Raw genomic sequence first — 128839 nt, 5'->3', positions numbered from 1 at the left:
GAGACTAAGGAACTTTCAGAGATTCCAAGCCCTGCTCCTAGCTGATGAGTTGGTGAGCATAACAAAGACATGCGCTCAGGCAAAACTGCAGGGAAGGCAGGAGAGTCATGTCCACTGTCACACCCACCGGCCTTTCTCAGCCCAGCGCTTCCTCCTCCAGTCCCAATACTCCCCAGGTATTGCCCCAAACTTTGGACTGTGACTTATACTCTGTGCCTCCTCCTTTCCTAAGCCCTGTTCTTTCTAAATGACAAAGGACAGCAAGTCAGTTAATCATGTAATATTAGACTTACAGAATCTTAAAATGCAGGTTTTAAGTAATTTTTGCAAAAATTGTGGAAAAGGACAGAGTGTAGGGAGTAATCATCTGTAAAGTCTACTAACCTACTACTATCATTTTGATATATTCCATCTTAAACTTTATTCGTATGCATATTTTAACATATCATAAATACAATTGTGCAACAGCTGCATAGTCCTCCCAGGCATCATTTAATGGCCTCATAATATTCCTTCCAGTAAATTCTTAGCAGTCTTACAAACTGCTCCCGATTTTTGGATGTTAGAGCTATGTCTAATGTTTTACAATTTGCAAATAAGCCCTGATGCATGCCTCTTTTTCTATATTTTAAAAATTGTTTTCTGCCAGGTGTGGTGGCTCACGCCTATAATCCTAGCACTTTGGGAGGCTGAGGTGAGAGGATTGCTTGAGCCCAGTAGTTCAAGACCAGCCTGGGCAACATAGGGAGACCCTGTCTCTACAAACAAACAAACAAAACAAATACAAAAATTAGCCGGGCATGATGGTACATGTCTGTAGTTCCAGTTACTCAGGATGCTGAGGTGGGAGAATCATCTCAGCCAGGGGAGGTCGAGGCTGCAGTGAACTGTGTGTGCCACTGCACTCCAGCCTGGGCAAGAGTGTGAGACCCTGTCTCAAAAAAAAAAAAAAAAAAAAAATTTCCTTAGACCAGATTTCTAAAAGTAGAATTTCTGGGTCAAAGTGTATGAAAATATTTAAAGCATAATACATTTGGTCAAATTGCATTTAAAACATTGTACAAATTTAAAGCACAATGCACAAAGGAAAAGAATATATCATTGAAGTATTTTTTTATTTCATATTAGTGTTTAACAATCATTTCAAATATATGTTTGCTACTTTAATTAGCAAGAGGAAAAAACAAAAGTGTTTTGGAGTTGGAAGGAACCTCAGATGCCTAGCAGTTCCCAAACGTGGCTGCACATCAGAATTACCTGAAGAGTCTTTAAATAATATGAGTTCCCGAAAGCTCCTTGGAGAAATGGTTGTTTTAGGTGTGGAGTAAAAAATGTACAAGATGAGGCTGGAGAATTTGTCATTTCAGAAAACAAGCTATGAAAGAGTAATGTCATGTGTCAAAGGGACTTCAGGAGCCAACTTGAAGAGGCTCTCATTGGCCAAAGAGGGGAATTCTAAGGATAAAAATTGTGATGGATTGCCGGACGCGGTAGCTCACACCTGTAATCCCAGTACTTTGGGAGGCCAAGGTGGGTGGATCACCTGAGGTTGGGAGTTCAAGACCAGCCTGACTGACACGGAGAAACCCCGTCTCTACTAAAAATACAAAATTAGCCAGGCATGGTGGCACATGCCTGTAATCCCAACTGTTCAAGAGCCTGAGGCAGCAGAATCGCTTGAACTCGGGAGGCGGAGGTTGCAGTGAGCCAAGATTGCACCACTGCCTTCCAGCCTGGGCAACAAAAGAGAAACTCCGTCTCAAAAAAAAAAAAAAAAAATTGTGATGGATAAAGCACATCAGTATAAAATCCATGAGGTTGTAATAATACTAAAAATAATAATAAAACTTTAGTGGTCACTTTAGAGAATGGTAATAATATCCCAGCATGAAAGTGACATTGAAAACTGGAAAATAAAGGAAAAAATCAAGCATTGAGGCTGCCTTTCTTATATGAACTGTACTGTGGAGTAAGTCAATAGTAGGTGAGGAAGTTTCTCTATATTATCTCAAGTTATAAGTGAAAAAGAAATGATAAATTTAGGAATCACCAGTTGTGACCCTAATGAATTGGAGAACTCAGGCAATGATGATCAATGGCTGCAAATGTCACAAAGAGACACAAGCAGACATTATGTGGCCCTGAAAGAAGTGCTTTCATCTATGAAGTAGACGTGCCACAATTTTTGAACTAAATCTGATCAAACCTCTAGATTAAATTACTGATCTACAGAAAATAAACTTGGGGAGGCGGGCGGTGGTTGTGGTGTTCAGCAGAATCCAGACTGTGGGAAAGTCTCGTGGACAAACCACCAAGTCTCTGTAACAAGTTTAAAGGGGAAAAAATGAAACTGAGGGACATCAATAGCTTAAAAGTCACTTAAGAGATATATTAACTAATCATAATGCATGAACTTCATTTGAAAGACTTCAAGCAAACTGAAAACAAAAACAAAAACAAACAAAAAAACCTTGTAAGACAATTGTAGATTTCAGAATATCAGGATTTTTCATGATATTAAGTAGCCACTAAAGTCCATGTCTTATACAGAAACATACAAAAATATGTACAATTAAAATTATGTATGGAATTTTAGTACAAATTAAAGTGGCTGTGCATGTCATGTTATACTAGTCTTTCTACTTTTGTATATGTTTGAATTTTCCATAATTAAAAGAAAATATATATACATCAGGTCCTAGGCCCTGACCTGCTGAACCAGAATCTCAGAGGTAGGGACTGGCAGTCTGAGTTCTGAGAGCCCCCCATAACATTCTGATGTAGCTGGTCGGTGGACTGGTGTCTGGGAAACAGTGATTTGACTCAAGGAAACTCAGGTACAAGGACAGTAAATTGCCCAAGCTCCTACAGCCAGTTCATGCAAGAAGCCAAGTTGCCTGACTCTGATCCAGGGTCGTTCTCGAGATAATAGGCTGCCTTTTGAATGCAAATGCATTAGTGCCTGAATGTATTCCTGTTGGGTAACATGATGCTTTGACCCAGTTTAAACGCATGTGTCCAGAAAATGCCCTGGAAGTTGTCTAGGATCTTTCATCACCCTTGAAATCATAGGCGCATGGGGCTACCTGATCCATGAAGACCTCAATGTCTACTGCGGAAAGGGAGGGAGCCTTTTAGCTGCACCTGCACATGGGAATGCAAACTTAAAACTTCCAAACGAGATTATACATGGAGGCCACAAACCTTCCCCAGGTGTCCTCCAAACTTCAGAGTCCAGATATCACACCAGAAGGTAATAGGAACATTCAGAAAAGAGGATGAAGATAGGAAGAATTTTGCTAAGAACAGAACATGAGAATGTCGGAGGTGAGGGGTAACCTGTGAGTCTGGGCTTCTCGTGATAACTGGCATGACCTGGGATGAAGGACTGGGTTATCCTTGGTCAAATGTAGGAAAATGACATAGGAGAGGTTGTGAGAAGCTGAGAGAAGGGAAAGGAGAGGAGGGAGGGCTAGGTGTCTGTGGTTTTCTCATGACCAGTTTTTAATTAGTGAAGGTCTCTCTTCTTGACCTTTGGTGACGGAGTAGAGGCTTAAGGGAGGTTCACTCCTAACCTGACCCTTGTTGGGAAAGGGGCAAACCCCCATCAAAAGCCCCGGCTCCTCCTTGGCCCAGAAGGTAGGAGGTGTCTCATCACCCATGATGATGGGAGTGGGAAGCTTAGGAGAAGTATGATTCACAAGATAAGATTTAGAGGACAAGAACATTAAGGTCCAGTTTCGGATTAACTTCCAGTGCAGGAGGATCCCACAGCATTCCAGCTCAAGAGTCACAGGGGAGGAGAAGTTTCCCCATGACCATATGCCAGCAAACAAACACTAACCTGGCAAAATTACACATAAAAACTGAAAACAGCTGAAGATACGCAAAGACTTACATTTAAGTTTATATTATACAATTTCTTTTCTAAAAATAGCATAGAGACTTATTTAAAAAACTCAGTTACAATAGATTCATACTGGGAGTCTTCGGCCTTCTATCTTGGTTGTCAAAAGCAATCTATGATCTAGGGACAAGGCTGCCACACAGTATGGCATAAGAGGCAGGTGGGATTGCTTTAGACTCACAAATTTCTTCAGATGACTAGACCAGTTACTTCAGTCATCTTTATAGCCTGCCAAAATTTCCCTGTTTTATAGATCCCAGAAATATTCCCAGCTGGGAGCAAGTAATTGCATCCAATTTGAATTACTTTTTAAAATGACATGTCATAAATTCCCAGTGCTGGCAAAGGTGCAGCAAAGCACCCATTCCCCAACATTAGAAGAAGTCAAAAATAGTCCATTTTTGGAAGGCAAGTTGGCAACATGCATCACATGAGCTTTGAAATGTTTATATTCTTTGACCCAACAATTCCAATAATTTTTAAATGAATGAAAACAAAAATGTTATGCAAAGTGATGTTCATCACGGCATTACTTAGAAAAGAAAAAAATAGAAACAACCCAATTTCTAACAACAGGGTCTTGGCAAAGTAACCTACAGTAAATGATCATTTGTAGTCATTAAAGTTACATTTTGTAAAAGTTTATAACACAAAAGGCTAGGTCCATCAAGTGCCGCCTTCCTAGAACTGGAACCTCCAGCAGATGGATAGAGAGGCTGAAGGTTGAAGCCTGGCCAGACTGCCCCCATCTGTGATTCTGGCTTCCTTGTCCTGCCACTGTCTCCTGTCCTGCTGATTCCTACATCTGGCCTTCCAGATGCACTGTCAATTCTCTGAGCCTCCATAGGCTTCCACTGAACTCTTTTCCTGATTTAGCTACAGATGGTCTCTGTTGTTTGTACCAAAAGACCCTGACACACCTAACCAACCCATTAATTACATCATCAGACTCTGAAAAACAAAGCTGCCCAATCCCAGTTCTAAAGTGTTTTCGAAAGTATGTTTGTGGAACCTTAGACCTCTGAGTTGAGTTACGTTTGGAAAATACGTAATGTCTCCCGCCTGGGTATACACAGTACATACTCAAGGTTCTGAGAAGCACTGCTATAAAAAAGCCAATTTAGCCCAGGATTTCCCAATTTAGTTTATCACACAACTCCTTTTTCCAAGTAACATCTATTAACACTCTACAGTGCAGTAGGTAGTTGTGCCAGTGACTACAGAAGCATTCTTTAATGCTTTAACGCTTCTGTAGTCAACACAATTTATAATTTCCTCCTATACCAGCCTAAGAGCAACAGGAGTGCTATGTCCTGATCATCTACTGGTTTGATTTCTGTATAACAGCACTGAAGTGAAGCTAATCTTAAGGTGAATACAACCTCTGTTGCAGGGAAAGGAATCACAAGATCCAAGGAAATGAGGAGTTAAATTATTTATTAGAGAGCTGCTATGTGCTTGGGGCATGCTAGATACTGTATTTATATAATCCCATTTAATCTTCCCAGCCAAGAACCTCCTAACTCATTTCCCTGTTTCTCTTGTCCTTCTCCCATTCTGTCTCTGCACAGCAGCTGAAGTGTCTTTTGAAACTACATCAGGTCACTCACTCCCTTGCTTAAACCTGTCAAGCCCTACCTAACCTCATCTCATACCACACCATCCTTTCCTCACTGCACTTGAACTCCACTGACTGCTTTCCATTTCTCAACACGCCAACATGGTCTCCCTCTAAACATTCTAACTTCCAGCACCTTCGGCCTGGAACACTTGGTGCTCTATCTTCACACAGCCAGCTCTACCTTCTTACTCAACCTCACCACCAGTGTTTCTCCTTGACTACCCTATCTAAGAAAGGTACCCCTCCCTCACTTTCTATCCTACTACCCTGTTTTTCAGTACATTTTACCATCTGAAATTATCTTGTTCAAATTTTTGTCTGATTCCTCCCATTTGTATGTAAGTCCCAAGACATAAGGACCTTGTCTGTTCTATTCATCACTGTATTTCCCCAGTGCCTGTGCATAGTAGATGCTCAACTTGTTGAAGAATCCTGTAAAATAGATGGCATGCTCACGCTGCAAATGAGGAAATGGGCTCAAAAGGCCTTGGTTAAACATCGTGACTGAGACCACACAGCTGGGAAGTGATTGCCTTGCAATGGTTGAAGGCTGAAGGGAGTCTTTGGATCTCTGGAGTCCAGGTATTTTGTTCTATGGTTGGGCAAGTCCCGCTGGGCCACGCAAAACAAAAAGCCAGGTTTTCAAAGAGGCACTCTGCTTTTGTGAACTTTGTCTTTTCAAGCTCTGTATGAGCTCATCTAGATTCATTAAAGATGATCAAGGTCCAAAATTAATCTACGGAAATCACATTCCACAAAAAATAACCGAAGAACTCAAAGATCCTGAGGTTTGGCAACTAGATTTATTTACATATAAGATTATGAAAGTAATTATATCTAATATTTCATCTCTTTGCCCCAGTCTTTCTTTTTGCATTGGGCAGTGTTTCAGTCAAACGTAAGAATCTGTACAAATTTAACAGAGAGAAAATACCACCTTACCCAAGACCAGGCAGCTGATCACGTTTACCTTGTCTCCAACACTCTGCAAGGAAAGAACTAAACGTTGCAGAGAAAGTGGAGAATAAATGCATTGCAAGGCAATCAGAAGAGGCAAGTAGGCCAGGGCAAGTCCTCTATTTTCTTCAAAAGTTTATTACATCCTCCTCTATTTTCATCAAAACGGTCTGTTTCACCAGAGGTAAACCATGTTCCATACAGTCATAAGTCATAAGCTTTGCAAGGCCCTCAAGGGTCCTTGGATGTCCAGTGGGTGCTATGCAAGGACATATCAAGTGGGTGCTATGCAAGGACTCTTGACAAAGGGCCCAAGTGTGGAATAAAGAAGGGTATGTATGAGTACACTTGGGCACTAAAATAGCTTGAAGGCTTTTTCCCTATAATCTAAGTTATATATGGACATGTGAGATACAAGGAAAGCTACGAAGTGGTGATTGTGTAGCTAATATTTTGAATTTCACTATGGCACTTGAAGAGAATCACTCACTGGGAGGACAATATCAGTATATATGCTGATTGTTCACCATGAAGAATATTTTAAGATAAACTATTCTAGAAATACACTAAACTCACCTAGACAGTTGAGTTCTGCAACTTATGAATGGCATTATAGGCTCTGAAATATACAGTGGACAGTAATTCTTTACCTTAACACCAAACTGTTCTCTCATTCTTCATACATTATTAGTCATGGTTTTATTACATAATAGGCAAGATAAATAATACTTTTATTACAAAATACATGCAAATAAAGAATATTCTGAGTTTTTACAAGTTCCAGGTCATGTCAGTCATGAGAACAAACAAGCACAAAGATCAGTCCCTGCTTAAAGACTTTCTCTAACCTACCTAATATTTAAGGCAAATTACACATGCTTTCAGGGCAATCAATTCAGAATTAAAACAGTATTTTTAGATGTAAATGTCTCTTGAGAAATACTTGATATTTTTGCTTTGTGGAACTTACACATATATAGTATTTGGCACAGAATTAGACATGCTACGTATTTTTCTGGGGAGAACACATTCTTCAGATAAGATGTATCCAAAGTTGAGGATAAGCATCCTATGAAATATGTAAGCTATACATAATATGTAACTTTGAAATTTACAGTTTAAGTTCATGTTAGCTAAATGTTATTGTGATTAGAAAATATAAAATAGCTACATAGAATGTTTTTTGGCTTTTGATACCTTTCTACATCCTGTGAGAGAGACTGCTTACGTTTCTAGAAGGATATGACAGATCCTTTATTAAAATGTTAGCACGGCCAAAAGCCATCTGAAAAGCATTTTTCTAGAAGTTTTTAATAAACCCCTCACATCCAGTAGCTATTGCACAGTGCAATAAAACAAAATATGCTGAAACAAAAACAATTAGGTCATTTTGCATTGCTCTAAAGAAATACCCAAGGCTGGGCAAATTATAAACAAAGAGGTTTATTTTGGTTCACGGTTTTGCATGCTGTATGGGAAGCATGGTGCTGACATCTGCTTCTGGTGAGGGCCTCAGGAAGCTTAGTCATGGTGGAAGGTAAAGGGAGAACAGGCATATTGCATGGGAACAGCAGGAACAAGAGAGATGGGGGAGGTGCTACGCTCCCCCCAGATCTCATGTGAACTACCACACCAAGCCAATCATGAGGGATCTGCCTCAATGATCCAAACACCTCCCACCAGGCCCCACCTCCAACACTGGGAATATTACATTTCAACATGAGATTTGGAGGGAATAAACATCGAAACCATATCAATCATCTAATACCACCCTCATGTAATAAGAATATTTAGTGGCCTAGGTAGCCAAACTATATAGCAAGGTGCTTATTCTTTCCAAAGACAATGTTTCAGCTATTTGGAGGACGAAAGAGTATTTCTAATCAAAGTTGTGCTCTTCCAGATTTACATTTGTGCAGTTGTGAGAACTCCAAAGAACTTGATGTGTCCTGAGGACGTTACTACAAAGCGGTTAATTTCTGAATTGAATTTAAACTGTAATTTCCTTTCCAAATTCCGTATGGTTTGAACTCTACTCTAAAAGTAATTTTAGGGTACATTTCTTATTCTTGAATAATCTGAAAATACAAACTGTAACTTGCAAACATACACAAAACACAGGAGTTCAGTTGTACTCATAATACTAGCCCTCTTCTTAATTCTTACAGGATTGTTTTCTGTCCACCCATTTTGTGAAAACTGCATACTGCTGCTCTGCTCTGATAATTGTACAGGTTTTTCTTTTACTTTGAACTTTGACAAAGAATCCAGTGCTTCATCACACTTTATACTATTCTCCAGGCTTTTTCCACATATCCCCTATTTCAGCTGTTTACATTTAGATTTTCCTTTATGGGATTCCTCCTTCCAGGAACTTTGGTTAGGGGAATTCACAATAATAAATGACAACTAATAAAAAGTATATTTTAAAATCTATTTAATAGTTTTTCTCATAGGAGATCAAGAATTAAATGTCATCTAAAACACTGGGAAAGCAGATTATGAAGTGGTATTCCATATGCAATAAATATGCCAACATATCACCAACTTTATTTATAAAATCTGTTAACTGAATACAAATCAAGTATAAGGAAATCTTGTAAAGGTATCAGTGCTATGGAATTATACTGTTATTCTTTATCTTGTTTTAGTTATAAGATGTTCCCACCATTAGTTCTCAGGAATAATGAATATTTATCTAAGCACCACTGTATGACAACCCTGTGCCAGTGATATACATGTGATTTCATCCTTTCAATAACCATTCAAGGTTAATATCCCCTCCTTCTAGGTGATAAAAGGGAATAGCTGATACACAAATCCAAATATGACTTCACGGCCCAGGCCTTTCCTCTTCCTTCACCATTGTGCCATGCCACATCTCGTTTGAAAATCAAAAGTAAGTTATTTATTCTAAAACAGTTCGACACACTATGTTTCCTAAGGATGAGAGAAAATAACTTGAAAAAAAATTTAAAAAGCTATTTTTCCTTTCTCTGTGACAAAATGAATAATCAGTGAGTTTACTACATGTCAAAATTTTAAGTTTTCTTTTCATCGGGCAATACATAAAACTAAAAAAGCATTCAAGTATGGTCATCAATAGTACTAATCCACTAAAATATCAAAATCAGTTTGCTTCAAAAGTGTATTTTTTACCCCATGCTATGAAGTGTTGATATCAAAGTACATCATATGTAACCATTAAAGAGAACAGAGAGCACAAAAAGTAGTGAAGACGGTTAAAAAATAAAGAAAGTGGAGTAGTTGGCATATACACTTGGTATTACATGTTCTCTTTTGAAGTTTTTACTCAAAATAGAAAATACTAATGAACCATTTGGGCTAAATCATTTTCAAATTCCATAATATGGAAACTTAAAGAAAAAGTGGGCTTTGTAAAGGAAACAATATACATGCTATAATATGGATGAACCTCGAGGATATTATGCCAAGTGAAATAAAACAGTCGCAAAAAAAGACAAATACTGTATGATTTCACTTATATGTTGTATCTAGAGTAGTCAAATTCAGAAACAGAAAGTAGAATGATGATACTGAGAGACAGGGGAGGAAGAGGGAAATGAGTTGTTTAATGGGTACAGAGTTTCAATTTTGCAACACAAAAAAAGTTCTGGAAATTGCGTAATCATATGAGTATACCTAACACCACTTTGTTAAGAGGTAAATTTTGTTATGAGCATCTTCTCACAATTAAAATAACTAAATGTCATTTTTTAAAAGGACCCAATGATTTGTTAATGTGACAATGACACTGCAGGTATGTTTTAAAAACAAAGTATTTAGAGATACATGTAAGTTGTTATCTGCATGTTTATGGTATGTAAGGTTCACTGTACTATTTTACTTTTGTAGAATGTTTAAAATTTTCCTCAATTAAACAGAATAAAATAACTTTTAAAAAAGGAAACCAATAAGGAAATGAACTTTCCTAACCAAGAGAACCATCTAGCATGAAAACATATGATTATAGTTTAAACATGTAAAGTGTAACATTTTAGCCATAACTGATAAACATGTCACATCACTTATTTCACTTGAGAGAAAGCTGCTAAAAAACTAATTATTAACTGGGCTTGCATCGGAAAAACAATATGGAGAAAATTACATGGACAGTCTAAGTTTGCTATGAAAACAATGTACTTTTATTAATTAAAAGTCAAAAACAACAAAAGGGAAATTTCACAACCTTTGTTTGCAACTATATAATCTTTATGTAGAAAAACTATAAAGTGACAGTCTGATCTGGAAAGCAGCTCAACAATAAATCTAATCCTTACATTAAAAGTAAGTAAATTATAGAATCAGTTCACCCAAAAGAAATTGTCTTGCTGTAGAATATTTTAGCCCAACTGATTTCAACTATATTATTCTCATTTCTGACAAACTGTCTTTCCTGATATTTCAAATCACCAGAGATGTAACAGACAAGAACCCGTTGAAGTAAAAGAATAAAACACAAATACTCCAAGCACAATTACATGTGACATGATGAGTGCATTTAATCTACAATCTACAAAACTATACAAATTACCAATTATACATATAATCCATTTACATTGAAGCTCCATGAGGTGGTACTGAATAAACACTGAGGCATCAAATTTTCAACAATGGAACAAGGCTCACGGAACAGCAGCACATTCCCACCTTTTAGTCTAGCATCACAACACTTCCCCTGGGATTTGTACTTATTTATATATTATCTAAGTCCTAGGAAGTTGGTAACAAAAATTTTAAGTCAAAAGGATAATGAATTAAACACTCCCTAAAATCTATTCTAAAACATGCGTGTGAAATATGAAGAGATCAAGCACTTTGTAAATGTGAGATTTTACAGTCACGTGTTCCTTTAAACTTATACTAGTATCTTCACTAGTATCTGCACAATTTTCTGTAATTAGGCTTTTCACTAAAACTTAATAGAAGAGGAAAACAACAAAGAAAAAAACCTTATTTGTAAACTGTACAGTCTTAGAAAAGTGGTACTATTTATTTTTAAAACCAACTTTCTCTGCTAAAGAAATCACACTGTGTGGTCATCAGAACAGTTTAAGTCACTTTGGCAATACAGAGATTTATTTACCCTTATTTTGAATAACAATAATGATGATGATAAACTATTGTCACGGTCATATAATTTTTCAGAACTTACGCCACCATGGAGGCAAATGTGTACAGAATATTTCTAATAAACCTAAATTTAATCACAGTTAAAATTTCTCAAAAGTATTTTCAAGTGCTCAAGAATATTAAAGTTTGGGGGGAAATACCTAAGTCATAAATAAGCAAGTATTCCCTCCAAGATTCACTAATTGGGATAAAAGTCTCAGGGTAAGCCCACAAGAATGGTCTGCAATAAAGAAAAATCAGGTCTGTGTAGAGTAATTTCTGCCATCTTTAGCAGAAAAGCCAAAAACATTCTGAGCCAAATAAAAGCAAAGATCTTTTGATTCAGCGCCTTTTGTTGTGTTAGTTTTAATTTCTAACTTCTCAACATGTTATAGCTCAGAAATTCCCATATGCTTACTATCTGTAATAAGGAACTATAACGTTAAAGAAAAAATTCAGAGACGTGATCATTTTCCATCATAGGTCTGTCTCTCTTTGGTAAGAAACAGATCAAGACTTACTTATTTTCTCTCACCTACAGAAGAGAGGGGAGTTAAATGTCATTAACCTAGTAAACAATCCCTGTGTATAAACATTAAGTTGGAGGGTAAAGAGCCTAAGTCATGCCCTTTATAAGAACTGTGGAAAACAACTCTGGCACGTAGCTGTGGTAGAGGACAGTAAGTGTCCACAGATAGAACATGATCTTTCCTGCAACTGGAAGACCATGCTTATGAACATTCTAGTCAACCTATAGAAATTTTGCTCTGTAACTTGAGTGTCCTTCAGACAAGAAACATGAATAATAAGCTATTATAAAAATATGGTAGAATATCTTCCCCCTTATAAGTCACCAATTTCTGATCCCATTAAACTTTCATAGAATCCATGGGAGTATTAAGTAGGTTTACTCTAGGTAATTTGTCATGAAGTAAAACTGGAAATAACCTATCTAATAATACCATTTGCAATTCAAGAAAAAAAAATCCAATACAATCTAATATGTACATTAACAAACTTCACAGAATATATATTCTATCAGGCCTAAGAAATCCTCACCCACCCAACCAAAAGAAAGTCAGTTTCACCCACTGTAAGATAAACCATGACACTTGTATCTGGATCCAGAAAAAAAGAACTGCTAAACTCCAATGTAGTAGGAAAAATATTACAAATAAGCACCCAAAACTGACCTAAAATTTTCTACTCAATCCCGCAGGATGTCTTTTTTTGAAGAGAAATAAGCATCCCTTGCAACTTGACTGGAAAGATTATTACCTGACCAATTATTTCTAAGCCTATACTAGAAACCAGTGCAAGATGGAATGCCAAAATCACCACCAACTCGACACGACCGTTATTTTTGCAAAGAAAGGTAGTTATATAAAATTCCATTCTCCCAGGCAATGAGCAGGGGAGAAAAACATGTTACTTTTTAAATGGCTACATTTGTAGGTTTTTGAGTATCAGCACCAAATGTTCACTTTTAATTATTCTGAACAAATTTTTAGGAATTAATGTTTCCTAACAAAATGGACTAACAAAACAGTGAATAAGGAAATAACTTTCAAGCAATATTTGCATGCTGATAAGAACCATTAAGTAAAACAGTGATTGGCTCATTTCCAAAGCTACTGTAGGTGTGCACCGTTTGGAAATAGTGTATCTCACTGCTCAGCTAATATAGGAACTCTCCAAACCATGGGTGCACATCTTATTTTGTGACTAGGCAAGATTAAGTAAAACAAGTTGAAAAGATTTTTTTAAAAAGCAAGCTAAATCAAAATAATCCATTGTTAGAATAGTTTTCTACTTTCTCTTTTAGGGAGGAAAAAAAAAACCCATCAAACCAGTGTATGAAGTGCCTACATAAAAAACTGAAATCAAGATTCACAAATAATAGTGTCAGTTCAATTCTACATAACCCTTTATTATATTTATAGCAGTATTATGACCAACATTACACAAGTTTTATTTCTTCCTCATACCGTAGCAAATTTATTTTCATAATAGAGTTCAACTCTGCAAATGGTTTAAATCAACTTTTTGCACCTTGAATTTACAAACCATTAGATACGAAGTTTCCTGAAAAACATTTTATTTTTAAATTTTACTTAAAGCTATAACTAAACCCAAGTCTCTTGGGAGTGGGGGGGGACCAACTAAGCTGTTTAAACACAAACTTATAAAAAATATTCTGATGCCAGTGTTTGAAAGATAGCCTACAGAAGATTATAAAAGGTCAACGATCATACAAGAGAATTCTATGGCCAAACCTTGTTAGAAAATTTGTTTTACAAATAAACTTCTTTCATAATAGAAGAGGAAATGAAAAGATATTTAATTTCCCCCTAAAAGTAAGTAGTTGCTCAGAACATGGGTTGGATGTATGGAAATCATATTGCTTCTGTGAAAAAAATGTTTTAGCCAGGCATTCCACTAACAAAACGCCATGCCATATCTACCTAGTCTTTGATATCTGGGTATTAGTATTACCCAAGAGAAACTTATCAAAAGCAAATGGTTAGCAAACCACCAAATAGGAGTCTCAGGTCCCTTAATTTGGATAGTCATCTTAGTAAATATAAAACTTAAGCTACTTGAACACTGGGGCTTATAAAGTGCATCAGGTATAAGAAGCACAACAGTAGTGTGAAACTCAGTAGGACTTTAAGGGACTTAATATCACCGGTGGGGCAAAAAAACAACATTATAGTTTTCTGTTCAGATTTTATTTGAAATCTAATTCAAATTGTCAAAGCTACAAAAGGGGGGAAGACATCTGTATTATTTTTGCTAAGTCACAACATCCTAAAACAAAATACTACTACTGTCAGCAGATCCATTATACACATTTCTGATGAAATCCATTAGAACAATAAAAATTTCATCTTGAGAAATAGCCACAATGAAAGTAATTTACACAATATAAAACAATGACAGATCTACAGATGCAGTTGCTCATGAGTTTACACATGCATACACAAACAAACAAAAAACCCCAGGAATGCTCTTTCATTTGATTTTTTGTTTTTTTAAAAAACAGACCGTTCAGGCACAAAACAAATCGCATTTCCAATAAGTGACAGCATCTTAAAAATTTACGTCAGTGTTTGTTTTTCTTTGACTTTTTATGAGACCTGTGTGGAGATCTGGACTGGGATCTGGACTTCTTTCCTGATTTTTTAGGAGATCTAGACCGTGATCGCCTAGACCTTTTAGGTGTCCTTGAACCAGATGGTGATCTAAGGAAACAAACAAAAAAATCCCAATTGATAAAGTACTCATGTGATCAAAACTGTTTATCCTTAAACGATCGAAAATGATCTTTAACAGGGCACAGTGAAAAATCACTGCAATAAGACTATGAACTTCTAAAATTTAAACTCTATTGTACACACACACACACAGATTATTTTGTACTTACTATGCACTGCATCAATGATCATCAGTAGAGCGCTTGTTTATAAAGACAGATTTCTGTGCCTTATCACTGCTCTACTGAATCAAAATCTCTGGAGGATGGAACTAAGAATTTGCATTTTTAACAAGCTCCATAAGTGACTGATAACCCCCAAATTTGAACCTTTAATCTACAAGATAAAGTTCAAAGTTGCACCTAAGATCATGCACAAAATTTAAAAAACACAGCAGCTTTGAAGTTTATCATCCTGAAGCAAACAACTACTGCAGTATCATTCAAGGGCATCATTTAAGACATAATTTTGTAAGTGCTGTTCATGAAGGATTACTTAAACCAATAAAGATACATGTACATATACATACATATATAACACATACATACATATATATACAGGTGCCATTTAGAAAAGGAGAAAGGTATCTATTCTGTAAAGATTTTACTAAAAATAGTTACAATAATAAAGTATTAGCATACAAAGCAGTTTTAGCTCTCAGGAAAATTCCTCTATGTATCACCAGATAAATAAAACATTTCTGAACCATTTTTCTGGAACTAAAGGAAAAAAAAGTATACAAAATACTAAAATACATACTGAAAAAATGGTATTCATGATATGTATTTCCAAAAATATCTACCCAAGAACTTGCTAATAATATTGCTATGGGGGAAAAATGTGTGTTTCTTTCAGCTTTGACAAAAATCAAATAATATTCTATAGAAACTAAAGAACAGAACGAAAAGTAAAGCAGCTAACCCTATTCCACAGAAAACATTGGATATGATGTTTAAAATTCTTGGCTGGTCCTCACTTGTTGGAAGCCTTCACTTCAGTCATGAAAGAGATTGGGATGAGGAGGTGGGGAGGAATAACCAAAAATGAAAGTGTATCTCTTTGGTTTTCTAAAATCCTTAAAAAAAAAAAAAAATGTATGCCAACCAAATTATTTTCAAAAGCTGATGAAATGACAAGGAAACTGGTATCTGAAATATTAGCAAAAATGACTTGCATTTACCTTTTGGCTTTTTTGCTAACATCTCTAGGAGAATCTTTGTGAGATGACCTGGACCGTGAGCTCTCTTTATGAGATCTTTCTGAACGCTCTGATCGCTCCGATTTTGGTGATGGGGATTTCACTCGTCTACCACTGCTACTGCGAGATGGGCTGGGGGATGTACTGTGTCGCCTCTTCCTATGGAACAAAGCCCCCAAAACATTCCATAAATGAGCAAAGGATCGGGTATTCATTTTCCTTTACTAAATTAGCTATTAATTGCTACCAGCTTACTCTTTTATTCTAACCATGTAATGTTACTTTTAACAATACTCAAAGTCCTTTGTAACAAGAACAAATAAGTGTTAAAGATAGGTTGTCAAGAGACAACAACTGAATTCAACTAAATTGGATTTTCTCTTTGCAATAAGAGGTTATTGAAACAACTGGCAAAATCTAATTAAGGTCTCTGGATTAAATATCAGTTTTTTAAAATGTTGAATGTGGTTAAGAGAATGGGGCATCATGTTGGCAAATTATTCTTAAATGGTTGGAGGTGGGACAGAAGAGGAAGAATAAAGCAAAAGTAGAAATACTTTAACATTTGGGTAATGTGGGTGAAGGGTAACTATCAATTATACTATTCTTGCAACTTTCCTATAAATCTAAAACTATGTCAAAATAGTAATAAAAGTCAAAAAAGTGACAGACTTTTAACCAATTGGCATAACTTGTTATTTGTAACTATCTGTAGCGTGACTAAGCTAGACTTTTATTTGCAATGGCTTGGTCTTTTTATTAGGAAAACCTCAGTTCAGTTAAGGGAAACAATTTTCTTTACTCAATCAGAGATTTAGGAACCGTGAGAGTAAGACATAAAAACTGAAAGAGAAATGCTTTTGATTAGAATGAAGACTTAAGGTGAGCTTTGGCCTATGTATACAACCTCCTTTCAAGATAAGACTAAGACTCAAGTTTACAAGTAGCAGCCTCAGCACAGATACTGGAAAATATGCTTAAATTGGATGCAACAAGGAAAATCTAGCAAGTTGTTTTGTTACTTAAACCTCAGGTTTGATATCTAATACTGTAATTGAATCCTTGCACTGAACTAAGGCTAAGGATACCATATAAACCATGTGAAGGGATGATGCCCTGGTTAACTAAGTCAAGTGCCAACTAAATGCCCCATTTCTCCGCTATTTCTGCCTTCTGCAAGCAGGACCCAAACAAGTTTATCATGAACAAACACTTCCAGTTTGCGGGCATCAATGATGAAAGTATTATAAAACACCACTGCAAATCTTGAAACCAGTATATGCAATTAAATATGAGAAATGTTATACCTTTCCTTCCTTGTCGGAGTACACTCATCTTTTTCCTTCTTGTCTTTGGAGCGAGATTCCAATTTTTCTTTATCTTTCTTGTCTCTTTCTCGTTCTCTTTCTAACTCTTTCTCTTTCTCCTGTTATTTTTTATAGAAAATATTAAGTTGTTTAAAAATATCAATGTGGGTTAATCTCATTTATAGAACAATATCTTCTCTTACAGGAAATAATTTTTTAAATTACTACTTAAGGTACAATACTATTAAAAAAAAAAAAATCTACCCCTTCAGGGAAACTAGTCATTTCTTTTGCTTATACTGAATAAAACTAATCCTAGCAACAGCAGCTATACATTTACTGAGTGCTTACCACAGGCCAAACAATATACTAAACAGCTTTCCACAGACCATTTCATGTAATCATTTAAAGCATCCCTAAGAAAATTACTATTATCCTCATTCTAGAGATGAAAATTGAGACTCAGAAAGATTAAGTACCATGTGCATGGTCACACAGGAGAGTCAGGTCAGAATTTGAGACCAAGCTCTAGAGTCAGAGCTCTTCCCCCACTGTCCCACCTGCCGAAAAATTCCAATCAGAAAAAGCTAACAATGTACTGCCCTTTCCATAAGTTACAATAAAATAGTCAGTAAAAGTGATCCCTCTAACTATAAACAAATTGATTTAATCAAAAAGAGCTCTTACCAAAGAAAAAAGGCTAGAAAAGGAAAATGGTTATTCACAATAATCTTCCATCGAAGTTTTATTAGTGGGAAACAAGTACCAATTACACTGCAAATTTTAAATCCTAAATACAAACTGACTACATGACTCTACAATCAACCAAAAAAAAAAAAAAAAACCAACACATTTGCTTATCCCCAGATGCTACAACTGCCACTTCTCATTTGAAATTCTGATTTTGGTATATAATTAAAGGAGTGGCTACAGACAATAAATCCACACAACTAACTTAGTTCTTCACTAAATGGAATTTAATTTCTCTACGATTCATATGCATCAAGCAAGCTATGTGATAGCTGATTCTTCTGATTTCTAAAAGGTGAAAAGAACCTATACCAGATGTTGGCAAACACTTTTTGTACAGAGCCAGACAGTAAATGCTCTCTGCTTTGTGGGCCACATACAGTCTCTGCCACAACTACTCAACTCTGCCACAGCAGAGTGAAAGCCACCCTACAAAATACCTAAGTCAAGGTGCATGGCTGTGTTCTAATACAACTATTTACAGAATCAGGCAAGGACCATATTCCTTCTCTCCAATTATAATCAAAGGAGACTAAAGTGGTAACACAAATATTATGTATTTTGTGCTTGCTACCATCAGAACAGTGAGCATCTCAAGGTGTAATCTCCTATGGGGTATAGGTAAGTAGCATCTTATTATTATTTTTTTAGACAGAGTTTTCCACTCTTGTTGCCCAGGCTAGAGTGTAATAGCACGATCTCAGCTCACGACAACCTCCGCCTCCCAGGTTCAAGTGATTCTCCTGCCTCAGCCTCCTGAGTAGCTAGGATTACAGGCATGTGCCACCACACCCAGATAATTTTGTATTTTTAGTAGAGACGGGGTTTATCCATGCTGGTCAGGCTGGTCTTGAACTCCTGACCTCAGGTGATTTGCCTGAGGTGATTGCCCGGCCTCCCGAAGTGCTGGGATTACAGGCGTGAGCAACTGCGCCCAGCCATAAGTAGCATCTTTTACAAAATCTCATTTATCTTTTTTCCAAATATATAGAGGGCAACTTTTAAACAGTGGTGCTAAGCAGACTGACTCCCTCTGGTGATCTGTAGGATGCATTCTCCTGATTGATAATGAAAATGAAAATGATCTCCTAATTGAGATGCCTATTTTATAGGAACCGTATAGCTAAAATACTTATAATGAAGAGTAACAGTAATAATATTAGCTATTATCTAACTCATAATCTTACAAAATTGGGAGTATCAACCCAGTTTCAGAGAAAAAGCAGGCTGCAGTGACTTGCCTAGGAGTACACAGCAGAGAGCAGTACTAGCATTCCACAGGTCTGAGCAGCACCACAGTTGCTTTACCAGACTGCTCCCCAACACGTTTTGTACATTAACAGCTTTATAGTGATTGTAAGTTCCCTTTTTATGGCTCTTTCCTATTTCACTTTCTATATAATCTCATTATTATTGGTTTTTCTTTTTTTTTTTTTTTTTTTGCAACGACAGTCTCAACAAAATTCCTGAGGTTCCTGGTTCTAAAATTCTCTGCACATGCCTATAAATTTTGTGATGCACGAGAATATAAAGTCCCTCAAACACTCAGAGCTCACCAATGAGGTATTCTACCACTTGCTGTCCCTCCCTGGAAACCATGAGAAATGAAAATAAACTTCTCAACACCAGAACTTCCCAAACCCTGCCTCCATCTTTTTCTTTCTGTACTACCTCTCAGGGTTGTTGGCGTCTCACTGTCACAAAATGTGACTTGTCCTGAAGGGTTTTCCAGTTTTGAAAGCATGCTCTTAGCAGAATTAATCTTCTTGTCCACAGGTAATACTCAGAATAAAATAGTGTGCTGCTGCCTTTAAGCTCCTTTCCAATCAAAATACTTTTAAAATATCAAATTTCAAATGTTTCTGATTGCCCTACTAGTATTCAAAATTTATACAAAGGATATAATTTGAAATCATCTTTAGGTATACCAGTATTCTAGGAAGTCAAATAAATAACTTCAAAATATGTGTATTATTGGGTATACTTATTCCTTACTCGTTGAAGAAGTTTATCTCTGTAGTGTTCTACTTGCTCCTGAAAACTCTGGCCTGGTTTTTTAGGTCTTTTCCCAGATTCCAATTCATCCTGAAACTTCATAACTTTGAGCTGTGAAATAAAATATTTTAAAAATAAGCATTTTCATCATTCTAGATTCTCAAGCACTGTTTTGCTTCTTTTCTATAGCAAAGTAGTAACTAATTAGTACTCAGTCAAAATATAACCTCACCTGAAGGCCACTTGTCAGACAAGTCCAACTAGGCAAAAATCAGCTGACCAGATGGGAACCCTCTCTGGTCATGAGAGGACTCAAAAACCGTGAACCGTGCTTCATGGCTGTAAGAACTCACTTATTCTCTCAACACAATTATAACAAATTTGGTATCTGGTTCCCCAAATTAGAAAAGCAAGGTTGCTAAAGACACGCACACTGCCAGCATGATATGACAGTCAGAATGCAGATTAAACATCTTTAAAAAAGAGGCGGGGATGGGAGGTGGGAAGGCTGTGGCATTCTGGTTCAGCTCATGTAAGACCAAACACAAAGCTGCACACAGTCTGAAGGTTTCACTCACAGTGCAATCACCAGATATCAAAACACAAAGAAAAGGTTAAATCACATTTGGAGGGTACTTTATGAGACAGTAAGAGCAAATACTGATTAAAACAGACCAGGCCGGGCGCAGTGGCTCACGCCTGTAATCCCAGCACTTTGGGAGGCCGAGGTGGGCGGATCACCTGAGGTCAGGAGTTCAAGACCAGCCTGACCAACATGGAGAAACCCCATCTCTACTAAAAATACAAAATTAGCCAGGCATGGTGGCACATGCCTATAATCCCAGCTACTCGGGAGACTGAGGCAGGAGAATCGCTTGAACCCGGTGGGCGGAGGTTGCGGTGAGCCGAGATGGCACCATTGTACTCCATGCCTGGGAAACAACAGCAAAACTCCGTCTAAAATAAAAAAAAAAACCAGACCAGAAAAACTTCCATCTCTTATTACCTATATAAGTGCACAAAGGTATTTTACAAGATATTCATTGCAGCATTGTTTGTAAAAACAGACCACCTACATCTTTACCCAGAGATTTCTGGCTAATACACCTCCACACAAACAAATACATGTAATATACTTATATACTGGCAATGGATAAAGATCTGAAAAAACTAGTAAAATCAGTTACAGGGAGAGGAAAAACCTGCAATAAGTGAGCTTAATTTTACTTTTTATTCTGGAGATATAAGTATCTTAAAATTTTGTACTATATAAAAATAGTAAAAAGAATAAATTCATGATTTATTTTGAATTTAAAAATAAAAACTTCACAAAGTGGTTAAAATAAAAACTATCCTAAGGCTTAAAGGAGCTTAAATTATCCAAAAAATTTACAAGGGTGAAAATACCTTCTTCTTGAATTCTACGGGAGGACAAATAAGGTGAAAAGTATGAGGACCTGGAAGATCCTCCAAGTGGTAGAAAGCACATGGATCTTGGATGATACCACTGGGCTGCCAATCTGCTCAATATTGTTCCACTCAAAGAGAAAGAGGAAGCATTCTTGTCCCATGAAATTACTGTAGATGCTAACATTTTATCCTATTTTATTCAGACACTGATATATCCTTTAAATGGACTAAATGCTACTACAGCATTTTATTTATACTTCAAAAACAAGACTTCATTTGCTTGTTACCCCCCTTTATTACAAATTAGTCTTTACCATTTCTCCCCATTCCAAGTGGTATTTTCTTTCTTTTTTTTTTTTTTTTTTTTTTTTTTTGAGATGGAGTCTTACTCTGTTGCCCAGACTGGAGTGCAGTGGCACAATCTCGGCTCGCTGCAACCTCCACCTCCCAGGTTCAAGCAATTCTCCCGCCTCAGCTTCCCAAGTAGCTGGGATTACAGGCGCACGCCACCAAGCCTAATTTTTGAATCTTTTTTTTTTTTTTTTTAAGCAGAGACAGGGTTTCGCTATGTTGGCCAGGTTGGTCTCGAACTCCTGACCTCAGGTGATACACCCAGCTTGGCCTCCCAAACTGCTGGGATTACAGGAATGAGCCGCCATGCCCGGCCCCAAGTGGCATTTTCACTATTTTTGACTTCATGAATGTTTCTTATACGTTCTCCAATTCTGTCCTTTTTCCATCTATTTTCACTTTTTAATTAATTATTTTTTGAGACGGTGTCTCACGCTGTCACCCAGGTGCACTGCAACCTTGGCACACTGCAACCTCCGCCTCCCAGACAGTCTCCCAGGTTCAAGCAATTCTCCTGCCTCAGCCTCCATGCCTGACTAATTTTTGTATTTTTAGTACAGACAGGGTTTCACCATGTTGGCCAGGCTGGTCTCAAACTCCTGACTTCAAGTGATCCGCCCACCTCGGCCTCCCAAAGTGGTGGGATTTCAGACATATTTTCACTTCCATAATCAGGGTCTTTTATAATCAGAGCTTTGATGTTCTCTCCTTCTCTTCTTTCAAAGCTCTCTAAAAGTCTACATTTTTCGTGTGTTTTAATCATGACTGCATTTAAAAAGATAAGATGTAAGGCTGAGAAAGCAAGGGGGTGGGGTGGGCAACATAAATAGCTAAGTTCATCGCTGTGTGAAGCCTCTCGTGACCAAGATGACTCTTCCACAGAATGTATTTGTAGTAAATCAGTTTGCGTTAGAAAGAGTCAAACAACAGACCCAAATGTTACTTAGGGGAGAGAAGGGATTCCTAAGATAATCATTTTAAAAATCACTATACAATCCCTACTTATAGTTCCTGCTGATACAGTCTAACTGAGGCTCAAGCACAAGTCCAAGACACACAGAAAACAGATGATCAAGGGTCTCAACACAAAAGGAAGTGGCCCATGCAATGGCTTCTTAACTATCCAGCCCTTATTGCCTTCAGGCAACAGACAGGTATCACCTTCCAACTCAACTGTTCACTCTTTCCTCAGGGACCAGGACAGAAAGTGATCTCTCTCTTCCAACAAGACAGAAGACCCTCCACTTGGTTCCCCACCCACTATTCTACTCTTCCAACCTTGTTGGTAGAAATGGGGACAATAGTAGAATAAGAAAAGGAAACTCCAGCCTAGGCACTGCTCTCAGTGGTATGTGAAAGATTAAGAACTGGCTTCTGACCCCGTCCGGGAGGGAGGTTGGGGGGGGTCAGCCCCCCGCCCGGCCAGCCGCCCCGTCCGGGAGGTGAGGGGCTCCTCTGCCCGGCCGCCCCTACTGGGAAGTGAGGAGCCCCTCTGCCCGGCCAGTCGCCCCGTTCAGGAGGGAGGTGGGAGGGTCAGCCCCCCGCCCGGCCAGCCGCCCAGTCCGGGAGGTGAGGGGCGCCTCTGCCCGGCCGCCCCTACTGGGAAGTGAGGAGCCCCTCTGCCCGGCCAGCCGCCCCGTCCGGGAGGCGGGAGGGGGGGTCAGCCCCCTGCCCGGCCAGCCGCCCCGTCCGGGAGGGAGGTGGGGGGGGTCAGCCCCCCGCCCAGCCAGCCGCCCCGTCCGGGAGGTGAGGGGCTCCTCTGCCCGGCCGCCCCTACTGGGAAGTGAGGAGCCCCTCTGCCCGGCCAGTCGCCCCGTCCAGGAGGGAGGTGGGGGGGTCAGCCCCCCGCCCGGTCAGCCGCCCAGTCCGGGAGGTGAGGGGCGCCTCTGCCCGGCCGCCCCTACTGGGAAGTGAGGAGCCCCTCTGCCCGGCCAGCCACCCCGTCCGGGAGGGGGGAGGGGGGGTCAGCCCCCTGCCCGGCCAGCCGCCCCGTCCGGGAGGGAGGTGGGGGGGTCAGCCCCCCGCCAGGCCGGCCGCCCCGTCCGGGAGGGAGGTGGGGGGATCAGCCCCCCGCCTGGCCGGCCGCCCCGTCCGGGAGGGAGGTGGGGGGATCAGCCCCCCGCCTGGCCAGCCGCCCCGTCCGGGAGGTGAGGGGCGCCTCTGCCCGGCCGCCCCTACTGGGAAGTGAGGAGCCCCTCTGCCCGGCCAGCCGCCCCGTCAGGGAGGGAGGTGGGGGGGTCAGTCCCCCGCCTGGCCAGCCGCCCCATCCAGGAGGGAGGTGGGGGGGTCAGCCCCCCGCCCGGCCAGCCGCCCCGTCCGGGAGGGAGGTGGGGGAGGTCAGCCCCCTGCCCGGCCAGCCGCCCCGTCCGGGAGGTGAGCGGCGCCTCTGCCCGGCCGCCCCTACTGGGAAGTGAGGAGCCCCTCTACCCGGCCACCACCCCGTCTGGGAGGTGTACCCAACAGCTCATTGAGAACGGGCCATGATGACAATGGCGGTTTTGTGGAATAGAAGGGGGGGAAAGGTGGGGAAAAGATTGAGAAATCGGATGGTTGCCGTGTCTGTGTAGAAAGAAGTAGACATGGGAGACTTCATTTTGTTCTGTACTAAGAAAAATTCTTTTGCCTTGGGATCCTGTTGATCTGTGACCTTACCCCCAACCCTGTGCTCTCTGAAACATGTGCTGTGTCCACTCAGGGTTAAATGGATTAAGGGCGGTGCAAGATGTGCTTTGTTAAACAGATGCTTGAAGGCAGCATGCTCGTTAAGAGTCATCACCACTCCCTAATCTCAAGTACCCAGGGACACAAACATGGCGGAAGGCCGCAGGGTCCTCTGCCTAGGAAAACCAGAGACCTTTGTTCACTTGTTTATCTGCTGACCTTCCCTCCACTATTGTCCTATGACCCTGCCAAATCCCCCTCTGCGAGAAACACCCAAGAATGATCAATAAAAAAAAAAATAAAAAATAAAAAAATAAAAATAAAAAAAAATAAAAAATAAACTAAAAAAAAAAAAAAAAAAGAACTGGCTTCTGGCCACCACAACATCATATAGGTACAAGATTTTTGTGTTTTTACAAAGGATGTTAGTATTTTATAACACGAATCATTTGGTTTTTATTTATTCCATGCTACAAACTGTTCAGCTATAGGTATCTTTATTAGGACACACGTGGGGATGCAAAATTACAGTATATATACTATAGAATATAATAGAACTAATTGGAGAAACTGATTTAGAACTTTATTCTTAATTTAATGGTTCTCCAATAAAAGGGTTTGGATTCTAAATCTCGAAATGGATATCCAAATTTAGGGGCAGAGAAGAGAGCTAGTTGTGAAAAGCCCTGGGATAAAGCTCATGAGCTCCGAGTTCTAGTCCAAGTTTGCCACCTGTTGTGGAACTTTATTCCATATGACTAAATCTCTCAGAGGAAACACAAGAGAAGATTAGATAATTTTAAGATGAAGCCAAGATAAACATTTTAAAATCAGGACTTAGTTCATGGTCCAAATCCCAGAAAGACAACTAAGTTGTGAGAGGCAGTCACTATGAAAGCAGGAGAAATAATCACTGAATACATAAAGGACAGGCCAGATTACAAAAGAGCACATGAAGTATGGAAATGTATGCATATATGTGTGCAATGTGCATGCACGTGTATCGCATATATACGTATACAAGGTGGAAAGAATAAGGTTTGTAAAAACGACCTAAGTTAACAAAAAAGCTAAATTACATGCTTTCCTCTCTTTAAGTTAATAAGGAAACAGAACATACTAAACAGTTGGGGCATTTATATGAGGGAATAGCTTGTATTATCAAGAAAATACACTTCTATTTAACTCAAGTCTATTTCTACTCCAACAGTTTTCATCAGGTCAGAAAGGGAGTGCTCTTTTTTTTTTTTTTTTTTTTTTTGACGGCGTCTCACTCTGTCGCCCAGGCTGCAGTGCAGTGGCATGATCTTGGCTCACTGCAAGCTCCGCCTCCTGGGTCCACACCATTCTCCTGCCTCAGCCTCCTGAGTAGCGGGGACTACAGGTGCCCGTCACCATGCCCGGCTAATTTTTGTATTTTTAGTAGAGACCGGGTTTCACCGTGTTAGCCAGGATATTCTCGATCTCCTGACCTCGTGATCCACCCGCCTCGACCTCCCAAAGTGCTGGGATTACAGGCATGAGCCACCGCAGCTGGCCAAGGCAGAGCTTCTTATAAGGTGAGAGGAGTAAAAGAGGAGCATGTGTAGGTTGAAAAGGTGCACAGGTGAGTGTGTTCACTGACACACATCTTATCCCCTGAAAAATATTTAAAATGTATATGAATACATCCCAGGAAAAAATAAATCAACTAATCAACTCTGAAAATCCTTCATCTCTACTTAAAAATGACACCACGCTGACTCTACATAAGGTTAAAACAAAATGCTGTCTGTTTACTTTTCAGTTTGGTGATGTCTGACAAAGAGGTGGGCAAGAACTTTTATCAGCCCAACAGTGACTATGTGGAGAAGTGGCAATGAGGTAACTAATGTGATAGGTATCATAAGTTAGTAAGGGAGATAGTACTGACATACAGTAGGCATTCAAAAATACCGTTCAATGAATGTATACAGTATGAAAATTCACTCTCATACATTCTTTAGAGGTTTGAGACTGATTGCTAAACTACTGCTAGCATTTACTGGGAATATTTCATCCCCTTGAGGGCATTACAAAGCCCTTCTCTGAGATGTCTGAATAGCCTTGGACAAAAGAAAAGGCATTTAAAAAGGAGAGGGTGAGACCAGCCTGGACAACATAGTGAGACCTCATCTCTATCCAAAAAAAAAATTAGTCGGGCTTGGTGGTGCACATCTGTAGTCCCAGCTACTCCAGAGGCTGACATGGGAGAATCTCTTGAGCCTGGTGGTTTGATGTTGCAGTGAGCTATGGTCACACCATTGCACTCCAGCCTGGTCAACAGAAAGAAACCCCGTCTCAAAAAAAAAAAAAAAAAGGAGAGGGGAGAGGGGAAAAGGGAAAGGGAGGGAAATGTCTGCCTGAGATAGTCTGGGCTCTTCTATACATTTCCCCATCTTTTAGTATTAAGACCCACTCAATGTCTATTCTCCTTCATATGGTACAGACATTAAAAATGAGCCTAATAAAATGTAAACATAACAGAATATGCCAGAAAATATTTTACTTTTTCCTAGTTGCATAACTATGAACACTCAAGATGAAATGGATTTCTTGCCGGGTGTGGTGGCTGACACCTGTAATCCCAGCACTTTGGGAGGCCGAGGTGGGCGGATCACGAGGTCAGGAGATCAAGACCATCCTGGCTAACACGGTCAATCCCTGTCTCTTCTAAAAAAAATACAAAAAAATGAGCCGGGCATGGTGGCTACTCCGGAGGCTGAGGCAGGCGAATGGCGTGAACCCAGGAGGGAGAGCTTGCAGTGAGCCGAGACTGCGCCACTGCACTCCAGCCTGGGTGACACTGCGAGACTCCATCTCAAAAAAAAAAAAAATGGATTTCTCACAGTACATAACACATAATGTATTACATATATATATATATATATACATATAATCTATACATTAGAATCCATTTCTTCAGAGGATCTCCTATGTGTCATGTATTAGACATACAATGATAAAGAGAAAACAGACATGGCCTTTTCCCTTCATGGAAAGTGCAGCCTAATGGGGAAGACAGACATTAAATAAGCAAGCAAGCAAGTAAGCAAACAAACAAAATACACATTCACATACATACCCCACAATACATATAAAATCACACAGAAATAAATAGGAAGAAGCAAGTAAGTCCAAAAGGGTAAGAAAAGGCTGTGAGTGAACAGACGGTTGAACTAAGAGGCCTGAAGAAAAGTCATCTGGTATGAAGAGTTCTAAGCAGAGAGAAGGAACAGTATGTACTACGGTACAATGCAAAGAGGCAACTTAGTTTGGTGGAGAAAGTGAAAAGCCAATAAAGTGTAATTTAAGTTTCACTGCAACACCAACCTCAATTTCACGAAGTTTGGCTCGTTTTTCCTCACTCATTTCAGAGTACTTAGAGAACTTAGACTCAGTCATTTCTTCTTTGATTGGATTAGAGTACAAATGATGTTCTTCAGATTTGGAACTTTGAGTATCTTCTTCATCTTCACTTTCTTCTTCTTGACTTTAGAAACAAGCAGAATACATTGTATGTCAAGGCAGCAAGAGAGTACCATATTTTACAGTCTACCTATTTTATTTTTCATTGTCTTAGAGCTTAAATAACATAGCCAAAACATAATAGGACAATTCATACCTCAAGCATATTTTGCAAAATATTTTATCAATATTTTACAGACAATTTTATAAAACACTTCTTTCCTCCACAGAAAATGTGTGAGCTTCAACATAAGCATACTGTAATAAATTCTGCTTATGTTGTTATCTGTGTGCCTTCCATTTGCAACAAACTTTCCTTGCAGCAGTTAAATGAAACGAATAATCAAGTTTCTGCATACTTCACAGTTCAGAGTGATTTCAAGAAGCTTTATGTTCTCCATTCCTGAGTTATTTCACTCATATTGTGAGCAACAATATTCACAAATATTCTATGTTCTCATTTATAAGTGAAAGTTAAGCTATAAGGATGTAAAGGCATAAGAATAATACAATGGACTTCTGGGACATGGAAGGATGGGAGGGGGGTGAGGGATAAAAGACTATATATTGGGTACAGTGTACATTGTTCAGGTGACAGGTGCACCAAAATCTCAGTAATCACCACTAAATAATATATCCATGTAACCCAAAACCACTTGTACCCCAAAAACTTTTAAAATGAAAATTAAAAAAAATTAAAAATAAAAAAAGCTGTATGTGTGCCTTTAGTAACTTCAGCAGAGCCTATAATCAATCTAGAAAATACATGAGCTTGAGTCACAGAGTTACTAAGAAATAACCAATACAGCTGGTAAAGACCTTATCTGATTAGCACATAACCTTAATAATAAAGCAATGTATGCATTTTATATATTAGCAAATACCGGTATTCACATTTCAGTTGATTCTGAAAGTTGCACTGGTTCTGGGTCAGACAAGAAAATAAAAACCTGAGAGACTATCATGAGTAAGTCACTTAGGATACAAAGAAGAAAAATTCTCCTGTCCTTCCAGAAGCAGTCTAGTGGAAACACAAACAGGCAACTGTGTGTAAAGCTGGTCATCAATGCTAGTACAGGATTAACCAAATGTTCTTGAAGCACAAAGAACAAATGGTTTTTTTAAAAAAAATACATTCTGAGACTGGGTTGTGTGTGTGTGTGTGTGTGTGTATACTATTGGCAAATAAATCTGGGCAAAACAAGATACCCATATACAAACAAACTCAGAATGTTTATATATATACAAACAAAATTCCTTACAAACAATGTTGACTGTGATAACATTACTGGCATAACCCAGAACAAACGCTGTTTTGCCTTTAATACTTGAATCTCGCAAGCCCTTCTATGTTGGTATTTGGGTACTAAGGACATTCTACGATGAGCAGAAAGATTCCTTTTAATATACATGTAGAATTATTCTTAATAATGTAAAAAGTTATAATCAAATTCTTTCCAAATAAAATTTAATTAAAGTCTTATGTAATAAGACCTTCATTGTATGAGAGAAAAATTTACACCAGGCAGATAAAAAGAAAGGCTGTCAATTCAGAATCAGAAAAGATATGGTACTGAGAAAACTCTGATACTAGCTTTTAAATTTCTCAACCAAAGGTCCTTTCTAGACATTACTAAAATATTTTACTAACTTCATCTTCAGAACCACACAAATCATTAATATCACCATACAGGTACAACTCAATACAATATTAGCTAAGGAAGAAAAAAGTCCAAACCAACAGTTTAAAAATATTCTTCTTGGAAAAAAAGTTTTACTTAATATTTCTCATTAATTTGTCATAAATTTCCTAAATACAGTTTTTAGTTAATTTTTTTAAAACACAAGAATTTCCTGTTTTATGGTACATAAAATTATACAAGTGTTTCAGATGCTTTTAGATTGAAGTGTATGTGTGTTTATGTAAACAGGGATGTTTACTGAAGAATTATTCTAGAAGACTCAATAAGGACGTGACTTTGTTAAACTGAGTCACAGTTACTATGAAACAATAATACAGCAGATATTGATTACTTAACCAATTCTAGCCTGTAAAATTTTTTCTAATTTTTTTTTGCAATTTCAAATATTCTTTGGTAAACATCCTTGTATGTTTACCAAAATGTTTGCTTTCAATCATAGATGAATACAGAACAGGTAAACAGATTAAAATGGCATAATACCAATGACATTGAATGAAAAACGTGTCACAGAATAGCATGTACAGTAATATTACATCATTTATGTCAATAGTTATGCATGTTTTTATACACACAGAAAGGGTCTAGATGGCTGAACATTAAACATTTAACCATATTACTTAAGACTTTTTAAATGAGCTCTATTCATGATTTAAAATATGTAAATATTTTAAATTGCTATTATAATTTTTTCAAGGCTTAAGCAGTTTTTCTAAACTGGTTTTGGCCTTAGCTTTTAGCCACAATTCGAGGTTCAAATCTTATCACAGCTTCTTCCTCTTCTTTTTTTAAAAAGACATGCAAATTCAAGATTCTAAATCCATACAGTATTCAATACAAATGAAACTGCTTTTTGTAACTTTTCTCCAAAACATGCTTTAAAAATCACATTTCTGCCACGAATCACAATATTGCCACAAAATATAATAATTACTAGTTACAAAATCAGCCTTAAGTAAAAAGACATTTAGGATTCAGCCACTAGAGAGTAGTAGTGAGGCATGAGAACATTTCAAGGATCACAAGCTGCACAAAAGCTTTTTTTCCTTGCTTTGTACTTTGTTATTTTTACATTATCATGATTTACCTGAAATTCCTAAGAAAAATGAAAAATCTAAAATTATACTTCTAGTGATCCAGGCTTCCATTAATGTATGCGTATTCCAACATCAATGCTAAAATGTATTCATATTCCAAACATTAACACAAATATCAGTTTTATGCCAAAAAACTAATACCTTTAGAAATAAAACTAATAGAACAATACTTTTTTCAGTTCAACGGCTTTTCTACCCTTCCTTCCCCCTAAATTAAATAATTATTTTATGAGTACGTATACTACTTTTAAAGCAGTGATTCTAAAATGGTAAGATGTTACTAATCATAGGATCACGAACATAAAAAGGGTTCAGAAAACCACTGTTTTAAAGCAAACTGAACTAAACGGTTCTCAATTTGTGTATTCCTAAACAGCCTCAGATAGGTATTTCCATTAGCAAGCCACATCTATAACATTATGTAAATATTTTGTCATCATCATTGCTGACTTGTTCTAATCACACCAACATTTCTGAAAAAACATCATTGTAGACAAGTTTTCACCATCGTATCAAACTGTGTTTCTATAGCCTGCTGATTGATCACATTTTCCCAACAATCCAAATGCCCATTTATTAAATCCACACAAATGCCCATATTGTGCTAGGACACACAGGGGTTTTCTCTTTGTTCCCACTTCCATTGGAGAATAGAAGAACGCAAAATTTTTAAAGACAGTAACCTGTGCTTTGTGTTTGTGATACCATCTCTTCCTACTCATTTAAAAAAAAAAAAAAAAAAAAATTCAACTCCCTTTGCAATGATTTTAAAAAGTGTCAAGAACTTCCTAAAAACTGCCAATACAGACTTGCAGGAGAATCTGAGAGGAGAGATTCCTACAACCACACAGTGTCAAATACAAAAACAATTTTGGGGTGATTACCAAACAGCAAAATCAAAATTATTATTTCTCTATATTTCAAAAGAAAAGATTTTTTCCTTTGTATTCATTCTTAGTTCTTCTGAAAGGTTTATATTTAAATAACACAATGGCCATAATGCAATCTTTTTCTTAGAATGTACAATCCAAAAGAAAGGAGTATAACCTTTCCTATTCACATTTTAAAAACCACTTTTTATGGAGCCCAAAACAGTATTTGATGGCAAAGGTTTGAAAAAAATGCAGTTGACCAATTAGTAACTACAAAGTGAGAATATAACCTAGCGTAAAAAACTCAAAAGCAAAATGAAACCAGATCCATCAAGACCAGAAAACAAAAGCTCTTTATTCACTGGAAAACCAATGGAGAACTAAAAATGATCCTCTCCCAAAATTTTTTAAGAGTGAAGTTTTCCACTTCACTATTATTTCAACTATATCTCTTAATGAAAAGGGGAGTGTATATGAACAAGAAACAGTATATTCAAAACTTAGATTCTTACTTTTGATTTTCTTCTTCTTCTGATTCTTCATGCTGGTCAAATAATTCCCATTTAGAAGTTGTAACAGCTGAATGAAAGGAAAAGGAGGATGTAATTCCACGAGGTAAACTAGCATTTTTTCAGTAGTACAGTGGAAGCTCAAGCTTTAGAATTGAAAAGTTTATATTACAGAAGTTTTTTTAATCTATGTTTATCAATTCTCTAAATAGTTATTTCTATATGCCAAATCTCTTTCCTCACACCTACAATATAATTCAAATTCATGAAGTGACGAATAATGTCATCCTTATTTCTGTGTTGAATATTAAGATTTATTTCATTAGAACCTACAAATAGCAACAATTAGATTATTAGCACTAGGATACAGGTCTAAGTAAGTGTGAAAGACAGGTCTAAATTGCATCTAATCAGTCTAGCATTATGGGAGGGTCAAAGCTTGGTTTCTATGAAACTGACCTCTATGTAGATTTCTACGTAGGTACAGCTTCCAATCTACATTTGCTACTAAAATGCCTTAACCTGAAAGGTTTTCAGTGATATCTCATTACTCTCAAAGCTTCCAAACTGAAGGACCTAAGAAAATTGTAACAGCAACACCAACCACAATAAAAGCATACATTAGACACAAAATATGACAACATTGAGCATTAAGGTTAAAACGTGTTATAAAACATAAAAGGAAAACATATATACAAGCACACCAATAATTAACGTACAAGTACTTAATTTAAAAAATATTTATTTTACTTTTACTCACCCTGTGCTTCCAATTCAGATTCATCCACAGCTTCCCATTTTGATGGGGCAACTTTAAATATAGGCTCATTCTTTTTTGAGTCTTCAGTTGCATCCACTATTAGGGAAAGATAAGCCATTAACCCTGACTACTAGTGGATGACCCGAAGTATTACATTCATGGGTATTCACCATATTATTAAAAAGCAAAGTAAAATAAGGACACAGATGGACAAATAGTAATACTAAGAACAAGGACTATGACTAAACCAATTCTCTGCATCTGAGGGCAATATTTTTAACAGTATATATATCAATTCAGAAAATACAGGTTAGTAATATATTAAGCAAGTGAAGAAGTTGAGAAGTAAAACAAATCTTTAATATCTTTACCTAATCTCTGAAATATAAAACTGCATACATTATTCAATATTTAAACATATAATTCAAATGTACCAAAGAGCTGTCTACAGTTCCTATTTTCAAAATGATTTTAGGCAGCTAGGAAAACTGAAGTTGTAAGTTAGAAAAACTAATAAAAACTGATAAAACCAGGTACCTAGGATCATGCATAACTGAGCACAAGATTTTGCCTATAATTTCCTGACAAGACAAAAAGAGAAACTTGCTAATATTATAGGAGGCTGATTGTCCCAGCAAAGAAATGTGACCAGAAAAAAATGCTTCTTCTTGGCCTTTTATATACATAGCATACAAATAAATGTATTACTGGGTATATGAATTTTGAAAAAAATCAGAAATAGAAAAGTTAATAACTTGATACGTTCATGAGAAACTATAACCTTTTTCCATATCAGCATGTATGGAAATTAGAGTTTTGGTCACCAAATGTATTAGCTAGATTTAATCAGTTTGAAATCTGAACTTACAAGGCACTCCATCAAGATCATCATCAAGACTTTTTATAGGGACTCCATCAAGATCATCGATGGGAGTAGCATCAATAGGAATTCCATCTACATCTTCCAGAGGTGCACCATCAAGCTCTTCCTCGATGGGGGCACCATCAAGGTCATCTGGAACATCCTATGGAAATGTGTACTATTATAACATTTTCCTTTGCTTGCTGAAGTCACATTGCTTGTAAGATTAATTTGTAATCCAGTACAAGCCAACATAACTGGATACCCACAATCTGAGGTACAATGTAAGAACATATTCTATCATCCAGTTTGCTAAAGAAGCAGTCAGTTGTGCATTTATCTAATATTTACCAAGTGCTCACTGGTGCCAGGTACCTTGTGAGGCAATGATGAGCAAAAACAAGTTTGGTCCCCCTGTTATAGAGCCTGGTAAAGGTTTTTGCTGTTGTTTTGCAGGGGTGGGGGAACCAGGAAATCAGATCATCACAACAATATATACTTATCTGTAACTATGGTAACTGCTACAGCAAAAGGGCGTATCATACTATTAGCATACTAAGTTTCACTTAAAGAGGTCAGAGAAGGCTAAGGTTATGTTTGAGCTGAGATCTGAAGGATCTCAGGTGAAGATAAGTCCCAGAAAGAGGGAAGGACATGTACAAAGTCCAATGGTAGGTGGAAACACACATTTAAGAAACTGAAACAAGGACCACGTGGGTTGCAACAGTAAGGCCAATTAGGAAGATCCTGCAGGAGTGAAAGTGAAAACATAATAGCTTGACTAGCATGGCAGAATTAAACATTAAGGATTCAGTAATTATTTAGGAGGTAAAAAAGAAAAAAAACAACAGAATGGTGATGTATATCTGCTATCATGTGATGCATCTTTTCATGCACATATTTTACTTATATAGCTATCTTTAACAAAATAAAGTCATGCTATACATATTGCTCTATTACTTGCTTATTTTCTACTATTAACAATATATCATAACTCTTATATCATTAAATAAAAAAAACACTCACCAATTTTCACATAAGGACACAAGACAGAGAATTCCTGTTACATGTAATTTTGACTTCTGGGTTCCAGCAATAAAAATCCACTACTTAATGGTAAGCAATAGATATTTTTCACAAAGAAATGTACCTCACATATGTAACACAGAACAACTCCAAGAAACCTCCACCCCAGAAACGAATTTTAAAAACAACCAGACAAATACAGACTGCCTACCTCTGTTTCCTTTTCTTCAATAATATTTACAAGTCCTAAGAAAATATTTTGTAGTTTGATCAAAAATGGTTCTGGATAAATTGCCCAATCTTCCCATGCTCTGAAGCAAGTCATTACCCGTTGCTAAAGAAACAGGAAACAGACAACAAACTTTTATTTTGGGCTATATGTCTCAAATTTCAGTTCATGAGAATGATCATCAAGATTTGCTAAATTTGCCTTTAAACTGATGTTTTTTTAAACTTTAAAGAAAATAACTATATATCATTACCATATTTTTTAAAAAAATCAATGTCACCTTCTAATTAAAAGGAAAAAAACCCCTAAAAATAAATATAATGAAAAATAAACAGTAACTATTTGCTCTTTACCACCTAAGGTCAGCTCCCATACCATTAGTACTACCCATGAGCCACATTCCAGAAACACTTACATAGAAACTTACTAAAACTGGAAACCAAAGTAGCCAAGTTTTGACCTGAATCCCTTATGGTCCAATAAAGTACTTCCTAATTCTGGCTAATACTTTACTCTGTATCTTCCTGAAACTTGTCTTTAAATTCTAACTTATGGTCAAAATTTAAGGTCAAAAACTTTTAAAATGGGAGTTGTCTGAATGCCCTAAATGGTGGCGTCACTGGGCATCTTCCGAAACTAAAAATTTTTCTTAAAAAAGTCTTCTTCCCATGAAAGCATATTTACTTATTCAATTATAAGTGAAGTACTACACTTGGCTTTTCTTAACACTGGTCTAGAGCTTAAGAGGTTATAAAAAAATTGGTAACAGAATAGACTTTCTAAACATGATTAAAATGTATGTCTTTAATCCAGCCAAATAGTATATACCATTACAAAACAAGTGATTCTTCTGTATGTTTTATGAAAAAAGACTAACATTTATAATTTTTAAACAATATTTAAAACTAAAATTAAACCTGACAAAATAGTATCTTTTAAATTTTTGATTTGATAAAAACAAAAACGACAGAATTTTAAAACAGTAACTTCTGTAACATCTAAGTTTTAAATTTATGTCTCATACTTGTCTTATGCACTTTTCTAGCCCTTCAATGCCCTCCCCCCACCCATTTAAAACACTAGGGCAAAAATAGTAAAACAATAAACGTACCTTAAAGTTTTCAGATTGTAAATGGCCTTGAATTGTACGATAGGTGGCATTGAGGTCTGAAAATATCTGACATAACTTTGTTTCAAAACTGAAATTCAAATAACACATTCTTTAAAATAAAATGTTTAAAATTCCTTTCCCTTTTAGCATGCCAGCCAATGAAAACCCCTCCTGAACTTAAAATACTTACAAATCAAGAAATTATTAAAAATCAAAAACTAGGTGTTTAAACTCTAAAACCGTAACTGAATTGCTTGAACTCTTATTACTCTGAATTTTTCTCCTACAAACTCCCCAACAGTCCCTACTAGTTCCCTTTACGAGCAAGAAACGTTATATCTAGGATATGCTGAACCATCTCGTCCAATTTCTTTATTTTATAAAACAGAAAACTTAGAAAAGTGACTCGTCCAAGGCAAAAAAACTAATAGCAGACCTAAGAGTAGGATCCAGCTCTCTAAATTTCTTTTCAGAGCAACATCCTAGGGAAAAGCTTCCCTTTGCCTAATTCATAAAATAAACACAGAAAGAGAGCTCTGGGGAACAGAGGAAAAGTTATACTTTTTTTTTTTTGAGATGGAGTTTTGCTCGTCACCCAAGCTAGAGGACAATGGTGCCATCTCGGCTCACTGCAACCTCCGCCTCCCGGGTTCAAGCGATTCTCCTGCCTCAGCTTCCCGAGTAGCTGGGATTACAGAGGCACACCACCACGCCCAGCTAATCTTTGTATTTTTACTAGAGATGGGGTTTCACCACGTTGGCCAGGGTGGTCTCGAACTTCTGACCTCAGGTAATCAGCCCTTCTTGGCCTCCCAAAGTGCTGAGATTACAGGCGTGAGCCACTGTGCCCAGCTGAATTATACATTAATTATAATACAGCAACGTAACTTCCTTTTGCCTTAGGAAACATTTACAATGAACTAAAATCAATATGCTGAGGATCAGAAGAGAACACAGATTCTATAGTTAATAGTATGTCTTTGGTCTCTTATGTTTGCCAGTATATACACTGTTTCTATTTATTATATGAATAGCTAGATATGCAATAAAGTTCTCTTTAACACCTATTTGTTATACTGTCAATAGCTAAGAAAGTGATATGATATAAAATCTTTCCAAAAAATTGGTAATTTAGCTTAAGTGTAAGCCAATTTTTTAAAAAATTCTACAAACCATTAAGAAATTCAAATTAGTCTTCCCTCAGTATCCATGGGGGGACTGGTTCCAAGACCTCCCATGGACACCAAAATCCACAGATGCTCAAGTTCCTGATTGAAAATGGCATAATATTCACCTGTAACCTATCCTCATCCTCCCATCTGTTAAATCATCTCTAGGTTACTTACAATACCTAATACAATGTAAATGCTATGTAGAGTTTTCATACTATATTGTTTAGAAAATGACAAGGAAAAAAGTCTGTACAGGTTCGGTACAGATACAATTTTTCTTCTCAAATATTTTCAATTCATGGTTGGTTGAATTCATGGATAAGGAACCCACAGACATGGAGGGCTGACTGTACTTCTTATTCTTGCAGGATGTTAACAAAACAATCCTCTTTTCTGAACTCCTTACCCTTAAATACTTTATTTCAGGAATATCAGTTATATCATTATACTTACAATTTTCTATAATATGAAGCATTAGCAACTTTGGCTGAAGAGTTGTACAAAACATCAGAAACCAAATATAATCTGGCAATCTATAATATCAAAAGATAACACAAAATAGGTTAATATAAGGCTAATGTTTAGCTATAATTTAATTATGGCTACTAATTAGAAGAGTTATATGAAGCTCAGTATCACCACAACTATGACTCTGGCAGAGATGAAATTTGTTAACCCATTTACATTTCAACTTGTTTGTTAACTTGTATGTTAATGAACCTAAATTTCCAAGCAGAAATAACATAAGACTGCATGGGAAAAATCTCATCAGTCAAGTGCTTTGTGCAAAAAGGAAACCAATTCTAATCCCAAAAGACGTCAACTATCTCCCCTTTTCTTAAAATTCATTCCCATACCTTTTTAGGAAGGGGTGTCTTTAAGATGGACAACGACTCAGTAATGCAATCCACTATTTCTTCAGCAGCTTCAGCATTATTAAGACAGAAAACCATTGCATCTCCAATATCATTTTTCCTTGGAGTTAATCCCCGCAAGATTTCTTCCAATTTATCCCTCTGTCTGAACATAAATTGTTTTAACTTATAAATATTTAGATACAATTTCAAATGCCATTGTAGCTTTTGCTCACAAACTAATTTCTTTAAAACCTACTCACATAAAATAATTCTGAAGACTGTAATACATTCAGTCTGATTTGTGTTGTGTCCCCCAAAATTGTTACAATTTTTTGAAGAATTTATATAAGAATACTCTGTAGAATAAGATTCCAATTATGTTTTCAGCTTACAAATTAAGTAAATTTAAAATCATACGCATTTCTTCAAGCGTCTTTAAGAGCACCCCAGTCTTACCATCCCATGATACTGAAGAACTTTCATGTTCTTTACTCCCCTTCTTTGAAGGAAGTCTATTACTTTAACACTTCTGCCTGGGATTACGACAGGCTAATTTTTTCTGTAAAGGAAAAGACTGGCTGGGTGCGGTGGCTCATGCCTGTAATCCCAGCACTCTGGGAGGCCAAGGTAGGCGGATCACAAGGTCAAGAGATCAAGACCATCCTGGCCAACATGGTGAAACCCTGTCTGTACTAAAAATATAAAAATTAGCCAAGTGCAGTGGCAGGCACCTATAATGCCAGCTACTCGGGAGGCTGAGGCAGAAGAATTGCTTGAACCTGGGAGGCAGAGGTTGCAGTGAGCCAAGATCGTGCCACTGCATGCCAGCCTGGGTGACACAGCAACACTCCATCTCAGGGGAAAAAAAAAAAAAAGATTACAAATATTTTAGGCTTTGCAGGCCATATGATCTCTATCCCCCTGCTGGCATAGCACCAAAGCAGCCAGACAACATGTAGGGAAGGGAATTGACTGTATTCCAGTAAAACTTTATTTTCCAAAACAGGAGGCAGCCATATTTAGCCTATGAGCTGAGTTTGCAGATCCTAGGATTACAGTGATTATGAACATACATCTTCAGAAGTAAATACACTCAAACAGTATCACACTCCATTGCCAAATGCTCTCATAGGCAATGAATCAATGCAACAAGTATTAAGATTTATAGACTGCAGTGAAGTACATACAGGCATATCTCAAAGAGACGGATTCAGTTACAGACTACTGCAATAAAGCAAATATCACAATATAGCCAATCACATAAGTTTTTTGATTTCCCAGTGCATGTAAAAGTTATGTTTATACCATATTGTAGTCTATTAAGTATGCAATAGCAGTATGTCTAAAAAAACAATGTACACATTACTTTAAAAATACTTTCTTGTTAAAAATGCTAACAATCATCTGAACTCTCAGTGAGTCATAGCATTTTTGCTGGTGGAAGGTTTTGCCTCAATGTTGATGGCCAACTGATCAGGGTGGTGGTAGCTGAAGGTTAGGGTGGTGGTAGCTGAAGGTTAGGGCGGTGGTAGCTGAAGGTTGGGGTGGCTGCAGCAATTTCTTAAACAATAAAGTTTACCGCATCAACTGACATTTCTCATCACAGGGGATTTCTCTGCAGCATGAGTTGTTGTTTGTTAACATTTTACCCAGAGGAGAATGTCTTGCCAAACTGTAGTCAATCCTCTCAAACCCTGTACTACTTTATCAACTAACTTTATATATATTCTAGATCCTTTCATTTCAACAATGTTCACAGCTTCTTCATCAGAAATACATTCCATCTCAAGAAACCACTTAATTTGCTCATCCCTAAGAAGCAACTCCTCATTTATTAAAGTTTTATCATGAGATCACAGCAATTCAGTCCCATCTTTGAGCTCTACTTCTAATTCTAGTTCCCTTGCTATTTCTACCATATCTGGAGTTACTTCCTCTACTGAAGTCTTAAATCCCTCAAAGTCATCTATGAGGGACTAACTTCTTCCAAGCTCCTGTTAATGTCGATTTTTATAGGCAAAAAAACTGAAACGGATTTTTAAGATTTTTTTAAATTTCTTTTTAATAGAAATGGGGTCTCACTATATTGCTCAGGCTGGTCTTGAACTCTTGGCCTCATGCTATCCTCCTGCCTCGGCCTCCCATAGTGCTGGGATTACAGGTGTGAGCCACCACACCTGGCCCACAAATGTTCTTAATGGCATTTGGAATGATAAATGCTTTCCACAAGGTTTCTGACTTTTTCCCAGACCCACTGGAGGAATCACTATCTATGGCAGCCACAGCCTTATGAAATATATTTCTTAAATAATAAGACTAAAAGGTCAAAATTACTCCTTGATCAATGGGATAGAGAATGGATAATGTGTTAACAGGCATGAAAACAACTTAATCTCTTTGCACATCTCCATCAGAGATCTTCAGTGATCAGGTACATTGTCAATGAGCAGTAATATTTTGAAAAAAATCATTTTATTGAGCAGGTCTCAACAGTGGGCTTAAAATATTCAGTAAACCATGCTGTAAACAGATATGCTGTCATCCAGGCTTTGTTGTTCCATTTATAGAGCACAGGCAGAGTTGATTTAGCATAAATTCTTAATGGTCCTAAAATTTTTGGAATGGTAAATGAGCACTGGCTTCAACTTTAAGTCACCAGCTGCATTAGCCCCTAATAAGAGAGTCAGCCTGTCCTTTGAAGCTTTTAACCCAGGCAGTGACTTCCCCTCTCTAGTTATAAAAGTGCTAAATTACATTTTCTTACAATAAAAGGCTGCTTTGTCTACACTGACAATGTGATTTAGTGTAGCCACCTTCATCAATGACCTCAGATCTTCTGGATAATTTGCTACAGCATCTACATCAGCACTTGCTGCTTCACCTTGAACTTTTATATTATGAAGATGGCTTCTTTCCTTAAACCTCAAAAACCAATCACTGCTAGCTTCAAATTTTTCTTCTGGAGCATCCTCACCTGTTTCCACAGAATTGAAGAGAGTGGGCCTTGCTCAGGATTAGGCTTTGGCATAAGGGAGTGCTATGGCTGGTCTGATCTTCTATCCACACCACCGAAACTTTCTATCAGTAATAAGGCTATTTTGCTTCCTCATCATTCATGTGTTCATTGGAGTGGCACTTTTAATTTCCTTTAAAAACTCTTCCTTTGCATTGATAACTTGGCTCACTGTTTGGTGCAAGAGGCCTAGCTTTCAGCCAACCTCATCTTTTGACATGCCTTCCTAACTAAGCTTAATCATTCTAGCTTTTGATTTAACGTGAGAGAAGTGAGACTCTTCCTTTCACCTGAATACTCAAGAGGCCATTGTGGGATTATTAACTGGCCTAATTTCAATAGTGTTGTGTCTCAGGAAATAGGGAGGCCTAAGGGAAAACAGCTAGTCACTGAACAGTCAGAACACACCTTTTTTGATTAAGTTCATCTTCTTATATGACCATAGTTTGTGGTGCCCCAAAACAATCAAAGATCACTGATCACCATAACAGATACAATAATAATGAAAAAGTTTGAGCTATTGTGAGAATTATGAAAATGTGACAGACATGAAGTAAGCACATGCTGTTCGAAAAATAATGACAACAGATTTGTTTGACTTAGGGTTGCCACAAACCTTCAATTTATAAAACACACTGTATCTGCAGAGCACAGTAAGTCAAAGCGCAATAAAACTAAGTATGTCTGTACTTAATTCTATATTCTAAAAATGCTTTTAGCCAATGTTTTCCCATGAGGTATACAGGATGTCCTCTGAACATTTAATAAGTATGTTTTTGCTTCTTAAACCAGCTAGCTGCACTGTACAATTGTTAAGTGAGACTAATAACAACACATACTTCCATGGTGGCCATCTCACAGCTCACCACACACTGCAAATCAAGTGTGAAAGTTATCATGTAGCGGCTTTGCATAGCCACAATCTGATCCCACTAGCCACACAATAGTTTTTCTTCTTTATGTTGCATTCAGAGAAGCAAGAATTCTAGGGATCCTCCAATAATTTCTGTAAGAATCTGAAGTACTCCAATGCTAAAGAAATAAGTCAATCATGTTTAAGAGATCATCACTAATTTTACCAGGAGAAAACTCAAGGACAACAGGACACACACCTATACTTGTTAGGATGTTTAAAATTATAAAGCACATGATGAAAGATGTTACTATTTTAAACATTCACAAGTGAAAAAAATTTATTTTAGGGTTAACATCTTAATAAGACCATTAATTAAAGCAACCATTACAGTTACTTTTCTGAATATATAATAGAAAGGAAAAATATCTTACTCTTCCTTAAGTGCTCCCTTTTTACTAGGTTCCTCTACAAAAGCTTCTGTTTCTTGCTCTTCTGACATTCCATGCAAGTACGGATTTAATGGTGGTGGCCTCCAAAAAGATCCATTTTTGAACATACGAAAATCTTCCGTCCGCCATTTAGTTGGAGAATCTCCCTAACAAACATTTAGAGTTATTATAAAGGTCTAATTACTCAGAGTCAAAATTAACAAAGTAATTGATTCTACTTGCCTGCAGAATAGAATAAAGCTTCCACCTATAGTAAACATGGGCTGGTGTCTGGTTTTCAAATAAGAACCTACACAAAACAAACAAACATTAAACATCATATTCTTTAACAAAGAGCTATCTTCAATTAAATATAAATAAATGAGAAATATTATTTGCCTATTTAGTTCTAAATAAAACAAAAACAAAGATCCCTGAAGAGAATCTCACCCACTACCACCCGCTACCTATCCCCATTCCTTTACTGCAGCCCTAGACTGCCTTAGTGACTGACATTAATACTCAGAAGGCATGCATCATGAGTCTTATGATCGTTTTCACTGAACACTTACATGGCAGATACTGTGTCTGGCAATGGAGAGATTTTCCCAATATGTAATTACAAAAGCAGTGATTTTACATTACTTAAGTGTTAAACTAGTGTCTAAGAATACCGTAACAATTCAGAGGATAAGCAATTTATTTTAAAACTCATTTGTTCAACTGTATCTCACTTATGATTCCTTCATTGAAAAGCATAATGAAATGTATTTTCCTCCTAGAGAATGCTAAAAACAATACTATTTAATCAACCAAATCAAAATCTGATGGAAAATTGTCCTCAATACATTCTACTCTGATTACTAAAACTGTCTTCCCATCCCGTTGCAGAACTAATCCCATACTTTTACAACTTTATTCTTGGAAATATTTTTAATTCTAATAAATTAAAAGTAGTTTTAAACTGCATGCCTGAAGATAAAATATAGTAAATACATATAATGGAATATTATTTGGCCTTAAAAAAGGAAATCCCGATACATGCTATAATACAGATGAATCCTGAGGACATTATGCTAAATGAAATAAGCTAGTCACAAAAGGACAAATATTGTATGATTATACTCATGTGAGTTTACCCTGAGTAATGAAATTACTAAGAGACAGAAAGTAGAATGGCAGTTGCCGGGGCTAACGGGCTAGAAGACTGAGGAGTTACTGCTACACAGGTAAAGAATTTCCATTTTGGAAGATGAAAAAAGTTCTGGAGATGGATGGTGGTGATGGTTGTACAACAATGTGAATGTACTTAATGACACTGAACTGTATACTTAAAAATAGTTAAAATGGGAAATTTTATGTTACATATATTTCACAATTTTTAAAAAATGCACACCTGAACATAGGATTGTTGATTTCTCTGTTCATAATCATAGCTTCAAACATTGGCCCTTCACGTACAACAAACTCTATCATTCGATGTATCAGGGCGAGCAAATTCCTACAACAACAACACAGTTAAAGAAAATGGATTCAGACCTACCACTATATAAAACTACACTTGACCTAAGTTACTATAATTGTGCAGAAAATGATTATTCTGCTGACTAACACCGAATTTAATACCAAAAAAGTAACCTGGAGCATATGTTAATGCCTTGTGCATTAAGAGGGTGTGGGGCAGTGGGAGTAGGGAAGTGGGAGGGGATGGAAAGGTGAGGGAGGGTAGGAAACCACAATACAGCCTCATAGTAATATTTAATTTTCTAAATGTCACTTATTTTCCAAAAGTAAAACATTAAATTATAAATCACAACTAATTAGAAAGCTGCAAATATTGATATATAAAATCAGTAACTTAGAGCCTGCATGTTATTACAGCCATCTAGAAATTTACACACTATCTCAGTTTAAAAAAAAAAAATTCCTAAACCAAGCACTTTTATGGTGCTACTGAAATGTTATAACCATGACTATAATTTATAAAAATGCAAAACTATTTAACAAGTTTAAGGCCTGATTTAATAAAAAATCCATCCAACTCCTGTGTTTTTCTGGTACACACACCAGATGCATTTTTTATTAAATCTGACCTTTAATGAGGCAACATCCCTTTGGACCACACTTCAAACTAGTTCACAATTCATGAAATAGATAATTCTGCCTTTATATATCTTTTTTCCCTCCAAAACAAGAGATTGATATGCCTGTACACTATCAATCAATGAAGAAATTATGTTGCCAAAGCCTTAAGTGAATGGAGTACTACTCTTTCCAAAATATTGCAAAATGGGGTACACGGTGAGATGCCCTTCCCATTTTCTGTAACAATTATTTTCCAATATTTTACCAAAAATAAACATATGTGAGTAATTTTTTAGTACAGTCATTTTATTGACTGAACTCACAGGAAGTCTTTATCTGAAGCTGGGTCCTAAAATCATGTGATATTTTATTAGACTCCAAACACAATTTTGGACATTGATTATGGTGTCGGGCAAAAATGACTCAGGTTATTTATAAGCTGCTTTTGATTCCTCATTTCACCAGTCCCCATCCATACACAGCTGGCAAATAACAATTGGGAAAAGCAAAAGGATATTGGCTCTTGGTACAAAGCACACACTAAATTACACCTTTAGCATTCCCAGCTCAAATTACGTTCATATAACTGCTAGAATGTAAATAAATATATAGTTATAGAACAAGACAGACTTTTGTGGCTCTATAATGCCCTATTTCAGAGTACATGAACAATAAAATAATCTATCTCAAGGTGACTATAATTATTTTCTCATAGCTTTCAAACAAACCTACTTAAAATGAAATCTCTCCATAGTGAAAAAAATTTAAGCCTAAAGGAAGTAAAAAAAATTGCATCACAGTTTAAATCTTTACAAAGGGGAAATCATGCATTTAAAACTACTAATTCAACCTCAAATTGTCAAAACAAAAAACTAAAAACATTGCTTAATTTTCTATTTAAAAATTATTTCTCTTTCACAGAAGTAATTGCTCTGCAAATATGCAGTTCTTCAGCATTCATATGGTTAATGACATTATTTTGAAGGAAGGGCGATAATGTAAAGTTATGATTCAATTCCAAAACTCCCCACTGATAGGAGCCAAATTAAAGCTAAGGGAAATTTTATGTATAAGACTAATTACTAGGTGGACAAATGTTATACATCCAGAAACTTGTGTGAATTAAGTCAAAAGCAACTTGACTTTAGCATTTAAGATAGAGGAAAATTGTTTAGCAAGTTTAAAAACAAAGGATTCATCCTAATGGTGAGTGAAGACTTTCGGCAAAACGCACACTCAAAATTTTGTTTAGAAATAAGCTGAGCCACATACATGTAAAGCTACCACTAGATATGTGCTTTTTTTGAATGCTACAAAAATACTATCCTGTGAATGCTTTTATCAGTGGTGAAAAACCCACTATAGTTTTAAACAGGCTTGTAACTGATAAATCTATTTTTAGAAAATTAAAAGTTTATAAGTATTTTTAAAATGTTTCATGATTATTTAAAATCAAAATCTGACAATTAATTGTTATTAACTTGATGTCAAGATTACTAAAGAACTGTAATCACATTCTTCTTCCTTAAGGATTGTGTTTATTTTAAAAATGGTGACTTTTCTATTAGAATAAAACAGTGTAGTACAAAAAGATGATATATTTAAAGTGCATTATTTAATTTTAAAATGGTAATTATCTTATTCTGGGCAACAATAACCAAAAAAAAAACAAAAACAAAAAATTGTCTCTCAGTTATAATAAAACCACATTTATTGGAGTCGATCGTACCAATGTCTGGTCAAAAACTGTATACTTTCCCAATCCATCCCATGATGTTTTCCTGGTCCCCCGCTGCCGCAGACAGTTCAGCTGGTGTTGCTCACCAAGGCCAATGTCAAAGAGAATTTGGTATTCTTTTGTGTTCATTTATTATTCAACCAGTGTTGTGTTCCTGTGTTTGGGAAAAGGCTTAGCTTGACTGAGCAAGAGCATACCTACAGCATGAATTCTTCTGCTTTAATAGTGTGTTGAAAGAGAAAAAAAGGAAGAAAGGAAAATAAAAGAATTCCAAATACCTTTGTTACCATGAAAAGAAAGTTTCTAGTATGTCCAGTGTTCATGACAATAATAGGAATTTCTTCTTAAAATCAATTGAAAAAACAAAAAACAAAGCTATGCCTTCAGTAAGGAGAACTCAAACCAAGGTTATATATTAAATGCAGATAATTCAGAAAACAAGAAAAAAATAACAACAGATTGGGTCAAACTGTAACGTTATCTGAAATTTACGACACACTTAAAACATCTATTTTCCCATGACAATAGTCTATTGTCTGACTCCAAATCAGAGCTAATAAATACACTCTAACTAGTCAAACTATAAACATTCCCTACAGTGATAACAATAAAAACAAAAAAAGATACTGACATAAAATTGCAAAGTATACAAAAGTTAGTTAAATTTCACACATCCCCCCGCAAAAAGTACTGGGAAGGAACCATTGCTCAGTCAAGATACTACCTTTTCCTCAACACCATTTCTTTTTAAATTCAGAAGGGGATATTGTCTATATTTAGATCAGTAATAATAAAGAAAAACATGTACCTTTCTGTTGGGATAACCACTTTGACTATGGCTTGCGACAGAGTCTGTATATGAAGTCACATCAGATAATAAACATAGAATATGTGAGTATTGTTAACAAGTAACAAGCAAAAATATACATATGCATTGAAAATACTACATATCTAATCACAAGTTTTGCAGGCAATCACTGCATTTGAAGTCATTATACACTAAGCAATTACATAAATGCAAATGGATGTGTTCAGTGAACAATAAACGTTCACCAAATGCAAAGAATCAGAACATTCCTGCCAGAATGCACATCAATGCACTGAAATAGGTACTACACTGAGAATTATCAGATAAAGATTTTAATTTGTGAAATAATTAACTGTTTGCCTCTGACCATACAGTTCGCTACTTTGTTCCCAAGCCTTTAAAACCAGCCCTGTCATTTTAAGTGTAATTAATTCATAATAGAACCAACGAATTCTTATAACTTGAAATTAAGTTGGTTTTATTTACTAAAAAGAAAATACTCACCCTTTGCTTTTACTAGATTAACTATTTTTTACAAACCACATAAATCTTCTCAAATATTCTAATACCTCAGATCTAGCTGCCATCCAAACAATAACTACTTAGGAGGTCTTTCTAATTGAAATGTCACTTAACCAAATACAAAGTATCACTTTCTCAGAACAAAGTAAATTTAGTTAATACACTTAAGCAAATCTGGATACAACACTGGACAAAGGAAAAAAAACTTAACAAGTGGTCAAAAAAGGAATGGTAGCCACAAATAAAAATATGACCTAGTATTTCAAATATAGGGTTTCCATGGGCTAAGGCAGGGAACACATCTACTTATTTCTTTAAAAGTTGCCAAACAGAATTACACACACATTTTCTATAAAATTGTTGAAAAGAAATACTACCACAGCTTTAGTATTTACAAATTAGATGCGGCCTTATGTCCATTTTTTAAATTACCTTCTCAAAATCCTCTTTGTTTTTAGGTGGCGGTAACATAGGAGCATTAGGGTTTTTTAACCGCTCTCTAGGCTGCGCATTAAAAGGCAGTCCGGATGGAGGTGGGGGAAGCGTATGTTCCATCATAGAAGGCGGAATGTATATTGGATGTGGAGGAATAGGTACAGCTTTACCCCAACCTAACTTCATTTCAAAAGACATAATCATTTTTCCTACAAGAAAGAAATGAAAGGTCATTTTGTTAACTCTCAAAAGTTTCCAAACAAAATTTTTCTGGTGAGTTGAAATAATTTTCATTTTAACCTCTCCATTTCAGGTCCAATCCTTCCTAGTTTTTATAAATACTTTTCCAAACCAAAGAAATATCTGAATTGTATAAATGGATAATAAAAATGTTCTTACCATTCAAATTTTTTAAAGCTCTTTCAGCATCTCTTCTATTCATAAAGGCCACAAAGCCGCAATTTCTCTCTCTGGCTCTTTCTTCATCAGTTCTAGGCCACATGATTTTCACACTGGCTAACGGTCCAAATCTTCCAAATTCTTGGCACAGCATTTCTTCATTCATCTATTAAAAAGGGTAAAAGATTTTTATTATGCAAAAAAGGGAAAAGAAAAAATTATTTTCAGAAAACAAAGTAGTTTTTACAAAATAAAAAGCAACATAGCAACGTGCTTCAATTTTCCATTTAAGTACCAGGAACGCCACACAAGTAAAATCCCGCGTGGGGCATTCATAAATCATTTCATACTATAAATATTCTGGTTTATTTAAGATGCCAGGGTGGGGAAGTTCAGTGGATGAAGAAATCAAAATCATTTTTACTCTCTATCTTCCTTTGTTTTAAGGTCCTGGATCTAAGTAAGATGTTTTATAGTGATGGTTTGTTTAGGCATTTAGTAACATTTTTCAAGCAGGCATGGTTAGTACATTTAAATTAAAGAGGAAATATGTATTGACAATGAAGAAAAAAAGTATCTAATCATCTGTTCTAACAATCAACTACCCATGTAATCAAATGCAGAGAAAACAGGTAACAGTATATATGCAAAATATAATTTTTAATAATAGCATATTATATACTACCGTTACTACATTCCCCATATCATAATTAACAGCACCAATGCAGGAAAAGAATTAAAATATAAAAGACAAACCACAAAGAGTAGTTTACTACTATGAGAAGAAAAAGGGACTCCACAAGGAAACAAGTATGCATCAGAAGTGGACAGTCTCAAAATAATATTATTCATCAATGGTCACACCCTGATTTAATAATAAAATCAGCACCTAGTAAAACATTTCAAATCCAGAGTTCAATCTAGTTACTGAAAGAGGAAACAAGAATATGTGGCAAGACAACCTGGGCCATACCAGTAAGACAACTCTAAAGACTATCCAATTCCATCAGATTTGTCAGCTTCAGAATCTTGATTTTTTTTGACTAACAAAGCTTTCTTCCAAAAGCATAAAGCATATCAATCAACATTCATCTTACTTAATATTACCTGTGGATTAATGTTTCCAAGGTATAAATTAGTAGTGCTTGGATCTCCTACATCATGTGAGCCAGGTGCGTAATCATCAAGAACTAGGGCAGAAAGAAAAAAAGAATTATAACCTGCAAAACATAAAGTTTGGAAAATTTATCGATTAAAAGAGCAAAAAACTGTATTACCACCAGATGATCTATTTCTTCTTGAAGGCGCGTCCACTTAAAGGGGAGAAAAGAAGACAATTATTAGTTTTTATAATACAGTAGTCCCCCCTTACCCTCACCTTTGTTTCCCCCAGTTTGTTACAGTAAGGTATTTCTGAGAGACAAAAAGAGAGACCACTTCACACAACTCTGTTGTTGTTGTTGTTGTTTTTTGAGACAGACTCTTGCTCTGTCGCCCAGGCTGGAGTGCAATGGCACGTTCTCGGCTCACTGCAACCTCTGCCTCTCAGGTTCAAGCAATCCTTCTGCCTCAGCCTCCTGAGTAGCTGGGATTACAGGCACGCACCACCACGCCCGGCTAATTTTGTATTTTTAGTACAGACAGGGTTTCATCATGTTGGCCAGGCTGGTCTCGAACTCCTGACCTTAGGTAATCCACTTGCCTCGGCCTCCCAAAGTGTTGGGATTGCACATAACTTTTATTTCAGTATATTGTTATAATTGTTCTATTACTTATTGTTGTTAATCTCTTACTGTGCCTAATTTACAAATTAATTTTTACCACAGCTATGAATGTGTAAGGAAAAGGATAGTATATATCCATGGTTTCAGACATCCACTGGTGATCCTTGGAATGTAACCCGCCACGGATAAGGTGGGAACTACTGTAATTAATCACAAGCATACACATTAAAATAAATGCCACTTACTAGAACGACGCTGACCATCAGAATCTGACTGAGGAGGTTCAAATCGACTTAATCTGCCTTTTGTTTTATGTCTCTCATCACGTTCCTCTTGAATTCTGTTGAAAATATTTACAATCACTTATAATGAGCCAAAATTTGTTCATTCACATTTCAGAATAGCGCTTATCAAATTACTATCATCAAATAACTAGAAATATCTGTAATTAAATACTGGTACTGATAACCAAGATTAGAGGGTCCCTCAGCTATAATACAACCACGAGCAAATTTCTGATATATCATACTACCAATGGAACACAAAGCCTACTTTAAAGGTGAGGAGGAAATTAAACACTAAAACCACTGAATTTGTTTCTTGCTAAGTCTAACTGCCCCTCACTCCCATCCCAGTGAGTATACTGTTTCCACTGCAAACAGGACTCTGGACATTAAGTAAATCAATTGAACTGAATCCTCGTAATGCAAGCAACCCAGGTGCTGGACTAAATGCTAATTTATTTTCAAAGATAGCCCACCAAATATTATAATATCTAAAACAATCTCATAGCAAACTGGTTAGTAATAACTAACTGGTACAGTATATTCTTTATACTTGCATCTGTTTATGTATCAGCTCAATACACCTATGATAGTTATTCTCCACACTATAAAACTTACTGCTTTAATTCTTCTTTGAAGAGTTCCAAATTGCTTTTTTTCTTTTCTTTCTCTCCTTTTTTAAGTGGCTATAAAGGATATGACAAGTTATACTTCAAACAAAAGGATAAGCAAAACCAATGATTCAATAATAAGAGCCTTTTTACATCATTTCAGTACAAATTGTATGTTCTAATTATTTAAATTAAAAAGGAAGAATGCTTTTCTTATCATTGAACCTCCCTTCCCCTTCCTTCAAAATAACAAACAATTAAATTATTACTACAATTAAACAATTAAAATGACAACCAGTAGTCAGGGAAATTAATGAACATGAAGTAACTGAACTGCCATGGAAAGTAACTGCCAAAAATACGCACTCTTCAAAAATCACCTCTGGAGGACATGAGTTACTGGAACAGTAAGTAACATCTTTGGAATCCTCTTTTAAAACTGCTTCTTAATCTACTTTTGGAATCCTTCTTTTAGAAGTGCCAACATAATTTAATAGGGAAGAATAATCTTTTCAACAAATGGTGCTTGGACAACTGAATATCTACATACAGAAAAATGAAGTTGGACTTCTACTTTACACCATATACTAAATGTACAAAAATTAACTCAAAATGGTTCATGGACATAAAAGTAAGAGCTAAAACTATAACACTTTTGGGAGAAAACCACAGGAATGAATATTCATAATCTTGAATTAGGTGATGGTTTCTTAGATATGACACCAAAAGCGTAAACAAAAGAAAAAAACTGATAAATTGGACTCCATTAAAGTTTAAAACCTCCATGCTTCCATCAAGAAAATGCAAAGACAACCCAGAGAACAGAAAACATTTCCAAATCATATAGCTGATAAGAACCTTGACTCAAGAAGATGTAAAATACTCTTACGATTCAACAACAAAAATACAAATAACCCAATTAAAAAGTGGGCCAAGTATCTGAACAGACATTTCTCCAAAAGAAACTTATAAATGGACAATAAACACATGAAAAGATGCTCAATATAATCAAGTACATGCAAATCAAAACCACAATGAAGTACAACTTCACACACACTAAAATGACTAAAATAAACTTTTCAAACAAAATAGTTTTGTTTGTTTGTTTGTTTGTTTTTGAGATGGAGTTTCGCTCTTGTTGCCCAGGCTGGAGTGCAATGCTGTGATCTTGGCTCACCACAACCTCTGCCTCCCGAGTTCAAGCGATTCTCCTGCCTCAGCCTCCCGAGTAGCTGGGATTACAGGCATGCACCACCATGCCCGGCTAATTTTGTATTTTTAGTAGAGACGGGGTTTCTCCATGTTGGTCAGGCTGGTCTCAAAGTGTTAGTGTACGACGTGAGAAAACTGGAACCCTCATACATTACTGGTGGAACTGTAAAGTGATACAACCACTTTGGAAAAACTGGCAGTTTCTCAAAAGGCTAAACATAGTTACCATGTGACCCAGCAATTCCACTTCTCGGTGTGTGTATATACATGTATCCAAGAGAACTGAAAACATAAGTTCACACAAAAAAAGCCCACACATGAATGTTTACAGCAGCATTATTTCTAACAGCAGAAAAGTGGAAACAATCCAAATGTCCATCTACTAAGTAATGCATGGATAAACAATATATGGTATGTCCATAAAATGGAGTATTATTCAACCACAAAAAGGAATGAAGTACTGATTCATGCCACAACAAAGATGCACCTTGAAGCATTATGCTAAGTAATGAAGCCAGATACAAAAGACCACGTTATATAATACCATCCATAAAAAATGTCCAGAATAGACAAATCAAGAGACAGAAAGTAGATTAGTAGGCTGTCAGGGACTGAAGTTAATAGAAAAAAAAAATGGGAGTGACTGATAATGGGTAGGGATTTCTTTTTAGGGTGATAAAAATATTCTGAAATTAGAGTGGTGATTGTTGCACAATTTTCAACATACTTAAAACCACTCAATTGTACACTTTATTTAAATTTTTTTTCTTTTTGTAAAGATGGAGTCTTGCTATGTTGCCCAGGCTGGTCTCAAACTCCTGGGCTCAAGCCATCCTCCAGCCTCAGCTTCCCAAAGTGCTAGGATTACAGGCATAAGCCACTGCACCTAGTCAACTGTATACTTTAAAAGGATAAATTTTAGCCAGGCGTCTGTAATCCCAGCACTTTGGGAGGCAAAAGTGGGCAAATCGCTTGAGTCCAGGAGTTTGAGACCAGCCTGGGCAAAATGGCAAAACCCCATTTTCACAAAAAAATACCAAAAAATTAGCTGGGCATGGGACTACATTGCCTGTAGTCCCAGCTACTCATGAGGCTGAGGTGGGAGGACCACCTGAGCCTACGAGGTTGAGGCTGCAGGAGCCGTAATCACACTACTACACTCTAGCCTGGGTGACAGAGAGACTGTCTCAAAAAAAAAAGGTAAATTTTATTGTATTGTATGTGAATTATATCTCAATAAAGCTGGGGTTTTTTTTTCATTGCTTTTAGAGATATTTTTTAAGCCACACAAAAAAAACCAGGCTTACTATTCAATGCAATCATATTTATTCACCACATTTGGTTCCAAATGACATGACCCACATCTGTCTACCATCTCCCATAAAAACTAAACCCTCAAAGAAAAAAAAATTTTTTCTAACACTGAGAATATTTTAAGTGTCACTAATTCTGACAGTAATTCCCAAAATGTTCCAAAAATGTTCTGGGAAATATACACTACACATACTAATAATTTAAATACCTCAGTTCAGAAATGCTTAAAAAGACAACCCCATTGCAAGTCAAATATAGTCAATTTTTGACTTGCAATATAGTCAATTTTTGACTTGCAATATATTATGAGCATAAATAGCAAATGTTCACTGCTCAAAAAGCATAAAAAGAATATCATCTACGTGTCCCAATTCATTAACTCTCATCTAAGTAAATTACTGGGTTAGAAAGCATCAAAACTTAACATCTACCACCCTGCCCCCACCAAAAACGAAAAAAAGCCAAAGTCTTGCTTACAGTGGAAGTATCACTGGCAGTGTCATCTCTGAACATAAATGGTCAATTACTTAAGTATGACTTACAGGTTTTTTGGTTTCTATCACAAGAAGAGATGGTGGTCTTTCATTGGAAGACTGATTTGGAGGATTTTTTTGATCTGCAAATCTTGAAGATGGCTTATAGATTTTACCTCTTTTTTCATCTGTTTCATGTTCTTCTGAAATTTAAAATACTAAGTTTCAAAACTAATTTCGCAATATTTTTCTTTACTGTTTTATTTAAAAACAAGTAAAAATTAGTAAAATGCTTTTAGTATTAAGATGTATCACTATTAACAAATATGAAATTAAATTCAAATATCACCTCAATAATGCTAATTTAATCATTTCATAGCAAAACTATGACACATATTAAAATTTGTGACAAGTGCTCTGCTGTCTTAAAACTTGAAAGGAACTAAATATGTTTAAAAGCTATCTGTCTTCAGCATCTCATTAATTGACACTTGGCCATTTATCTTGCTAATTAATAATAACCACTAGAGGGTGCTGATAGAAAATGTAAAATTCAAAAGCAACCAAACTTCCTTTCATAATTATCTACCTGCAGTCATTCAACCAAGATGGGGCTCGCTCAAAAACTGTAATACAGTTATGCTTTATTAGCAGTTATACTTTATAAACTTACCTTTAGCTGCATTAACAACACCCCCTCGCACAAATGTTTTCACTTTATTACCATCACTTCCTTCAAAAGCAGCAAGAAACTCCTCATAAATCTCAGCAGCTGCCTTTTCATCCTCCTAAATACACATGAAAATATTAATATTACACAATACAAAAATTGTTAATGTACACAAGGCTAAATTCATCAAGGAATAATATGGACGAAAACCCTCCCTTCCCAGGTTAAGCAGTCCTAACAAGTAATAACGTCTAATCTTTAGAAGATATTAAGTATTAATTAATGAAACCAAGAGAGGCTTTGCTCCTCTACCGGCAATTTGCAGAACTAGAAAAGAACCCCTAAGTATAGATTAATTAGTAAATTTGTCTAGAGACAACTCAAGCATCAAATTATATGACAACTGACTATATGAAAACATATTTTGCTAGTAATGTTTACCAAGTTTCCAAGGCATGATGATTTAATTCAGTGAATATAAATATTTTTCAAATCACCAAAAACATGAGTATTAGAAGTTGAAGCAGCAATATCTACTGACAAGTGGCATTAAGGAAAGCTCAGAAGAATCTTGATATAAAGAAAGCTCAGAAGAATCTTGATATTTTCAATTATTCTAAATGTCCCCAAAACATGTATGAACAGAAGAAAGGCCAATGGAACATAACAGAAAATACAGAATAAAATTGAATAGCATGTGGAAATTTAGTGTTCAATAAAAGGAGCATCTCAAATCAGTGGGAAATAGACAAACTTTTCAATAAATGATACTAGGATAACTGAATAATTATTTGAAAAAAGACAAAAATTAATCTATTCTTGACACCACATACCAGAATAAACTACAAAATAATCTGATTTAATATTCTTAAAAAAGAAACCATTCAGTAGTAGAGGAAAACATGAGGAAATTTCTTTATAAGCTGGTAATGGAAAAAACTGAAAAACCAGAAATCATAGGGAAAGACTGATAAATCTGATTGTACAATAGTTTCTGCATGGAGCAAAACACCAGCAGCAAAATAAAAAGACAATCAACAAAGTGAGAAAAAAAATTGTACCTTGTATAACAAAGTGTTAATATAACTTATAGAAAAAAATGGTTCAGATATGAGCAGACAGTTCACAGAAACAAACACAAGAAAAACTGTTAAACTTTACTCATAATGAGAGAAATCCAAATGTAAAACTACACTGAGATACCATTTTTCATGTAGGAGATTGGCAAAAGTCCTCTACTGGCAGTGCTATGGGGAAACATTCATTCATACACTACTGACAGGGGTGCAACATGTCACTGCCCCTACAGAGAGCAATTTGACAATGACAAATATAGAAAAACTACATTTATGCATTTATCACTCAACCCAGTAATCTCACTTATAAGAATATATCCCAAATCTCACCTATAAGAATATATCCCAAAGATAACACTAGCAAAAAAACCAAACATATGCATAACATTATCCATAACAGCATTACTTTTAATGGCAAAAGAACAAAACATAAATGCCCTCGATAGAATTTTAGTTGAATAAATGATTGCATATCTACACAGCCATAGCAAATGAATAAGGAGTATTTCTATATACTTGAGGTAATTTCTGAGATACAATGTTAAGTTAAAAAAGCAAGTAGGAAAAAAGTGTACTGTATAAAGCATGCTATCATTAATCTAAGGGGAATGGGTACAATGTGTCTACACACACATACACTTTACTTATACAAAAAGAATAGATTAGAAAATAGCCAAAACTATAACAAAGAAAAAAGAAACAGGGTGAGGGAACAAGGATAGAAGCTCAACTCCTAGGAATATATGTTGTATTACAGACTTGACTCAGAGGCGGACCTGAGAATATCCTAGAGGTTAAGAATCTTCGGGAAACATTCCTCTAATACACTTACTAACCCCTTAGACACATTCATTTCCAAGGATAATTCAAAATACATTTTCAACATTACCTTTTTCTTTAATTCTTCCTGTTCCTTTTTACTTAAAGTTCGCTTAGCTGTACTCATTTTTCCAATACTGAATGCTTTAAGTTTGTTTTCCAGAAGAGGCTAAGAAATAAAAAGCATACTTTTACATATAGATTCTTAATGCTATCTAAAACTTTAATACACATCAACTGATAACTAAGTCTTCAGAATAGACTGCCGTTTTTTTTTAAATTTCATTGTAAAGAAAAGTTGGGGCTACTCTACACATCAGGTGCCTATCTTACTTGACTCTGATGTTAAGTATTCATCAAAGAATGTCTTCATTTACTAGCTCAAGGTCAAAAACATGCAAAAGTCATGTTAAAAAAAAAAGGTAAAAATAGAAGAGACTGACACTAATGCTTAGAACAAGAATAAAAGCATTTGAGGGGGAAAGTACAGATGTTTCTGGGGAAAAGTTGCAATGACAGAAAACAGATCCTCAAATAAGCAAATGGAGGCAAACATTTCCATGGTCCTGGGGCAGGAATTTACCACCTACAACACTCATTTTACATATTATAAATCACTTATTTTTTATAATTTGGTAAACTACCTCATTCTTCGTCAATAATACTGATATTTATGAACATAATTTCATTCTTTGCTGGGATTAAAATATCACCTACAATATTTAAAGTTTCAGCTCAAGTAAAACTATATCAATTTTAAATATAAGAAAACACTATTTTAATGAAGTCTTCATTTATGTAACTTAGAAGCAACTTCCTTCTGAAATATAGCCTGAATACATTGTCTGTAGACCTTTTTGTTCAGTCAGTTACTCATTTGATTTATAAACTTAAAAGGTAGGAAATGTTTATTAAATACAACCTAAAATACTGAAATCTGAAGGTTTCTCTCTCCTACTAAAATGAGAAGCTAACCAATTACAAAATCAAGACTTTAAATTCCCTAGTCATTAAATAGGCTTGCCTTTGGGAGATGCAGAATAGAAGAGTAACATTGCTGCTAACTATTTTAAATTTATATTAAAATCCCTTTGAGAAAAATAAAGCAGTTTATAACCTAAAAGTCAATATTGGGTTTCAGGAGAGGATTCAAAATAAATTTTCTCAAAATAGAAAGAAAATCGTTTTGCCATCATTCAGTCTCTTTGGTTTCAACTTCAAAAGTTTAAACAAGTGGCAAAATTATATATGAATTAAATGAAACCCAATGAAAAATTACCATGCTCAAATTTTATTTATACCCTAAGAGCTAAATTCAGATACCCAACAGAGATGTGGCAAAGGAAACTATGGAGTATTTTTCAAATAAACAATATAAGCAATCATTTAAAAGTTTGTTTACAGAATTCTTGCAGAAATGAAAAAAAATTTATAACTAAAAACAGGATATTTTAAAACGGATTCTTATAAAAATAAATCTAGGCAAAGTAAAAATATATTTATGCCTAGAAATATTAAACAAGAAAAATACTTTGTTACCAGTGGTTAATACTGGCTGGTGATGACTGTGTTATGTTACAAATTTAACCACAAGAAAATATTACTTGACATAGAATAAAAGTCTAAAAGAGCCTGAGAGCACTTTAGAGATCTAAAAGTGAAGAAGCTCCTTCTCTGTGTTCCTGTATTACCCTGGGCACTGCACTCATTAGAGTGAATAGCACCTGCTCCTGTTTGCTTTCAGAGTGAGACTATAAGCTCAGTGGGAACACGAACAGTGTTTCAATGATCTGTGCATTTCCAGTAACTGGTATTTCGCACTTGGTTCAATAAATGTTTAAGTGGGGAAAGATAAACTTGACAATTAACCATTTTAAATCCAAACACTACTTTGTTTTTCAAATAAAATTTAAAACTCTAAAATGAAATATCTCACATTTGAGCTAAAAAGATGTCCCTACATAAATGAGTTTACTGTTATCCCAAATACAAAAAGAATGCTATTTTCAAATAGAATAAGATGAAACACATACAAAACCAAATATTCGACCACTAAATTCAGTCAAAGACAGATTAAAATCATTAACTATCCTTTCTTATCTTTACCTTATCTTATCTATACTCACTCTTGAGAGATTCTGATGAGGAGAATCACAAAGGCTTTCACGGGCACTTTCATTCCTATAATTATGTTTTCTTGGGCTCTTAGGTCGTGTCCGACTTGGCATATCACTATCTGAGGGTCCAGATGCATCCATCTTCAGGAAAAGTAAAACAAGAGAAAAAAACAAACCACACATATATACATATATAGCACTGAAAACTAGGAATAAGCCATGCCAGATATTGACAAATTTCATTGTAGATTATCAAAATATCACATCCCTTAATATCACCATTGATTTCACCAAAAAAGTTCTTAAGAACAGGGAAAGTTTTCAATAACTCTAACTCACAAGCTTGAATTTTATATTGGTAACAGTTGTTTTCCTTGAAGTAACAGGTTCGTTACCTTCATTTTCAAGAAAATGTCTGCCAAAATCCCCAAGTCTGATTCACCATAGTTTGCCTGTCAGTCACTCCCAAGTAAAACTGGTGTTTCATGAAAAAAGCAGCTAGTTTCATTTCTCAACTCAAACAAACATCACATTTTGGTAAGCATAAGTGTTATACGTACTTCTTATTTTATCACACAGAATATTAAGACGAACTACACAAAAGATGAAGACAATAGTAATAATTTTTACTGCTTGATGAAGTAGTAAAATAGTAGTAACTTTTACTGCATCATCAAGCAGTAAAAATTATTTCTAATTATGCTAGTTTTTTAAGTGAAATTATTGTGCCTGGTGGGGAAGAATATAATGACTACAAGTATACTCTGGTGTCACTGCCTTGATCTGTGCTGAAGTGCCAACAGTTTACCCACCAAATGCTTTTGTACCTCCAGCTACACTTGCATTAGTGCAAATGCCAAAATGGTGAAAAAGGCATAAATAATGCCTTAGTATTATTACAAAATAGTTTTGAATTCACAGACCCTTCTCAGAGATTCTCAGTGACTCCAGGGGTCTTCAGACTACACTTTGAACACTGCTGTAATAACATATATTAAAAAAATACTTATTGTAGTATTATCTATCCAAAATGTTACTTGAAAGCTTTAAACAAAAAATATATGCCCATCAACAAAGAAATAACAAACAACTGCACTTCCCCACCACAGAACATTATGATGCCTTAAGAAAGAACAGATTAGAGCTGTTAACAGTTTACCTGCAGGGATTTCCAACATATGTTTTGTGCGGTGAGAAAGGCATATGCATAATGCAATCCCATAGTCAAAGTATAAGTATAGATACGTTATGTATGTACAGATTTTTACACAATAAAAATCATAAGGAAATATACATACTAGGTTTCTAACATCGCTTCAGAGGGCTAAGTTATGCAAGCAGAACATAAAAAAAAAAAAGGAAGGCGCCTAGAAAAAAAAGAGTAAAAGAAAAAAGCACATACAATTGTATTTATTTGTCAAGTAAAATCATTGATGTAGGGATACATATGAGGAGAAGTTAAATTTTAAAGGAAAAAAGACAAAGATTGCCTTCTATACTCACATGTGCATCTGAAGATCCAGATGAATGAACATCTGATGATCTCGTCTACAAGTATCAAAAATAAAAGTCAATAATTTAAAATGTCTTATACTAACAAAACATGTCTCTCGTGTTATACAAACTTAAGAGTTTCCTAACTTCTGGCAATTTCTCCTCAGCTAATAAAACTGAGCAAAGGCAGTCTCTGACTTATGAAAAGATTGTGATACAAAGTAAATGTGTAAGTCATTTCTTTAAAATTCAGCCTGCATATTTCCAAAAATATAATAAACACTAGTGGGATATATATGAGGCAAAATTACCTCTTTATAGTATACACTGGAAACCTAACCACCATTTTTACACAGTTTTATGCAAAAGCTCTTCCTAATCATAGATGCATCGTTTACTGCCACAGCACTGCCCAGCAACTTCTTGGTCCACAGCACGAGAACTCTCTTTCTCTAATCACCCAAAGCCACATAAAGAAATCCACATATAAATCCTTGCTGTCTATTAAAAGGTACAAATTCTGCAAAGTTCCAGAAAATATTATCAAATCCCCAATAAGGCACCATTTACAACTCGTTTTAAGGGAGATGATTCGATAGCATGTCACAGGCTGCCTGGTGGCATGAGAAAGAGTTCATATAATATCTTCCAGTGATGTCAACTGTTAAAACTTCAACTTTTCTTAAGTGATCTACCTATCAGATTATACATGGTATGCAATAACTTGTTGCCACTACACATGTAAAGACAAAGATGACAAGCTGTAGGACGATTAACTAAATAATGTATGCTATCTTTCTGAAAGAAAGATTCTCCAAGAATTTTTACTTGGGGATCCAAAATATAACTGTCACTGAGCTGTTTTTATTTTTGAGGGTATACGGTAGTGAAATTTTACTTGTTTTTATTTATATATTTAAGTGTCAAATGTTCAAATGAAATCAAGAATATTGAGATCACAAATATCTCACCTGACCCCAACTCCCAGACAAGATGTCATATAAAGTACAAGATAAAATATTAGTTTAAGAGAAAAACTGAAGATTCATGTTATTTAAAAAAGAGCAAAGATCCATACAGTATTGTTTTATTTACATTGTCCAGACATAAGGCTAAGAACAGCTGGTAAGATTTTTACACTGAATCAATTTACTCCTCTGAACTCCACTGTATTGCGCATTAGCATAGGCAAAAATCAGCCCAGGACAACAGGACAACCAAGCACTGGGACCCCTCCCATCTCATTCTTTCTTTCATTTTTTTTTTTTCTTGAGACAGAGTCTTACTCTGTCTCCCAGGCTGGAGTACAGTGGCGCGACCTCGGCTCACTGCAGCCTCCGCCTCCCGGGTTCCAGTAATTCTCCTCCCTCAGCCTCCTGGGTAGCTAGGAGTACAGGCACGCACCACCATGCCTGGCTAATTTTTGTATTTTTAGTAGAGACGGAGTTTTACCACGTTGGCCAGGCTGGTCTCGAACTCCTGACCTCAGGTGATCTGTCCACCTCAGCCTCTGAAAGTGCTAGGATTACAGACATGAGCGACCGCACCCGGCCCCATCTCACTCTTTCTGTCCATGGTTTTTCTGTCCCCAACTTTTGTGTCCACCCTGATTTTCTTCTAGCGGCTAATCTTTCTTAAATGTCAAGGTGGTATAAAAGAAAATTTTTAGTATTTATTAACTATGAAACACACCCTGAAACATATCTTGAAATGCATAAATTTACAAATATCTAGAAATTTAAAAATCCAAAAGAATAAATAACTACTCTTACAAAAGAAAAACAAGTTCAGGCAAGAGGCTGAAGGGACTGAAAAAAATCAACTGCCTGGGCCAGGTGCAGTGGCTCACGCCTGTAATCCGAGCACTTTGGGAGGCCGAGGCGGGTGGATCAAGAGATGGAGACCATCCTGGCCAAACCTGGTGAAACCCCATCTCTACTAAAAATACAAAAATTAGCCAGGCGCCTGTAGTCCCAGCTACTCGCTGAGGCAGGAGAATGGTGTGAACCCGGGAGGCAGAGCTTGCAGTGAGCTGAGATCGCGCCACTGCACTACCGCCTAGGCGACAGAGACTCCATATCAAAAACAAACAATAGTAACAAAAAAAACTCAATTGCCTTCCAATACACCAGTATTAACTTGCTAAGCAACAAAAACATCCTAATCATAAAAGCAACAAAAAATATAAAAACATCTAGAAACCAATTTAAGAAATGTATATAACCCTTGTGAAGAAAACAAAAACTTCGAGAAAAATCCAGTTACTCAAGCCACCTTTTCAAAAGATTCATATTACTGGATGGGAAAATTCAATATTAAGATAATGTCAATGACACCTAAATTTCTTTACATATTTAATACAATTTCATTCAACCGCTCTAAATTCCAAAGGGAAATATTTGCAAGGGGGCAAAAGAATTGCCAAAACAATTCTAAAGTTCACCCAGAAAGAATAAGCATCCAAAAGAATAACTAAGAAAGCGCTACCCTTTCTGTAGTCTTTGATGCCACCACATCCAAATCATCATTTCTAGGATTTAAAAACAAAAGATACAAGAACCTAGGCATTCTGCCTATTTCCATATAGTTAACTCTTCCCTGACTCCAAGTCATCAAAAGATGAAGCTCTATAATCTTCAAGGATCTCACTTGCGTAACCATTCACCAAATTAAATAATCTCTAATACAAAAATAATCAGTTCAAAAGTAACAATTTTGTCAGCTTTCAAAATTACACAATTTGATAAATTTGCAAACAGAGCAGTAACAGCATAGTGTAGCACAATGCACCGGTGTAGGACAATGCACCAGCTGATTTCAGTTAGCTTAAGATGTCACTAATCACATTTACTGCAAACCAGACATTTTCCACTGATACATACCTACAGCTACATAGCATTCAGCACGGAACTTTAACAGTTCAAACAGCAGTTAACACAATTTTTAAAATAATCATCAACTTCTAAAGATAACAGTCAAGGTAAACAGTAAATATAGCACTACTTCAGAAGCTGAGCTTCTCCCTCTTCCTAACCTGGAACTGAACTGTATTCTTTGTCTTGAGTTTGGCTTTTTATTTTTAACTGAAGAACACAAACCAATGATGCCTAAAGATCTCCTGAAGTCGGCCGGGCGCGGTGGCTCACGCCTGTAATCTCAGCACTTTGGGAGGCCAAGGCGGGCGGATCACAAAGTCAGAGGAGATCAAGACCATCCTGGCTAACACAGCAAAATCCCGTCTCTACTAAAAATACAAAAAATTGGCCAGGTGCGGTGGCGGGCACCTGTAGTCCCAGCTACTCGGGAGGCTGAGGCAGGAGAATGACGTGAACCCGGGAGGCGGAGCTTGCAGTGAGCTGAGATAGCACTACTGCAGGCCTGGGCGACAGAGCGAGACTCTGTCTCAAAAAAAAAAAAAAAAAAATCTCTTGAAAGGACCCAAAAGCTGCTGGAGGGAGTGGCTCATGCCTATAATCTCAGCTACTAGGGAGGCTGAGGTGGGACGACTGCTCGAGGCCAGGAGTTCAAGACCAGCCTGGGCAACATAGCAAGAACCCCTGTCTCTGGAAAAAAAAAAAAAGAAAAGAAAAGAAAAATACAAAAGGAAGAAGTGAAAAGGCAGACTAAGGGAAGTTTGACACAATAAAGTAGCATACACAAGAGAAATTTATTTTAAGGCAGAGAAAGCAGACAGTAGAAATGTGGGGAGGGACAGCAAGAAAATCCAAAAGGAAAAAAGATCATTCTGATGGCTGCTAAAGGGATAAAAGTGAAGCCAACTACACTACCTGTTGCCCTATAGCTTGCTGGCTGAGAACAAAACTAGTTTTCTTCTGGCTGCTCCAATTTTACTTTAAGTGAAAACCCCACATCTGAGTTTCCAAATTACCAAGCTATCCACAGCAACATTCCTCCAACACTACCATTCTGCCTAGTGAGCTCTCCATTCGTGTATCTGTCTCCTAATCTCCCACGTTTCTCCTCTCACCCTCTAAGAGAAGCAACTTTCATCTCCACAAGTTTAACAATCTCTCCTATAGGAAGCATAACACCACCTTAATTGCATTGTGCTGACTCTCTTCTACTAGACAGCATGCTCCTCAAAGATGGGTACATTCTTTTTTTTGAGACGGAGTTTCGCTCTTTTTGCCCAGGCTGGAGTGCAATGGCATGATCTCGGCTCTCGGCAACCTCCGCCTCCCAGGTTCAAGCGATTCTCCTGCCTCAGCCTCCCGAGTAGCATGTGCCACCATGCCCAGCTAATTTTGTATTTTCAGCAGAGATGGGGTTTCTCCATATTGGTCAGGCTGGTCTTGAACTCCCGACCTCAGGTGATCCACCCGCCTTGGCCTCCCAAAGTGCTGGGATTACAGGCGGGAGGCACTGTGCCCGGCCGCTAAAAATGGGTACATTCTTATTTAACATTTTCTAACTCAACATCAAGCACAAGATCTGGCAAGCGACAGAGTCTCAATATACTTGACTTGTCAGAACAAGTGCCTACCACCAAACAAAATTACACTCCACACTATCAACATACTATGCTGTCCACTCATTAACAACAGCTACCTAGCTTAATACCACTATCCAAGCCAAATCAAGGTATCCATCTTTAAAAAACATTCACAAAATCATTAATACAAGCACTATATAAATAAAGTTAAATAACAAACCTAAGATGATTTTTTAAATTATTCAAAACACTACCAATACTATATGAAAAGTTGTAAGTACACTCTGAATAACCTATAGTTTATCTAAACTGAGGAAGGGCCTTGTGAAAAAACTTAACTCAAGGAATATATGTCTAACACTACCGTTAGCCTCAAGTGCTACTGACAAATGTATCTTGCTTTCAAAAACGTTATTTCAGCAAAATATCCAGCTCACAGCTGATGTGCAATAAAATGTTAAAACCACCTATACTAGAATGAGGCAAATAGTTTGTAATATTACTATTTTTGATTTTAATATCTTGTAGCAAGTTTTTCTTTTTATTCCAAAAATGATGGCTCCTTGAAAAAAAGGGTGGAGGGTAGAGGGGTAGATACTTCAACCGGCATACTAAATGAGCTCTTCTCTCAATGATACCCAGTAAGGCAAATGGGTATCTTTCTTAGGTTTACTTTCCAAGGAAAACAAAGCTTCAGAAATAAAAAACAAAAAGTGAAAATAAAAACTGGACTTTCAGAAAACAATTCAATCCAGAAAGATAGGAATTATTTTTAAAACCATACCAACAGGCATATTCTAGCACCCGTGCTGCAGGTTCAAGTTTCGAAAAAGTTATCAATCGAGAAAATGGAAGGAAGTTCAGTTCTACCTTCCAGACCAAAACAAAACCTTCTACCAAAAAAACTACCTTACATTTTAAGATAAGGTTACAACCATAAACCATAATAAAGATTCAGTTTAAAATTGGCAAACTGTTTGAAAGCCTGATTTTCAAGGTTTGTATTTTGTTTGGACTTTTTCATAAACTTTCAGGTACCACAAAAAATGAAAACTGGCAGTAATAAATACCTAAGGTTCACAAGCCTTGAACAGGTCCTCAGTTTACTTATTTCTTAAAAGTGATACTTTTTGTTAATCAGCAAAGGCAGTCAATCAAAACAGTTCCCAAAGCAATTCAGCACTGGATGTCCAAGGAAGCCTGTAGTATTTTGTTTTATCCATTCACCTAACTCAATTTTTGGCGATACGGCAAAAAAGAAAAAAAAAAAAAAAGCCATAGTCACAGAGTGAAATAGCAGGGCACACAATTACATTACATTAGCAATATTACCAGCACAGGAGATGGCAGAAGGAAAGAAAATACTACATTTTCTTCATATCCTAATTTTGCTGAGTAAGCAAACAATTGACAGTCAAAAACAGTAATTTTTTTATAAATTAAATTCTAAGGAAATATGCTTAACAATTTTATAAGTAAACAATTACAGGCTCTCTCTCTCTCCTCTCAAAATGAAAGCTACTACATAACATCAACACCCCTCCCCAACCAAGCAATATTTTAGACTAGTGATAAACAAACAAATGCACAGGAAAATTTTAGCTCATTTCTAGAACATTTGTTAAATGTCTACATCTGCCAGGCTCTAAAATGCAAAGCACAACAAAATTACACAGAAAATTAAAGTGCACAGGGGTCTCTTCATTAGGGACAATTATGAATAAAGGTAAGTCATTCAAGTACATACACATACATAAAGTATCATTTTAAAACTAGAAGCCAGGCACGGTGGCTCACGCCTATAATCCCCGCACTTTGGGAGGCCGAGGCGGGGGGGGGGGGTCACAAGGTCAAGAGGCCAACAGATGAAACCCCATCTCTACTAAAAATACAAAAATTGGCCAGGCGCCTGTAGTCCCAGCTACTCGGGAGGCTGAGGCAGAAGAATTGCTTGAACCCAGGAGGCAGAGGTTGCAGTGAGCTGAGATTGCACCACTGCACTCCAGCCTGGGCGACAAGGCAAGACTCCCTCTCAAAAAAAAAAAAAAAAAAAAAAAAAAAACACCCCAACTAGAAGACCTGTAGAGGTTATCTAATTTAATCTTTTTATAATTAAGAAATGTTAATAATTTTGCCATATTGTACATTTAAAATTAACATTTTCCCAATGTCTAGAAATATAATAAGCATCCCTATCCATATTAACGGGAATGTAACTACCAAAGAAAACGACGAATCATGAAACAGAAGTATCTGTTCACTCCATCTGTATTGTAAAATATAAGCCACTCATCTGTTCTTTCCAGAGGAAAGGAAATCAAACCAGATATCAAAGGCTAGAAATTCTAAATACTGTAGTATTAGCCAAAATGATCTTACAATTTCTCTAATAAATTATGTGTTAGAAATAAAAAGCAGGGAAGCAGGGCGGGGCACGGTGGCTCACGCCTGTAATCCCATCACTTTGGGAGGCTGAGGCGGGTGGATCACGAGGTCAAGAGATCGAGACCATCCTGGCCAACATGGTGAAACCCCGTCTCTACTAAAATACAAAAAATTAGCCGGGCGTACTGGCGGGCGCCTGTAGTCCCAGCTACTAGGGAGGCTGAGGCAGGAGAATCACTTGAACCCGGGAGGCGGAGGTTGCAATGAGCCGAGATTGTGCCACTGCACTCCAGCACTCCAGCCTGGGCGACAGAGCGAAACTCTTTCACAAAAAAAAAAAAAAAAAAAAAAAAGAAATAAAATAAATAAAAAGCAGCTATCTGGGCAGTCATTATGACAGCTGATGACTTAGATTCCAAATCACAGGATTAAAATTTATCCTGACATTTTGAAAGCTAAGAACTTTTGATTTCCTCTAAAAACAAAAAGAGGGGAAAGAAATTAAGATTTATTATGTACTTCATAGACATTATCTCATTTGATCCTTATATCAACCATGTAAAAAAAGAATTATATCTACATTACAAATGAGGGAATTGAGGCTCCAGAGTTTAAGCAATCTGCCTTATTATCGCAAATATAATTAATTACCAAGTCAGGATTTGAACCCAAATCTCTTGTTAACAAAATTCATAATCTTCCCACTACATTATGCAGCCTCCAAATTAGTTAAGATATTCTGATTCCTTTCACAGACATCAGTAAGAAATCTGCTAATAGCATCAAGAGATTATAATCTAAGGCAATATAAACAGAAAAGATTACTGGATAATCCAATAATTTATTTATTGAGAACAGCCATACATTCAGTCATGAGAAGCACTATTTTAGAAGGAAGCCTGAACACAGACATTGAAATGTTTTCAATGTATCCAAGACCTCAAGTAGGGAATACTTAAAATATTACTTTGAGAAGAAACAAAAATTGTGAGGCTTATGCACGACTTGTTATGAACGTAGCTAGCTTTAGTAATAGCTCCCTAACGGTATGTTCTTGTCAGGAGTCTGTTGAGAAGAGTTGGTAGAGCTCGCCCCCAAAGAGAGGGAGACGAGAAAATGTACTGAGGAGGGGGAAAAAAAACTGACACAATACCTTGTAAAGAAGCCGAAACTGGCCCCTCACCAAAGTTTCTATGTAACTAAACGATGTCTGTTAAGACCATTACTAATTATGAATTAATTATTTTGGTGTACATCGTTCACCAAATGGCATAAACAGTCGGATTAGAGAAAGCAAGTAGAAAACGAGTTATGATGTTTCTCAGAACTGTAAACGCAAGCTTCTCTCCTACCGTAAATTTAACTTTCTAATAGCCGATTTACAGTCACACACTCTTTAAGATTTAACAGTCCCTAGCACCTGAAAGTGTTACACAGCTTCTTGCATCAGCATCGGAAAGTTTAACTACCTCGTGGCAGTACCAATTACTTTTAATATATTCGAGACCAGAAACCCAAACCAAAAAACGATTAAATGTCCCGCCCAAGATGGCAACTAAGAACCCAACCGTACTAATGCTTAACTACTACCACAGCTCACTGGTTTCACAATACGTGCCCAGGGTTCCCTGTAAACACAAATGCAATTTACTAATCGTATGTAGCTTACAAGTCTACGGAGCTTCTCTTTTCACTGTTTCTTCAACATAAAGAAAGAGACCACGAGTCCTCTACCCTCAAAAGTGCTTTTTACTTCCCGTTAAGGTAAAGACCACGTGTAGACTGTACATTAACCTTGGCTATGCAGCACTGCAAAGGAGAGCTGCTCCCGCCTCTGCATTTCCCACTCCGTGTCTTTGCCCTAGTGGTCCTCCCCTCACAGCTGGCGACCCTAGAGGTTATTCATTCCTTGGAGGGAAACTGAGGGAGGCCGGAAGTGAGTGAGATCCAAAACCGAGAAAAAAGCAGCAGACATTTAAGCACCGGGAAGCGATTCCCGCCTCTCTCCCAGGCGCTGTCTGGCGGCCTCAGGGCGCAGGAAGCTGAGATACAGGAGAGCGTTTTCACTGCTTCAGACCTCAATCTGAATTCCTGATTTCACTCCAATGCCAAGCGCGGGCCGAAGCACTCACGCCTCCACCCACTGGGCACGCCAGTCTCGAGCTGAATCCCGGCTGGGACTATGGGGAGATACCAGGCCTCTCAACCTGCGCACAACGGTGCGGCGGCGCCCGGGCCTACCGTCGCGACTAGAATGCAGACCCCAATCCCAATCGCCTCTCACAGGCCAGAAGCGTCTGTGGGCCCCAAACGACAGTGGTAGATCCGCTGACTTACGAAATTTTGTCAGAAATTACCTTTGAACTGGCCTTCTGAGATCCGCCTGGCGTTTTGTCCGCCATCTTGAGCTTTGCCCCTCCTTCGGCGGCGGCAGCAGCACGGGCGAGTCGAGCACCGAAAGAGCGGATCTCAGTGAAGCCCGCCAGAGGCGCCTGCAAGGCTGAATAGTCGACTGTCGAGATAGCGACCTTAGGGGCAGCCGCTCACGTGACTTCCGGTGTCAGTAATTTCCTCAGCCGCGCTCACTCCGCTAGTTTTCCTGGGAGTCACGGTGCTTGGTCGCGTTATTGGGTCCGGGAATTCAGAGAATCAGGGCCAGCTGATACTTCACCCTCTTATCCCAACGCCAACCCTTGATAGATGCGAACCAGTCGTATTTCCTTTGTGGGAAAGGAGTCGCTTTTTAAAGACGTGCACTGGCCATCTAGGGAGGAGCTTTTACTTCAACTCAAAATAGGACTGGAGCTGACTGGTGACCTGGCGCTCGATGGACGGAAACGCTGTTCTTGCCGCTTCGGCAGCTCCCATACTGGTGGGAGAGGCAAACTTGCAGTCTGCTCATCTTAAGATGGTGAATGTTGAGATAGGGTTGCTCCCGAAAAGCCGAGAAGAGGAGCCGTTTGACCCAACTTGAGGGTGATCCGATAGACACTCTTTAGGGCGTCTGCAGAGTGGGTGCGCGTGGAGACAGTCAATAAGAGAAAATCGTAAATACAGATGGTATTCTAAATCTAGCATGCATGTAAAGTTGTGTGACATTTTAAAGATTACATTTTACACTTTAGTATTGTTTTCATTTTTAATCACATAAATGGGGGAACACCATATTAAACTTTTCTGAACTTAGTACTTTTTTAAAAAGTTCTTAATCAGGGCCTAGATTCAAAGACGGAAAGCTTGCTTGAGAAGGCCATGCCCGAATCAGGCCAGGCAAGGAAAGAAAGGACATTCCAGACAGAGGGAGTAATTGAGGTAAAAGCCTGTGGCATGAATCAGTACAGCCGATCGTGCAGGTCACCTAAAGCAGTCGTTTTATTAGACCAGGTGTGGGGAGGGACGTGGTTGGACAGGGGTGCGGGTGCAGGTTCACACAGCGCCCTGAGGTCACCATCGTGCTTAGGAGTTAGAATTCTGTTCTCAGAATGAAGATCGGCCTTTAACAAGGTTGAAATGGTCAGATTTTTATTTTAAAGTATTGCTCTGAGGACTAGGGTGGGAGTGGAGGGCGTTTGTGGACCTCTCCCTAAATCATTTATTCAAAATATTTTTGAGCCCCGTTTTGTGTGTAAAAGCCTGCCCAAAGTGTTGTAGGGCTTACAGAGACAGACAAACATGCACTGTCTTCATATGATTTAAAACTTAATGAGAAATGGAGGAGACAAGGAAACCGCAAACTGACACTATGCATAATTAAATTGATGCTGCAAGGAAGGATCAATAGCTGAGGGACCTCTGAAAGAAGTAATTAATTCTGAGAGTAGGAGTGAGGAAAAGAGACGGGGCGGGGCAGGGGGGGGGGTGGTCATAGAGAAGAAAGCATTTGAACCAGCTCTGAAGAAGTAGAATTTTGTTGAATGGCGGGGGTGGGGAGCGAGGGAAGCACTTAGAACAGGATCTGACACAAGGCTGGCTCTCAAGAAAGATTAACAGACATATATGCCAGCCACTAAGGAATCAGCAGGCCAGGCCTCCTATTCTCTGTGAGGGTATGAGGGTAGAAGAACAGACAGTAAACAAGAAATGATCTGAAAGTGACAAGTGCTACACATGAAATTAGAATGACTTGCACCCTCCAACCCAATTCAATTTACTTCTACTGCTGGATTCTGTCATACTTTTTCAGTTCTGGGCCTCTTCCCTCAACCTTGCCCTGCCCTCTCATTGAAGTCTAATCCAATTCTACTCTGGGTGAAGATGTCCCTTCCTCCAGGAAGGCTTACAGTCCTCCCTCCCCACCAATCCTAAATCAGAGACCCTTCTGTTTCCAAGGAACCTATACTTTACCACTTTGAAGAGCTCAGCACACTAGATCTTAACAGGGTTTTGTTTTGTTTTGTTTGTTTTGAGACGTCTCGCTCTGTCGCCTAGGCTGGAGTGCAGTGGCGTGATCTCGGCTCACTGCAAGCTCCGCCTCCTGGGTTCATGCCATTCTCCTGCCACAGCCTCCCGAGTAGCTGGGACTATAGGCGCCCGCCACCACGCTCGGGTAATTTTTTGTATTTTCAGTAGAGACGGGGTTTCACCATGTTAATCAGGATGGTCTCCATCTCCTGACCTCGTGATCCACCCACCTCGGCCTCCCAAAGTGCTGGGATTACAGGCGTGAGCCACCGCGCCCAGCCTAGATCTTAACTGTTTATAGGATTAGAAAGTGAAATCATCAGCTGAGATGAAGAGGAGAAGTGGGACTGGGTATGCCTTGTGGTGTTCTGACAATGCCACAGGCTGATTTTGTCACTAGAAAGTGAATATGTGTAGCTTTTCAGTCAAATCCCCAAAGTCCTACTTATTTTAAAAATAATTTTTACTAAATACTCCTGAAGAGTCAAAAACAAAAGAATGCAGACTTCTTTCCTCTCTTCTTTTTTATATTGTAAGCCCCAAAGCAAGTCAGACAAATATGATGTGACTAGAAATAATACGGGCCTTTATTAAGGGTTAAGTACGCTTTTAAAAATTCAAAATCATTGCCAGGCACAGTGGCTCAGGCTTGTACTCCTAGCACTTTGGGAGGCCAAGGCGGGCAGATCAAGGCAGGCAGATGGCTTGAACCCATGAGTTCGAGACCAGCCTGGGCAACATGGCAAAACCTTATTTCTACAAAAAAATATTTAAAAATCAGCCAGATGTGGTGGCATGCATCTGTAGTCCCAGATAGGAGGCTGAAGTGGGAGGACCACCAGAGCACTGGGAATCTTGCCATTGCACTCCAGTCTGGGCAACAGAGTGACCCTATCTCAGGAAAAAAAAAAAAAAATTGAACATCACAATTATGAGTAAGAATTCTTGATACGTGAAATTCTGGCCCTATTACGTCATGAAATTCTGGCCCTATTACTCAAATTACAAATTCAGGAAAGTGAAATAGCATGAAAATAATCCAAATGGAATTTTATGGAATCTGAATAATTAGATTAGTGCTAAGGGACTACACATAAACAGTAAGAATCATGCAATTTACTGCAACTAGTATTACCTTTTTACAATTACAGTAAAACCATGCCATTTTTCTCTTCCCGATGTGTTGATTTTCTGGTGCCCACACCTGCCATTTGTTTTTAAGGCTTCTCCCTGCAGCAGATACGTTCAAGAGAAATTACAAAGTAGTGCCATATACAATACTGAGATGTTTTGTTTGGTTCATTCAGGGAGATTTTTTCTTTGAAATTTGAGCTAGCATTTTAAAACAGAGAGATTTTACATAAAACTCAGGGTTTCTAGCCTTTCTTGAAAAATGGGGAAGTCTGGCAACACTGGGGGACAATCCAGGTGAGGTGGCCTGCAGCGACTTCTAGGGAAGGGGGCTATGAACACCAGTTTAGCCACCAACTCATCATACACGGTGGACAAATTCCCCATACCCAGCCTGCTTGTAGGCATTTCAGTTTTCTACTTCTGATGTACAGTGTAATACTTACCTGGGGTGATGATCAAAACATTACCAACCAGTTCCCCCAGGCACCAGCCAGAACTGACTTGTTAGTAAGGTACAGGAGACTCAGTGCCTAGGGCTCACAATAATTTTTAGACCTCCCCACCAAAAATGTTTTGATTTCTTTAAGGAGGAAAAAAGTGGAGTGGAGAAAGTATTTAACAATACAAACAGCTGTGGAACCTGTGCATGCTGAAAGATAGAGACCTTAAAAAATGATTGCCCCAAAGCTACAGCCTCCTGTATTGTGCCAATGGACTGCTCCTACTTGGTGGCATTTTCATTCTAGACAGTTTTTAAACAGTTTTTCCCTGCTCTCTGGGTTTCAGGATATAGGCTGGTAAAAGGAACACTCCATTTGCTTCTTTGGCATTTATTGAGTTTCTAGCTTGTGCTAGGCTCTGAAGAAAGAAGATAAAAGGAGAGACAACTAAAAATCAGACTTAATGTCTTCTGCTAAGACAGATCCTAGCTGCTTCTAGGAATAATTAGGAAACAGCCTTCACGGAGGTGTGGTCAGTGTGGAATGGAAAATTCCTTCTGCTGCACTTGACTGCCTGCCCCACACCCACCCCACAACGTAAGTGTTATGAATAAGGTTTTAGTAGCAACAGCAGCTGCTCCCCCTTTCTCACACACACAAAAATTACCTGACTCACTTATTGATTATATACAGATTCCTTTGACAATAATAATTAGCAGTGGCAGCCAGGCGCAGTGGCTCACGCCTGTAATCCTAGCACTTTGGGAGGCCAAGGCAGGTGGATTGCCTGAGCTCAGGAATTTGAGACCAGCGTGGGCAACATGGTGAAACCCCTTCTCTACTAAAATACAAAAGAAATTAGCTGGGCATGGCAGCGTGCACCTGTAGTCCCAGCTACTCAGGAGGCTGAGGCAGGAGAAATGCTTGAACCCAGGAGGCAGAGGTTGCAGTGAGCTGAGATCACACCACTGCACTCCAGCCTGGGCAACAAAGCGAGACTCCGTCTCTACAAAAAATAATAATAATAATAATAATAATAATAATTAGCAGTGGCATTTTTTTAAAAATGATGTCAAAAAGTATATAGCCCAAGAATACACTGGTGCCATGTTGAAAATAATAGAAATTGCCATTTTAACTATGATCCTAGTGAGAAGGAAACCTTTACTGTGTAGGAATTATTTTATCAACAAGGTTAATAAAATCTAGGAGAGTCCAGATGGCGTACTGTGGAAATGGAAATGAGCGTTCCTGAGTGTGTGTGTGTGTGTGTGTGTGTGTGAGTGTGATAAAGGAGGACTCAAGGTTCCTGTGGCAGGTCATGAGAACCAGCACACGGCAAATCTGGGGAGCTCTCTCTTGCCATGGCCAGGCAACCCAAAGGTGGGCTTGACTTGGACCACCAAAGATAAGGCCTCACTTAACTTGTGACCTGGCTTTGGCCAGTGCGAAGCGTACATATCCCCATATTTACTGAAACTCACGAGACAAGACCAGGTAATATTACAGGCTGGGTGGAGAATGAAGTTATGAAAAGAAAATGAAAGAAGACTTTCCCTCATCAATTTCATCTGTTAATAACAAAAGTTGTTAGTAACAGTGGTCTTAAAACACATAAGGCTTTATTTTGACATTGCTATAGTGGTAAGATTCTATCAAAACAACATGGCATACCTTTCTTCTTTTTCAAGTTTTGTTCCATTTCCTTCACATTAACTTTGCATTATTTCCTGTTACTTTAATTGTTAGGTATTTTGTCTTTTCTGTTGTTACTGTGATTATAGTAAGTTTTTGTATTTATGTATGTCCTAAATAAGCTGTTTATTGATATATTAATGTTGTGTAATGTGTTTACTGAATTCTTTTATTATTTACATAGGTTTTCAGTTTATTCCCTTGAACTTTCAGGTATACAATCATATTTGCAAATAATTACCAGTTTGCCTCCTCCTTTCCCATTTTTATACTTTTTTCTTGTATAATTACATTAGCCAGTACCCCCAGAATAATGTTAAGAGTGGTGCTAATGAACATGCTTGTCTTTTTTTTTTTTTTTTTTTTATCGAGATGGAGTCTCTCTCTGTTGCCCAGGCTAGAGTGCAGTGGCACGATCTCTGCTCACTGCCAGCTCCGCCTCCCGGGTTCACGCCATTCTCCTGCCTCAGCCTTCCGAGTAGCTGGGACTACAGGTGCCCGCCACCACGCCCGGCTAATTTTTTGTATTTTTAGTAGAGATGGGGTTTCACCGTGTTAGCCAGGATGGTCTCGATCTTCTGACCTCATGATCCGCCCGCCTTGGCCTCCCAAAGTGCTGGGATTACAGGCGTGAGCCACCGCGCCCGGCCAAACATGCTTGTCTCATTCCTGACTCTAATGAGATGATTTTAGTATTCTTATGAGGATAAGGATAACTTTTTGGGTTGTACCTTGAATTGTACATTAACTTTTTTTTAGCTAACTGTGGAACTGAATAGAATTTAAAACTCTCATAAGAAAACTAAGGGACTGTGAGGATACACCAAAGAATGCCAATGGTCACACAGCCCTGTTAGAGAAACATTGTTAGAGGCTTGTGTCAAGACAAACCAGGACATCTCCCTGACTTGGGAAAATAGGGGAACAAAGTAGAAATGTCCCACTCTGCACACCAGTGAAAATGAGCAGTGTGGAACGCAGATTAGGAGGAGGACAGGTAGAAATCTGTATAGTTTCCTATTGCTGCTGTAGCAAATTACCACAAAGTTAGTGGCTTACAGCAACTCAGATGTATTTTATAGCTCTGGAGGTCAGAAATATAAAATGTACCACCAGGCCCGTGCTTATTTTGGAGTCTCTAAAGAATAATCCTTTTCTTTCCCCTTCCCAGCTTCTAGAATTCACCTGCATTCCTTGGTCTGTGGCCCTCTCCTCCATTAGCATCTTCTGACACTTGCCTCCACCCTTATCTCTTCTCCAACTCTGCTCCCTCCCTCTTATAAGGACCCTTGTGATTACATTGGCTCTACTATGACAATCCAGGATAATCTCCCATCTCAAGAGCCTTAATCACAGCTGCAAAGTCCCTTTGCCATGTTAGGCAATATATTTGCAGGTTCTGGGGATTAGGGTGTGGACATCTTTGGAGGGCCATTATTCAGTTTACCATAGGATCTATAATGAACTTTCTGTTTCTGTATTTTGTCCCTGGCTGAAAGGACACAGCTTTGATCCCACCAGAGAACTGACTTGGGAATGGTCCTAATAAATATAGTCATCTTTAATCAGTTGAGTTCTGAAATCATTACTTGGGAATTCAATGGGTAGAAGGTGTGGTTCCAGTGAGGATGGGATAAGACAGGTCCCTGTTGTCAAAGGGCTTGCAGGGCATAAAACACTCCCAGATGTATCACAATAAGATGCTAAGAAGTACAGGCTGAAATTTTAGTTTGATTTGTTCACTGCTGCATCTGCAATACCTAGAACAGAGTAAGCACCATGCAGGTACTCAATGAATATTTGTTAAGGAATGAAATGAGCACCAGAAACAGTTTTATGGAAACACAGGAGAAGATTGGTTTGGGAGAAGTCAGGAAAGACCTAATGAAGGATACTCTAGAACCACTGGGAGTGTCTGTCCAGCTCTCAAGATTTCACCTCTGGGGTTAATTAACTTCTGCGAGGGCAGGATGAAGACCTTAGCACAGTGTTGCCTCACTTTAAGAAGATTCCAATTATGCTAATTTGAAACAGACTTAAAAGTCTCCCCTTAAGTACCAATTGTGAAATAATACAGATCCCCTTTCATGCCCAATTTTTGCTTTTTTTTTTCCTTCAAGAATTGAGTAATTTCTATGCAGGCAGGCATAGAAATTACAAACATCATTTACTATTTTGCCACGTGGTGGCGCTGCTGCCACTGGTAAACAAAACACCCACCTTTGGTACATTTTCTGTGAACACACACACACAGTGATCTTGGTGCTCTTGCCACACTTGTTACAATTCAGACTCCTTCTAACTTCCTGTTGTCAACCAAGCTCTCCTTGAGCAATGATGCTTGTCCTGGTGCTGAAAAACGTGCTAAAAAATAGAGAGGAAGTTAAATGTAATTTTAAAAAATCATGGCATACTGTGTTGTTCATTTACTAGAAAACAGTGTGCAAAACATCAGGTCTAACAAAAATATGAGAAATAACTTTAGAGATCATCTCCCTACGGTCAGGCTTGCTCTGTTTCAGGAGGGCAGGGATGCCACTGAATCCCAGCATCCTGCACAATGCCTACCACAGAGTAGACAAAAAATAAATATTTGTTGAATAAAAAATGAACATGGAAAAAGATGACTGCCCTATAACTCCCAACAATATTACCTCACCTTTACCTCTACACAGAGACTAATAACAAGTTTCTAAAATCAAATTCCAAATTCTTAGGACAAGGTTCTGAATAGTCCAACTGGGGCTAACCGCTCATTCTTGGTCTAATCAATTGTGCCCAAAGAAAGTCCAAATGGCCCTCAGAGGCTCGCTGTGGAATGACTGAAGATTTCGAAGGTGGGGCAAAACTGTCGATTGTATGAATAATAGATTTCAGATGCATATACAACTACTTTTCAAATGTTTGGAGATGCTGCTGTGATTGATAGGCTATTATATTTCTCATTGTGATAAATACACATAACTTAAAATTCACCATTTTAGCAATTTTAAGTGTACAGTTCAGTGGCTTTAAGTACATTCACATTGTTGTGCAACCATTGCTACCATCGATCTCCAGAACTTTTTCTCCTTCCCAAATCGAAACTCTGTACAGTAACTTCCCTTTCCTCTCTCCCCTTGGTCCGGCAACCTCCATTCTACCTTCTGTCTCTATGAACTTGACTAGTCTAGGTACCTTACATAAATGGATTCATACAGTAACTGTCCCTTTGTGATTAGCTTATTTCACTCAGCATAACGTCTTCAAAGTTCATCCATGTTGTAGCATGTGTCAGAATTTCCTTCCTTTTTAAGTCTGAGTAATATTCCATTATATGTCCATACCACAGTGTTTATCCATTCATATGTCCACGGGCACTTGAGTTGCTTCTAGCTTTGGCTATTGTGAATACATAGTCCTATGAATGTTGTCAAAACATTCTTGAACTTAAAGCAGCTCTTGTCATTATGCATGCTCTGAATCAGTTGTCCTAAAAATACACCTACTATCATGTGGGGATCAGCAGAAAGACTGCCCTTAAAGGAGTCTTCATGCTTGACATCTTTTTAAATCTTAGAGCAGGAATATTGATATGGAAGGGGGGCAGGGAAGTGCTGGGAAGGGAAGGGCAGATCCCTGGTGAGGACTCCACCCCCGGGCCTGTGCCCATGGACCTAGGTGAGGACAAGCATTTTAGTTTTCCTGTCCAAATGTTCCATTTCCCAAGACCACCTTGGCCCCACCATGCCCCCATCCTGTGCTTATAAAAACCCCCAAGACCCTAGCAGGAGACACATAGGCGGCTGGACGTCGAGAGAAGCACATCAGTGGAGGAACACACGAGCGGCTGGACTTTGAGAGGAACACATCCACAGGAACTTGCATGCCACTGACTGGTAGAAGCAGAACGGCTTGGAGTTTGGCTGGGGCAGTCGGAGGAAAGCCCAGGCCACAGAGCAGCCTGACTCCAGGGGAAAACCTTCCCACTCCATCCCTCTTATAACTTCCCCCTTCTGCTGAGAGTTACCTCCACTCAATAAAACCTTGCACTCATTCTCCAAGCCCAGGTGTGATCCGATTATTCTGGTACACCAAGACAAGAACCCAGGATACAGAAAGCCCTCTGTCCTTGCAACAAGGTAGAGGGGCTAATTGAACTGGTTAACACAAGCCGCCTGTAGGCAGCAAAACTAAAAAAGCACACGGTAGCACGTTGGCGCTTCAGGAGCTGTAAACATCCACCCCTAGACACTGCCATGGGGTCAGAGCCCCACAACCTGCCCGTCTGTATGCTCCCCTAGAGATTTGAGCAGCGGGGCACTGAAGAAGCGAGCCACTCCCCCGTCACACGCTTTGCAAGGGGGACAAGGGAACTTTTCCCATTTCAGTATCTTCAGAGGAGAGGAATTAGTGTTGTGGTTGTGTTGTATTGTGTTGTGTTGTGTTGTGTTGTGTTGTACAGTCTCGCTCTGTCGCCCAGGCTGGAGTGCAGTGGTGTGATCTTGGCTCACTGCAAGCTCCGCCTCCTGAGTTCACGCCATTTTCCTGCCTCAGCCTCCCGCGTAGCTGGGACTACAGGAGCTCGCCACCACGCCCGGCTAATTTTTTGTATTTTTAGTAGAGATGGGGTTTGACTGTGTTAGCCAGGATGGTCTCGATCTCCTGACCTCGTGATCTGCCCGCCCCGGCCTCCCAAAGTGCTGGGACTACAGGCGTGAGCCACCGCGCCCAGCCGTGGTGCATCTTAAAATTATTTTTTGGGAAAAAGGAATGATGCCAATTAAAATCGTCCTCCTGGATTACTTAAGCCCAGGAGTCTGAGGCTGCAGTGAGCTATGATCACAGCACTGCACTCCAGCCTGGGCAACAGAGCAAGACCCTGTCTTGAAAAAAAAGAAAAAATAATCCTCCTGGAGAAGAGCAGACCTGAGGAAGCTATGGGAGCTGTTGACAAGGAACAAAGACTTTTTCCTTGTGACCACTTAAGCAGAGAAGAAAGCTTTGGAAAGAGGCACAAAGCAACAGATTTTTATTTCAACCCAATGTACAAAATAATTTTTTAAACTCTAAAGCTTTTTCCTTGTTTAACAAGAGAACAATCTACCTCAATGAAATGAGTATTTGTGTGTGAAGACACATAGACAGATGCTGACTGATTTAGAAAGGATTCCAGAATTTGGGGAAAAGCTGCAGCATTTAAGCTATGTGTGACTTATAAGACTTCTTTTTACCCCCAACATTCTCTGTTTTTCTAATGACTGAAACATCAGTTAAAAAAAAAGTCAAAAGTGGCCACAGTTGTAAAGTTTCAAAAGTAAGTAATTAATCAGTGTAAACTTGCTTTGCTATCTGTTTTAGTCCATTTTCACACTGCTATAAATAACTTCCCTGACACTGGGTAATTTATAAAGGAAAGAGGTTTAATTGAATCATAGTTCCAAATGGCTGGGGAGGCCTCACGAAACTTACAATCATGGCAAAAGGGGAAGCAGGCACAACTTACATGGCGCCAGGCGAGAGATTAATGCTGCAAAGGGGGAATTTCCAAACACTTTTAAAGCCATCAGCTCTTGTGAGAACTCCCACACCATCATGAGAACAGCATGGGGAAAAGCTTCCCCATAATCCAGTCGCCTCCCACCAGGTCCCTCCGGGATTACAATTCGAGATGAGATTTGGGTGGGGACACAAAGCCACACCATATCACTATTAGTGCCATATCCTCCAGATGAAGTTGGAATCTGATATGCTATCTATTCAATGCTGTTAAGAAAGCCACACAACTCTCAGAGGGGGAAACATTATCTAACATTGTAGGGACAGGAGCCACAAAAGATCACCAGGCAAACTTGGGCCTAAACTAAAGGGTCCCTCATCTCATTTGTATATTAAACTAGGAAAATACCCTGATAAATCCAGCTCAAAATTATGCAGATATCAGAGCCTTGTTCCATTTCTGGTTAATAAGAATTAATTACTCCAATTTGGCCAGTTTACTGGACTTTGAATTTTAGTTTTTCTCCTGTGATTTCTCATTTCCTTTTTCATTAAAACTTGTGGAAAAATGCTTCAAGAAGCTGTGGGTGGGCCGGGCGCAGTGGCTCACTCCTGTAATCCCAGCACTTTGGGAGGCCAAGGCTGGTGGATCATGAGGTCAGGAGTTCGAGAACAGCCTGGCCAAGATGGTGAAACCCTGTCTCTACTAAAAATACAAAAATTAGCCAGGCGTGGTGGCACACACCTATAGTTCCAGCTACTTGGGAGGCTGAGGCAGGAGAATCGCTTGAACCCAGGAGGCAGAGGTTGCAGTCAGCCGAGATCATGCCATTGCACTGCATTTTCGGCGACAAGAGCGCAACTCGGTCTAAAAAAAAAAAAAAAGAAAAGAAACTATGGGTAAGCAGACAATTCTTATACTTCATAGTTGGAAAATAAATTGGTACAACCTCCCTTGAATGTCTATTTGGCCATAGCTGTCAAAATGTGAAGTGCTCATACCCTTTAACCCAGCAATTCTGCTTGTAGGAATTTACCTTCTAGATGCACTCTCACATAGGTAAAGAAGGTGTGCAGCAAAAGACCAAAAATGCCCTTAATATCCATCAATATGGGACTTTTTTAAATTAAAAGTATTATAATTCTAACAAGCAGTAAAATTTTTCCCTTTCATGTACAAAAATCATTAAATCTATAACCTATTTCTTCTTAGAAACCAATGAAAATGTACTCAAAAATGTGGCATTGAACACGTTATTAATGTCAACTAATATTGACATTACTAATATTCAAAGATTATTGTCATCAAGCATCCACAAGGCTCTACTTGCCTTTTTGTAAAAATAAAATCAAAATTATTCTCAGCTTATTTCAAAACTGTCGTGATAAAGTGATATTACACTGGTGCAGATGTGATTGCGGTTTTCCCATTGAAAGTAATGGCAAAACGGCAATCACTTTTTTTCTTTCTTTCATTTTATTTTTTTTTTTATTATACTTTAAGTTTTTAGGGTACATGTGCACAACGTGCAGGTTTGTTACATATGTATACATGTGCCATGTTGGTGTGCTGCACCCATTAACTCTTAATTTAACATTAGGTATATCTCCTAATGCTAATCCCTCCCCCTTCCCCCTACCCCACAACAGGCCCCGGTGTGTGATGTTCCCCTTCCTGTGTCCATGTATTCTCATTGTTCAATTCCCACCTATGAGTGAGAACATGCGGTGTTTGGTTTTTTGTCCTTGCGAGAGTTTGCTGAGAATGATGGTTTCCAGCTTCATCCATGTCCCTACAAAGGACATGAACTCATCATTTTTTATGGCTGCATAGTATTCCATGGTGTATATGTGCCACATTTTCTTAATCCAGTCTATCATTGTTGGACATTTGGCTTGGTTCCAAGTCTTTGCTATTGTGAGTAGTGCTGCAATAAACATACGTGTGCATGTGTCTTTATAGCAGCATGTTTTATAATCCTTTGGGTATATACCCAGTAATGGGATGGCTGGGTCAAATGGTATTTCTAGTTCTAGATCCCTGAGGAATTGCCACACTGACTTCCACAGTAGTTGAACTAGTTAACAGTCCCACCAACAGTGTAAAGGTGTTCCTATTTCTCCACATCCTCTCCAGCACCTGTTGTTTCCTGACTTTTTAATGATTGCCATTCTAACTGGTATGAGATGGTATCTCATTGTGGTTTTGATTTGCATTTCTCTGATGGCCAGTGATGATGAGCATTTTTTCATGTGTCTTTTGGCTGCATAAATGTCTTCTTTTGAGAAGTGTCTGTTCATATCCTTTGCCCACTTTTTGATGGTGTTGTTTTTTTCTTGTAAATTTGTTTGAGTTCATTGTAGATTCTGGATATTAGCCCTTTGTCAGATGAGTAGATTGCAAAATTTTTCTCAATGTGGGACTCTTAAGAAGGTTTGGTATGGCATGCCCGAAGAATGCTCTCTGTAGAGGTGGGGGCTGAAATGCTATGCCACTGTTAGAAGAATGAGGGAGATCTTTCTGTACTGACTTAGAACTTGCTCCAAGATACACTATCACATGACAAAAGCAAGGTACAGAACCTTAAGTTTTTTTTTTTAAGGCATCTATAGATATATCATATACAACTGTGTGGCAGGCAGCTTCTAAGATGGCCCCCGGTGATCTCCTACTCCTGGTGCCCATGCCCTTATTTAATCCTCTCCCCTTAAATATGGTTCAACCCAGGAATTTGCTTCTAACAAACAGAACACAGCAAATGTGATAGGATATCACTTCCGAAATTAGGTTACCAAGAAACTTTGGCTTCTAGTCTTGCTTGCCTTTTCTGGCTCTTCTCTCTTATTTACTCGATGAAGCCAACTGTCATGCTGTGAGGTGTCCTATGGAGAGGACCGTGTAACAAGAAACTGAGGGAAGCCTCAGGCCAAAAGCCAGTGAAGAAATGAGGCCCTCGGCCCAACAACGTGTGAGGAACTAAATCCTGCCAAGAACCCCTTGAGAGAGCCTGACAGCAGATCCTCCCGAGCTGAGACATGAGCTGACTGCAGCACCAGCTGACAGCTTGACTACATCCTTGGGAAAGCCCCAGCGCTGGGGGCCTAGCTAAGCTGCTGCATTCCTCACCCACAGAAAATGTGAGATAATAAATGTTTGTTGTTTTGAGCCACTAAGTTCTGGGTAATCTGCTACGTAGCAGTAGATAACTAATATAACGTGTATTTGTTTATGCATATACACAATATATTTATTTAAAAACTGGCAACTGTGCTTGCCACTAGGAAAGCCATCTTTAGCTTCTGAGGGTCAGGGGTGGGAGGAAATTTACTTTTCACTCCCCATTCTTTGGTCTATTTTAATATATTGTTTATTCAACAAACAGGTAAATAGGTCAATACTTTTTTTGTTTTTGCAAATAGAGAAAAATGATTATTTTATAAGATGGACAATTTTTTTGATATGCCATGTTTTCATAAGAGGACAAAAGCCACACTGAAATAACCAATTAAGTTATCCACATAACTGAATGTAGGCTTTGAAAAATTACATTTGATCTGTGTATTTGGCTCAGGAGAGGTGGATTGTAAATTATTTTCTTTAACCACTAGAGGGCACATTGCATTTGGTTGTCTTTCAATTTCATGTAACTGAAATGTATATTACAAGAGAATGTCAAAGAATAAGAGAAATGTGCTTTTATTTTTTCTTTTGAGACAGAGTTTTGCTCTTATTGCTCAGGCTGGAGTGCAATGGCGTGATGTTGGCTCACTGCAACCTCCGCCTCCCCCCGGCTCCCCCTGCCCTGGGTTCAAGTGATTCTCCTGCCTGCCTCAGCCTCCCAAGTAGCTGGGATTATAGGCGCCCACCACCATGCCCGGCTACTTTTTTGTGTTTTTAGTAGAGATGGGGTTTCACCATATTGGCCAGGCTGGTCTCGAACTCCAGACCTCAGGTGATCCACCCACCTAGGCCTCCCAAAGTGCTGGAATACAGGGGTAAGCCACCATGCCCAGCCGAAATGTGCATTTTAAATGTAAATATTTTAGAAAAATACTTTGATGAACTTAATGATAAACATTTAAGCATGAAGAAAAAGACAAAGTAGAGGGAAAAAATAATTCTTGAAACCTAAAAACTGGTAAATCCAGATACTGTACTTGACAATCAAATAAATGAATACAATTTTTTTTCAGTTACTAAGTGGAAAGATAGTAATTCCGAGTCTCTAGGAAGCAAAAACAGTTGCAGCAGCAGGAAGAGCTGTATCGTGAAGTGCAGGCAAAGACACTTTATGGAGTTGTGATAAGAGGAAATTCATACATAAAGAGAAGTTTTAAAATGTCTTATTTCATTTTATTTGGTGGGTAATATATTTATATCATAAAATTTTAAAGGTACAAAATAGTATACAGTGAGAGATAGAGTCGGCCTTCTCCCTACAATGCATTTGCCCTCCTTGGAAGTTACCACTGTTACTGATTTCTTATATATCCTTCAAAAAAAAAATCGATACACTTGTAAATATATGTCAGCAAATATATTGAGTTTTTTGCCCCCACAGAAATGGCAGTGTGCTACATACATGGTTGTTACTTTCTTTTTCTTTTTCTAAACTTACCAATAATTTAGAGATCCTTCTACATCTGACATAGAGACCTGTCTTATTATTGTTAGCAGTTGTCTGCTATTAAAGTTACATTATTTTATAATTTGATTGAAATGATACCCATAATTTATTTAATCAGTCTCTATAAATTGACATTTAAATTGACTCCAGTCTCTTACTTTTGTAAACACTACTGCAATGGATGCCCTTTTACATATATCATTTTGCAATGTGTATTTCTGTAGGATAAATACTGGGATTTAGTCAGAGGATATACACAATTAAAGTTGTCACAGACACTGCCGATTTGTCTTCCATAAAGGTTGTGCCAATCAAATTCCCAACCCCTTGTCTTCCCATACCTTGCCCCACATCGTTTGAACCTGATTTTTTTTTTTTTAATCTTGGCCAGTCCGCTAGGTGAAGAATGGTATGTCCTTATATTTTGCTTTGTGTTTTTCTTATTATAAGTGAGTTGAGCACCTTTTCATGTGTTTAAGAGAAGGGCTTGTCTTAATCAGGCCAAACTTTACTATAAAAAGGGGTAAAATGTTAAGGTATTATTAGCCAAGTTAAGACTAGAGGGAGAAGTACATTTTAATGAGGGAAAAAAGAACCTGGGAAAGTCCTGAACTATCCTCATAACAAGGCCCTCTGCATCACTCCTCCACCCCTCTACCTGACCGCTTTCTGGGCTGGAACCCCAGTGCCTTGGCAGAGCCCATGACAGTTCTCCCCATCAAGCTGAGATAAGGCCAAATACCACCTGGGACCAAAATGTAGCAATGTGAGGCCATCATTTCCAAAGTGCCTTTTATCTTCATAATCCTCAGCCCTGCTTTGACCTGGTGCCCCTCTCAACCTTTTCCCTGCACTTTTTTAGATCAGCTCTGTCCAAAAGGAATATAACATGAGCCACATATGTAATTTTAAGTTTTCTAGTAGCTATATTTTAAAAAGTAGAAACAGTTGTAATATAAATAAAATATATAGGTACACTATATCTAAAACATTTCAACTTGTAATCAGTATTAAAAATTATTGAGATACTTTACACTGTTTTTATACCAAGTCTTTGTAATCCAGTGTGTATTTATTTCCACTCACAGCACATCTCAGTTCAGACTGGCCACATTTCAAGGGCTCAGCAGCAGCATGTGGGTAGACCTGCACTGTCTAACTGAACTTTCTGCAATGATGGAAATGTCAGATCCTTGTCTCCACATAAATATCTTCTGCCCTCATACATTCAGTCTGTCCCAGGAGCACTTTTCCTCGTGAATAGGATCCTGGCACTCTCCTAAGTCACTCTACAACCTTTTGGCATTTCTATTGGAGACCATTTATTCTTCCGCACCCCATGTTACCAGTCCCAAGTTCCTCAGGCACTTCAGTCTAGATCTGAGACTATGAGAAACATAACTACACATGTAGCTATTTAAATTAAATTTAATTAAAAATTAAGTTCCTCAGTTGCACTAGCCACATTTCAAATGCTCAATAGCCACATGTGGCCAGTGGCCACTACATTGGACAGTCCAGGTCTGAACTATTTCTCTTGCACTATCAGATAAAAGTCCTCTCTCCTGCCGTGCAGATCAGCTCTAGAACCTCCAGCCATCCCTTCTAGAAGTCATGGAGCTGCCTCCATTGATAAAGAATTCTGGAGGCTCCCCCTCATTCCTTGTAGCCTTCAGAGCTACCCCTCAGTGTCTTACCCCAGCTCCCAGCACCCCACATCCCAGCTTTTGAACATCTGTGTACATCTAGGTAACAGCCTGGCTGAACATTTCTTGTACCTCCTGAACTCCAACCTCACTTTCATTCCATTTCGGTCACCAGCTCCCAGAACCTGACCCTTGATCTGGTCATCGCCAGACAATACCAATCCCAGAAAGCTTTTTTATTCCTTCATTTATAAGTAATTAACAAGTAGCGCATACTACATTCTTCTTGGGAAAAAAAAAATGAACCATGAAGCTAAAGGGAAAGTCCCTCTTGGCCATCCCACCCCCACTACCATTTCAGGCCCCCCTCTCAAGCCCTTCTCCTGAGGCCATCCCCCTTGTTTTTCTAGACATGGATGAGCATGTGCACACTGTTCTGCTACTTGCTTGTTTTTCTGAGCAATATCTCTTGCAGACCTTTTCATGTCAGTATATGCAGACCCACCTCTTCCTCGTTATATGCATATGGGGGGAACGGGTAATACATTTATATGGTTAAAACCCAAAAAAGAATAAAAAGATGTGCAATGAAAAGTTTCCCTCCCTATTCCTGTCCCTTGTCTACACAGTTCTCATACTAGTTTCCTAGGTAACCACCATTGTTTGTTTCTCATGACAAATAATTATTCTTCATGCATTTCCATCAAATATGAATATAGGTTATTTTTCCCCATTCGGCACACAATTTATGCATATTTTATGGCACTGTTCTGAAGCTTGAAGTGCCTTTCCACGTCTTTCAGAACATCTATTAAAGCATCTTTGTCCTTTTTACAGAGGCATGGTATTCCCCTGGATGGCTATACTATAATTTAACCAGAGCCCTGTCAATGGAGTATTGGTTTGTTTTCAATGTTTACTATTACAATCAGTGCTATAATAGAGAACCTTGTACCTATATTACTTTCCATCTGTGTAAATATGTCTGCAGCATAAAGTCCCCAAAGGGAAACTGCACAGTCAAAGGGTATTTGAGTAGCTAATTTTGATAGATTTTGCCAAACTGCCTTCCACAGGAGCTGTGCCAATTTATACTCCATCAGTGCATATCTTGGTCTTTTTTGTTTATTTTAGAGATGGAGTCTCGCTCTGTCACCCAGGCTGGAGTGCAGTAGTGTAATCACAGCTCACTGCAGCCTCAAAGTCCTGAGCTCAAGCAATCCTCATCTCAGCATCCCCAGTAGCTAGGACTACAGGTGCATGCCACCGCACTCAGCAAATTTTTAAGTTTTTTTGTAGGGATGCGTCTTGCTATGTTCCCCAGGCTGGTCTCACACTTCTGGCTTCAAGTGATCCTCCTGCCTCAGCTTCCCAAAGTGCTGGGATTACAGACGTGAGCCACAGTGCCTGGCCTATCTTGATCTTTTTAACTGCTGCATAATATTCTTAAGTACAGAGAATACACCCCAAAGTGTATAGGCCCCTCCTACTGATGCAAGACATAAGGTTGTTTTCAACTGTTTTATTACAAGCAATGCTACATATGCTTATATGTGCTTCCTTGTGCATGTATTTCTCTTGAATAAAGAAAATGAAGAGAGCAAAGGAAGCAGCTGGTGGAAAGGCTCTCAGGTGGAACAGAGCTGAGAGAGAGAAGCGTGAGGGAGCCTTTGTGGCTGGAGCCAGAGAGTAGTGATGGGGAGGTCAGAGTCTTCAGGGCAGATGTGGGGGCAGGGGTTGGAATAGGGCATGGAGGCCATGGTAAGGTTTTGCAGTTTATTCTAAGGTCAAAATTATCTGATTTACATTTTAGAAGACCACTGGCTGCTGCACGGAAGATGGTTTAAAGTGAAGGGGCGAAGGCAGGAGACCAGGCAATCTGAGAACAGGCATCAGCGGCCTGGCTGAGGTGAAATGAATAAATCCTTAGCAGGTTGCACCAAATGGGAAGTAAATGTAACAGGAAGTGTCCTGCTCCCAACAGAGACCACTGAGAGGAGTCTGCAGAGTGCAATGATGGACACAAGAATCAACAAGACAGACACAGCCTCTGCCCTCTTACTCTCTAAGAAGGGATACAGAGATTAAGCAAATAATTGCAGGTATAAACAACAGTCCACCTACAGTGTGACAGGGAAGAGAATAGAGGCTTTGAAGTCAGATTGCTCTGAATTTCTAACTCTGCTCCCCGACTTGCAAGCTGTGTTCCTTTGGTCAGGACAGTCTCTCTCTCTCTCTCTCTCCCTCTCTCTCTCTCTGTGTGTGTGTGTGTGTGTGTCTCCCTCTCTCTTTTTCTCCCTTCCCCCCAACCCAGCCCTCCCTCCTCTCCTCTCCCTCTCATCCGATTTCTTCATCTGTAAGGGTTAGCGAGAGGATTAAATGAGATCATTTTTGAAAAGCACCTAGCACTGGTAAAAAGGAGATAATTATATTGGGTGAATGAATGGAAAAAACCTTCCCCTTTATTTACCGTCTGTCTTCATGTACCCCTGTCGGCCATTCCAGGCAATCATTTTGATTCTAAATTCCTACTACCTCCTCCAACTACAGAATGTGGTTATCAGTGGAGTCAACGGGTTCATTAGCTCTTTGCATGTGGTTTTGCCAGAATCATCAGTTGCCAACTAATGCAAATTAATTGTTTACACTCCTTTGGGTTTATTCTTTTCCCACTGTTATTCTTTTTAAAAATAAAGTTATTTCTTTTCCGTTTTCCCCCCTTTTATTATCAGGAAATTTGAAATAGACTAGGAACAGTAGATGGAAGAATTAATTTATTTGATTAATGGATACCAAATTATTATGGTTAAGTTTTTTGTTTCAGACCACAGCTCCATGGGGACATTAATAAATGTGATTGCTTTTGCTAGAATATTCGTTAATCCTGTGGTTTAGTGTGCTGATAATGGGACATGCTGCTCCACTGACTTTTAATGAGCTTATTCCACTGGCTAGCAGAAAAGCAACAAAAATAATTTTACAAACATATACATGTTTAGAGGACTAAGGGAGTTTTAAAATCTCCTTATGCTCTCAGTATATTCCACCAAGGTGTACGTAAACATAACTTCTTTTTCCTTTTCTCACAGGCTTTTTTCGATAGATCTTTTTTAAATTTAAAATAAAAATCTGAGGAATAGTTGCTATGGACTGAATGATGTCCCCCACAAAATTCCTATGATGAAGCTCTAATCCCCATGTGGCTGTATTTGAAAATAGAGCTTGAGAGGAAGTGATAAAGGTTAAATGAGGTCATATGAGTAGGGCTCTGATGCAGTAGAGCTGGTGCCCTTATAAGATGAGGAAGAGATCCCAGAGCTCCCTCTCTCTGCCATGTGAAAAGGCAGCTGTCTGCAAGCCAGGGAGAGAAGGCTCCTTGGAAACCAACCCTACCAGACCTTGACCTGGGACTTCTGCGCCCTAGAACTGTGAGAAAATAAATACCAGTTGTTTAAGCCACGCAGTCTATGGTACTTTGTTATGGCAGCCCTAGCCGACAAGTCCTAAAACAATATGATTTAGTCTGAGCTATTGGGATATTAAAAGACTTCATCTGGCTTGAATGCCTTAATTAAGATAACTTGTTTTTAGTAGTTATGGGACCCTGCCTTCTTTGTGAGTATATAATTCAAAACTGACAAAGTAGTATGATGACAAAAGACAGAGTGCCTGTTGATTCAGGTTTTATCCACAATTGTAAGTGAAACAATGTCATTTACAAAATCATCAGGGCTTTCCACTGTAGGACAATAGGTTTCCTACATGTCAAATCAAATGTTAACTCTCATGTTTAACTCTGATATCTTCCTCTTCCCTCATACAAATCTACATAAATCAATGCATGCATATGTAGGGCTGTTTTTTTCCCTGTTTCTTATTTAACAACATGAAATTAAAGCCTTCTGGCTCGAGAGAGTGAACCAAACATACACATTTGCCCCCTGCTGTTCCAGACACCATCACTGTGTAGATATTTCTGATATCTTTAAAAGTGGTAGGGGTGGATAAATTTAAAACATCAAAGAGAACAGAAGAGAAAGCAACCAATGGACAGTACATTTCTGGAAGACAGATAAAACAAAGCAGAAAAAGCCAAAGCCCAGGATACACCCAGGAGGAGGATGCAGAGAAGGTTGAAAGAGAACCCTTGCAACAGTGTTTTACAAGGACATCACATCTAAATGGCTTAGCATGGTGTAATTGCTCAATAAATGTTAACTGTTATGTCATTATTCTGGAACTGGTTTTTGTCACTCAAGGTCAACACATATATGCGTAATTTATTCTTTAGTAGAGTTGTATAATATTCCATAACTTGTTCATCCATTTCCTTATTTAAGAACCTTTCAATATAAAAATTAGCCAGGCATGGTGGCGGGTGCCTGTAATCCCAGCTACTCGGGAGGCTGAGGCAGGAGAATCACTTGAACCCGGGAGGCAGAGGTTGCAGTGAGCTGAGATCGTGCCATTGCACTCCAGCCTGGGCAACAAGAATGAAATTATGTCTCAAAAAAAAAAAAAAAAAAAACCCCTTCAGATTATTTTGTGGGTTTTTTTCCTGAGCATGTGGTCTACAAAAAAAAAAAAAAAAAGGTGCAACAACAACAAAAAATATTGCAACAAATTTCTTTATGCATCTACCCTTTAATTGTTGGTATTTTTTATTTCTGGATTTTCAAAAGTGGAACTGCTGGGTCAAAAGAAAGGTGCAAGTTTAATTTTATTGATTTACCCACTGATTTAACTTTCCCAAGGATTGTGGCAGGTCACACTCTCACCAGCAATGCTGAGGAAAGCCTGTTTGTTAGTCCACTTGCTGTGGACTAAGTCTCCACCAAACTGAGATTATACATCTACTCTCAAGCTACTAAGATACAAAACTGAGATGGGAGCCCAAGCAATCTCACTCTGGACCTTACTCTTCTAACTATTCATACAAACAGCTAATTATGCCAACAGCATTTAATAAACATCCTTTTCCACTTAATTGAAACACAAACTTCATGATTGTCTTAGTCCATTTGTGTTGCTATAAAGGAATACCTGAGGCTTGGTAATCCATAAAGAAAAGAGATTTATTTGGCTCACAGTTCTGCAGGCTGTACAAGAAGGATGGCACCAGCATCTACTTCTGGCAAGGGCTTCAGGAAGCTTTCGCTCATGGTGGCAAGTGAAGGGGAGCCAATATGTGCAGATATCACATGGCGAGACAGAAAGCAAGAGAGAAGGGGGTAGGTGCCAGCTTCTTTCTAACAATCATTTCTTACAGGAAATAACAGAGCAAGAACTCACTCATTACTGTGAAGACAGCACCAAACCATTCATGAGGGATCTGCCCCTGTGACCCAAAACATCTCCCAGTAGGCCTCATCTCCAATATTGGGATCAAATATGGGAATGAATATCCAAACTACATCAATTATACAAGTTCTCAAATATAATCAGTCTGTCTCTGGATTCTATTGCAGTTGAGTTGCAATTATATTGTTTTGATTTTAGTAGCTTTATAGTAAGTGTTACTCTCTCTCCAGTAAGGCAGGAGCTCCCTCACTACTCTTCTAGATTTATCCAATAAACCTTTGCATATTTTTATTCCATACAAACACTTAAATCATTTGTCCAGGTCCAAAGAAAATATACCTGCATGTCTTGACTTGGATTTCATTAAATGTATTTGTTAATTTGTTAAGAATTGATATGTATGTATTAAATCTCTCTTTCCGTGACTATGGTGTAATGTTCTATTTATCTAGGTTCTTCAATAAAATATTAACGTTTCTTTTAATACAGATCTTGTACCTTTATCATTGAATTTGTTCTAAGTTATTTTATAATTTTGTCACTATTGTGAATGGGTTATTTCCCACCATATCTATTTAGACAATTGCTAATATAAAAGAAAACTAACAATTTCGGCATATTTATCTTGTATTCAGCAATTGGGCTAAAATCTCTAATTGTTCTCATTGCTTTTAGTGAAGTCTTTTACATTTTCCAGGTATAATGCAAAAAGTTTATCCTTTTTTCCAATAATTACACCAGTTGTTAAATTTATGGAAAGGAAGTCTTATTACATTAAAGCCTTCAGAAAATATTGAATAATAGTGGTGAATGTGGATATTCCAGCTTTGTCCTTGATTTTAATGGGGGATTTTAATCGTTGATTTTAATTTTTCATTCCATCATATGATGTTGCTGATTGTAATTCATAGTCTTTAATAGGTTTCAGTAGTTTTCTTCTGTTCTTATACTTGGAATTTTTATTTGAAAATCTACTTATTTTGTTTTATTTTCCATCTATTGCCATAATCACATTATCACTTGGTAATATTCTAGATTGTGTTGATATATTTCCTAATGTTATAGAACACTACAATTCTTGATAAGCACTAACATGATCATTCCTATGCTTCTCAAACCATTCCAGACCATGGAAAAAGATGGAAAGCTCTTTAGTTCACTGTATGATTTTGCCATGTCCTTAATACCAAAACCTACCACAAAATATATAACACAAAAATTATAAAACAATCTTACTTATAAAGATCAAAGTAGGCCGGGTGCCATGGCTGATGCCTTTAATCCCAGCACTTTGGGAGGCTGAAGTGGGAGGAATGCTTGAGCCCAGGAGTTCAAGACCAGCCTGGGCAACATGGCAAAACTCCATCTCTACTTTCTATAATTAAAATAAATTAAATTTTAAAAAGATAGAAGTAAACAATTTTAAATAAAATATTAGCAAATTAAATCCAGCAGTGTGTTAAAAAAAATGATATGAGAGTATACTTAGAAAACCCGAGTCAACCAAAAAAAATGAAAAAATTTGAAAAAATGTCTAGATATATGATACATATCAAAAATTAACAGCTTTTCTACACACTAACAACAACCAGTTAGAAATAGAAATATATCCTATTCATACAACAGTTTCATATTTTAAGAGAATTTTTAGAAGAAAAATTATTTTCATTGTTATGTGAAACATAATCTTGAAAACGGAAAGTTAACATGGGTGGAGCACTGCCTGCTGTCTAATGATTAATTCATGGATGACCATTTGGAGATAGAGCCCTGGATTCATCACTGACTCATCAGGTCTCCATTCCTTCAGCTGGGACAAGTGCACCAGCTGAATTCAAAAAACAATCCTGTAATTTCCCAGAAAATACTGATTAAGTTTAATTTCAAAAGAGAATTCATGGACTTAATTTTGTTCAGGTGGCTGATGTTCACTTAAAAGTTGGGTTGTCACTGTTAACTATGTTTTAAACAGCTGTACGTATAGCTTGGATTGAAAGTCCCCTGGAGAGAAAGAACTAGGTTGTTTCATTTATTGAAGTTTCCTGTTTCTAGGAATGCATTCATTCATTTATTAATTTAACAAATACGTATTGCACACACACCAGGCACTGTACCAGGTGCTGGGGATAGAATGGTAGCGCAACCAGGACAGGTCCCTGCCCTCATGGAACTTATAAACTAGCGGGATGAGGTTAGTGCTGCACAAAAATTGTGACTGACTCATTTGATTTCCTTTGGAATGACAAAATAGAGCACAATTGGTTATCTCCAAATCTGATTATCTGTACATCTGAACAAATAGAGTCTTTTATCATAAAAAAACTAACGGTATATTCAGTAATTGCTAATGCTACACAAAGGAAATTCCTTTTCCAGCCCAATTCTACATCCACTCCCCTCTACTACTATACAGGGCACACGTTCTCCAAGCAGAAAGAGAAGGAGCATTTCCTCTCTGGGGCTGAGGTCAGCCTTGGGCTGAGGCCAGCATGAGTCAGCTTGCCCAGCACGGATGCTTGCCTCTGCCTCAAGGCAGGCCTTGCTATAACCTTGACGCACACAGATAGTGTGTGTATTCAGGGTCCAGGGCAGAGGCCCATGCATATCTGATGAATCTCTCTGGAACAGGGAGTATAAGACCTACTCTGGCTTTGAGTTGATAGTGCAGTAAGGAGAAACATCTGTCTTTTTTTTTTTTCCAAAAAGGAATTTGTTAATTATAACAGGAGCCACCAAACTGTCCATATATTTGATTTCATAATTCTATTTGGGAGAATTTATGTCAAGGAAACAACCTGAAAGAAAAAAAAATCCAAAGATATTTTCATAATAATGTAATTGGTCATCATGATAAATTCTTAGTATCCCAAATACTTCCAATGGAGAACTATAATGTGATCTGTATTAAACATCCTAAAGGTATTAAAAATGTAAAGGATGTATACAATGGTATTTCATGGAAATATCTATATTTAAAACAGAACATAAGATGGAATTCACACATGGATTACAATTACATGAAACATCTGTAGGTATGTTAAGAATAATTGGAAGAGAATTTAGAATATTGTCAATGGGCTTAGAGTTTATTAGCTTTTTTCCCCTAAAAATTCTTTTTTTTTTTTTGAGACAGAGTCTCCCTCTGTCACCCAGTCTGGAGTGCAGCAGCACGATCTCGGCTCACTGCAACCTCCACCTCCTGCATTCAAGCGAGTCTCATGCCTCAGCCTCCTAAGTAGCTAGGATTACAGGTGCACACCACCACACCTGGCTAATTTTTCTATTTTAGGTAGAGATGAGATTTCAGCAAGTTGGCCAGGTTGGTCTGGAACTCCTCACCTCAAGTGATCCGCCTGCCTCGGCCTCCCAAAGTACTGGGATAACAGGCATGAGTCACTGTGCCTGGTAAAAAATACTTTATTAAAAAAAAACCCCTCTTATGAAAATAAGAAACAGCAACTGACATTTCAACATACAAAAGGTATTCTTGCTAGACTTAAAAGGGCAGCACGGAAGCAGTGGACTGTATGTTGGAATTTGTCTGTCTGTCCTCTGCTCCAGCTTCTCCAGGTCCTGAATATGAGATCAGGTTCTGAGGCCCCATCACCTCCTCATAGACCACCCTGATGTCATTTATTGAGACCAAGCATGCATCTCAACTTTGGCTTTCTGGTTGCTATGCACTCTGTGTTTCCCATTAGATATGGCCACCCTCCACACCTGAGGCTGACTCCTTGCCTGCAACACTACCAAGGTGTCTCTTTTGTGTTCTGCCACAGGAGTTCCTCCCAGCACCTTCAGGTGGAGCTGTAACTGGATTATACCCAGGTATCCACCCCATTACTAAAATTCATCCTTTTAAATCTCAATGGCTTTTCGTTTTCAAGGATCCCTATTAAAAAATAAACACCATTGCAAGTTGTACCCTGTTAAAGCCAGTGTTTTATGATATCCTGGCTGGATATCATTGAGTAAAGGCAGCATAGAAATGGCTTTTATTGACACCTATTCTTTGGCACTTTTTTCTTTCTTTTTGAGACCTTTTGAGACAGTGTCGCCCTGTTGCCCATGCTGGAGTGCAGTGGCGTCATCTCGGCTCACTGCAACTTCCACCTCCCAGGTTCAAGCGGTTCTTGTGCCTCAGACTCCCAAATAGCTGGGACTACAGGCAAGTGCCACCACCTGGTTAATTTTTGTATTTTTAGCAGAGACTGGGTTTCACCATGTTGGACAAGCTGGTCCCAAACTCCTGGTCTCAAGTCATCCGCCCACCTTGGCCTCCCAAAGTGCTGGGATTACAGGCATGAGCCACCATGCCCAGCCTGCCCAGCACTTTCTATACATCAATCTTCACAACAACCTTGCAGGAAAGCATTACGGTTTCTCTTTACAGATCAGAGAGGCTAAACAACTTGCCCGAGGTCACACAGCTGGTGTATGACAACGTTAGACTTCAAGCCCAGGCCCATCTGACTCAAAGCTGGGGCTCTTTCAACCACCTCTCACTGTGCACCCTGGGAAGCCTCAGGGAAATCACTGGGCTGGGAGTCAGAAGCCTAGCTGTGTGACCTTGAGCAAGACTCTTCCATTCTCTGGGCTGAGGAAATGGGCAAAAGGGCCCCCAAAGGCCCTCCTTTCCCATTTTACCCCAGGGACCACTGCTAGGCTGTCACAGATCCCCGTATGGCACAATTCTAGGCAATTATCCATTCAAGGGGAGAAGAGGAGAAAGTATCAAGGGTGGCCACCATAGTCAATTCTTCCCCAGCTGTCACATGAAGAAACAAGCACAGGACTCCTTACACACATGGAAAGAAAATCCTTTCTGATGTATACAGCTCTCAGGTAGCAATTTCAAGCTCTGTAATATACTTTTCCACATGATGTGCAGAAAGTGTGGGAATGTTACTGGCTCTCACCATGGGCACAGGATTAGCAGTAAGGAGGTCCTCCTGGGACAGGGTTAGGGGAGCTCTGAATTTGTGGAAAGGGATGGAAGGATGAAATACATCCAGACGTAGTTTTTGCACCAAAAGAAAATACACTGAATGCAAATGAGAGGAAGCATTACATTTGCAATAAAAGCCCCCTGAAAAGGTGAGGCAATAAGGCATAAATTGTTCTTTCCCCAGGAACTACCACTAGGTGCAATCTTCCTGTGTCATCATACACAGATATCTAACCACCTCTCTTAAAAATACAAGACTATACTTTCCTAAGTGTCTTATTGAGCACATCAGGTAAAATGAAATCCAACCTCAATCAAGCGGGATGCCATTTGAAGTTCAACTTCCACCCATTGGTTATTGATGCTGAACTCCAGTCTTCCTCCACCTCTCATGTACCCACACTTCCCAGAGCTCTTTTCCTTCCTGAGTGTCTGCAGCCAGCACTGGGCTAGACTCCACACTCCCTGGGAGACTGTCAGGTCACTTGGCACCTCCAGGAGCTGCCAGGTTCAAGGGAGGGCATGTAGAGAAGGCCTGCAACAAACCTGGCGCAGCCCCGAGGCTTGGCTGCTCTCTCTGTTCTTCTTCCCAAACAGGGCCAGCCATGGGACTATGTGTGTGCCGGTGAGACGGGCCATCCCAAGCGTTAGTGCCAGGAGTAGGCATGGGCCTCTGTAAACTAGAGTTTCTCTCTGCAGCTGCACTCTCACCAGTGGGTCGAAAATTAGTGTGCAGTGCTCTTAAAAGCTCTGATGGCTTTTTTTTTCCCAAAACGCTAAGCATTTTAAAAGAAGGCTTTCAGGAGAAGGATCTGTTAAGTTCCAAAAGTTCAGGCCACAGGCAAAGAATGTAAATGTTTGATACCTGTATGGCCCTATATCTGCACTGACATTTGCTTCTATTTCAGTTAAGGCGAAAACATGGTGAGACAGAATCCTAAACAGACTCTGCTGAGCTGCAGGGGTGCTAACTGATGCTATTAATAGAAGAGATTTGAGGAATTCTTTTTGATACAAACTACTTTGTTAGAATTGACCTTTAAAATTCAAATCAAAGCACTGAAACTCTTTTCTATCATAATAGCCCATGTTATATGTTGTTTCTTTCTGGATAAATTACTAGTCCAGCAAATCAACATGCCTCATTCCAGAGACTCAGAGGAGTGGGGATGGGGGATGCAGCACACGTGATTTTTGTTTTGTTTGTAAGGTCCCCACCCAAGTGATTGTTTCTGAAGTGCAGAAACCACTGCCCTAGTCGCCGAGGTTCACAGCCAACAGCTTTTGTGTTTTCTATTTTTGTTTTAGCATTTCTGGGTTGTGGAGATCAGTTAATTAGAGAAGATTCTGCCAGCAGGGTCAATACACATAGTGTGAGCTGAGCCTAACTCTGGGCTTAGAAAGCTTGCAGTGAGGGGGATCTTTTAATAATTCCACAGATGTTTACTAAGTGCCTACTATGTGCCAGGCACTCTGCTACATGCTGAAGATGGAGCAGCAAGCAAAGGCCTTGCCCTCATAGAACATATATTTCCGAAGGAAAGAAAGAAATGAGTAGCTGTATATTACAGCACATATTACACAAACTCAGATCATGAAAATATGAAGAAAATCAAGCAGGGTGTGGAGGCAGAGAGTGAGGCAAGGTGAGGGGGCTATCAGTTTAGGACACAGTGGGCAGCAAAGCTTTCTGAGAGGTGTAGAGACTGAGCAGAGAACTGAATGAAGGGGAAGGTCTGGGAGGAAAGCCTCCAAGGCAGAAGCAGGCAGAGAGAAACAGCAAGTGCAAGGGCCCTGGGGCAGCTGTCAGCCCACCAGTGAATCAAGAAAAGGCACCCCTTCTTCTGAGCAGACAGCCCAAGGCCTGGGCTTAGAGTGTGGCCGGCAGAGCGTGGTTTGCCTATCAGCCTCACTCTGCCCCCTCAGCTGGGCCGCTGTACAGGGGACAGCCTGTGCACAGCCACAGGAAGCCTCTCCTAGTGGCACATGCTTGGGAGTAAGAGGAGCAGCAGAAAGGCTGGTGGAGAGGAGAGAGGATAGAATGAGGGAGAGTGGTAATTAGCAATCTCAGTCTTTAAAAAGCCTTTTCTTATCTGAACTAACCACTTCCAGTCATGCAGGACAGAATTCAAAGGCAGCTCCTTCGCTGGGCTCTCCCTCCATCCCCCATTAGGAGGACAGTTCTCTGCCATCAACTATGAGGCTGAAGTAGAATTTTAAAACCACATCAGCCCTAACGACGACAACATTCCAATTTGGAAACTTACGACTGGCTATTTCCATGCCTGTCTCATACATAAATTTTCTCCTCCTTCCCCTTTGTATCCCTTCCTTTACAGTATTTGTACCCATGCTAGTCTCTCCTGAGGCAGGCATTCTGTGCAGCTAAGTCAAAAGAGCCCAGCATGTGTGTAAAAACACAGGTATTTTTTAAATAACAAAAAAATCGCAAGTAAAACAGATTTTCCTCACCCCTTCTCCATTCCTAATCCCTTTCTTTATAAGAGACTTTCATTTTCTACTTTATGAATTGTTTAAAATGCTTTATAAATCTACTGCTGACAATTACTCTGAAAGTAATTGTTCAATTGCTTGATATTTGAATTTTTTTTCTTTTTGTGAGACAGGGTCTCACTCCATTGCTCAGGCTGGAGTGCAGTGGTGCAATCGTGGCTCACTGCAGCCTCTGGAGCAATCATGACTTGCTGCAGCCTTGACCTCCAGGCTCCAGTGATCCTCCCACCTCAGCCTCCTGTACAGCTGGGACTACAGATGTGTGCCACCACACCTGGCTTTTACATTTTTTTCTGGACATGGGGTCATCTACAACTATGTTGCTCAGGCTTGCTATGTTCCCACTTCAGCCTCCTAAAGTGTTGGGATTACAGGCGTGGGCCACCACACCCAGCCCGAAAATTGTTTTGATAATTTGTGGAAAAAAAGTATTGTGTGGTGTTGTGTTTACATCTGTCAGACCTGGGTTAGCTTGTGTCCCTCTAAGTGGTTATTATAAAAGAGTTTGAAGACAATAGATATAAGGTATGTACACTGCTGAGGCACCTGTTAGAAATGTTAAATGAAGATTTCCATTGCACTCTGGAGCTGGGAATATGGAATGGAATTGTAGCCCACAGAGTTGTTCCATTCCCATTTTCCTTCCCTACCCACATACACCCCATTAAACAAGGTTGGTATAATCAGGAAGCCTCCAAAATGCAAGAGTGGCCATTCCATTCTCCAGCAGCCAAACCTATGTGTTAATTACAAGTAAGTGAGCATAGGCATTGTTACCGTAAAGGAGAAATCAGAGAATGTGAGAGGCAAGCCAAGGGACAGACAAACAAATTATCCAGGACTGATGGTTCTCCAAGAGATGAAGAAGTGTGGTTGACTCGTGACTCTTAGTTCTACATGGTTTGCTTGCCAGAGGGTGCTTTACCCTCACCCCAGCCCGGACCCCTGTGGGGCTAAGGTCAGGGATGGGGTGCAAGCGTCTGTCTAGCACATTACCTAAAAATAAAAACATCATAAGCTTAATGGTGTTTAGTGCAGCATTAAAATGTTCCTAGTTTCAAAATGGCTGCACCAAATTAAAAAAATCACAAAATGGTTGCATTTAAACATTGTGGATCCATTTCCCTGCAACTGAGAACAGGGGCGAGTCTGACTTAACTTTGTTACGCTCCAATTCACTTCTCTGCTCTTCCACGCCCTGAGCTTCTAGTATCAGCTTTGGACATAATTGGTGTTTACTATTGCTTGTTAAATAGAAAGCTGGGTTGCTTATGGTGGGCGCCTGTGATCCCCAGCTACTGGGAAGGCTGAGGCAGGAGAATTGCTTGAGCATGGGAGGCAGAGGTTGCAGTGAGCCACTGCATTCCAGCCTGAGTGACAAAGTGAGACTCCGTCTAAAACAAAAAACAAAACAAAACAAAACAAAACCAAAAAAACCTGGAGACTGTCTTCTGAATGCTCCCTATAGAGTTACTCACTAATTCCTACCCAGTACTGTCTCCAGACAGGGAGTTAAGTGTGTATGAGAATGGGGCATCTAGAGTTGACATTGGTGCGGAGAGGGAGGGAGGTTGGAGGAGCAAGGCAGGGACCAAGAATGAAACAATATTAATGCATTTAGACCACGGAATTCTCAGAACACAAGGTACAAAGGACTCATGCCACGCCAGTGGGTGCCCATGAGAGTAAATATGTTCCTAGAAAAAAATGTTCCTTGTTAACTGAGCAGAAATGACAAGTGCACTGAGGAGGCTCATCGGCAACCCCAAAGTCTAGTGGTTTTCACATGAAAGGGGCATATGATGTAAGGTTACTGAAACATACTCTTTAAAAATCTATATATATATAGGATATGATACCGTTCAATTAGTTTAGTGATTGGCACCTAGATAATCAAGTTCATAAATATTTTCAACAGACAGATATTGAATCTCAATGAAAAGGAAAATCATTATATTAAAAAACTTAAGGGAACGAGCAGCGACTTTAACTAAGAGCCAAACAGAGCCCAGTGACTGAGATGCCTTCTCCTTGATGTTAAGTAGGCAATGATATCATAGCAGAATGTTTTCTTTTGTGTATTAATCAATTACTATAATCAATATCATTGTGCTAAGTGCAAAGATCATCTAGGAAATCACAGAATCTTCTATTTGCCTCTTTGCAGTGATCTAGGGTATGGCAACCCCCTGGGGATTCACAGCTGTTATTTGTTTGGAGGAAGATGTTCTTTTAATAAATGTGCCTAATCAATGTCCAGCCATCACATTCCACATATACTGTACACATGCCTAATTTGGCATCATTATTTCTGGGGACTTTCTAACCAGATATTATTGGTTCAACTCAATAACACTTATGGCTGTGCTTTGGGCCAAGATGCAACAGGGTGTTTTTCTTATCAGTTATGTTCATTTAATTATTTACAAAGTTTTCTAACAACAATGACAACATCTTAAGATAGAAGGGGAAGCTGTGTAAGACAGTAAGTCTCTTTCCTTGAGATGGTCAAGGCTCGCTACACAACAGCTTCTCAGGAGGCAGCATCCTATAAAGAAAAGGGTAAGGGGTTTGGAATGAATAAAGTTTGACTACAGTTCTGCCACCCAAGCTGCTTAACTTCTTGAAGCCTCTGTGTTTTTTGTCTGAAAATGGGATTAGTGCATTCACCTTTCAAAGAATGTTCTAAGAATTAAGTATATGTAAAACGCCTATCACAATACCTGAATATAGTACATTATCAATAAACCAAAGCAATTATAACGAATGGGAAGAGAGTTGGACTAGATGACTTTAAGGATTAAGTGGCAGTCCTACTCTAAGATTCTAGGACTCTAAGTTCTAACCTTTTAAAAGCTTACGGTACTGAAAAAATTTCCCAGCCACAATGTGTTAAGTGCTTACTATGTGCAAAGATCTTTGTTTCAAGGAGAACTGTTGATAAATAATGGGGAGAAGAAACTCAGTAATCTAGCTCACACACTTGTATTAAGTGTTTCTCAAGTTAAATGGAAGCTATCCAAAAGGCTCTATCAAAAGCAAGCAACAGCCTATGATAAAACAAGTCTCCTCCCCAAAAGGTAACTCTGAATTACATTCAATATAGTAAGTTAATACAAGGCCTTTGTAGGAAAACAATATAGGCTCCAATCAGGAAACAGGAAGGGCAGACCTGGGAAAAACAGCTCCAGAGCAGAGACCACCATCCTAGGTCAAGGAAGCTGTAGAAGGGGCTGAAGGCCTGGGCACTTGGGCAGGTCTGGTCAGAGGTTGGGGACTGTTGGCTTACAGATGGTGACCCCAAACAGCCTTTCCAGCCATCTGAGTGGCAGGAAATGGCATCCATCTTGGATCTGGGAGAGGGGATGGAAGCAGGCTGGACAAACAAGAGCAATGGACTATCGAGAGTAGGTCAGCAGTTTGGGTCGCACATTCTTATCAGGTGAAGTGTTTTGGTTCACCCTCGTGTCCCAACATATTATTTATACATTATCTTCATAGACTACATATTAGTGCATCATAAAACCTTCACAGAGCATGTGCATGGAAAAGGATGACATCTATTTAAGCAGAAGTAATATTTTATTCTTCCCCTTCATTAGTCTTGTGAAACCACTCTAGAGACCCCAGGAAGAAAATAGGTGAATTTGCTGAGGGAGGGGAGTGTAGCATTGTCACTCCCTTCATAAAGCCTTAGAAAACCAAAAAAAAAAAACCCCCCACCCCCAAAACAAAAAGCATCCTCAAGTTTCCCTTAGCTTTTCTTCAAAACAGATGCCTGTCAGCTGGGCGCAGTGGCTCACACCTGTAATCCCAGCACTTTGGGAGGCCAAGGTGGGCGGATCACTTGAGGTCAGGAGTTCAAGACCATCCTGGCCAACATGGTAAAACCCCGTCTCTACTAAACATAAAAAAATTAGCCGGGCATGGTGGCATGCAGCTGTAATTACACTTACTAGGGAGGCTGAGGTAGGAGAATTGCTTGAACCCAGGGGGTGGAGGTTGCAGTGAGCCGAGATCATACCACTGCACTCCAGCCTGAGTGACAGGGCAAGACTCCACCTCTAAAAACAAAAAACAAAAAAACAGAGAGACATGTCTGTCACCCAGTCAGTAGCAGGCAGGAACAGTGCCAGATAACTCAGTCTCCCACTGCTCTCTCCCAGCCCTCTACCTGGCTTTCTGATTGCACTTGTCACTAGAGGTTGCTACAGTTACACCTGATACCATTAGATTTTCCACAATTAGGAAGCTTAGACTATATGACTTGGTAGTGACTATATTTGACCTGTCAGATCATGGCTGTTTTCCATTTAGGGAAAAGGGAAGCACTTTGTTTAAACTATATATATATATATATATATATATATATATATTTTTTTTTTTTTTTTTGAGACAGAGTCTTGCTCTGTTGCCCAGGCTGAAGTGCACTGGCACAATCACAGCTCACTGCAGCCCCTGCCTCCAACGTTCAAGTGATTCTCCTGCCTTAGCCTCCCAAATAGCTGGGACTACAGGTATGCACCACCATGCCTGGCTAATTTTTGTATTTTTAGTGGAGACAGGGTTTCGCCATGTTGGCCAGGCTGGTCCCGTACTGCTGACCTCAAGTGATCCACCTGCCTTGGCCTCCCAAAATGCTGGGATTACAGGCGTGAGCCATCGTGCCCAGCCTAAACTATATATTCTGAGAAGAGGGACTGAACCCTACAGAGTTCTCTCTTAATACAGAGTCTTGGGTACAATTAAGCACTAGGTCCATAGTGCTGTGCTTTTCTTTCTTCCTTTCCTTCCTTCCCTTCCTTCTTTCCTTCTTTTTTCTTTCCTTTCTCTCTCTCTCCTTCCTTCCTTCTCTCTCTCCTTCTTTCCTTTTCTTTCTCTCCTTTCTTTCCTTTCTTCTTTTCTTTTTATTTCTTTCTTTAGTTGGTTGTTTTCTGGCTAAAAATTAGACAAGAAAAAATTATTTCCTCTAAAAATAGGTATATTATTAGCCAATAACACAGCATATTTTTCTGCTGGTTTTACAGATAGCTAACTGCCCTTACTAAACAACATCAAATTTGCAGTGGCATTTTTACATATACTTAATATTATTCCTGTAGAAAGAAACAAAAACGTGTAGTTGGTCTACAAGAACATTACCAAAGCAAACCAGACTGAAAAGAGCATTCATCCCTTTTGCTACAGTTTCAACACATGACACATGACTGCATTTTGCAGCCAGGACCCCTCAACACCTGGATGTACAGAGCCTCCACTGAACTACCAACACCACATTTGTGGTCTTGATTTAACTTTAATTGATAGAACTAGCTGGCATTTGCCTCTAAATGCCAGCAGTGGCTTTCCAGTGTAACTTGGTGATTCTTGTCTGTCAAAAACTTTGCAGTCAGTCCTGGTTACCTTAGAGATGCCTTATGTCCCAATGCACCTTCAGGGAATGGCACCCTGCTCATTGCTTCTGTTTAGCCAAGTCCAGAGGATGTGAGCATGGTTCCCACTGACAAGAGACAGTTTGCTGGAGTTAAAACAAACTACAAAACTCAGCCTGTGCAGGATTTGGGGGCCACATTTTTATATCTCAATTTAAAAAGTAAGAGAAATTAATTCTATAGATTGGTAGCAATTAAGGAAAAGCCATATTGCTGTTTTACTTTATAAGTTAGGTCAGTTTTGCTGTTTCCTTAGTTCCTTTTTACTGAGCTTTGTCAAGGTATAGCAAGGACAGCTGACTGGGCTCTGCACCAGTGAACTTTCATGAACACCACTCACTCCATGGCATCAACTGGTTTTGTGCCTCAAGCAGGGTAGGGGATGTGTGAGAAAGGACAAAGGCAGATATCACAAAGACTTTTTCAAAGACTTAACATGAAACATTTTTTTTTTACTTTATAAAATACTGATTTTTTAAAAGAACATATTTTATTAGAGTCAATCTCACCATTCTTTGTCATAAAGATATTTTATCTAACTCAAGTTTTTGCATACCCATTTACAGTCAATTCCATTGTTTTGCTTGAAGTGAACTTTCTATTATATTTTTCTAGATTATGTAAGCGAGCTGATTATGCAACTAAGAGTGTGGTAAATATAAGAATTATTATAGGATCACCATTTTTACACGTGACAGCTCTGGTTGTTTGTGGAGTAACAAAGGGAATATGAAAAAAAAAAAAGTTCGGGCCTGCCCTGGATTCAAGTTTATCATTCCTACACTTGATTAAAACACCTAAATTTAATCCATTTTACAAATAGCCATGGGTCCTCAGTCCAGATATAAAAGGAAATTAGATTTCAATTTAAAACAAGCTACAAACAGTGGAAAACCAGAAAACACTAAAATAAGACACTGGCTAAATAACTACAACAAAATCTCACTTCTTAAAAATCCACGCCTAAAAAAAAAAATCCACTAGACAGGAATGTGTGGCAGTGCAGAAAGGCAGAAGACTGAAGCGCACGTTTGATCTAATTGTGTAAGAGCTTGCTAAATCAGTTACTACTTGAAAGTATACTTCAGAGAGAAGACTGAAACTTCTAGACTGTTTCTAGCATCCTTAAGTAACTGCAGACACTTATAATACTGAATGATATCCTAGTTATAAATAATTCTTATCCATAACTTAAATCCATCTTGAGGCTCTACTAAGTAAATCTTCCTTAACCTACTTAGAGGATGTGCAGTAGCGATGAAAGTAGCCTTTCTTTTCTTTTTCTTTTTTTTTTTTTTTTTGAGACGGAGTCTCGCTCTGTCGCCAGGCTGGAGTACAGTGGCGCGATCTCGGCTCACTGTAACCTCCTCCGCCTCCTGGGTTCCAGCGATTCTCCTGCCTCAGCCTCCCGAGTAGCTGGGACTACAGGCGTGCGCCACCACTCCCACATAATTTTTTGTATTTTTAGTAGAGACGGGGTTTCACCGTGTTGGCCAGGATGGTCTCAAATCTCTTGACCTCGTGATCTGTGTGCTGGGAGTACAGGCGTGAGCCACCGCGCCCGGCCTTAAGCCCCTTTCTTTAAGGCTCAAGGGCATATTTTCACACTGCAGTGCATCACAACCGTTTTCATTCTTCCAGTGTTCCTTTCTTCTGGTCTCCAGCCACCTGCCAGGTACTTCTGATTAATTACATATAAGATTTATCCAAGCCACCCCCTCCGTTTCTACCAACTGGACTTCATTCTCTTCAGTTCCTGCTAGAATGCACCTCCTACCTGAAGTCTTCCCTCATCAATGCCCTCCATGATCAGCCTTTGACTCTGGAATCCCTTAATATATTCCTCAGATCATTAGAGGTTTTCTGAGTCATCATCTGAGATTTTTCATTAAATTGTGGAGTTTGAGCAGCCAGTCCTGAGCTGTCGGACTCAGTTCCAAATAGAAGTCCTAGTTAAAGACACAAAAACAAGAAGATGGGTTAGCTGCGGCTCGAAGAGCTGGTGAGCGCGACCACAGGGCAGCTTGCGGACGGTTCTTTCGGACAGGACAAGGGCGAGGGAAACGGCAGAATGGTGACGCACCTGAGTGCGCCCACTAGACGAAAGAAGACCAACTAAGCCTTCGTGTAGTGCGTAGACAGGCCGACACACACACACACACACACACACACACACTAACACACACGCAAAGACAGTGAGGGAGCGAGAGGCGCATCCCCAGGTAGCTGACAATGACACGGCCCCGATCCGGACGCGGGCTTAAAGCCCCCCGACTTCCGGAGTGCCCCCCTCCCCGGCGACCTCCGGAGATTACCGCTGGCGCATCTCTCCGCCCTGCCCGGCTCCGGCGCCCTCCCCTCCCCCCGCAGCCGCAGCTCCCCGCCCCCCGCGAACGCGGCTCCCCAGTGTCCTCCAGAACGCCCGCGTGGCTGTCGGGTTTCGAACCCCAGGGCCGACTCTAGTACTCGGCGCGCGCGCCGCCGCGTCGCCGACCAGCCTGCGGCCCCCGCATCAATCATTAACGGGGCGGCCCGGGCTGCGGCGGCCCGAGGAGGGGGATGGTACGGAACTCGAGACAGGGGACAACTCTATCCCCCGAAGCGGCCGCGAAACCCTAGCCTGGGAGGCCCCCGCCCTTCCTCGGTGCGCCCGTCCCTCCCTCCGCGCCTCGGCTCGCACATCCCCACCTCCCGCTCCGGGGGCGGCGGCGGCGGAGGCACCCGCACCGCGCGATGCCCAGTCACCGCTGCCGCGCTGCCGCCGCAGTCAGCCGCGCCGCCGCCGCTGCCGCAGCGCGGGCGGCCGCGCGCCGGTAGCAGGGGCTTGGCGAGGAAGCCGCTGAGCCTCGCGCGCTCCGCGCTCCTGGCGGTCGCAGCGCTGCCTATTAATTGATTCTCTTATTGATTTATTTAATTTTTAGGAGCGGCTGCTCGGAGGCACGGGTCTTCTCCTAAACCTGCAGCGACGCCCCCGGCGTGGGCACAAAGGCTCCGACGGCGGCCGGCGGGGGCTGCCCAGCGCCCGGGAGCCGGCGCCAGAGGTCGCCTGCGCGCGCCCTAGCCGAGCCCCGGGCACCATGCCGCGGCGCCTGCAGCCCCGGGGCGCGGGCACAAAAGGCCCTCCGGCCCCGGCCCCGGCAGCTTCGGGGGCCGCCCGGAACTCCCACTCTGCCGCCTCCCGGGACCCCCCAGCGTCTGCCAAGCCGCTGCTGCGCTGGGACGAGGTGCCCGACGACTTCGTGGAGTGCTTCATCCTGTCGGGCTACCGGCGTCTGCCGTGCACGGCCCAGGAGTGCCTAGCCTCGGTGCTGAAGCCTACCAACGAGACGCTCAACTTCTGGACGCACTTCATCCCGCTGCTGCTGTTCCTGAGCAAGTTCTGCCGTCTGTTCTTCCTGAGCGGCGGCGACGTGCCCTTCCACCACCCGTGGCTGCTACCGTTGTGGTGCTACGCGTCGGGAGTGCTGCTGACCTTCGCCATGAGCTGCACGGCGCACGTGTTCAGCTGCCTGTCGCTGCGTCTGCGCGCCGCCTTCTTCTACCTGGACTACGCGTCCATCAGCTACTACGGCTTCGGCAGCACGGTGGCCTACTACTACTACCTGTTGCCAGGCCTCAGCTTGCTGGATGCCAGAGTCATGACTCCATACTTGCAGCAGCGCCTGGGCTGGCACGTGGACTGCACGCGCCTTATCGCCGCCTACCGCGCCCTGGTGCTGCCTGTGGCCTTCGTGCTGGCGGTGGCTTGCACTGTGGCCTGCTGCAAGAGCCGTACCGACTGGTGTACCTACCCGTTCGCGCTGCGCACCTTCGTCTTCGTCATGCCGCTCAGCATGGCCTGCCCCATTATGCTCGAGAGCTGGCTCTTCGACCTGCGTGGGGAGAACCCCACACTCTTCGTGCACTTCTACCGCCGCTACTTCTGGCTGGTGGTGGCCGCCTTCTTCAACGTGAGCAAGATCCCCGAGCGCATCCAGCCGGGTCTTTTCGACATTATCGGCCACAGCCACCAGCTCTTCCACATCTTCACCTTCCTCAGCATCTACGACCAGGTGTACTACGTAGAAGAGGGCCTGCGCCAGTTCCTCCAGGCGCCGCCTGCCGCACCCACTTTCTCGGGTACTGTGGGCTACATGCTGCTGCTGGTGGTCTGCCTGGGGCTGGTAATCAGGAAGTTCCTAAACAGCTCCGAATTCTGCAGTAAAAAGTGAGCCTCCGCCTTGGAGGAGACTACTGGTTCGCCCATCTGTTTGGAGTTTCTGTTGTTGCTATTGTTGGTTTGTTTTCAAATTTCATTGTGTTTTCTTCTTTGCTCAAGGAAGGTGCTGCAAAACCATAGGGAAAAAGTTCACTGCTACAAAGGGATCCCAACCCACTGGAGGCTTTGAAGTAGGGAGGTTGGCAGGGGTGGTCAAGCGGGAGGGAGATAGTCACTTGTTCTTGCCCCTGGAAAAAATTCAGGTGATGTCTTTGACATCCAGGGATTTCTCAAAGGCAGTGAGTAAAATCCCAAATAAAGCCCCAAAGAGTTTGCTTTTCCAATCATCTGTGCCATTGGTAATAAGGAGTAGCCCCTGTGAGGTCAGGTACACAGTAAAGAGGGTAAATAGAATCCTTGGGAACTTCTGTTTCAGTCTGAGGAATGCTTGGATTTGTCAAAAGAATGGAGCTTTGTAGGAAACAGGCACAAAGACGCAAACCCAGGGCTTAACCTGCTAGAAAATGCATGGAATGTGAACACAAGTTAATTATTTCAAAATGTTTTTCAGATGTTATTTAAATAGTAATATATACATTGATTTTTCATAATTTATCAAAGCCTGTGGTACGCACTGAATTTTCTTTGTCACATAGTTTTGAATTTCACAGCCTTCTGCATTGCATACACTTGAACTGGACATCAGGGGAAGCTGCTTGAGAGTTCTCAATTACTTTCTTAAACAGTGTTTTCTGAAGGCGTGTGTCATGATACAACTGTGAATTCTACCTTAGGGACTCTGGTTAAACTATTGGTGAGGAGCTCGAGTGGTTTGTATAGACCCCAGATTTTTGTTTACTTTAATGTATTCCACAAAACCCATCCTGGTTTTTGTTAGTTTGTTTTGTTTTTAATCTTTTTTTTTCCTTCTCTACTTATTTAAATTGCCACTGGAATAAATGTGCCTTTTGAAGCAAAGTCCAAATGACTGGTCCTCAAACACAGTTTCTTACATGGGGAGAGTAGTAAGAATAAGCTTTTCTTACCTGACTGAAAATCAAGGTTTCATGGTCCATCCAGGAGGGCAGAAGATGGTGTTGGTTTCAAGTTTTTGGTGGGATTGGAGATAGCTTACAGGAGCGTGCAGAGCATTTGGGTTCCCAACAAGGACAAAGAGCCAACCCTCTAATGTAGATGTGTTTCTAATGCAGCCATGGGAGAAGTTCTAGACTGATGCCATCCATCCTTGCTTAAAATTAAAAACATAATATCCAAGAATAAACAAGGCAGTTTTATTATGAAAGGCAGGAGCACATTATTGAGTTGTCACTGAAAATTTTGAGTTAAATAAGATTACACTTGCCTAGTTAAACGCTGAAGTTTGATTTGGTTCCAGACTATGGAAATGATGGGCAGTCACCCTAAATCCTTGAAACATTCATGAGCATGTCCCTGAGATCCTTTCTAACAAACAGATTAGCCAATGTTATTTAGACATTTCTTACAAATGCTAACCTGTAATTGAGATGGCCACTCTAGATTAACACAAACCACTGAGATGACTTGTTTAAATACTTACCACACTTCCTGGTAGGTCATTTTGTTAGAAGCCAAATAAGTCATTGATTGGGAGTTTTTTTTGTTTTGTTTTGTTTGGAGACATGTGTGCCTTTACTGGCTCAGCAGGAGGAGTGGGTGGCCCTCATACCCAGCCAGCTGTACTTCACTGGCTTGTAGGTGATGGAGAGCTTGCCCAGGTAGTGGTGGCTTATCTTGGGCTTGATCTCCACTGCCTAGTTGAAGGTCTTGGGCAGGATGATCATGTCCCACAGGTGCATCTTGATTTTATGATATAACTTAGATCATGCATATGAGGTAGATGAACACTTACCTCAGCACTGGTAGGCTGGCACTTCTAAAACAATTGCTGGTTTTGTTTATGCTTTTAATCACTTCTCTGTAAACAGAGAAGCTCAGCACAATTCCCTGGAGGAACCGGTATCCTTGTGTGTGTTACTTTGCACATAGAAGTTAAATTTATATATGTCTATATTTAATTTAGAATCTCTTACTGAGATTGTAAATACACTTTGCACAGTTGTTGACGAGTGTCAGTGTCTCATCCTTTGTGAAGTGCAAGGAGATTCCTGTTAGGTTACAGAGGCTAATTTGTACTTACAACAGATGTTATTCCTCAGCTGTAACTTAATTCAATAGATGCATTCAAGGACAACTGTGGAAATCAGGATATTTCCACATGCAAATTTATTTGCATGTCATTGTTGTTTTTTCTAGAGCCCCAAAGAACATTGGTTTGGAAGCTAGAGAAACAGGGTGAAGCGTATTATGTAGTTTCTTTGTAAAATGGGACCTCAATTTCAGAAGGAACTTTCAGGAGGAAGACTTCTAGCAAGGATTAATGAGTTTGAGAACAATAACTAAAACACCAAATTTGTCATTTTAATTTTTTGTTGTTCTTCCAGGTCCACAGACAGAATTCTCTTCTTGTCCTTTGTCTTTGACCTTAAGGAGAGGCCACTTAAGGATAAAATTATACCCATATCATTTTTCAGGTGATTATGCTGCATGAGTACAGTGAGATGACACACTTTTTGCCACACAGGTTTCAGCACCCAGTATGTCCCAGAGAGAATGAGGATTCACTTTCCTCTTCCCTTTGCCTTTTCCTTCGTCCACTGTTCTTTCCTATTCCATCTTAGATTTTGTAGACCACATATAATAATGACAAGAGGACATTCTAGTTGAAAACTGGTTTGGCTTCACTTCATGTTTGCAAATAGGTACCATATACACTAGTCAAAGCCAGGGATGATTTGTTAAACTATACAGTTTATTTGCTGAATTTATTAAATTTCTTGATGTTTTAGAAGTGAATATTTACTTTGAATCTCCCCATTTGCACGGAACTATCCAGGTTTATTACACATTTCAAGGTAATGTGGCAATCAGAACAATATATATTTTAAAATATTTTTCACACTTTCCATTTTGCCACATTAAAATTCAGTTTTACTTTATTGTGTTCAGCTGTTTGAAATGTAGGACAAATTATAAATAAGAATTCAGTCCATTATCTATGTACAACCTATTTTGGCAGTAGAATTTTGAAGCATATTATGTAATATGTTTCATTTTTACTTGTTAGTCATGATCTGGATGACATCTCAAGGAGCGGCGCCATAGAGTCATGCCTGGAAAATGAAGGTGTTTGACTTCGGTGCCTGTCACCCCGTGGGTTGGTCTCTGGGGCTGACTCAGACTGACTTAGTTGGCTAATGGGGTTCCTTTCTTCCCTGCCGTTCTTGCAGCTCAGGTGAAGAGGATGACCTTCCCAGAGAGAGGAAATGAGTTCCTCGGTCATGTCATGACTGGCTTGTAAAAATAAATGTGAACTTTTCCACTAGCCATACACTTTCTATAAATAGCCCAGGGAGAAAGTATGGGGCTACAGAGCTGGACAGAGTGGCCTTCATATGTTTCCATTCATAAATCCAGCTTGTAAGTGCTTGCAGTCAAAAAACAATTTAGCCTAATTTATAGTGATACTTCATAGGAATCATTTCTAAGAATGCAAAATTTTGGGACAGAGGTGATTTATATCATTTTTTCCTGATTTGGTGCCAACTCTGAGGACTAACAGCAATAATAAACAGGAATTTTTATCTTTAAATCTCTTCATAACTTTAATTAGTTAATCTGCACAAAGCTATAATAGGAGACAGGTATGGTGGGAGTTATCTCCATTTCAAAGCTTTATAGTTGGTCCAAGGTGACAGGATTAAGTTTTCAAACTGGCATTAGAATGCGGAGACCATTGTCTGCTCAACTGTGTTTACTAGTTTGCATGGCTATGATGCCTGGCCAAGCACACAGACACTAATTGGAAAAAGAGATATAGATACAGTCCCTTAATTGACTAACTTTAAAATTGAGCAAAGTGAGATAGGGCTGTCTTTGAAATTAGATCAAAATATCTCAAACAAAATGTTATCAGCCACTTAAAATGGTTGTTACCATCTTGTTCTTCAACTGTTGAAGTTTACCACTGCTGACTTCACTCTGTCAGCAATCTTTGAGCTGTTCATTCATGCACTCATATCATACCTTTCATGATCTTTGAGCACCTACTGTGTGTAAGACATTGGGCAAGGACCCATCCGTATTATTACAGCCATTACCCTTTTGTCTTCTGGTGGAAGAGAGAAGCCCCAGAAAGTCTCTCTGGCCAGGAACCAAACTCTGACCTTGGCTGTAGGTAGAATGCCGTAAGTCCCTGAGTTTGGGTCTCTTTTTTTGCTAGCATAAGTGCAATCCATAGAATCTTATTTCTATTCACATGCTGACTTCCTCAGCAATCAATTTCTTTCTTTTTTCTTTTTCTGTGTGCTCCTAGGCCTATTGTTAAAAATAACTTGAAAATGTAATGTACAATCCAAGTGAGGGGATAGTCGGCATATGTACAGAATTGAAAAACTTATCACTAATATTATGAAAACACTAATAACGATAACTATTGGAAGATTGATAGTATTCATACTATTATGAAGAGTGGATCATCCAAAGTGCCTAAATTGAGATGTCTTTAAGTGTCTGAATTTTATAGTGTAATAAAACAAACAAACAAACCAATCACATACATAAGAAGGTAAATGGCTAGATCTCCAAAATTAACTGAGATTAACTAATGCTCTCTAGCCTTTTAGGATCTTTGTGTTGTAACTTATGAAACATGTCTTAGAAAACATTAATCTGGAGGAAATCATTAAAAAGTGTCAGAGGTAAAAAAGATAGGAAGAATGCATGGGAAGGGGAGAACAAAGAGGATTAGAGTCAAACAGTCAGAATGGGGCAGCAAGTTCAACTGTGCAGTCAGCCTGAGTTTTAAATTTTGTCCTTAGAAAAGCATGTGAACTCCCAGGGTGTTAGTGTTCGAGTAGACAGGCAAGGAATTCTGTTTGTCAGCTTAACCACATCTTGTAGCGTTTGACCTGAGCACGAGTGTCCAGGTATATTTTGAGTGGTACATTTATCTCCTGGCTTAAAGCCCTTACTTTGTTTCCATAAAATTAGGACAGAGGCAAAAAGGCATTACGGGATAGCACCAGCCAATTGTACATCACCTTTTGAATCATTTTCTTGAAGGATTGTCAATATTCTCTGACATATATCACCTGACAAAAAGCGAACAAGCCTAGACAAACTGAAAAAGGAAGCATTCAGTGGTTGGAGCTGAGCACTACTGTGTTCTTTTGTGAGAGGCCACACGTTTTCTTATTGAAGATTTGGCTTCTTCGGTATTGTGAATAATTATTTCTTAATTGTGAAAATGGATGTCAGTTCTTCTTAGTCACTCTTCCAAAAGCTAATATAAATTTCTGTTGTTGTCATTTAAAAAAGGATAACTGTATTGCATTTCTGGTTTGCAGATTTCTAACCAGTTTGTAGGCATTTTTGTTCTAGAGTGGCTCCTTAAGAATCTGTGAGCAAGTTGCAGAATTAGAGTGTTTATTTATAGGTCAGGGGCCAAGAATGCTCATTTAGCTGTTAATTGTGGCAGGATGTGACTTTTGAAAGCTCTGAACATATACCTATATGCAACAGTATGCACACTTATTTACTATTTAGCTCAGTGGAAAAACAGCCTGCTCTTTGAGCTTTTGAGAATGTTTCCCAATGTATTGTGCTTCTAAATGTAATGCACTTGCTTTAATGCTTTTGTTCTCAATCAATCTCTGGAAGCTATTCCAAACATGGCATTTCTCAAGGAAAATTTCTTGAATGTGCAAAATTATTCTCCAATGTGTAAAAGTGACAGGCCACCTTTCCCTCATGCCTTATACCTCCACCCAAAATACGCAATAAGCACTCAAGGCAGAATGGGGGGTCTTCAGGTGGTCATTTGGCCGTGCTGTAAAGATGGCCCTGCTTCTCCCAGTACACCATGATATTGAAGAAGGACACTGTGTAAATAAACTCTTGTTTCTAGATAAAGCATGGGGACACAATTTCATTTCTTCTTAGTTCCATCTCTAGTTGGAAAGCATAATCTGTTTTTAATATGCTGGATGCAAAAAATAAAATTCCTGGGAAAATTTTTTAAAAAAGTATTTTAATTTTATATTTGTAAAGTTTCTAATAGACATTTGTTTGTAAAAACAGGCCTTAGCACATAAGTGAGAACCAGAGCTTTTTGGAAAGACTCATCTTTATCCGGTGAGTTTAATCACCTTGAGCTCTTACTCAAATGATAAAGACCTAGTAGGTCTTTAAAAATGTAAATAATGTATAGTTTAAAGAAGGATACAAATCATTTTTTAAAAAAGAAGAAAACACATGAGATAGGTTTTAGGTGTGTCTCATGGCTAAATTTAAAAGTCTTTTTAAAAATTCTGGTTAGAAACTTTATTAAATTCCCTCTTCCAGCAAAACCTAGCACAGAAGGTCTACTTTTCAAACAGGCTAGTTTTCTTTTCTGGAGGCTATGAACAAAATTATTCTCGCCAATCAACTGAGTACCAAGGCAATAAAGAGGTGAGGCACCTTTCACTTTGATGAGTTTATAAGCATGGTGAATAACGTAGCCAATAAAATGTACAGCCCTGGAACTCTGTCCCTTGTTTCTTCAGAATAGAAAGAAGAATAAGCCCCATGCCATCACTATATGGACCAGAAAAAGGCTTTCTGTGTTTCAGGGCTGGGGGAGGATTCTGTGGCTGCTTTTTTTTTTTTTTTTTTTTTTTTTTTTTTTTTTTAATTTGTATAGACCATGTGGTCGCTCTGAACTCTCTTCATTTCAGCCATCTCCCAGGCCATTTTCACTACCCTTGAAACTTCACTTTCCACATATCCAGCTTGAAGAGAAAAGATTTCTAAAAGGATTCCATGTGTATTTAGGCCTTCTCCAACCATCTGCCTTATGAGGTTCACCCATTTCCAAACAAAGGTTTTAAATACGGTGACTGTTCTTGGATTTGCAAGAATGTACAACCAGCAGGTCCCCTTTTGCAGTAAAGGGCATTATACTTGAAGGGGCATACTCATTTTTTCCTCAGGTCAGAGGCAGAGGGAAGAGTTAACAGTGATCAAATAGAGACCTTCATGTGTCTGTTTTTTGTTTTTGTTTTTAAGTTCATTTAAGGGTGATGACGGAGAAAGAAGGGAGTAAAAATGATGCGCGCACAAAGAAATTTTTCCCATTGCTTGCCAGATTCATTCTTTTTAGGCTACCCTTACTCCAGTCCTTACCTACACCCTAAAGAACTGTATTTAGCTAGCAAGAGAGGCATTCTCAGGATACGTGAGCTTCCAGGCATGGACTAACATGTGGTTTCAAATCAATAGTGTATTCTAACAGAAAAGCGTTACTTAATCTTAATTCTCCATTATGTGATAAAATAATCTATAGAAATAGGTATCACTTTGGCCAGTTCTGTGCATGTAGCTGAAAAAAAAATGTGACACATTTCTGTTGTATGATTTGCTATGATTTTGGTTTCCTGAGACATTTGTTCCCTACAGTCTTGAATATGAAATTCTGTGTAAATAATATGACTATGCATTTTTGCTGAAAAACAAATGTATGAAATAAGAATAAATTATTTGTAAGCACAGTGTTTAGGATCGTACACATCTGTGCATGTCCAACAGTTATCTTTCAGCAACAGGGTATTCCTAAATTAACAGTAAAATATTCATAACACTAATAAACAAGATAAGAAAAAACATTACCCTTTTCATAAAATGCAGCAGGCAGAAGGCAAGAGTATAAGTTTATCCTGAAGCACCCTTAGTATATTACTTTTTTATCATATTAGATAAATTAAAAAGAAAATTCATGTGTTACTTTGAAGCCATATCTTGTAAGAAAATACTTATATAACCCAGGTTATGAAATGTTTTCTTCCACCTTTCTGTTTTTCAAAAGCATATAGAGTCCATGGGCTTCTGTGTAACACATCTTGTCCCAGAACCTTGGTGATGTGTGTGAACTTACAGTATCTCTGTCCTAAATAACCCCAGCAAGGGAGATCCAACTTCAACTCTTAAACTTTGTGGTGATGGCTAAGTCTTTAAATCATGTTAATTATTGTTTCAGAGGTTTTTGGTTATCAGGAACAGAAAACTCTCATGAAGGAAGAAAAGGTTTGTAGGAGGAACACTGGGGAGTGCACATAGCTGACCACCCAGGCCTCAGGAAGGAAGGGAGCAGGGCAGTGCTAGAGATTCTGGTGAGAAACCCCTGCCTCTCCAGGGCTCTGCCACCAGATAAACTAGCTTCAGGGCACTGCCACCAGATGAGCCATGGTCAGCTTTTTCCTGGCTTTGTTGTGTCTGTCCCCAATTCAAATTCCTGGAAAAGAGTATCAGATTGGCCTACCTGAGGTCACATGGACTCCTCTAGAGACAAGGTATGGGTGCCTGTGATTTGAGCCCTTTCCAGAACCGCATGGAGGGTGGAGGTTAGTTCCCACAGGAAGGGATGATGGGCAGACAAAAACAACAGCTGTCCACTTCATCCAACCCATTGGCTGTCTGGTCCACAGGCATTCCACTATAATCCACACTCCTGAAGAGTGTGTGGACAAAGATCATGGGAGACTGGCGGTTTGAGCCATGTGCACTGTGTAAAGTGCTTTCCAAGCCAAGTGTCTTACCAGTGTGGGGTCCCTGTTAAAGCTCCGGAGCATGTGGAGGAGGGAAGAAAACCATGCTAACAGCCCAAAACAATAGCAACCACAGCCCAGCCCCTAGCTGGCTAGCACACACTCTCCTTTTTTATATACGCTTTCCTTAATGTAATACAACTTTTATTTGTACCATCGAAGCACTCTTGTCCCCTTTCCCAAAGACAACCCAAAGCTGCCTTCACTTAGAACAGCAGCAAACTTCCAGCACTCAGGTTCTCCATGTGAATGAAGGGAATTCCCTTCATTCAGGTCAGGATGTGACTAAATAAGACATTCAGCCACCCCCAACTCACTGTAGAAAGGTGGAGAATTGGCTAGCTGAGAGGCAAACTCCCACCCCGAACAGCATACCATTTCTAATGGCGTACTGTGCCACCAGTATACGGCAGCCATCACCCCCTGTGGCCTAGGATGGCCAAGGCCTCCACAAGCTGGTAGTGGAATGAGTTCTTCAGGTTCTGTGTGCTGGGAAGATCTCTGTCTACCTTGCTCCAGGGCCACTCCTAAGAGGGCTGCTCCATTTGGGCTGTCTCGTATCTCTTGAGCCTGTGCCAAATATCTGCTTGTTTGCTTTTAGATTCACGTTCCCATACTTCCCTTCATCTGCTCTGTATTGGAGCTGATTCTCAGCTCTCTTGCCCTCTGGCTTTTTGTTAGGTTCTGCCAAGGGGACAAATCACGGAAGATTGGATTGGAACAAAAAGCAGCAGAAGGCAGGTAAGTTTTCCTGTCCCTCCCCACTCTTCTTGTTTTTTCCTGGAATCCTCAGCCCTGGCTGCTACTAACAGTCACAGTGTAATCCTGAGGGAAGACAAGATAAGAAGAAAGCCAGAACATAGAGTGGGGCCAAACAAAGTAACTCACAAAGGAAGCCTTGATCAAACTGTGCTTGAGGCCCACCTCTACACCTTTGGACTTTTCCATGTGAGCCAATACATTTCCTTCATTTTACAATTGAGTTTAAGTTATATTTATGCCTTGTAATCAGAAGTATCTTAACAGATCCATAAAATTTGCTAACTTCTCAGCCATGTATAACAGGATTTGCACAGCTCCCATCCCACCATGACTGAGCCAGTCCCACGTTTTAGAATCTACCTATTAGATATTTGTGATACTTCATTTTTTAAGTACAGATATGCTGTATTAGGATTCAAAGCTACCCAGTGACCCCGAAGTGATGCCTGAACTGCTCTCTCCCATTCTTTATTGCAGATATTTTAAATATCTGACCCTACCACTCCCACCCTCTCCTCAACTCTGATCTTACCACTTCCCACCTTTTCAAGAACCACACTCTATCCATTACACATTGTTCTCCTGTATGTTCATCAACTACTTCTACTCAATAGGATTCCTCCTACAAGAATTTAAAAATGTACTACTAGTCTCTCCCACCTTCTAAAATGAGAAAGTCACCCTCTCCCCACTATGTCACACTCTAACAACACCCCCCCCCCTTCTTTTTCACAGCCAGGCTTTTTTGAAAGAGTAGTGCACACCGCCTTTGTTTTCGTACCTCCCACTCACTCCTTTACCCACTGCATTCTGGCTTCATTAAGCTCACTAGAATGATTCTTCTAAGATTTCCATCAGCCTCCTTGTTGATGGATAGACTTTTCTGAGATCCTCTTTCCCATTCTGTTCTCTTTGAAACACTCTTCCTTTGGCCTGTGTGACTTTTGTACTACTCTTTTACAGTCTCCTCTGCTGACTTTCATGCCTGACATCAATTTTCTCAAAGAGTGAAGATAGAGCATCTATACCGGTATAGCTGAAGGACTTTGGTCAGTGGCTTCCTGGTTCTGCCACTTTCTGTCAGCTTTCCTGCTCAATTTAGAGACATTCTAATTCTTGTTCAGAAAACCTTGAGTCCACTCCTGTAATTCTTCTAGTGAGTTTGTAAGCCAACCAATGCCTACTAATAAATCCCCTTTAGCACCAACTAGCTTCAGTAGATTCTGTTGTCTGCAATTGACCCCAAACTGATATATCAGGTAAGCAGAAAAGGATGGTGATCAGGAATGCTCTTTATTCCCCAAATCAATCATTGGCAAGTAGTCTACTGGGCCTTGAATTTTTTATCTTTAATTTTCCTTGGCAAAACAAAGCAGGTTCTGAATCAGACAGCTACTTCAGAGAGTTTGATTCTATTTCAAAGCAAAAAAAGAAACACTAGGAAAATAATTACCTAGGAATTTTTTTCCATAATGTTTACTTAAAATGGGTAAAGGGAGACACAATATGGATACTTAGAATATATGTCAAATGAAAAAGTCTCAAATAAATCCAGGCTTGGTTCAGTGGTTCATGCCTGTAATCCCAGCACTTTGGGAGGCCAAGCAGGCGGGTCACTTGAGGCTAGGAGTTTGACACCAGCCTGGGCAACATAGCAAGACCCCATCTTTATAGAAAATTAAAAAATAAAAATAACTAAAATAAAATAAATCCTATGAACAATAAGTGCTATTCTCATGTATCAATGTCATCTATATAATGTTCATATATAAATTCAACCCCTAATAACCAAAAATTCACTAAAGAGTATTCAGAATTCTAACACTGGGTGAGAATCCTGTAAGTCTTTGATCTAAAATATTAACTGTGGTCCTCCATTCCAGTGGGGAATGGCCAGAGTGAGTCAGGATCTCAGCACTGCTTGGTTTCCTCTTTCCCTGGACAAAGGTATTTATCCCTGTAATGCATCCCTCTGCTTCTGCTAGCAGTGCCCTGAATTTCCTTTGAGGAATAATCCTTCCTACTGAAGCTTGGTGGGACTGCAATCCAAGGTAGCCCTGCAAGCCCAGAGTTTCTCTCAATTCTTTATTCTCCATGACTTGCCTGCACAGGTCTTCATATAATTCTCTGAGTTACCCCATAGCCTTTCAATACATTATTTCTTTATTTTTTGTTCCTTTTTCCCACCTTAAGCTCATCAGAAGGTTCCCATTTCCTGTAATGAAAGAATATTGACTGAGGACTTAAGAGTTTCCAGTATGGGATGTAAGGAGCTTAGAAGTTGTCACTCCATCTTAACAAGTAAAAAGCTGAACTGAAAAATCAACAACTCTTCTTGGGTCCATCAGAGACATGAAGTCACAGAGCAAACTGCTGCCCCCCAAAATTGGAGAGACATAACAGGTAGACACAGAGAATCACAATTTAACAGAGCAGGAACCCACAAGAAGAAATTTCTGCAAGAACCAGTACCAAGTTCTTTTGTTCCCTGTACATCATGACTAGTTTCCAACAAAAAATTACAAGGCTTACCAAAAGACAAAAAACACAGTTTGAAGAAACAGAGCAAGCATGAGAACAGGCTCAGATATGACAGGGATGTTGGAATTATCAGGTTGGGAATTTAAAATAATTATGCTAAAGGTTCTAATGGAAAAATAAACAATATGCAAGAACCAACAGATAACGTACAAAGAGATGAAAGTTCTGAGAAAAAAATCAAGCATAAATGCTAGAAATCAAGAACATTGTGACATGAAGAATGCTTTGATGGGCTCATTACTAGGCTAGACCCTGCTGAGTAAAGAATCAGCTTGAGGCTATGTCACTAGAAACTTCTAAAACTGAAAAACAAAGAAAAAAAGACTAGAAAAAAATCAGAAGAGAATATTCAAGAACCGTGGGGCAATTACAAAAGGTGTAACCTACACTTAATGGGAATACAAAAAGAAGAAAGGGAGAGGGGAACAGAAGGATCAAATAAACACCCACTCAAACTCTGCAGCTTGAAAGGAAATGATATTCCACATAGAGACAAGACTTTTGAATTACTTTCTCTCTTCCCTTTCTCAGAAGTCCACTATCAGTTTCTGACCTCCAAAAACTTTTTTCTTAAGAGCTGAAAAAATTCCTAAAAGAAATGGAAGATGGAAGATTTAAGGAAACTGATTAACTTTGCAATTTATAAATAAATTTTAAGCCATAGGATTAATAAGAGGTTTCACATCCTGCCTGCTCCCATAATGTCCATTCTCTCTATCTTGATACTTTGCAGTTGTAAAAATATATGTGGAAAACTGAAAGGTGGGCAGAAGTGAACATTTATTAGTACAAAATGTAATTCTCTAAGAGCTACTTTACTACTTCAGGATGACCTGAGTGAAGCTAATGGCCTAGTTTTTACTCCAGCTCTTATTAATTCAGTGATTGACTGCATTAGTTCATCCCTACCTCACTGTCTATCTGTTTTGAGGGTAGGATCTATAAATATCAGTTTAGAGTTCTCTCAGATTCTTACTTTAGTTACACAGAAATGTCATAAAGTACAAAAGGAAACAGGTTTAAGGAAATAAATAATTCTACAGATACAGGTAATAAGCCAACTATAAGAAGATCGTGTCCCAGTTCTCGCCTGTTGTTATCTTTATTTTGGTTTGATTTTTTTGTTTTGATTTGATTTTTTTACTTTTGATGTTGGTGTTTTCTTTTTGCCAAGCTCCTAGAGAAAGCATCAAATATAAAAGCTAGCAGATGTGAAATCCTGCCAGAAGCCCCTCACTTTGATTTCTGGTGTTACCTATGTCTTGCCAAATGTAAAGCTTGTTAATATACAGGTGCCAGTTTGTCACATAAACACGTGAGGGGATCCAGGGCCAGTGGTATAAATCATGGTGCCTCGCCATGAAACCTGGCTACAATGAACTTAAAGAGAACAGCTTAAAAGGAAAAGCTGGCCGGGCGTGGAGGCTCACGCCTGTAATCCCAGCACTTTGGGAGACCCAGGCAGGCGGATCACCTGATGTCGGGAGTTCAAGACCAGCCTGACCAACATGGAGAAACCCCGTCTCTACTAAAAATACAAAAATATTAGCCAGGCATGTGGCGCATGCCTGTAATCTCAGCTACTCGGGAGGCTGAGGCAGGAGAATCGCTTGAACCCGGGAGGTGGAGGTTGCAGTGAGCCAAGATCGTGCCATTGCACTCTAGCCTGGGCAACAAGAGCGAAACTCAGTCTCAAAAAAAAAAAAAAAAGGAAAAGCTCGGGGGTGGGGGGGTTCTTGGCATTAGGTGGCAACTCTACCACTTTCTCTCCATTCAACTGTTTGACAAAGTCATTTTAGTCCCCAGGCCATCATTTGCGCTATTGTGGCAGGGGAACTGTCCTAGAAGGATGAGTCACAGCCACACTGAGTCAGACTCAAGTATGGCGAAGATGAGGTTCTCCCCTTGTTCTTGGGCATAACAAAATGGGTCTTGTCATACGAATACCAGAGTATCTTTTAAAAAAAACAAACATTTTTCTCCTGGTCCTCGCTGTCCAGTCCCGTAGCTGGTTTTGACAGACATCTGCCAAGCTTCAGTGTCACTTGGCTGCCACTAAAATCACTGGTGATTATTCACAATCTCCCTTAAGAAATCTCTAACAGGAAACAGGTGCCATCCTGAAAAATGGGACGGTGTGTCTGGAACAGCTGCCCAGGTGTTCGGAGCATCTTAGGGTCCAGCCTGGTCCTTGTGTCTTGGTGCACTGTCCCCACTGTCCTTGCGGTGGACATGGAGTTGGATGACTGCCCAGGCAGGCAACCTTGTGGAGGGGCAGTCTGAAGTTCCTTAACAGTAGGGAGGAAAAAGCGGGACTTCCAAGGTAGGGATGGGGGATTCTGACATTCCAGTGGTCACACACACACACACACACACACACACACACACAACTCAGAAACACCCTGGTCACCGTGAGACGATCTCCAAGCTGTAAGGGTTCCCAGAAAGGACCGTTGGAGAACCATGGGAGAGCTGAGGGGAACTGGGCACAGGCTGTCAGGAGTGGGGACAGGCAGGAAAATGGCTCGGGCTGGACTCCCGCAGGCCGATGCAGGCTCAGATATGCTGCCTGCGGGATGTCGTGCTTTCCAGGCGCGGGAGGCGTGGCAGGGGCCGGGGCGCCTGTCGGGCGAGGCAGCATCTCCTGGGGCAGTCCCTGAGCTCCTCGGTCGCGGGCAGGTAGATCCGACACAGCTGGGCGCAGGCGGCGGGGTCGGCCTGGGAGTCGGCTTGGGTCTCAGGGAGAGCGCGGGGAGGCCAGCATGGCAGGGCGCTGCGGCCTCGGAAGGGGAGCCAGGCAGGCGCCGAGAGGACACGAACTCGAGGCCTCCAGCGGCGCAGAGGAGAGGGAGTAGGCGCCGGGCTGGGCACGCCAAGGTGCTCTAAGTTCCCGCCTGCCCCTTCCTCCTCCTGTGGCTTCTTGTGTCTTGCATGGGCGGATCTGGAGTGGGTTCGACTTCTCGCGCCGTTATTTCATCCTCTTATCACCTTAGGCAACCTACTCTGCCTCTCATCTTCCATTTCCTCATCTGTAAAATAGAGCGGGAAGTATTTCTTACTTCATAGTGGTATTGTCAGAAGCGTTTGAACCAGAGCAACTCCATCTTGAATAGAGGAGGCTGGGCGAAATAAGGCTGAGACCTACCAGGCTGCATTCCCGGGAGGTTAGCCATTCTAAGTCACAGGATGAGACAGGAGGTCGGCACAGGATACAGGTCATAAAGAATTTGCTGATAAAACGGGTTGTAGTAAACAAGCCAGCTAAAACCCACCAAAACCAAGGTGGCAAAGGGAGTGACCTCTGGTCGTCCTCACTGCTACACTTCCACCAGTGCCATGACAGTTTACAAATGCCATGGCAACGTCAGGAAGTTACCCTATGTGGTCTAAAAAAGGGAGGCATGAATAACGCCCCCCCCCCCACGTTTAGCATACAATCAATAAATAACCATAAAAATGGGCAACCAGCAGCCCTTAGGGCTGCTCTGCCTATGGAGTAGCCATTCTTTTATTCTTCTACTTTCTTAATAAACTTGCTTTCACTTTACTGTATGGACTTGCCCTGAATTCTTTCTTGTATGAGATTCAAGAACCCTCTCTTGGGGTCTGGATCTGGACCCCTTTCCATTCACAGCATGAGGATACAATGAATGGATGTAAAGCAATTTTGCCCCGCACCTGGCGCACCATAACTGTTCAGTACATTGTAGCTAGTGTTTTTATTAGCTCAAACTCTTTAATTTTTGTAGAAACGGGGATCTCACTTTGTTACCCAGGCTGGTCTCGAACTCCTGGTCTCAGAGAATTCTCCCACCTCAGCCTCCCAAAGTGCTGGGATTACAGACAAGAACCACTGTGCCTGGCCTAGGTCAAACTCATAACACACCCAATCCATGAGGATCCAAGGGACCTGTGTGCAAGAACTGGATTAAGATTTTCTCTTTAGACCAGTGATGTCCAACAGAAATATAATGTAAACCATGTATGTATTTCTTTAATTTTCTAAAGCCACAAAAAAGTGTAAAACTGTACAAACAATTGGATGAATTGAATTAGTGGAATTATAGGTGTTAACCATGTTAATTTGTTTCAAGCATGAGATAGTGACAGGGTTGTAGTGCTTATACTTAGATTGAGTGCTAGAAATGTTGGTAATGAGGAATCCAGCAAAGATACTGCCAATTGTTAGGTGTTTAATTGATTTTAGTAATGTTTTCTTTAAGCAACTATATCCAAAATATCACTTCAACATGTGACATTAGCCACATTTCAAGAGCTTCAGTCTCCCCTGTGCTAGACAGCACAGCTCTAGATATCTCTTCCCTAAGATCTCTGTGATACGGACAAGAGACAGGGAAATACGGGGTAGAAGAGAATGGTTCCCCAGCAAAGGCCCTACCCTTAAGCCTGGAGACTCTCAGCCCTAAGTAGGAACAGGCATTTCTGTTACCTTTTGGCCCACGATGCTCCCCAGTCCTGTACCCATAGAAACCCCAAACCCCGGGCTCCAGAAGCAGATGAGCCAACAAGGAGACGGGGAGACAAGCAGACAAATGGCATAGCAGAGAAAAAGAAGAGGAGGAACATCTGAATGCCAAGAGTTCAGCTGGGAGTGGTCAGAGAGGAGTTCCACTGCTGAATGGCCAAACTCCAGGGGACGATCATCTTCCCACTCCATCCCCCTTCCACCTCCCCATCCATCCTACTGAGAGCCACCTCCACTACTCAATAAAACCCTACATTCATCCTTCAAGCCTGTGTGTGACCAGATTCTTCTGGGATGCTAGGCAAGCGCTCAGGATATAGAAAGCTGTCACCCTGGCCCTTTGCCCTTGCAAAAAAGTAGAGCATCCATTGAGCTGGTTAACACTTAAGCTGTCCATGGACAGCAAGGCTGAAAGAGCATTGTAACACCGGGAGCACAGGCACCCACCCCTAGACACTACCACAGGGCCAGAGCCCAAAGCACTTGCCCTGGCTCCTGCACCTGCCCGTCTGCATGCTGCCATTCCTGTCAGGGGTTTGAGCAGTGACAGTAACCAAACAGGCGAGCCACAACCCTGCTGCACATCCTGCAGGTGGATCAGAGAACTCTCCCATTTCATATGAATGCCCAGCTCCTTTCCACCGTTTGGATCTCAACTCAAATGTCACCACCACCTTTGACCACTTATCTAAAGTAGGTTCCCCTTCCCCTTCTCCAGGAGCTGTGGCTCCTTCCTGTAGTCCCAGCTACTAGAGGCCTTGAGCCCAAGAATTTGAACCAGGCTGGGGATATAGTGAGACCCCTATCTCTAAAACAGAAAGAAGAAAAAAACAGCTGCAGTTGCCTCTGTCCCCTTCATGCCCACATACATGTACATTCACCTGGCTTCACCCTGTTTTACTTTCTACACACCATATATCACCACGTGAAATTCCGTTGCTTATTGTTTCCCTTTCCTTGTTAGAACCTAAGTTCTCAGGCTGCAGAGTGAGATCCTCAGCACCCAGCACAGTATGTGGCACATTATAGGCACTTATTTAATATTTGCATGAATTAATGAATGAACAAACGAATACATTACTAGACGTGGGAGTCCTTGTTGGAGGAAACAAGTTTGATATAATATTGCCCTAGTTTCTAAAAACGAAACCTCCAAACAATGAAAAAAGCAGCTTCATTTTCTATTTATGTCAATACTGCCCCAGTAACAGTTAAAATCAATGTATCAGGAAGTATTCTTTACTTTCTGTTTGTGCTTCTGAGTCAGGAAAGTAAGTAGTTTTGCCTTCCGATAAGTGAACAAAATTAGAAGAATTGATATTTGCATGTTTTCTGGGATATGAAATTCTCAAGTCCTTATTAAAAAAGGTAATTTGAAAAAGTTGGGATAGGTTTTCCTCAACCCTTAAAATGAAACTTTTGGTTGACACTAGAGCTTTATTGCTGGCAATGACAAGGCATTTGTTTACTAAAAGTAACATTGTTTCACATTTATCTTGCCAAAAATAGATGCTACCTACTCTATAGACAGAACTACTCAATTTTGACCAAGAAGATATCTCAGCATTGTGGGAATAATATTAAATTTGAACAGTACAAAGGTTGCATAATAAGGGGATATGAAAAGAGTCTTCTATACATTTGATGATTAATCAGGCAATAACAAGTGACTCAACTGCTACCTTTATGTCTAGGTTTATAAACTTGACTCTCCCAACTGTGGTATCATGAGTGTCAGATGTTCTTCAACAGCCATTTATTTACTTTATAGATTGTCTGAATTGTATGCCAACTCAAAGATTTAAGATTTTTAAAAATTACCAATAGTTTTTAAAATAAAATTTAATACATAAAAATATTAAAATGAGCCCAAATGGTGAAGACCCAACTTATTATATATGTGTTGACTCTTATTAAAAAGAAAGGGGATAGATGGCCTAGCATAAGTTATCTATATATTCTCTGTTGAGGTCATTGAACAATAGGGTATTCTTGATAAGTAAACATTCAGGCTATGGGTCAATAACAATAGTTAAAACCTATTTCTGGGTAAGCAACACAACTAAGGCAATGAGTGTGTTTGTGATACCAGTTCAAATGAATTTGTTTGATGTTATAAAATGGTTACTAAAATAGTGGTTGCCAAGCCTGGGTTCACAGTACAATTACCTAGGGAGCTTTACAAGACGGCTGATTGCCAGGCTCTATCCTCAGAGATTCTAATTCAGGCAACCTGTTGGGGCTTTGGAACCTGTAGTTAGGTGACTCCAAAGATCAGCCAGTTCAGGGAACCCTTGCAGCAAGATTGTCCAAGTGTTACTAGAAGTAGATTCACCAGGATGCCAAAGAGGCTCAATTTTCAGGGCCTTTCATTTGCATGGGTCTCTTCCAAAGCACCGTATCTAATTTTATATTTGTAATTTTGTATTCCTTTTCTTTTCTTTTCTTTTCTTTTTTTTTTTGAGACAGAGTCTCGCTCTGTCACCCAGACTGGAGTGCAGTGGCACTATCTCGGCTCACTGCAAGCTCAGCCTCCCAGATTCATGCCATTCTCCTGCCTCAGCCTCCTGAGGAGCTGGGACTACAGGTGCCCGCCACCATGCCCAGCTAATTTTTTTGTATTTTTAGTAGAGATGGGGTTTCACCCTGTTTTGCCAGGATGGTCTCGATCTCCTGACCTTGTGATCCACCCACCTTGGCCTCCCAAAGTGCTGGGATTACAGGCGTGAGCCACCATGCCTGGTCTTGCATTCCTTTTCTTAAAGAGGGCCCCCTAATTGTAAAGAGCTCAGTCCCCACAAAACCTGAATCTGCTCCTGGCCATAAAGTATACTGTAGTCAGAAAACTATAACTCCCAGGCAAATCTGGCTCTCTGCCGGCTTTTGTACAGCCCACACACTAAGAATAGTTTTTACATTTTTAAATGGTTAAAAAAAAAGAAGAGTAATACTTTATGACACATGAAATTACTTGACATTCAAATTTCAGCATTCATAAATAAAGTTGTATTGGCTCACAGCCATGCTCACTCATTTATGTATTGTCTATAGCTGCTTTAGTGCTACAATGGCAGAACTGAGTAGTTGCAACAGAGATTGTATGGTCTGAAATGCTTAAAATATTTACTATCTAGGTCTTAACAGAAAAAGTCTGTAGACCCCTGACCCATACCATGAAATAATAACATCTTAGACATGACAGAAAATTGATTTGAAGGGATTGCTTTATTTAACGTGAAAAGCGTGATAGAGGAACTGTTTAAGATAAACAACTTATAAATACTCCCAATTGTAGAAGTGAAAGATTGATTCTATGAAAATCTACAAGTGATTAAATTTAGACATGAATATCAAAGACTTTATAGAGTCATAGCATCTTATCAAAGATCATTTAGCAGAAGTTATGC

General features: G+C 39.3%; 2 protein-coding genes and 3 long non-coding RNA genes across 10 annotated transcripts in view, besides 6 other annotated features; 2 read left to right on the top strand and 3 right to left on the bottom strand.

Annotated features, from left to right (window-relative positions):
* Nucleotides 9956-10025: an enhancer, noted in NCBI's record as "active region_20647". NCBI's record gives its function as "activates an Ori minimal core promoter by ATAC-STARR-seq in GM12878 lymphoblastoid cells {active_cell/tissue: GM12878}" and the evidence as "EXISTENCE:reporter gene assay evidence [ECO:0000049][PMID:35858748]".
* On the bottom strand, nucleotides 10450-69605 carry U2SURP (U2 snRNP associated SURP domain containing). 4 transcript variants are annotated; one of them, NM_001320222.2, is made up of 29 exons: nucleotides 69502-69605; nucleotides 60316-60360; nucleotides 58822-58953; nucleotides 56766-56864; nucleotides 54804-54918; nucleotides 54200-54333; nucleotides 51139-51206; nucleotides 50482-50576; nucleotides 49790-49825; nucleotides 49620-49702; nucleotides 48513-48678; nucleotides 48111-48322; nucleotides 47157-47200; nucleotides 46627-46691; nucleotides 43922-44026; nucleotides 42769-42835; nucleotides 42529-42692; nucleotides 38229-38391; nucleotides 37825-37904; nucleotides 36200-36287; nucleotides 35071-35193; nucleotides 33840-33996; nucleotides 32972-33067; nucleotides 32215-32281; nucleotides 27899-28058; nucleotides 20126-20236; nucleotides 17381-17499; nucleotides 16056-16232; nucleotides 10450-14863 (listed from the first exon to the last, which is right to left on the bottom strand). In NM_001320222.2, exons 15-29 carry the CDS (start codon nucleotides 43999-44001, stop codon nucleotides 14725-14727), a joined length of 1791 nt encoding a protein of 596 aa, NP_001307151.1. In that variant the 5' UTR covers nucleotides 44002-44026; nucleotides 46627-46691; nucleotides 47157-47200; nucleotides 48111-48322; nucleotides 48513-48678; nucleotides 49620-49702; nucleotides 49790-49825; nucleotides 50482-50576; nucleotides 51139-51206; nucleotides 54200-54333; nucleotides 54804-54918; nucleotides 56766-56864; nucleotides 58822-58953; nucleotides 60316-60360; nucleotides 69502-69605; the 3' UTR covers nucleotides 10450-14724. The 4 variants fall into 4 exon arrangements, with proteins under 4 accessions (NP_001307151.1, NP_001073884.1, NP_001307148.1 ...); NM_001080415.2 differs by lacking the exon at nucleotides 46627-46691; NM_001320219.2 differs by lacking the exon at nucleotides 46627-46691 and having other exon boundaries at nucleotides 49793-49825.
* Nucleotides 69168-70167: an enhancer, noted in NCBI's record as "NANOG-H3K27ac-H3K4me1 hESC enhancer chr3:142719850-142720849 (GRCh37/hg19 assembly coordinates)". NCBI's record gives its function as "activates a minimal SCP1, AML or CMV promoter by ChIP-STARR-seq in naive H9 embryonic stem cells {active_cell/tissue: H9 hESC(naive)}" and the evidence as "EXISTENCE:reporter gene assay evidence [ECO:0000049][PMID:30033119]".
* Nucleotides 69244-69893: an enhancer, noted in NCBI's record as "active region_20646". NCBI's record gives its function as "activates an Ori minimal core promoter by ATAC-STARR-seq in GM12878 lymphoblastoid cells {active_cell/tissue: GM12878}" and the evidence as "EXISTENCE:reporter gene assay evidence [ECO:0000049][PMID:35858748]".
* Nucleotides 69708-70330, top strand: LOC100289361 (uncharacterized). The gene has a single exon (NR_034032.1). It is a non-coding gene; the product is annotated as an uncharacterized LOC100289361 (long non-coding RNA).
* PAQR9-AS1 (PAQR9 antisense RNA 1) lies at nucleotides 70085-107117 on the bottom strand. Its single transcript, NR_125393.1, has 5 exons — nucleotides 107077-107117; nucleotides 106539-106710; nucleotides 77035-77178; nucleotides 72681-72775; nucleotides 70085-70148 (listed from the first exon to the last, which is right to left on the bottom strand). It is a non-coding gene; the product is annotated as a PAQR9 antisense RNA 1 (long non-coding RNA).
* Nucleotides 71167-72167: an enhancer, noted in NCBI's record as "H3K27ac-H3K4me1 hESC enhancer chr3:142717850-142718850 (GRCh37/hg19 assembly coordinates)". NCBI's record gives its function as "activates a minimal SCP1, AML or CMV promoter by ChIP-STARR-seq in primed H9 embryonic stem cells {active_cell/tissue: H9 hESC(primed)}" and the evidence as "EXISTENCE:reporter gene assay evidence [ECO:0000049][PMID:30033119]".
* A 49-nt stretch (nucleotides 107118-107166) lies between the features above and the next one.
* On the top strand, nucleotides 107167-122011 carry PAQR9 (progestin and adipoQ receptor family member 9). 3 transcript variants are annotated; one of them, NM_001375300.1, is made up of 4 exons: nucleotides 107167-107323; nucleotides 107683-108968; nucleotides 118325-118384; nucleotides 120599-122011. In NM_001375300.1, the coding sequence occupies exons 2-4, from the start codon at nucleotides 107839-107841 to the stop codon at nucleotides 120624-120626; spliced, it is 1218 nt and encodes a 405-aa protein (NP_001362229.1). In that variant the 5' UTR covers nucleotides 107167-107323; nucleotides 107683-107838; the 3' UTR covers nucleotides 120627-122011. The 3 variants fall into 3 exon arrangements, with proteins under 3 accessions (NP_001362229.1, NP_001362230.1, NP_940906.1); NM_001375301.1 differs by lacking the exon at nucleotides 120599-122011 and adding an exon at nucleotides 119369-119612; NM_198504.4 differs by lacking the exons at nucleotides 107167-107323; nucleotides 118325-118384; nucleotides 120599-122011 and having other exon boundaries at nucleotides 107501-116590.
* Nucleotides 108287-108472: a silencer, noted in NCBI's record as "fragment chr3:142681545-142681730 (GRCh37/hg19 assembly coordinates)". NCBI's record gives its function as "represses an EF-1alpha promoter that drives an FKBP-Casp9 reporter gene in an ReSE screen in HepG2 liver carcinoma cells {active_cell/tissue: HepG2}" and the evidence as "EXISTENCE:reporter gene assay evidence [ECO:0000049][PMID:32094911]".
* Nucleotides 111668-112867: an enhancer, noted in NCBI's record as "P300/CBP strongly-dependent group 1 enhancer chr3:142677150-142678349 (GRCh37/hg19 assembly coordinates)". NCBI's record gives its function as "activates an origin of replication core promoter dependent on BRD2, BRD4, P300/CBP, MED14 and CDK7 cofactors, with strong dependence on P300/CBP, by STARR-seq in HCT116 cells {active_cell/tissue: HCT116}" and the evidence as "EXISTENCE:reporter gene assay evidence [ECO:0000049][PMID:35650434]".
* A 6627-nt stretch (nucleotides 122012-128638) lies between the features above and the next one.
* Nucleotides 128639-128839, bottom strand: part of HLMR1 (hepatic lncRNA metabolic regulator 1) — a 15862-nt gene continuing 15661 nt past the window's right edge. Inside the window, exon 5 of the long non-coding RNA NR_038455.1 lies at nucleotides 128639-128839. This exon is cut by the window's right edge and continues 937 nt beyond it. This is a non-coding gene — a long non-coding RNA (hepatic lncRNA metabolic regulator 1).

This window comes from Homo sapiens, chromosome 3, assembly GCF_000001405.40.
Source record: "Homo sapiens chromosome 3, GRCh38.p14 Primary Assembly".
Classification (NCBI taxonomy): Eukaryota; Metazoa; Chordata; class Mammalia; order Primates; family Hominidae; genus Homo; species Homo sapiens.
Note: the sequence above shows the minus strand (reverse complement) of the source record. Positions and strands in the feature narration are given on the sequence as shown.

Bases quoted from the DNA above. Each gene is read 5' to 3' on its own strand.
- PAQR9 (NM_001375300.1), top strand. From the start codon at position 107,839: ATGCCGCGGCGCCTGCAGCCCCGGGGCGCGGGCACAAAAGGCCCTCCG. The intron at 108,969-118,324 runs GTGAGCCTCCGC...GCTTTTTGTTAG, and splicing joins TCCGAATTCTGCAGTAAAAA to GTTCTGCCAAGGGGACAAAT. The intron at 118,385-120,598 runs GTAAGTTTTCCT...TCCCACCTTAAG, and splicing joins CAAAAAGCAGCAGAAGGCAG to CTCATCAGAAGGTTCCCATT.
- U2SURP (NM_001080415.2), bottom strand. From the start codon at position 69,546: ATGGCGGACAAAACGCCAGGCGGATCTCAGAAGGCCAGTTCAAAG. The intron at 51,207-54,199 runs GTAAGTCATACT...TATCCTTTATAG, and splicing joins TGATAGAAACCAAAAAACCT to CCACTTAAAAAAGGAGAGAA. The intron at 36,288-37,824 runs GTAAGTATAATG...TTTGAATTTCAG, and splicing joins GCTTCATATTATAGAAAATT to TTTTGAAACAAAGTTATGTC.